This window comes from Tursiops truncatus, chromosome 19, assembly GCF_011762595.2.
Source record: "Tursiops truncatus isolate mTurTru1 chromosome 19, mTurTru1.mat.Y, whole genome shotgun sequence".
NCBI lineage: Eukaryota > Metazoa > Chordata > Mammalia > Artiodactyla > Delphinidae > Tursiops > Tursiops truncatus.
Window position 1 is genome coordinate 4,271,268 of NC_047052.1, and position 103,472 is coordinate 4,374,739.

At 49.4% G+C, this 103,472-nt stretch overlaps 2 protein-coding genes, 1 long non-coding RNA gene and 1 other non-coding gene across 11 annotated transcripts; 3 read left to right on the forward strand and 1 right to left on the reverse strand.

The window, feature by feature from the left end:
* Positions 1-1,281: 1,281 nt before the first annotated feature.
* Positions 1,282-13,950, reverse strand: KLHL36 (kelch like family member 36). Of its 7 annotated transcripts, none has more exons than XM_019940180.3 (5): positions 13,795-13,950; positions 11,241-11,319; positions 5,724-6,797; positions 4,023-4,180; positions 1,282-1,992 (listed from the first exon to the last, which is right to left on the reverse strand). In XM_019940180.3, exons 2-5 carry the CDS (start codon positions 11,301-11,303, stop codon positions 1,437-1,439), a joined length of 1,851 nt encoding a protein of 616 aa, XP_019795739.1. In that variant the 5' UTR covers positions 11,304-11,319; positions 13,795-13,950; the 3' UTR covers positions 1,282-1,436. The 7 variants fall into 7 exon arrangements, with proteins under 7 accessions (XP_019795739.1, XP_019795730.1, XP_073652504.1 ...); XM_019940171.3 differs by having other exon boundaries at positions 11,241-11,384; positions 13,795-13,938; XM_073796403.1 differs by having other exon boundaries at positions 5,724-8,389; positions 13,795-13,916.
* Positions 13,951-14,067: 117 nt separating this feature from the next.
* On the forward strand, positions 14,068-47,443 carry LOC117309090 (uncharacterized). Of its 2 annotated transcripts, XR_004523353.2 has the most exons (5): positions 14,068-14,306; positions 18,963-19,014; positions 19,378-19,510; positions 45,045-45,138; positions 46,499-47,428. It is a non-coding gene; the product is annotated as an uncharacterized lncRNA (long non-coding RNA). The 2 variants fall into 2 exon arrangements; XR_004523352.2 differs by having other exon boundaries at positions 45,045-47,443.
* LOC117309319 (U6 spliceosomal RNA) lies at positions 15,046-15,152 on the forward strand. The gene has a single exon (XR_004523606.1). It is a non-coding gene; the product is annotated as a U6 spliceosomal RNA (small nuclear RNA).
* Positions 47,444-47,941: 498 nt separating the features above from the next.
* On the forward strand, positions 47,942-91,913 carry COTL1 (coactosin like F-actin binding protein 1). Its single transcript, XM_033844410.2, has 4 exons — positions 47,942-48,163; positions 48,425-48,507; positions 75,469-75,626; positions 90,677-91,913. The coding sequence occupies exons 1-4, from the start codon at positions 48,087-48,089 to the stop codon at positions 90,785-90,787; spliced, it is 429 nt and encodes a 142-aa protein (XP_033700301.1). The 5' UTR covers positions 47,942-48,086; the 3' UTR covers positions 90,788-91,913.
* The last annotated feature ends 11,559 nt before the right edge of the window (positions 91,914-103,472 follow it).

A 103,472-nucleotide genomic window follows, 5' to 3' on the forward strand; every position in this document is an offset into this window, starting at 1 on the left:
AGATTCTCATTCTAACAGCAGTGTTAACGATACATCTGGAAGTGTTCTCGTCTCTGCAGTCAGATCTGCGCCTCAGTATAGATCACTAAGGTCTCCCTTGTCTCGTGATTAAAACCCACCCCATGCCCATCGTCCTGGTGTGACACAGCGGCTTGGGCACGAGTCTCAAACTCTCCTTAAACGGCACACGCTACTGTTGTGAGTTCCGGTAACTGCAGGAACCGGGCCGGGCCGGTCACGCATCTCACGAGGAGGTGCGGAATCCACTTTCACAGCTTATATAGACTGAGAGAGCTGAACCCCTGGGAGGAGACCTGCCCATTGTCTCATCTGTCACTTAATGAAGGGGGAAACAGCTCATGACTTGTTAAAGAAGTTGGCGCCCAGCACACAACTACTCGGCAGCAGACGGCCGCGACCAGGATCCGGCGCCGGCGTCGAGGGAGATGCTCGGACAACCTTCCCTTGTTGGGGATCCACGGGCCCTCACTCACTCGCGTGGAGCTTCCCGTGGCTTCTCAGAGCTGGAGTCACAGAAAACAATGGCACATTCTGCGGGCTCCCTTTTTCTTTCCTGAGTGATAAATGGAGATCTGTGGGGCTCAGTACATCGTAATCTGAGAAACGGCGGGTTCCAGAAAAAAGAAACGGTAAAGAGACGAGAGCACAAATCACAGAATAAGGCGCCCTTTTTACCGTTCTTCCTTGATTACCGACCCCCTTTTAGAATTCGGGAAGACCACCAACCAGGAGAAACAGGATTATTTAGAAGTAGCAGTCATCTGAGCAAGGAATCCCAGTGGGGAGGCCTCCCTGGTGAGAAGTCCCACGGCTCGCCTGACTGCCGGCGAGCTGGTGGCTCTCGGTCACGCAGGCACCCTCTATGGGTCTCTGTGCTCCACCTGGCATGTCGCCCTTGCCAATGATTTCCGAACATGGCCGACGCTCAGTAGTCCCAGGGACCGGCTAAAGGAGTTTCTAGGCTCCCCTACACCACTCCTGGTAGTTTCAGACTCGATAATTCTGAGGCGGGGCTCAGGAACCTGTTTTCTTCAAAGCTCAGCCAGGTTTGGGGAGGCGTGGACTAGGGAATCTGTAATGTCCCACCGCAGCCCTTCGTTTCGATAGGAAAATTTCTGCGTCACCCCTGCCCTGGCTGCTCTCTGGGGGACCGTCGGGGGGGTCACCCATGGGGGTTCGCAACGTGGGAAGCAGCCCTGCACAGACACAGGGGTCGCTCCTGCCTGGGCCCCGCTTTAATTATTCAAGCAAGATAATATGTCAAGTCATACAGAATATTTAATCGGTTACTGTGATATCATAGAAATACCAAGAATCATAAAAGTAAAAAAAGCTGCTAAGTCGTTGATAATGGTTCCGGGATTCTACCAAGTGGCTGCTGGTCTCCAGACGCGCCGTAGGCGGTGGCGGCGGCGTCACTGGCCGCGGTCCTGCGGCCTCTTGCCCTTGCCCTTCTTCTTCTTGTCCTCCAGCCGTGGCTTCAGGGCGCACACGCAGGCGGACACGCCGGCGATGGCCTTGGGCAGGTCGGTGCCCTTGCTCCACTTGTCCTTCTCGCGGTCGTAGACCTGCACCGTCTTGGAGAAGGCCGTGTTCTCCCAGCTGTAGCCGCCCAGGATGTAGATGCGGCCCTCCCACACGGCCACCCCCGACTCGCTATTGGCGTGCAGCAGTGGTGCCACGCGGGTCCACTGGTTGCACTGCGGGCTGTAGGCCTCCACGCCCAGCACGTCGAAGCGCTCCATGGACTCGAGGCTGTCGTCGCTGCCGCCGATGGAGTAGATGCTGTCCCCCAGGCTGCACATGCTGTGCCAGCCACGCGCCGTGGTCATGGGCCGCCGTTCTTCCCACACGTCTGTCCGGTGGTCGTAGCACAGCAGGTTCTTGCGGTAGGGGCCGATCTGGTAGTCGTGGCCCCCTGAGATGTACACGAAGTCTTTGTAGATGGTGCCCGCGTGGCCGTACGTGAACCTGTGGAGAGACAGATGGATGGACGGACCGACAGAGACAGAGCGGGAGCTCAGTGCTGCACAGGCTGGGCCTCTGTGAGCCGGGGACCCGGTCTTCTCCTCGGCAAAGTGGGGACAAACTGCCCTCTGAGGGGGTGGTAAGGATGGGAGGGGGTGACAGATGGAGCAGGGCAGGTGACACACGGGCAGCTCTGTCCTCTCTCTGCCCATCTGAGAAGTGGGCATCATCACAAGACCGCATCTGTCTCATTAGGGCTAGAAACGCTACGCCACTGAGGCACACGTGTGGCCCTGGTCCCATCACACATCAAGCAGGGCCTGCGACAAAGTGCAGCTCCAATTACACGACCGTCTGGAAAAGTCAGCCCTACAGGGACAGTAAGTATCAGTGGCTGCCAGCGGCTCAGGGGAAGCAGGGAGGGATGAAAAGATGGAGCTCGAGGGATTCTCCGGGCACTGGGACTATGCCGTACGACACTGTAATCATGGATACACATCATCATACACGTGTCAAAACCCGCGGAATGCACAACCCAGAGAGGGAGCCTGATGTAAACTAGAGAGCTTAGCTAACGTATCGACTTCGCTGCATTAGCTGGAAACAATGTACCAGTTACTGCAACGGGGGAAGCTGGGTGCGCCTGGCAACCTCTGTACTTTCTGCTCAATTTTCTTTACGCCTAAAATCGCTCTAAAAAATGAGATCTATATACAGACAAAGAAGAGATTACCAACAGCAAAAAAAAGTGCACACAAAAGTGGAACAAAAAGGGAATGGCGTCACGACATTCAGGATGGTGATTCCTTAGCTGGAGGCGGGAAGCAAGCGGATGGGAGAAGAGCACACGGGGCAAATGGGTCCCAGGCAGGTGGGCTACCGTTCAACGTCTTCGACTCCTGGGTTGGGCTGTGGGTTTGTGGAGGTCTCATTATACAAGTAAGTCAATGAATGAAAAAAGTATGAGTAAACAAACGGAACAAACGTGGGGCATGCATGCCCTAATGACGGCAGCATCATGGGTTACGTTTATTCCAACTCTGGACATCGATGGTCCACTTAGAAAAAATAACAATAGGGTTGTTGTCGCACTTAAGGTACAGAAACCACCCCGGCTGGCCTGGAGAAAGTGACAGAGGCAGATACTCTTATGTAATTAAGTCTCCCTTCTCCATCTGTAAAGTGGGGTGGTACACAAGACCTGAACCAGGTCTTGCTTTGCCTAGGACAGGGTCAGGAATTATACGGTTGAGCTCTCCGTTCACGGGCATTCGGGTTTGGGTAATCCATGACATGGGTTATTACCCACCCCACTGGATCACTGTGGATATCAAGGGACTCATCACATCAAGCACATGGCCCAGGCTGGCACGTGGTGATCAACAGCTACTATCATGATTGTCCAATCACCTTATCCACAGGTGTCCAGGTGTTACTTCATCGGCTTCTTGGAACCTTTACCTGAAGGTGGTCGTTACTGTGGGGTGGGGGGGAGGGGTGGGGACTGGAGGAGCCGTGCAGCTTCTACCGTAGGGAGCTGCTCAAATAAACGGCAGCACCTCTGCTAAGCCCGTGACGGTAACAAAGGCAGTGAGTGGACACCCTGACAGGGTGGTACTGACGTCACATCCCCTTTACAGATGAGGAAAAAGAGAGAGTGTGGGGTGAGGACACTTGCTGGAGTCAGATGGACGGTAGAGAACCCTCACCCTCTGTACTCCTCCTGCCCAAAGTCAGAGGGATTTGCAGTAAATGTCTCACTCTCTGAACTCAGCACTCATTTCCCCGAAACTCAGGAAGTGAAGAGATTCAGAAACAGAGGGATGTTTGTCTCAGTGGCAGAGCTGACACTTGCACTCCGACGGCCCAGAACAGGCACCCTGACAACCATGCCCTCTGCTCCCCACGCTGTTTTTACAAGCCAGGAGATTCTTCCTGGAATTGGAAGGCCAAAGTATCCAGAAAGGGAGGTGGGCTCAACTGTAACCCCAAAGCCTCCACGTCTGTAGGGTCTGCCACAAAACCCCAATCACCTTGGCAAGCCGGCCACATAGGACCAGGAGTCGGTCTTGGGACTGTAGGTTTCCACCGACGAGAGAGCTCCATTCTCATTCCGGCCGCCGACGGCCACCAGCATGTCTTCGATGGAGGCCAAGTAGAAATCCACGCGGCGCTGGTTCATGGAGGCCACCTGCGGAGGCGAGACACCTGTACCTTCCCTTCCCCAAACTCGGGTCAGCGTCAACATCCAGCACCGCACCCCCAAACATGCTCCACGAAAGGCACAGCCCCGGAAGGCGAGGTGGTGGCCACGTGAGCCTGGGGAAGGGAGCCAAACCTGAAGAAAGGGGGGCTCTGTAGGCGGGATTTCTCAGGGCCCCCAGGACCCTCGAGACCTCGTGAATCCCCAAGAGAGGGACGGAGAATTCACTTCCCCAAACCTGTCTGGCCACGTGGCCGACCTTGTGGACTGGAATTCTGCAGCACACACAGGTCAGAACTGCTGATGTAGTGGTTTCCTGAAATAAAAGTTCCTCTTTCCCCTCACCCCCCCACAATCAGATATTTTAAAACTTAATGCTGATTCTCATCCGTGTTGATGGGCATAAGGTGGTGCTCCACAGAAAATTAGCAATGGAAGACCCAAGTCTTTCTCTTTCTTTTCTTAATCATCCAAGCAGAACACACGAATGAACACGGTCCTGCAGGAGCCCATGTCAGGCTGCGACCGTGATGAAGGTTTGGAGGACGGGCTTCAAAGCTGCAAGCCTCCTTCAACTGCAAGTGCAAGACTTACACCTTGGTTTTAGAGTTTTGAGAATAAAATCAAAAGGTCACCCAAGTCCCTTCGGAGCCTTGAGCTCAGAAAAGCACCGAGTTAAGTAAGAAGACTGAGGTGTGAGTATAAAGATTGAGACAGACTTTCATGGGTGGCCATCTGGTTCTTGGGAGGAAAGGAGCACATGTGCCAATCCACATGAGCTACAACCACCGACCCTGGAAGGTCAGCATCCCCCCTCCCGTTTCCAGAGGGAGAAGCTGAAATTTGGAGTGGGCAAGGAACCGGTCTGAAACCCCCAGCTACGATTTAGCCAAGTTGGGGCGTGAAGCTGGGTCTGACATCAAGACCCAGGCCTGTCCCGGAATCAGCTGGCACACCTGCCGAAGGGCCACGACTCCCAGCAGGTGTGAGCCTTCGTGGCCCCCTTGACCAGCTCCAAACCTGCCCCAAAGAGGAACTCAGCGGAGACTCTGAGACACGGGGAGGTTGTCAGAACTCTGGGTCAATCTTCCAGACCCGTGTCATCCAATATGGTAGCCACTGGCCTCCTGTGGCCATTTACACTCAGATGTAAATTAGTGATAATGAAATACAATGGAAAACTCAGTTCTTCAGTCCCACGGGCCACGTTTCAAGCGCTCAACCGCCACACGTGGCTGGTGGCTACCGTATCGGATGGCGCAGATGAAGAACGGTTCTGTCGGTGAAGAAAGTTCTACTGCACGGCGATGCTCTGGACACCGACCGTCCCTGCAGAAGGTGGCCGGTCAGCCCTCACCGCCCCCAACCGGGGGGTGGGGGGAATGATGTGGCTTGTCACTTTATCGTCACACCTCGTTCAGAAGCAGGGTGGTGGTCAAGGCCCGAGAGAAGGGGGTGGGGGCAGTCAAGGCTAAGGTTAAGGAGATCAAAAGTCCTCAAGAGTAAAGAAATAATCTGGCTTTAATCTCACCTTGATCCACTGTTTACAGCGGGGGTCATACCTATAAAGAAGATTGGATGCCGCATCCCCTCCGTTGTCCCGCGAGAAGCTGCCGCCAGCGATGAAGATGAACCCCCCCAGCACGGCGACGCAGTGGTGGCTCCGCCGGGCCGGCAGGGGCGTCTCCTTGACCCACTGCTCGCTCTGGGCGTCCAGGTAGCAGGTGTCGTCGCTGAGCTCCAGACACCGCTCGGAGACCTCGCCGCCCACAAACAGCAGGCACTCCTGGGTGGTGCGGAGGGCCGTGCGCTTGGTCTGCATGACCGGCTGGGCCGCCAGGCTGTTGTGGTAGCGCACGGCCTCCTCGATGAAGCCCTCGCAGTTGGCCTCGCGGGGCAGCAGTGAGCACACGGCCGGCTTGACGCGGTGCAGCAGGTCGTTCTTGGGGATGAGCGGGAAGTGGATGTTCTCCAGCACCTGGTAGGCGTGGGCCTCGCGCTCGGGCCGCTGCGTCAGCCACTGCAGGGCCGCCTGCAGCAGGTCGTGCTCGCACTCCCGCTGCACCTGGCTGCTGCCCAGGTAGGCGCACAGCTTCTGCACGGAGACGTTCTGCAGGAAGTCGGGCGTGAAGGACAGCGTGCCGAAGCGGCTGAGGATGAAGCCGTCAAGGAAGGCGTCCAGCCGCCTGAGGCTGTAGATGGAGGCCAGCTTCTGCAGGTACAGGTAATTGTCCTCGCTCACCTCCTGCTCCAGGTACTCGCAGCAGAAGTCCACCACCGTCCAGATCTGCAGCAGGTGGGCTGTCTCCAGGACGTAGTCGATGTTGCCACCGTCCAGCACCAGCTCCCCGCCGTACAGGAAGTCCACCACGGCCTTGAGCCCGACGTAGGAGGCGCCGATCAGCTCCACCTCCTTCTGGAAGGCCTCGCGCATGCCGAGGGTGAACATGGAGTTGAAGTAGTCGCTGCACACTGCCAGCAGGTTGCGGTGGGCTGGCACGCGCTGCTCGTCGGCCACCAGGACCACGTCGCAGAAGAGGCCGCGCAGGCGCTGCTCGTTCAGCCGCTGCAGCACCGTGCTTGAGTGGTCGGCCCAGCGGAACGCCTGCGGTGGCGGTGGAGAGCGCGCGTCAGGAGGGGAGGGGGCTGTCAACCCGCCCCCACACCGCAGCGGCCCCGCTAGCGCTACGCGACCAGCACTGACATACAGTGGAATGAGAGAACAGGCAACAAGGTGCCAGAGCACCTCGCAGAAAGTCAGGGTGTTTCCCTGTACGTGTGCATATGTGTTTGTATATTTCCTCCCTTCTTTACAAATAAAAATTTTAACTCAATCTTTCTTTTTCCCTTTGTTTCGTTTTCCCTCTCTCCTCCTTCTTTGTAAACAGGATTCCCCAAAGTTTCCTTCCTTCCCTGTCTCTCTTTCCTCCTTAGTGTGTGTGGGTCACGGCACATAGGTTCGAAAACGCTGTCCTATCGGGAGGGTGAAGTTGCCTGGGGCGTGGCCTCTCAAGTCGGACAGGAGCTGGTGGAACCCCAGCGCCACTGCTCTGCAGCTGTGTGACCCGGGTGAGTCACGAGCAGCCTGAGCCTCGGCTCCTGGTCTCCCCCAGGTTTGGTGCGGGGGAGGGGTCATGAGCCAGAACATAGCGCAGAGCTGGCCCGGGGACAGCGGGAGCAAAGTCGGCAGCTGTGACCGTCAGTTCCCACGGAGTCGCGGTGCCGACAGCTATGCTACAGAGACCAGTCCAGGGAGCTAGAGGGTCCCAGAGACTGCAATATATCCAGACTAACGTGCTCTGGGGAATCTTACTTTCAGAGACACGGCTTCAACAGTCATTGCCAGAAAATGTATGTAAATTGCAGGAACGCTGTCTTTTCCCGGGAGCTGTATGTGCCGCAGACCGCACTGTGCACTCGCCTGCACACTCTCATTTGAGCATCCCAGGAACCCTCCAACGGAACGTCAGTTGTAACCCCCTTATTCCAGAGGAGGAAAAGTGAGCTTCAGAGAGACTAAGGAACTTGCCCAAAGTCCCACAGGGACTGAGGGGCGGGGCTGGGATTTGAACCTAGGTCTGATCCCAGAGCCCAAACCTTTAATCACCACGCTACACTGGAATTAACGAATCTATTAATACGAATAGTTAATAGGAATTAATTCAATAAATTCAGGTTGGTGGACATTGCTTGACTGTTATCTGCCTGCCCTGGGCTTTTGAAGATGCAAAGAAAAATCAGACCCAGACCACGGTTTCTATGCCCTGGAAGAACTAATTAGGATATTTCACACTGCTTTATTTATTCCCTATAAAAACAACAAAAAAATGCAACATATGGAAAAACAGACCATTCAGAAATACCAACTAGGTAGCAGGGCGATTCAGGGAGGACTGGGGAAAGGGGCGGGGCAGGCGTTAAGCCCGAGGGGAAGTGGTGGTGGAAAGGAACACAGATGGGTGAGGGCTCAGCAGGTGTGAGCAGCTGGGTGACTGGTGCACAGGTCCTTCTGGGTTACTTCTCAACATGTGTCCTACGGCAGGGGGGTGTTTTTTTCTTCCCTTCCAAATCTGCTCCTTACCGCCTCCGATGCATTAGTAATTGGGGCACTTTATTTCCCGTGGTTCTTCCCCGTCCGGCCAATTCCCACATCAATCGCTCTGTCTGTGCAACAGTCTCGGGCAATGTCCTCACATTCTGAGGGTACCAAACAGACGTTCCCTAAAGCTTCCTTCCCTTCCCAGTTTACAGAGCCAAGCTCTCCTACCTTACATTACAGGATGGCTTCCTGAAGGTCCATATACACAGGTATCTCCCTCTATCCTGGTTATTCAGAGAGAGCCAGGCTGGCCTGGTCTGGGCTTCAACACATATTGGCTTGGGGCCCCTCTTGGGTGCGGACTGAAGGAAGGCAATGAAAAAGGCACTACAGCGGCAAGCTACCGAGTAACAGTGAAGGCTAGTGTCCTAGAGAAGCAAGTGAGGGGCATCAGGTGGGCTGTCAGCCCACCATGGGCTCCTGGTTGTTTCCAAGCTGGTGAGGGTGCTGGAATTACCCCGCTTAAAAAGGGGCACACACGCCCCCAGGCTACCGCGTGAAAAGGGAAACAGCCCTGGGGAGGGGCGGGGACTGGGGAGAGCCCCAGATGACAGCTACCAGGGGAGCCACCTGCTGCAGCGAGCCAGGGCAGGGGGGACGGCAGCCACTGTTTCTACAGCTGGGTCTCCAGGCTAAACGGGCAAGTTTAATTCTTTACCTGGGTCTTGACTACAGCCCATTTCTGGTTATTTAGTACAGCAGCAGAGACCAGAACTAAAAACAGACAAACGTGACTTCCCAACGTTAAACTGGCATCAGTAACTGAGTTGCAACATTTCATATAATTTAGAAACTCCAACCTGCAACATTCTCCAGTGGTATTAACCCTGTTCATTCCTTTGTTTCTTACTTTAGCACCTTAATCAGGTGAAGAAACTCAGGATCTAACACTGGGCGGAAAGCAGGTATGGGGTATCTTATATTAGAAAAGAACTCAGGGACTTCCCTGGCGGTCCAGTGGTTAGGACTCCGTGATTCCACTACAGGGGGCACGGGTTCGATCCCCGGTCGGGGAACTAAGATCCTGCAAGCTGCGCGGCATGGCCAAATAAATAAATAAATAAATAAAATAAATAATTAAAAATAAAAAAGAATTCAGCATCAAAGTGGATCAACACATTTTAGAGCAGATAAATGAACAGCGGCCGCCACACGATGGAAGACTCCACCGCTCCGAGAAGGGCACGATCTACCCGCACGTGCAGCAACCAGGCTGAACCTCAGAGGCAGGGTGACAAGAGTAACGAGCCAGGCACCCAGGGGACCCACCCCGACTCCACGTATATAAGTTCAAGGGCAGGCAAAACTGCAGGGCTGGAAGCTGGGCGAGTGGCTGTCTTGATTGTAGGGGCTGGAAGGGTTTGATAATGTTCTTTAACTGGGTGTGTTCAATGTCTAGAAAATCAAGGGTACATTATGATTTGGGCACTTTTTAAATATAAAGAGTTAGGAACATAAATACAATGAACCAAGGGACAGAGAAGCCTATTCCTAAAAGCTTCAATTCAGAGAGAGACAAGCTCAGAATCTGGCTTGGAGGCACAAAGATTTCTAGTGCTGCCGAGCTTAGAAAGCTACGCTGTCTCTGCAGCCAAGCTCCCAGACAAAGCCCCTTTGAGTCAGCAGCAAGACCCTTCTGGGGTTTCGCAGTAGATAAAGCCGGGCTTTGGCAAGAGTCTTCTCAGTCAACTCAAATGGAAACACGAGAGCATTTCTCAGGAGGACCAACCTCCCCTGAAAATTACACCCCGTTTTTCTTTTTTACACACCTGTCGAACCTCGTTCCCCCTTCTTCTCCTCTTATCTATAGGCTGCTCCCAACTCCCTTTATCTAAAATGGTATTTCTTCATCTTTTTTTCAGTCTGCTTTTAAGATATTTTTTCTATATAGCTTGCCATGTCATTTAAACACGTAATATATAGTCTATATATCTGTGTGTGTATTGTATGTACAGCTTTATACTTTAAAAGAGTAAAATTCTTTCCAGACCCCCAAGAACCCATTTAATCTCCTTGTAAGCAATGTCAGCCCCATGGAGAATGCATGATCTACGGTAAACATGACATTTAATCTTCAAAAAAGGACACTTTAAAAAAATTCCCTGGCCGTCCCGCGGTTAGGACTCTGCACTTTCACTGCTGAGGGCCAGGGTTCAATGTGTGGTCGGGGAACTAAGATCCCACAAGCTGCGGTGCGGCCGAAAAAATAATTAAAAAATAAATAAAGAAAAGGGTGTTTTAATATTCATAAAGAGACAGGTGTAAATTGGGACTGTCTCACCAACTGGTCCCCCAAACCTTATCTACAGCAGCTGTGGGGGAAGGGACCACTCCAAGTCACCTGAAGAGTTTGCTGAAGGTACAGATTTGCAGGTCCTGCTCTGAGATTTTAATTTAGCACGTCTGGGGCGGGGCCGGGCATATGCGCTTCTCATGAGACACCTGCCCCCTCCCCGTCTCCCAGGGTGAGTCTGATGTAGTCCGTGTGCCACAGGTAGGTAGCCTCGCCGTGGAGAACCCACCCCCACTGGCTCCTAGGGTCTCAGAAGGTCACGACCAGGGAAGACTCTGGGCCCTTAACATCCAGGTACACAAAGTGTTGCTCCCACTATAAGGTTGTGGACTGGCTTCTCCACGGACACAGTCTTGGATTTTTTGAGCCCCAAGTGGAAACACAAATCCCACGGCGTCCACCCTGTCCTGTAGATGCCAGGTGTTGGATAAACGAGTCAAGTTGTGTTTCTAACATCCCTCGCACCCCCCAACCCCTGCTCTCTCTGATTTTATGATTTTTCCACTCCTTGCCTGTGCCACCTCTAGTCATTGTTAAGGAGATTAACACCAACACCAAGAACAGAAAATCAGTCTGCGCAATAAGAATGAGCTCATCAGAAAAATCTCATGCTTCCTTGGCAATGTGCACAGGCGGTGAGCGACCCATTCACAGACCTTTGAGGATTCGCTGATCTTGGACGGCCGAGACACTCGCGTCTGCCGGCTTCCCTCCATCATAAACAAGATTGCAGCCCTGCGACAAGAACAGGACTTCTGAGCGTGTAGTAATAACTCGAGGTCATTCATGAATCGCAGGCTCTGCTGGCAGGTATCAGTGACAGCAAGAGCGAAACAGTCACATGGAGGAAAGAGGGAGAAAAAACTGTACTACAAAGAACTCCCTTACTCCGAGAGCTGGAAAAATCAGAGGGTTAGAATCAGATAGAACATTTAATAAGTGTTCCTTTTTCACCTCATCACGTCTTTTAGCCCACCTCCTACAAGTACCTACCTTTGGATGCTTGAGCTGAATTAGGCCTTTTCGAGAGATCAAGATTATAATGACAACAGTTATCATTTCAGAACCCAGACTGTGACCCTGGAACCAAGCTGACATGTGGTATCTCATTAAACTCCCACAACTATCTGGCTGGGCTGATGTCACTTAACCCATTTTATCGATGAGGATATTGAGCTCAAGGTCACAAAGCTAGTGAATGGCTGGGAATCAAACCTGAGTCTGTCCGGCTTCAAAACTGGACAGACATGGGCCCTTCACTGGGATGCCTGGTTGAATGTGGCCTAATCTTTAAGAATCTCATACTTTTAAAATTTCATGAAGTTAAGGATATGATGCAGTGATGACTACCAAGTATAAAAGACATTCTAGACACAGGCACTGTCTTACGTGTTTTCTGTGTCTCACTGATTTAATCCCCACAACAAGCCCACCAGGACAGCACTATTATTATCCTCAGTTTATAAAGGAAGAAGCTGATGGCAGTGAGGGGAAGTAACTTGCCCAGCGTCACACACAGGAAGAAGGAGACCTAAGGAGGCTTTCCTGCTCTCAATCCCTGGGCTATTTCACTTGACCATTAAAAAAATGCCCACAGGCAGGAAACCTCTGCAGGGGGAGCCCATGCCCCGGCTGGAACATGCAGGATAAACTTGACCAAGCAACTTTAACCTCTGTAGACTTCACAGTTGAATCTACGGACTGGGCTGGTGCATCAGGGGATGTTAAGGTTTCTTCCAGCTTTGAAAAGTCAAGCAACCCACTAACAGCACAGAGCCTGGCTTTGGGGGACCTTGGAGGATGGGGGGCACACAGAGGAAGGATTAAGCTAGCAATATGGGCACAAGTCGCATACTGGGACTGAGGGTTTAAGGAGGAATTCTTCCCGCTGCTAGGGGAGTTGAAAAGAGTCAATCTGTTACCTACTGAACACACAGCCTTTGCTAAAAAGGAACAACGTGACAAGGAGTCAGCTCTGTGTCAAGATAATCAGGGACACACAGAGGGGGCTCCAGCGCTCCCACGGAGGATGGGGGGACAAATCCAGGCACAGTGCACCCTGCCAGCTCCCTGGGGGGAAGGAAGGGACAACGAGATTTCTCTCGACAAACTAGCAACTTTGTGACAAAGACCAGCTGTCCCCACCCCTGTCCTTTCTGTCTGCTCCTAGGATGCTGGGGGGCTCAGAGAGGGAAGAGAAGGACACCAGCATCCAACCTACTGCTCACCCCTGACTTCCTTGTTTCACCTTCACCCTCTGAGACAGGTGCCACCATCGTTTCTGACACCCAGGCTCAGGTGGCCGTGCGGCCCCACCCAAGGTCACACAGCAGACAGTCTGCACCACCGCAGACAGCCAGCCAGGGCTCAGGTCTGCCTTTAGTGCTAAGAGCTTTCTTTTCTAGGCCAAGATTTCTAAAGAGAGTATCCCCTTGTGGAGGCTCCCTTTCGTCTGCGGGAAAGTGGTCTGGGGCTCACTGCTACAGGAGTGTGGATATTAGCTGCCTCCAGTGCTTTCTGCAAGCAGGTGAGGGGTTAAGGCCACACGCAGGGACGGTGGCGATCCCCAGTGAGGCGTAAAAGGTCTTTTAGTAAACACGGGAACCGAGGCCGCGTCCGGACGGGAGGGTCCCCACGGAGCCTCCTCTCCCGGCTCCTTCCCCGGGTTTCGACCCTGAACGTGCCCGACCGCAACGCTCGGGGAAACAGCGTCGTGGAGGTGGACGCGGACGCCCGCCGGCACCCACCCATCCCGGGTCTCGCCCGCAGGGTCTCCGGGGACGCCTCTGTCGCTCGCTCGGACCCAGCACCCCCTGGCGGAACCGCCGGCACAACGGCCGCCCGGGCGGGCTCGAGCCGGCTGCGAGGAGGCGGAGCTGGGTTGCGCCCGGGGCTGGCGCCCGCGGCGGGACGCGAGGACAGTCACTCACCTGGGCCGCGCGGGCCGGCCGCACAGGCCACACCTGTCTCACCTGAGGGGGCGGCGGCCCCCTCTCCACCCCCCACCCCGGCCCCGCGGCGGCCCCTCCGCTCGCCCCCGGCCCCGCGATCCACCCCCCGAGCACAAAGAGATCCCGGGGGCGGAACCGGGTCGCAGCTCGCGGGGCCGGGGACCCTCCCGAGGCAGGCCCGCCCCCCGCCCCGGCCCCAGCCCCCGGACGGCGCGCGGCTCTCGGCCCGGGCAGGAGCGGGGTGCGCGCGGAGGCCCACCTGGGAGGGCGCGCTACGGGCGCGGCGCGGGGATTCCGAGCGGCGGGGCCGGGCGGGCGGGGCGGCGGGGCCCGGGCGTCGGAGCCCGTGGGCCGGCCGGGTGCGCGGCCATGGCTCCGCCAGGAAGTGCGAGGCCGAGGGCGGAGGCGCGCGCGGCCAATGGCGGCGGCCGGGAGGGGGTGGGCTCTGGCGGCGCGGGGGCGGGGCCTGCCCCAGGCGGGCGGGGCCTGCGCGGGGGGCGCGGGGGGCGCGGCGTCCTCGCCCAGCCTCGCCCAGCTGTCCACCCCGCCGCAGGACTCGCTTGTGACCCAGGCGGGCCACTCACAGTCACGCACCGTGAAATGCCTACTGGGTGTCGCCCGCCGTCTTAGGCGCGGGGACACGGCGTGGAGGGACAGGCATGGTCCCGGGCCTGGGGGACCGGAGTGCTGGGAGGGGCCATCGCGGTGGCACCTTCGCACCCTCACCTCCTTCCCAGCCTTAGCTCGGTCGGCCTCTGCGTTCACCCTACGGTGAGTCCTTCGCTGACCCCGTGATTAAAGTCACCATCCCTCTCTCCTAACCCCGTTTCCAGCTTTCCGCTTCACTTAGCTTTTACCACCGTCTAATCTTCTGAATCATTTCCTTGTTCATTTGACTTATTGTCTCTCTCCCCGACTAGAAACCCTCCAGGGCAGGGTTTACTGTCGGTTTTATTCCTGGCTGTGCCCCCAAGGCTGGCACCTAGTAGCCGCTCAATAAATTTTCGAGGAATGAATGAGTTTAACCATCACGGATCTATCCTTGTCAAACTGATGCTACAGCTTGGATAAACCTTGAAAACATTATGCTAAGTGAAATAAGTCAGACCCAGAAGGACACATATTGTATGAGTCCATTTATATGAAGTGTCCAGAACTGGCAAGTCCATAGAGACAGAAAGCTTAGTGGTTACCCAGGGCTAACCAGTTGGGGGTAAGTGGAGTGGGTGGCTGTTAAGAGATTTGTGGGGGGGAGGGTGATAAAAATGTTCTGAAATTAGGTGGTATTGATGATTGCGCAACTCTGAATATACGGAAAATACCATTGAAATGTACAATTCAAAAGGGTGAATTTGGGATTTCCCTGGCAGTCCAGTGGTTAGGACGTGGCGTTTTCACTGCTGTGGCCTGGGTTCAATCCCTGGTCAAGGAACTAAGATCCTACAAGCCGCGCGGCGCCGCCAGAACCAGAAAAAATATATGGTATGAGCTGTATCTCAGTAAAGCTGTAGTGTTCGCTTCGGCAGCACATATACTAAAATTGGAACGATACAGAAAATATTAGCATGGCCCCTGCACGAGGATGACACACAAACTCGCGAAGCGTTCCATATTTTTGTATGGTTGATTCACTTTGTTATAAAGCAGAAACTAACACACCGTTGTAGAGCAATTATACTCCAATAAAGATGTTAAAAAAATAAATAAAGCTGTTACAAAAGCAAAACCAAACAAAAAAACTTCTCTGTGTCCTCGCTTTTCTATTCCCTGCCTTCTCTGGGAAGGATTGAGAGCGTCTTTTTTTTTTTTTTTTTTTTTAATAAAGAATGCTCTCTTCGTGGTACAGGGAGGTACCTTTTTCTTTAAAAAAAAAAAATTTATTTATTTTTGGCTGCATTGGATCTTTGTTGCTGCGCGTGGGCTTTCTCCAGTTGCGGCAAGCGGGGGCTACTCTTCGTTGCGGGGCGCGGGCTTCTCACTCTGGTGGCTTCTCTTGTTGCTGAGCACGGGCTCTAGGCGCACAGGCTTCAGTAGCTGGGGCACACGGGTTCTGTAGTTGTGGCTCGCGGGCTCCAGAGCGCAGGCTCAGTGATTGCGGCGCACGGGCTTAGTTGCTCCGCGGCATGTGGGATCTGCCCAGACCAGGGTTCGAACCCGTGTCCCCTGCATTGGAAGGCGGATTCTTAACCACTGCGCCACCACGGAAGCCCTTAGGTATCTCTTTAAAGCCTTACTTGCCCATCTTTGACCCCTCCTTGAGCAACAAAGCTAATCTCACACCCCAACAAAGCTAATCTCACATCTTGTTCTATGTCTGTATCTTGATGTGCAAATCTCCACTATTACATGAATTCATGTACTTCTTCATTCATTAATTCATTCAGCAGACTTTTAGGGAATTCCTACTATGTGCCAGGCACTGTGGTAGTTGCCAGGGTTAGAAAGAAGATAGTTTCAAGGATTTTAGGGAGGGAGACAAACAAATAAATGAGCAATTACTGTATCCGGGTCAGTCCTGTGTTAGGGATATATTCAGAGTGCTATGGGTGGGATGTATTCTTTTTTATAGCTATACTTAAAGATTCTATATAGAAAGATATGGATAAGGACAGGTAGGTATAAAGGTATATATGGATCTGTCTACGCATACATGGATCTATCTATCTAGAGAGATTTAGCTATAGATTTTTTATTGTATGTATTTATTTATTTTGGCCGTGCCACATGGCATGCGGGATCTTAGTTCCCTGACCAGGGATCTCAGAACCCATGCTCCCTGCAGTGGAAGCACGGAGTCCTAACCACTAGACCTTGAGGGAAGTCCCTAGATATTTTAGCAGCCTATAACTTGGCATGGATGTCTGTCTTCCTGGTGATGGGTTCTATATGAATGAGAAGATGTACAAACTGAAGGGACTGCCTGTAGTAAGCGCCTGGGACAGGCTCAGGAATCCCCACGTGACACTGACCTGAAACACGTGCAGGCTTGGCTAAGCTGACTTTGTGCTGTTTTCCTTATCACCACCTGGTGAACCATCCTTTCACTTTTTTTTCCTTTACGTCTCATTTTCTCTCAAATTAGAAAAGTCACGCATGTTTAAGTTAATTTGGAAAATACGGAAAAGTCTGAAAGGAAAAATAAACCACTCACTCCTGCACTGTCCAAAAATAATTATTAAAACTGTTGTCTCTCCGTATTTTCCCCTTATGTAGTTTTTCACAATAATATCACCACTACCACCACAACCCCTGTACAGCTCACATGTGCTACACGTTGCTCTGAGCTCCCTGTACATATTCACTCATCTCATCTCCTGGACTCTTTGAGGGAGGTACTGTTTACTTTCTCTGTTTACAGAAGGGGAAACTGAGGCCTGGAAAAGTTAACTCTGTGCCCAAGTTCACAGAACTCGTAAGGAGCAGAGCTGGGCTTGGAACCTCGGCAGTCCTGTGTGTATTTGTTCCCATGCCAGAGACAACCTGGCTTAGAAAAGATGAGTTTTTCCCAATATTCAAATTTCAACGATCAGACTTGTTTGGGTTCTGAATTTGGTCAGAACTGAGCACCGCAGTCTGCAGGCCTAACCTTGTCTTCTGCACCATCCTGCCTTTGTGTCATGATAAAAGTGAGGCACGCTCCATGCAGAGAACTTGGAATACACAGACAAGCACAAATGGGAAAACATTACCCACCCGAGGAGAACAGCTGTCAGTACTTAAGTGTAGATCGGCCCAGTGTTCCCCACGCATCCATGCATGTGACTCCATGTGGCGCAGGCTCTTTGGAAACTGCCCCCCACACACTTTTGCAAATATCACGAGCTTTTCACATGTCAATAAGTTCTCTTCTATTGGATTGTGAACTTGACCCTCCCTCATTTTGGGGCACCCAGCTGGCTTCAATATTATAATAACACAGGTGAACATTCTTGCACCCACGCCTGATGGTAAAATGAAGTTGCTGGGTCAGAGGAGCGCCTGTTTGGAAGGCTGTGACCTCCCCACAAAGGCTGTCTTGGGAAGTACCCCTAGTCAGTGGCTCAGCACCCCATCATTTTTGAGATTCAGCCCCATCAAGTGGAACTGGGGCCAGGTGGTTCCCTGGTTGTTCATAAAGCAATAAAACAGCTTTTTCCTTTCTTCTGCAGTCTCTGCCACGACCCGTTGTGGAGCTTTTTATTGGCTGTTTCACCCCTTTCTCCTTTGGACACAGGGGCACTTGTGGGACTTGTGCAGACAGACCCTCACAGGCACCTAGGGCCATGTGAGCTGTTGGGCAGGGCAGAGGCTGCCCCAAGCCTTCTTGTGGTACCCAGGCCCCTGATGGGTGACAGTGATTGCCAGGCAGGGGCAAAGATGCCTGGTCAGGAACTGTCCTGGACTATGTATGAAACAGATAACCAACAAGGACCTACTGTGTAGCACAAGGAACTATACTCCATATTTTCTAATAACCTAAAAGGGAAAAGAATCTGAACAAGAATAAATACATTATATATGTATAACTGAATCATTATGTAGTACACCTGAAATTAACACGACACTGTAAATCAACTATACTTCAATTATAAAAAGAAACAGGGGCTTCCCCGGTGGCGCAGTGGTTAAGAATCCGTCTACCAATGCAGGGGACACGGATTCGAGCCCTGGTCCAGGAAGATCCCACATGCTGCAGAGCAACTAAGCCAATGCGCCACAACTACTGAGCCTGCGCTCTAGAGTTTGCGAGCCACAACTACTGAGCCCGTGTGCCACAACTACTGAAGCCTGCATGCCTAGAGCCCGTGCTCTGCAACAAGAGAAGCCACCGCAATGAGAAGCCCGCGCACCGCAATGAAGAGTAGCCCCCGCTCCCCGCAACTAGAGAAAGCCCGTGTGCAGCAACAAAGACCCAACACAGCCAAAAATAAGTAAACAAAATTATATTAAAACAAGAAAAAAGAAAAGAAAAGAAAAAAAGAAACAAATGGTCCTGGGGGGCAGGGTGAGGGGAGATGGAGCCTGTGAACGAGGTTCCAAGTCCCCCAGAGCATGCTCCGTTGTCCCATTTGGCTTTGCTTACAAAATACAACATCAAAAGATAAAATTATTAAGAATTTCCAGACAACAATCATAGAGCATTAAACCTCCAGTGCGGGGCCTTTCTGAGTGCGGGGCCCTGTGTGTCTGCTGGCCCTAGATGGAACAGTTGGGACTGTCACCAAAGAACCCTTGAGGCTAATGTTATGTTCATTCTCCAAGCCTCAGCGGAACACCCTAGTACAGACGTGCATCCCATGGACACACAGAATAACAAAAGGAGGGAGGGGGAGGGGCCGAGGCTGACTGTGGGTAGCGCACAGGCCCCATGCTAAGCACTCTCTCCACCACCCGTGGAATCCTCTTGGTACCTTGCGGGTCCATGCTACTGTTATTCCCACTTTACAGATGAGGAAACCGAGGCTCTGAACGATCGGCTGGCGCTAGTATCACACAGCTGGTAAGTGCGGGAACCGGGATGAGGAACCCAGGCCATTGTGTGCCAGCGCCCAGTTACCCTGTTACCCAGCCTGGAAGGGCTGCAAGCTGCTTTTCTTTCAAATTACCTTCTTGGCTCTGACCTTCCTGTTGCTCAGGAGGTTGTAGCTGGTCCTAAGGGGAGGCAGGGAGAAGTGTCAGCGAGCTGTCAGCTGGGTCCCCGGAACAGCTGGGCCTGGTTGGGGGGGGCTGGAGGGGGGAGGCTGGGGGGGAGGCCCCGTGAGCACTGCTGCTTGCAGCTGCAGCCCTCGCCCTCCAGGGAGGGGAGGGGGAGGGGAGAAGGAGGAGGCGGGGCCAGCTCTCTGAAAACTGTTCTTCTCACCAGAGGTTTGTCCGTGGCCCAGCTTCCCTCCCAAAGCCTGAGTAATGTAGAAAAATCGCAGCCCAGCATAAACGAGTCAGCCTAGGGGCCACCCGGGATCACGCTGGCAAGCGGAATTCTTGGCTCAATCACTCTGGTAAGTTTGTAACTGTTTAGACTGGAGGCTAAGAAGCAACAGACCAGCGAATGGGTAGAGCCACAGTGGGAATGTGGGCCCAGGCCTCGGTCGTCCCTAAAATCTCAGATTAAAAGAGAAAGGACCTCCCCTGAGTTGGTACTTGCTGTTTCCTCCTTCCGTCTCCCCAAGGCTTTTCTCCCCAGCTCTCCCTGGATTTGAGCCCCGGCCTGGCTACTCCCCGGCTGTGTGAACTGGACCGGCTACACCATGCCTCAGTTTCCCATCTCCAAATGGGGAAGCCTTTGTCCCTGTCATGGTGTTGACGAATGAATACATGATGAATGAGTGAGTGAATGAATAATAATAAACGGATTACTACATGCTGACCACTTCCAACAGTACCCCATGCATAAAGCTGCATAAATTTGAGCTTTTGCTGACGATGCCTGACTGTCTACCGATTAGAGGACTCTTCTCTGGCTGAAGCCCTTGTTTCCTGTTAACATAGATATCATTTGAAAATTGACTCGTTTTTTTCTTTTTTAATGGCCACTCTGCACAGCATGTGGGATCTTAGTTCCCCGACCAGGGGTCACCCCCTGGATTGGAAGGGTAGAGTCTTAACCACTGGACCGCCAGGGAAGTCCCCAGAATGGGCTCTTTTCTATTAGCCATTGACACCTTAGCATTCATTCATCAGCTTCAGGCATGTTCTCAAGATCACGTTATTGTGTTGTGACCAGAGGGAAAGGAAGATACTAGCCCTCAAGAAAGGAAGAGAGGGCTTCCCTGGTGGCGCAGTGGTTGAAAGTCCGCTTGCCGATGCAGGGGACACGGGTTCGTGCCCTGGTCTGTGGGATCCCACATGCCGTGGAGCGGCTGGGCCCGTGAGCTTCTGCTCTGCAGCGGGAGAGGCCACAACGGTGAGAGGCCCGCGTACCACAAAAAAAAAAAAAAAAAAAAAAGAAAGGAAGAGAGAAGGCAGGACGGGAGGCAGGTACCAGGCACAGAATGTACAGGAAGCTCCCTGTATGTCACGGCTTCTCTGGGAGCTGGCTCCATCTTGGGGCCCGTCTGGTCAGAACTGCTTGTCACTTATCGCTGAGGTCCCTAACTAAGCTGACATTGCCCACAGCCTGACTCTGCCATGGTTCACCAGACCAGGCACATGCTTCCCTGTTTGCCAACTGTGAAAATGAAGCGCTTGGCATTTCAGGGTTGCAAACCTGGCTGAGGTCCAAGGTCAGCAGGTAACCCTGACCGAGCCATGTCTCCTCTGGAATCTTCAGACCTCTCATGTGTAAAACTAGGCACATGGATAAAAGCCTTCCCAGAATTGTGTGGCCAGAGGAGCACAAATGCAATTCCTTGGAGATTCCTTCACTGATTACACCCCTTGCCCTCCCCGATGGAATTACAATTGGAAAAGTCTCGGTGTTATCGTGTTTGACTTGGGGAACCTGGGCCAGGTGTCTAGGGTGGTCAAGCCTTCAAGCTCTAGAGCTGTGCTAGGCAAAATGGTCACCATCAGCCGCCTGTGACCATTTCCATTTCAGTTAGTTAAAATTGCACAGAATTTATAATTCGCTTTTTCAGTTGCCTGAGCCCCAAGTCACATCCTCACCAGCCACCTGCAGCTAGTGGCGCCCATATGAGACAGCACAGATTATAGAACAATTCCATTGCCTCACAATATTCCAGAGACACTGCCCTAGAGCAGTTCTTGCTAACTGCATGACTTTGAGCAGGTTATCTCTCTGGGCCTCGGTTTCTTTATCTGCAAAATGGGAATTCATCTACTCAACAGCAAATACTTATTGAGTGCTGGCCATGGGTCAGGTACTCTTTTAGGTGCTGGGGATATAGCGCTAAACACAGATAAATAAAATCATGACTCTCATGGAGCTGACATAGAGGAGGGACCAGAGTACTCTTCTCCAAGAGTTGGTTTGAAGATTAAATGAAATAGAGCAGGAAAAGCATTTAACATGGTGCCTGGCACATTCTAAGTGCTTAAGAAATGTTAGTCATGATTATTACTAGTAATCTGCCCAGCTCCCTTCTCCCACAGCCCTGCTACTACTTGGGTGGTAAACACATAACAAGTACGCCTCCACTTCCCATCCAGTACCCATGGCAGACATCACTAATCCATCACAGCACTTTCCCCCTGAGCCCAGAGGTACCAATGGGATTCTAGGAACGGCGTGGAGCAACGCTCTCAGGCACATCCTCTCCAACATCACCTCCAGGTTCTCCTATGAGCTGCATGGCCCCCACAATCCTTAGGTTCTGTCTGTAGAGTTCAAGCTCAGACTCCAGGCACAGGCCTGACCCTTCTTAGGGGAAAGAGCAACTGCCTGGTCGGTACCTTGTCAGCCAAGCAGCTGGTCCTGCTTTGACCACTTGGCAGTAACTGGCTTCTTGCTTTGCTGTCTCTTGGAGTGGCGTCTGGCCGTGTTCTCACTAGGGCTCCTGGAGTCTTGAGTACCGTTCCTCTCCTTTATTCAAGAAAAATGGATTGTCTCCAGGCCGGACAAATGGTCCTGGCCAAAAAGGGCTGCGTGAAACCCGGCCCCATATCCAAAGTGGGAGAGAGACGCGTGAACTTGCAATTGTAATATAGTGAGATAAGGTGGAGGGTGGAGGTTGGCCCTCGGCCGTGGGGACCCAGGGCAGGAAGAACACTGGGTCCCTGGGAGTCTGCTCCACAGGAAGGGTTGCATCCTTCTCCATCCTTTGAACTGCCTGTCCTAGCTCCCGCTCTCCCCCACTGCAAGGAGTGACCTGAACAGCCCGACCTGACTCAGCAGCGCTGTCTTCTCTCTGGATCGCCCATCATTTTGGTTCTGCTCGTTGCCTTCACTCAATCATTCAGTATGACATGTGGTAACGACATGTGGTGTGATGATGTCTCAGTTCAACTCTTGCTTCTACCACTTACCAGCTGTGTGACCTTAGGCAAATTACCCAGCCTCTCTGTGCCCTGCTTTCCTCCTCTGTGAAATGAAGTTTCCAGCAGAGCCTTTCCACCTCCCCCTCCATGGCTTAGCATGATGCCTGCGGTGCGATACTGGCTCACTGCTGCTGTCATCCACATGCACATCTCCAGGTCCCCAGAGATTTTTCTCTTTTACTCTGTTGGCCTGGTTCATTCCAGGAATGAAAAATTTTTTCAAATGCTAAACTTTCCTGGCACCTCTGGGATAAAGCTTTTCTGCTCATGACATATAACTGTGGGGAATGACATTTGAGCTATGTTTGAAAGGGTAAGTTGGACCTCCCAAGCAGATGAGAGAGGAGAGGGCATCCCAGGCAGAGGGAATGGCATGTGCAAAGGCCCAGAGGCGTGAAGCAGTGGACAGTCGAGGAAGAACCCGGGCTGGCTGGAACATGGGGTGCTTGCAGGGAAACAGCAGGAAATGGGGTCGACAGGAGGAGACTGGACACCACGAGGACAGATACCCTTCGGCAATGAGCTGGATGCCTGGCAAGGGTGGATGAAGTAGCTTTATTTTAATTTATTTTTGAAGTACAGTTGATTTACAATGTTGTGTTAATTTCTGCTGTACAGCAAAGTGATTCAGTTATATGTATGTATACATTCTTTTTTATATTCTTTTCCATTACGGTTTGTCACAGGATATTGAATATAGTTCCCTGTGCTATACAGTAGGACCTTGTTGTTTATCCATTCTATATATAATAGTTTGCATCTGGAGGTAGTGTTATTTTAAATTCCACAAGCACACCATGAACTTCGGGAAGGCGAAGCTCTTGTATCCTAATTCTTTGTTACGCTCAGCATATATTGTCTGTGTCAAAAGTTTCAGCAGCCTTGAGGCTCCTTTTCCCTATAACCCGTAATAATCCACAAGCAGAGGATGCTGCTGAAGCCTTGCGCAGATCTCACCTGCCCTGGACAGCCTGGAAGTTTTCAGCGCCCCCCCCACCCCGCCCCCGCCCAAGGGCAGCCTGCAGCCAGTGGCTGATCAATAATAGCAAGGTGTCAAGGTCTGGCTCTTGCCTCAAGGTAGAGAGGACAGTTTTGTGGTTCTGTTCATGCTCCAGGGCTCCTCTGGGATCACGCTAAGGCTAGTTTCCCCCCGGAGACCCCCCCTTCGTCGGGCTTTCTCGCTGCGCTGTGCTTCTTCCTTAGCTGCTTCTCCGGCAAACTCTCACTCAATAAACCACTGCATGAGAATCCAGGTCACAGGTTCTGCATCTTAGAAACCTGACCTAAGGTGCCACAGATGAACAAGTGCAAGAAGGGGCAGGGCTATTGGTGACAGCTGCCCTTTTTTTCTTCTCCTCCTCCTGAAACAATAGCCCTTGTCCCCTCCCAATCCTTTTCTCCTTTGTCTGGGTTCCCCCAAAAGCAGACCCTGAGGCTAGAATTCAGGTTCAAGTAGCTAATTTGGAGAGTGCAAGAAACAGTCATGGGGGCGGGGGTAGGGAGACAGGGAAGGGAAGAGGTCCTAACAGTGCAGGTCAAGCTGGAACTTTAGAGGTAACTCTTGGAAATAACAGAAAACACACACCTTAGAGCTTTTCTACACAAGAGGTGGGGCAGATGGGGTATTTGCTCATCATTCCTGCTGCATATTGGCTGACAGCTCTTTGTGGGCGTTAATCAGCCTGCGTTCGCAACCTGCTGGGCCAGTGGGCAGAACATTTTCTATGAATCGGGGGCAAAGCCCTCAGACCCAGAGCTGCAAATACTGGTATACCGCTGGGGAAGTAAGGCCTGAGGAATATGGATGGAACGCCAACAGCATCTGCCGTACCTTCCTTTACGGAACTATTCCTCCCCAAAGTCCTTTCCAAAAGCTTCTGTTGAAGATGCCGATCCGAGAACCCCACACAGCCCCACCCACTAGTGTGGGCACGTGATCCATGTCTAGCCAATCATGGTAGCCGATTCCTCGGCTACAGTGACTGGCTCAAGGAGTGGACAGGTCATCCAAGCAGGACCAATCAGAATCTTTCTCTGGGATTTTTATACAGTTGCTGGGTGAGAGTAGTTCTACTTTCTGTCACTAACTGGGGGGGTGGGGGTGGGGTTGTAAACTCAAAGTCCGCGTGGAAGTAGCTCATTTGCAATAGAAGCGAATGTGGCCGACACGCAGGGGAACAGAACTGAGAGATGGGAGAGAGAGAGTGAGAGAGAGGATGAAGATGATGACGTTGAATTCCTGGTCCCATTGTACTTATAGATGGTTACTTGTTCCAGTAAATTCCCCATCTTTTTTCCCCCAAAACTATTGACTTAAGCTGGTGTGGTTTCTGTTTTTCTCACTCACAACATCTGAGTCCTTACTAATGCAGAGTCTTCATGCTTTAATCCCTCAGTCTCAAAAGTGGCAGCATTTCAGGGATGAAGACATATCTGTTGACTGAGAATCTTGGATTATGCGTCTCTGTCCTCGAGGCCAGGCCATTCCCGTGCTGTTAGTTCCGGGAAGGCTGAGCTCAACTGGAAAGTTTCATATTTTTCTTTTCCAAGTTATGTAATACATGTGAATCCAGGAAGCAGGAATTCAGGATGGGGGTTTGGAACAGGGGATCAGAGGTTGTTGGTCCAAGGATGTACCCTCAATTTGCCCAATGCTGGGGTGACTGTGTAGTCAATCCCATGGGACTTCTTGGGGAAATGCACTTCAGAATCGTCCACCCAGGTGATGGAAGGGCACCCATTTGTTTATTGGTTCCTGCACCGCCACTGTCAAGGGTAGCCCATGGGAGTTAACCCCACCGCCAACTTCTGGGTCGTGCAGTGTGAGTCCCTAGAGGGCTTTGTGGTATTTCATGCCATGGTGTCTGTGAAGTCTGGGGATTGAAGATGTAACTTGGTCCTGTGTGTGTCGGTGGGGGGGGTCCCCGTCATTTTGCTTTTGCACAAAATCGGCAAGGCTTGGGCAGAACTGCTGGCTGTAGTGAGATGAGTTAGAGGTGGGGAGAGAGGATCTGAAGAGTGAGCGCTTCACCAGTGACAATTTCTCATCTAGCAGATTGAAGACCATAGTCCACACTTCCCCCTTACTCTCTTAAATCAGGATGGGGACTGCATAGTTGTCTCTGCCACAACCTTGTCTGCCTGTTGACCTTCAATCCCTTGCAAAGTCCCCTTTCTGGTCTAAGTGTCACCGTCTGAGCATCCAGAGATTTGGCAGGCCTGGGTCTGCATATTGGTTCCCTGCCCCTACCCACTCCCTCTGACCACCTTGGTGGGCTGGCACCAATACTGCTCTGGCTGGCCTGTCCTCCCCTGCCCCTTCCTCTTGGGTCAGTCTCGGAGAGTTCTTAACATTGTAATGGGAGAAAGAATTCTGACAATGTCAGTTATGCCACCCATTGACAAACGAGGTGGGCTGATTATTCTCTATTTGCTTGCTCCCCAGACTCATTCATTCTTTCTTTCATTCATACTTTCTCTCTATCCTGGAAGTCTGACCTTAATGAAGGGCATCACCTAGGCTCCCACCCCTATGACTTCCTGTTGGGGTCAGCCAGTGGGAGGCACCAGCTGGAGACTGGAGTGCAGGAGCAGAGAGGTGGGGGCATTTCTTTCGCTGCCCGCCCCCTGCTTTGGGCTGAGGCTCTGTCAGTGGCTTCAGTGACCACAGCTCCTGCCTGGCAATCCTGTTAAAGAGAAACTGTTCTGACACTAGCTAAAGATGCAAGATAAACTTTATTCAGGACTACTGCAACAGGGGAGAGAATTCAAGCTCACCTCTGAATATAACAGAGACAGCTAAGGGTTTATAGCAGAGTCGGGGTCAGTGGATGGAAAATTACTAAGGGGAGCTAGCAAGGGTTGGGAGATTCTTGCTAAATGGACTTAATAGGATTCTTGTTAAAGGCAGGCCAAGGGCTTAGATATCAAAGGTGGGGGATGAGGAATTTGATCAGATATCAAGGGTGAGGGGATTCTCCCTAAACTGACTTATCAGGATACTTTGCTAAAACTGGGCTAGTCAAGCCAAAGACAGGATGGGGCCGTGGTCAGGGCCTTGTTGAGAAGAGGGAGCAGAAGAGCATGACTAAAGTTTGACCAAGGAGGCATCTTTTCAATCCCTCTTCCAGGCTCTAGCCTCCCAGGCCCTAGTAATGCTCTTTCCTGCATTTGTGTCTTCAGGCCCAGGGTGGTGACAGCTCCTTTCTTGCTGGCCCTGGGTACTTCAGTAGGTTCTTCTAACTCGATTCTCTAAATGGTCCCTTATTTATTTTTTAATTTAATTTTAATTTTAATTTTTGTTTGTGCCATGTGGCTTGCGGGATCTCAGTTCCCTGACCAGGGATTGAACTCATGCCATGGGAGTGAAAGCACCGAGTCCTAACCATTGGACTGCCAGGGAACTCCCTATGGTCCTGTATTTAAATTCTCTTCAGAATCCCATCTGATGTGCCTTCTGTTTGCTGTCAGCCTCTGACTCCAAACACTGGGACAATTTGGCTTTCAATCTATTTATCTGTCATTTTCCAAAATGGCTAGTAGAGTTGTCTGCTTTCTCCCTCATACTGTCATAAGAACCTGAATTTCTGGCCTAAGGGGAAGGGAAATATGAACCCACAGCATTACATGGTAGGGAGCACATGAGGATGTACAACCAGGAGACCCAGCACTTGTGCTTACATGTGTGTGGCAATGGACAGATGGCTGAGCCTCAGTCATCCCATCAATAAAATGGGCAGGGGCTTCCCTGGTGGCGCAGTGGTTAAGAATCCGCCCGCCAATGCAGGGGACACGGGTTTGAGCCCTGGTCCAGGAAGATCCCACATGCCGCGGAGCAACTAAGCCCGTGTGCTGCAACTACTGAGCCCACGTGCCACGACTACTGAAGCCCATGCGCCTAGAGCCCGCGCTCCGCAACAAGAGAAGCCACCACAATGGGAAGCCTGTGCACTGCAACAAAGAGTAGCCCCTGCTCGCCACAGCTAGAGAAAGCCCGTGCACAGCAATGAAGACCCAACGCAGCCAAAAATAAATAAATTAATTAATTAAAAAGAATAAAATAAAATGGGCATGAAAGCGACCCTGCCAATCAGCCTGTAGCCAGCAATATGTCTAGTATTGTGAGGTCACGGAAGGAATATTTATTGAATGAAAGAATGAGTGGATGATCGATTAAAATGACCTAATGCAAAACAGGCACCTCTGGGGACTTCCTTGGTGGTCCAGTGGTTGGGAGGCTGGGACTCTGCGCTTCCACTACAGGGGGGCATGGGTTTGATCCCTGGTCGGGGAATTAGGATCCTGCATGCCACACAACATGGCCAAAAAGAAAAAAAAGGCACCTCTAGCTTCTAATGTCTAAGCGAATTTTAATTTTTATACACTTATTTGTTTAAGATGCTCTCTTAACCAACTTCCACTTTATTGACTCACTAGATTAATGTACCTGTCCCATTTCTTCTGTGAAACACACAAGCACATTGAACCCTCCACCTATGTACTTCTCCCCCTACCTTTGGCCTCTGTGCTTAGGTAGAGTCAGTTGTGTTTGCTCCCAAATTTGTGTATAGCAGTTGTGTTTATTATTGTCACTAATTGATTCAATTAAGTGTTACAGAAATTGTGGAAACGTGAGGGTAAAATGAAAGAATATTGTCTCTATAAAAACTGATAAGAAACTTGGGAAAACTTGAAGCCAGTGACTGAGGAAATTGACATCAAATGAGCTGTAGAAACTGGGACAGAGAAAATGGAAGGAAATTGTGAGCCCCAGGTGGGGGGCCTCGTTGTACACATGGATGGATTTGAAAGCATCTTTAGGTTCTCCAGCTGCCATAAAGAACAGGAAATGGGAAATTGTAGCAGAAGAGTTATAGATGTGGTCCATGTGAGAAGAAAGACCCAGGCTTATAAAAAAGAATGAAATAATGCCATTTGCAGCAACACGGATGGGCCTGGAGATTATCATACTAAATTAAGTCAGACAGAGAAAGACAAATACCATATGATATCACTTATATGTGCAATGTAAAAAAATGAAACAAATGAACTTATTTACAAAACAGAAATAGACCCACAGACATAACAAACTTATGATTCCCAAAGAGGAAAGGGGGAGGAGGGATAAATCAGGGATTTGGGATTAACAGATTCACACGACTATATTTAAAATAGGTAAACAACACGGACCTACTATCTGGCACAGGGAACTATATTCAATACCTTATAATAACCTATAATGGAAAATAATCTGAAAAAGAATTAATATAAATGTAACCGGATCACTTTGCTGTATACCGGAAACTAACACAACATTGTAAGTCAGCTATACTTCAATTAAAAAAAAAAAAAAGAAAGAAGGAAATACACAGGCCTGTTTCAGCCAGCCCATGCTCAAAGGAGAATGTATACGCATGTGTTAGGTCCAATTAAATACTCACGGTATGGATGAATTTAAGGTGATTCCCTGAGACAACTGACTTCTTAGATTCACTGTTAGCTGATTGACCAAAATCCTGATTTTATAGCATAAGAAAGCTCCCTTGTCTTTCTGAAGTTCTCTGCTTTTTTTCCTTTTCTTCCAATTTCTCATTTTCTGTTTTCTCTGCTATTTTTCCTTCCTTTTTCGCTCCTAAATGTCCAAGTATGAAACTGGTTTTTAAATTTATTTAATTTTAAAATTAATTTTAAATTTATTATATCTATTGAATTCAATGGCGTATTCTCTGTTAATAAACAATATTTCTTTACCTACTGCAGGCTGCCGTTATGGGCTGCTAAAAGCCAAAGGGATGCTTACTTTAACACATACTGCAGACAACTGTGACTTTTTATTTGCATATTGTTCACATTAATTTCTTCCTCTCTGTAGGCTTCCTCTGTATAATAGTTTCCCTTTGCCAGCATGAAATAAACACTTCAGAAAAAAACCTTATTGGACCCTGGTAGTATATTTTAAACGCTCTAGGGAAAATTATTGTTGAAAGGAATTCAGTGGTGGATTTTGTTTTGTTTTGGTTTGTTTTTTGGTTTGTTTTAGTGGAACCAAGAACCAAGGTTTTCATATATTATATTTGCTTAAACTCAGGCAGAACTATAAACATGTTCCTGTCTGAGAGGAATTTATAGCCTGTTAAGGAGAAACAAAACAGAGGGTTTTTACAAAGCAAGTTTAAAGGTTTAACTGATGGGACTTCCCTGGTGGCACAGTGGTTAAGAATCCACCCGCTAATGCAGGGGACATGGGTTCGAGCCCTGGTACGGGAAGATCCCACATGCCGCCAAGCAACTAAGACCATATGCTACAACTACGACCATGCGCCACAACTACTGAGCCTGCGCTTTAGAGCCCACGAGCCACAACTACTGAGCCCACGTGACACAACTACTGAAGCCTGCGTGCCTAGAGCCTGAGCTCCGCAACAAGAGAAAGCCACCACAATGAGAAGCCCGTGCACTGCAACAAAGAGTAGCCCCCGCTCACTGCAACTAGAGAAAGCCCACGTGCAGCAACGGAGATCCAACGCAGGCCAAAATAAATACTAAATAAATAAATAAATTCATTAACAGGAAAAAAAAAGACCGTGAGTTCAAGTCCCAATCTGGGTTTCACAGTTAAAAAAAAAAAAAGTTTAACTGATGATGCAAGATCTTCTGTGTTACTGAAACTTCTTTGTCATGTTAAAAGTAGAATCTGGGCTTCCCTGGTGGTGCAGTGGTTGAGAGTCCGCCTGCCGATGCAGGGACACCAGTTCGTGCCCTGGTCCGGGAAAATCTCACATGCTGCAGAACGGCAAGGCCCGTGAACCATGCCTGCTGAACCAAAAAAAAAAAAAAAAAAAAGTAGAATCTAGTTCAGAAAAGCAACAGTCACTAGATCAAGAATTAATGCTCACGGATCTTTTGCTGTGACGGGGGACTCACTACCTCTCAGAGGGCTCCACTGGAAGGAGCTTCTTCTTTTTTCTTTAATCTATATATATATATATACATATATATATTTTTTATATATGTATATACATATACATATATATTTTTTTAACGTCTTTATTGGAGTATAGTTGCTTTACAATGTTGTGTTAGTTTCTGCTGTATAACAAAGTGAATCAACTATACATATACATATATCCCCATATCTCCTCCCTCTTGCGTCTCCCACCCTCCCTATCCCACCCCTCTAGGTGGTCACAAAGCACCGAGCTGATCTCTCTGTGCTATGCGGCTGCTTCCCACTAGCTATTTTACATTTGGTAGTGTATATATGTCAGGGCTACTCTCTCGCTTTGTCCCAGCTTACCCTTCCCCCTCCCCGTGTCCTCAAGTCCATTCTCTATGCCTGAGTCTTTATTTGTGTCCTGCCCCTAGGTTCATCAGAACCATTTTTTTTTTTTAAGATTCCATATATATGTGTTAACATATGGTATTTGTTTTTCTCTTTCTGACTTACTTCACTCTGTATGACAGTCTCTAGGTCCATCCACCTCACTACAAATAACTCAATTGCATTTCTTTTTATGGCTGAGTAATATTCCATTGTATATATGTGCCACATCTTCTTTTTTTTTAAATTAATTAATTTATTTTGGGCTGCATTGGTTCTTTGTTGCTATGCACGGGCTTTTCTCTAGTTGTGGCGAGCAGGGGCTACTCTCCATTGTGGTGTGCGGGCTTCTCATTGCGGTGGCTTCTCTTGTTGCGGAGCACAGGCTCTAGGTGCACGGGCTTCAGTTCTGGCACGTGGGCTCAGTAGTTGTGGCTCGTGGGGTCTAGAGCGCAGGCTCAGTAATTGTGTTGCACGGGCTTAGTTGCTCCGCGGCATGTGGAATCTTCCCGGACCAGGGCTTCAACCCGTGTCCCCTGCATTGGCAGGCGGATTCTTAACGAGTGCACCACCAGAAAGCCCATGCCACATCTTCTGTATCCATTCATGTGTCGATGTACACTTAGGTTGCTTTCATGTCCTGACTATTTTAAATAGAGCTGCAATGAACATTGTGGTACATGACTCTTTCTGAATTATGGTTTTCTCAGGGTATATGCCCAATAGTGGGATTACTGGATCATATGGTAGTTCTATTTTTAGTTTTTTAAGGAACCTCCATACTGTTCTCCACAGTGGCTGTACCAATGTACATTCCCACCAACAGTGTAGGAGGGTTCCTTTTTCTCCACACCCTCTCTAGCATTTATTGTTTATCGATTTTTTGATGGTGGCTATTCTGACCAGTGTGAGGTGATGCCTCATTGTAGTTTTGATTTGTGTTTCTCTAATGATTAGTGATGTTGAGCATCTTTTCATGTGTTTGTTGGCAATCTGTATATCTTCTTTGGAGAAATACCTGTTTAGGTCTTCTGCCCATTTTTGGATTGGGTTGTTTGTTTTTTGATATTGAGCTGCATGAGTTGCTTGTATATTTTGGTGCTTAATCCTTTGTCAGTTGCTTTGTTTGCAAATATTTTCTCCCATTCAGAGGGTTGTCTTTTCATCTTGTTTATGGTTTCCTTTGCTGTGCAAAAGCTTTTAAGTTTCATTAGGTCCCATTTGTTTATTTTTGTTTTTATTTCCATTACTCTAGGGGGTGGGTCAAAAAGGATCTTGCTGTGATTGATGTCATAGACAGTTCTGCCTATGTTTTCCTCTAAGAGTTTTATAGCGTCTGGCCTTCCATTTAGGTCTTTAATCCATTTTGAGTTTATTTTTGTGTATGGTGTTAGGGAGTGTTCTAATTTCATTCCTTTACATGTAGCTGTCCAGTTTTCCCAGCACCAGTTCTTGAAGAGGCTGTCTTTTCTCCACTGTATATTCTTGCCTCCTTTATCAAAGATAAGGTGACCATATGTGCGTGGGTTTTTCTCTGGGCTTTCTATCCTGTTCCATTGATGTATATTTCTGTTTTTGTGCCAGTACCATACTGTCTTGATTACTGTAGCTTTGTAGTATAGTCTGAAGTCCAGAAGCCTGATTCCTCCAGCTGCATTTTTCTTTCTCAGGATTGTTTTGGCTATTCGGGGTCTTTTGTGTTTCCATACAAGTTGTGCAATTTTTTGTTCTAGTTCTGTGAAAAATGCCAGTGGTAGCTTGATAGGGGTTGCACTGAATCTGTAGATTGCTTTGGGTAGTATAGTCATTTTCACAATGTTGATTCTTCCAATCCAAGAACATAGTATATCTCTCCATCTGTTTGTATCATCTTTAATTTCTTTCATCAGTGTCTTATAGTCTTCTGTATACAGGTTTTTTTTCTGCTTAGGTAGGTTTATTCCTAGGTATTTTATTCTTTTTGTTGCAATGGTAAATGGGAGTGTTTCCTTAATTTCACTTTCAGATTTTTCATCATTAGTGTATAGGAATGCAAGAGATTCCTGTGCATTAATTTTGTGTCCTATAACTTTACCAAATTCATTGATTAGCTCTAGTAGTTTTCTGGTGGCATCTTTAGGATTTTCTATGTATAGTATCATGTCATCTGCAAACAGTGACAGTTTCACTTCTTCTTTTCCAATTTGGATTCCTTTTATTTATTTTTCTTCTCTGATTGCTGTGGCTAAAACTTCCAAAACTATGTTGAGTAATAATGGTGAGAGTGGACATCCTTGTCTTGTTCCCGATCTTAGAGGAAATGGTTTCAGTTTTTCATCAATGGTTTCAGTTTTTCATCATCATCAAATGGTTTCATCATCACATGTTGGCTGTGGGTTTGTCATATATGGTCTTTATTGTGTTGAGGTAGGTTCCCTCTATGCCTACTTTCTGGAGGGTTTTTATCGTAAATGGGAGTTGAATTTTGTCAAAAGCTTTTACTGCATCTATCGAGATTATCATATGGTTTCTATCCTTCAGTTTGTTAATGTGGTGTATCACATTGATTACTTTGCATATATTGAAGAATCCTTGCATTCCTGGGATAAACCCCACTTGACCATGGTGTATGATCCTTTTAATGTGCTGTTGGATTCTGTTTGTTAGTATTTTGTTGAGGAATTTTGCATCTATGTTCATCAGAGATATTGGCCTGTAGTTTTTTTTTTTTTTTTTTTGTGACATCTTTGTCTGGTTTTGGTATCAGGGTGATGGTGGCCTCATAGAATGATTTTGGGAGTGTTCCTCCCTCTGCTATAGTTTGGAAGAGTTTGAGAAGGATAGGTGTTAGTTCTTCTCTAAATGTTTGATAGAATTCGCCTGTGAAGCCATCTGGTCCTGGGCTTTTGTTTGTTGGAAGATTTTTTTTTTTTTTTTTTTTTTTTGTGGTATGTGGGCCTCTCACTGGTATGTTGTGGCGTCTCCCGTTGGGGACCACAGGCTCCAGACACGCAGGCTCAACGGCCATGGCTCATAGGCCCAGCCGCTCCACAGCATGTGGGATCTTCCCGGACCGGGGCACGAACCTGTGTCCCCTGCATCGGCAGGCAGACTCTCAACCACTGCGCCACCAGGGAAGCCCTGTTGGAAGATTTTTAATCACAGTTTCAATTTCAGTGCTTGTGAATTGTCTGTTCATGTCTTCTATTTCTTCCTGGTTCAGTCTTGGAAGCTGGTGCTTTTCTAAGAATTTGTCCGTTTCTTCCAGGTTGTCCATTTTATTGGCATATAGTTGCTTGTAGTAATCTCTCATGATCCTTTGTATTTCTGCAGTGTCAGTTGTTACTTCTCCTTTTTCATTTCTAATTCTGTTGATTTGAGTCCTCTCTCTTTTTTTCTTGGTGAGTCTGGCTAATGGTTTATCAATTTTATCTTCTCAAAGCACCAGCTTTTAGTTTTATTGATCTTTGTTATTGTTTCCTTCATTTATTTTCATTTATTTCTGATCTGATCTTTATGATTTCTTTCCTTCTGCTAACTTTGGGGGTTTTTTTTGTTCTTCTTTCTCTAATTGCTTTAGGTGTAAGGTTAGTTTCTTTATTTGAGATGTTTCTTGTTTCTTGAGGTAGGATTGTATTGCTATAAACTTCCCTCTTAGAATTTTTTTTGCTGCATCCCATAGGTTTTGGGTAGTTGTGTTTTCATTGTCATTTGTTTCTAGGTATTTTTTGATTTCCTCTTTGATTTATTCAGTGATATCTGGTTATTTAGTAGCGTATTGTTTCGCCTCCATGTATTTGTATTTTCTTACAGTTTTTTTCTTGTAATTGATATCTAGTCTCATAGCATTGTGGTCGGAAAAGATACTTGATACGATTTCAATTTTCTTAAATTTACCAAGGCTTGATTTGTGACCCAAGATATGGTCTATCCTGGAGAATGTTCTATGAGCACTTGAGAAGAAAGTGTATTCTGTTGTTTTTGGATGGAATGTCCTATAAATATCAATTAAATCCATCTTGTTTAATGTGTCATTTAAAGCTTGTGTTTCCTTATTTATTTTCATTTTGGATGATCTGTCCATTGGTGGAAGTGAGGTGTTAAAGTCCCCTAGTATTATTGTGTTACTGTTGATTACCCCTTTTATGGCTGTTAGCATTTGCCTTATGTATTGAGGTGCTCCTATGTTGGGTGCATAAATATTTGCAATTGTTACATCTTCTTCTTGGGTTGATCCCTTGATCATTATGTAGTATCCTTCTTTGTCTCTTGTAATAATCTTTATTTTAAAATCTATTTTGTCTGATATGAGAATTGCTACTCCAGCCTTCTTTTTTTATTATTTATTCATTTATTTTTGGCTGCATTGGGTCTTCATTGCTGGGCGCAGGCTTTCTCTAGTTGCAGTGAGTGGGGGCTACTCTTCGTTGCAGTGCACAGGCTTCTCATTACGGTGGCTTCTCTTTGTTGCAGAGCACGGGCTCTAGCTGTGCAGGCTTCAGTAGTTGTGTCGCGCAGGCTCAGTAGTTGTGGTGTGCAGGCTTTAGTAGTTGTGGGTCGTGGGCCCTAGAATGCAGGCTCAGTAGTTGTGGTGCACGGGCTTAGCTGCTCTGTGGCACGTGGGATCTTCCTGGACCAGGGCTCGAACCCGTATCTCCTGCATTGGCAGGTAGATTCTTAACCACTGTGCCACCAGGGAAGTCCCTCCAGCTTTCTTTTGATTTCCATTTGCATGGAATATCTTTTTCCATCCCTGCACTTTCAGTCTGTGTGTGTCTCTAGGTCTGAAGTGGGTCTCTTATAGACAGCATATATAAGGGTCTTGTTTTTATATCCATTCAGGCAAGCTATGTCTTTTGGTTGGAGCATTTAATCCATTTACATGTAAGGTAATTATCGATATGTATGTTCCTATTACCATTTTATTAATTGTTTTGGGTTTGTTTTTGTAGGCCTTTTCCATCTCTTGTGTTTCCTACCTAGAGAAGTTCCTTTAGCACTTGCTGTAAAGCTGGTTTGGTGGTGCTGAATTCTCTCTGTTTTTTTTTAAATGTTTATTTATTTATTTTTAATTGTACTTTTCTGACCAGGGATGTGGTTTTTCTTAAATTAATTAATTAATTTATTTTTGGCTACGTTGTGTCTATTGTTGCTGTGTGCAGGCTTCCTTTAGTTGCAGCGAGTGGGGTTACTCTTCGTTGTGGTACGCGGGCTTCTCACTGCAGTGGCTTCTCTTGTTGCGAGCACGGGCTCTAGGCACACAGGCTTCAGTAGTTGTGGTACGTGGGCTCAGTTGATGTGGCTCGTGGGCTCTAGAGCTGAGGCTCAGTAGCTGTGGTGGACGGGCTTAGCTGCTCCGTGGCATGTGGGATCTTCCCAGACCAGGGCTTGAACATGTGTCCCCTGCCTTAGCAGGTGGATTCTTAACCCCTGCACCACCAGGGAAGCCCAGTGCTGAATACTCTTAACTTTTGCTTATCTGTAAAAGTTTAATTTCTCCATCGAATCTGAATGAGATCCTTGTTGGGTAGAGTAATCTTGGTTGTAGGTTTTTCCCTTTCATTACTTTAAATATGCCCAGCCACTCCCTTCTGGCATGCAGAGTTTCTGCTGAAAAATCAGCTGTTAACCTTATAGTGATTCCCTTGTATGTTATTTGTTGCTTTTCCCTTGCTGCTTTTAATTTTTTTTTTTTTTTTGCGGTACGCGGGCCTCTCACTATAGTGGCCTCTCCCGTTGTGGAGCCCAGGCTCTGGACACGCAGGCTCAGTGGCCATGGCTCACGGGTCCAGCCGCTCCGCGGCATGTGGAATCTTCCCGAACCGGGGCACGAACCCGTATCCCCTGCATCGGCAGGCGAACTCTCAACCACTGAGCCACCAGGGAAGCCCTTAATATTTTTTCTTTGAATTTAATTTTTTGTTAGTTTGATTAATATGTGTCTTGTTGTGCTTTTCATAGGGTTTATCCTGTATGGGACTCTCTGTGCTTCCTAGACTTGGGTGACTATTTCCTTTCCCATGTCAGGGAAGTTTTTGACTATAATCTCTTCAAATATTTTCTCAGACCCTTTCTTTTTTTCTTCTTTTTCTGGGACCCCTATAATTCAAATATTGGTGCGTTTAATGTTGTCCCAGAGGTCTCTGAGACTGTCCTCAATTCTTTTCATTGTTTTTTCTTTTTTTTAAAAAAATTAATTAATTAATTTATCTTTGGCTGCGTTGGGTCTTTGTTGCTGTGCGCAGGCTTTCTCTAGTGGTGGCGAGTGGGGGCTACTCTTTGTTGCGGTGTGTGGGCTTCTCATTGCAGTGGCTTCTCTCTGTTGCAGAGCATGTGCCCTAGAGTACATGGGCTTCAGTAGTTGTGGCACGCAGGCTCAGTAGTTGTGGCTCATGGGCTCTAGAGCACAAGCTCAGCAGTTGTGGCGCATGGGCTTAGTTGCTCCGTGGCACGTAGGATCTTCCCAGATCAGGGCTCGAACTCGTGTCCCCTGCATTGGCAGGCGGATTCTTAACCACTGCGCCACCAGGGAAGCCCCATTCTTTTTTCTTTATTCTACTCCCTGGCTGTTATTTCCACCATTTTATCTTCCAGCTCACTTATCCGTTCTTCTGCCTCAGTTATTCTGTTATTGATTCCTTCTAGAGTATTTTTAATTTCAGTAATTGTGTTGTTCATCACTGTTGGTTTGCTCTTTAGTTCTTCAGGGTCCTTGTTAAATGTTTCTTGTATGTTCTCCATTCTGTTTCCGAGATTTTGGATCATCTTTACTGCTATTCCTCTGAATTCTTTTTCAGGTATGTTGCCTATTTCGTCTCCATTTATCTGGTCTTGTAGGTGTTTACCTTGCTCCTTCGTCTGTAACTTTTTTTTTTTTTTTGATGGGTGGTGCTGTATTCTTGTCTTACTGGTTGTTTGGCCTGAGACGTCCAGCCAGCACTGGAGTTTGCAGGCAGTTGGTTAGAGCTGGGTCTTAGTGCTGAGATGAGGACCTCTGGGAGGCCTCACTCTGATTCATATTCCCTGGGGTCTGAGGTTCTCTGTTAGTGCAGCAGTTTGGACTTGGAGCTCCCACCACAGGAGCTCGGGCCCGACCTTCAGCCTGGGAACCAAGATCCCACAAGCTTCTTGTGTGGTAAAAAAAAAATAATAATAAATAATAAATAAAAAAAGGAAGAAGGAAAGAAAAAAAGGAGTATTACAATATCAAAGAATAAAAAACAAAATAAAATTAGAAAGATAAAAAATATATTAGGAAAAATAAAACTATAATTGAAAGAACTGGTTGCTGGGGGTTCCTGCCATGCACTTAGGTGTCCATGGTCCCCTACCAGTGCCTGGTAGGTGCCCTAGTTATGAGGAGACGCTAATTCCGTGTCCTCCTAGTACGTCATCTTGACTCCGCCCCCAATCAATATATTTTTAAAAACTGAAGTATAGTTGATTTACAATGTTGTGTTAATTGCTATGAAACAGAAAAACAACTTCTTTATATTGACTCCAACTCTTTCTTCCTGTAACTGGTGTCGACTTGCTCCTGGGAGGGTTGTATAAGAAGACTACCATCTGCTGCAAGAGAGACCCCCTCCCAAATGGAGGGGCAGTTCCCCTGCCCTCCATGAAACTGCTCTCCTGCAGGGTAAATTGCATCTGTGGCTTCTCATCCCCACCCTGTGTCAGCTGGGGTCCTCCTTTAAGCATGATTTCCACATCGGAACACAATTCTCAGGGTGTGGTCAGACCAATGAAACAACATGTTCTCCTTCCCTGGTTCTGGGCGTTAGAGCTGCTCCTCCCACCTGCCCTCCTTGGCCCTGAATGGTCGGGTGGATGGTGGTGGCGTGGGGGAAGGGTGTCCCCACTGCAGGCTGGATTTCCCAGCTCCCTGGTCAAAGGCTTCCTGCTGAGTCTGGCAGTGGGAGACCCTCGTGAGAGAGTGGAGGGCAGGAGGGAAGAAAAGGCAAGGGTATTTCTGTCCCTCTCTGGAGCAAATCTGCAGCAGCCATACCTCCTCTGAGCTGCAGCAAACCCTGGGTGACCCCAGCCCCTACTCTAGTGTCCCCTCCTCCCCTCTCTGTCTCTCTGACCCAGAGCTGGTCACCAGTCTCTAGCCTGTGGCTGATTTCTGGGGGTGTGTCACCAACCTGCTCAGCTTCTCAGCTCTCCTGTACCTGCTGCAGCCAATACCCTGCCTTCAATTCTTCCTGCTTACATACTTCCCTCTCTCATTTACTTGATTATTTATATATATATACAGTTTCTGTTTTCCAGTGGACTCTAGTGCTGTGTGTTACTTCTAGTAAGGCAGTTTAAGGTTACATACCACTTGGAAGGGGCAGGGGGCTGGCACTCAAAGTATTAGGTGCTTTTATATCCTTTGATATGCATTTTCCACATGTGATCCTCAAATAACTCCTCTGTGGGAGGTACCCACTTAATGGAAGAGGAGACTGAGGCTCAGGAAGGGTAGGCAGAGCCAGGCTTTGGGTGAGCAGTTGCCTGAACCCTTAGCCATTAGACCACACTGCCCCATTCAGAGACTTGGACCCACCCTGCCCTTACTCACGGTAGATAAAATCCCAGGTCATGTTGCCCCTTCCTGTGTCTTCTTGCTGGATTTCTGGAACCCAAGCGGAGTTCTCTCAGTGACTCATGGTTCCTGAGGAAGACCATTCAGGACATAGGGATTACGTTTCCTCAGTCAGTTGCTCAGCATCTTCATTTCCCAAAAGTTCCTGGGGGCCTCTTCTCAGAGATTTGACAGTGAGTGAGCTCAGTGCTGATTTTATAAATATCATTTTCTATAAATATCCATTCCATGTAAGGCACCTGTTTCAGAATGATGACCACCTTGCTGAGAACAGCAAGTTTCAGGGTTATGTTTTATTCCCATCTCTAATTACAGCTGAGGTGGGATTTCTTTCTTTCTGTAGCCCCAAGGAAAGTGTGGAAACCAGGACACTGACCTCAACAATTCTGTAAGGTTTTTTTGCAATGAAAGAAATAAAGCTCATGCAAAAATTATGGTCTTAAAAAGTCAGCACAGGACTTCCCTGGTGGCACAGTGATTAAGAATCCATTTGCTAATGCAGGGAACACGGGTTCAAGCCCTGGTCTGGGAAGATCCCACATGTCGTGGAACAGCTAAGCCCGTGTGCCACAACTACTGAGCCTGTGCTCTAGAGCCCACAAGCCACAACAAATGAAGCCCAGGCACCTACAGTCCGTGCTGTGCAGCAAGAGAAGCCACCACAATGAGAAGCACGCACACCGCAACAAAGAGTAGCCCCTGCTCGCCGCAACTAGAGAAAGCCCGTGCATAGCAACAAAAACCCAATGCAGCCAAAACTAAATAAATAAAATAAATAAATTTATTAAAAATAAAAGATCAGCACAGATGTTTCTAGTCTCAGAGCACACATAGCTGAGATACCCCGGGTCAATGTGAGAGTCTCCAAACTTTCTTGCTGGGGAGGCTTAGATCCCTGAGGTCACACTGCCTGGGTTCAAACAGTATTTGCAATGCTCTTGCCCTGTGACCATGGGGAGATGGCGCCACCTCTCGGTGCCTCAGTTCTCTCTCTTATGTTGGGGGGTTAGGGACACGGTCTCCTTGGGCTTATATGAGAATTACCTGAGAAAACAGTCGTAAAGCACTTAACATGGTGCTTGGTACAGAGAACACAACCCACAGAAAGACATTACTATTGATCATACTGCATACTATAGTTACTGTATCATGTATAGGATATATAATTACTATTATTAATAATATATCAATATAGATTATATAACTTGCCCATCTGGCATAGCAGTGGGGCTCAAAAGAGGCAATACCTATGCATGGCTGGGGATCCCACCCACACTTGTCTCTAACCATAATCCATTTTATGGGCCAATGACAGATTAAAACATTTACTGGGCACTGTCTCATGCCCCCTCCCCACTTGCTGCCCCCTTCTGCTCCCCTGCCTAATATCACAGGGATGGGTTCTAGCTTGTCCCATGCTGGTCGCTCCCCCTTTCCTGAAAACCACCTCTTCTGGGCTTCCTCTTCCCTTTCTGGAAAGTTCTTCTCAGTCTACTTCCTGGGCTTCCTTTCCTGTCCATGCTGATGACACTTGGGGCTCCACCATAGACCTTCTACCTAAGCATCCTCCCTGGACCTTCTCAAACACCCCTAGCCTGAGCACCGCCTGTAGACCCATGGTTTCCAGATCTGTAGCCCCACCCAGGCTCTGTCCTGAGTCTCTGTCTTGCAACTCTGCCGGCCGTCTCTACTTTGATGTCCCATGAGCAGTTCAAACGCCACCTGTCCCAAACTGGACTCATCTCCTCCACCCACCCAGATGCTCAGGCCCCAAGCCCAGGTGGCTTCCTTCACTCTTTTAAAAAATTCCATTAGGACTTCCCTGGTGGCGCAGTGGTTAAGAATCCACCTGCCAATGGAGGGGACACGGGTTCGAGCCCTGGTCCGGGAAGTTCCCCCATACCGCGGAGCAACGAAGCCTGTGCGCCAGAACAACTGAGCCTGCATTCTAGAGCCGGCGAGCCACAACTACTGAGCCCGTGTGCCACAACTACTGAAGCCCACGCACCTAGAGCCCATGCTCTGCGACAAGAGAAGACACTGCAATGAGAAGCCCGTGCACCGCAACGAAGAGTAGCCCCCGCTCGCCGCAACTAGAGAAAGCCCACGCACAGCAAAGAAGACCCAACACAGCCAAAAATAAATAAATAAAAATTTTAAATTTCATTAAACATTTTCACATTGAGGTATAGTTGCTGTACAATATTGTGTAAGTTTCAGGTGTACAACACAGTGATTCATATCATTAAACATCTTTAAAGTGTGCAGTTCAGTGATTTTTCATATTCACAAAGTTGTGTGACCGTTATCACTAATTCCAGAACATTTTCTTCAGCCTCCCAAAGAGACCCCATACTCGTTAGCAGTCACCCCCCATTCTCCCCCTCCCTCCAGCCCCTGACAGCTACTAATCTACTTTCTGTCTCCATAAATGGACTATTCTGCACTTTTCATATCAATGGAATCGTATATTTTATGATCTTTTGTGACTGGCTTCTTTCACTCAGCATAATGGGGTTTTTTTTTCATTTTTAATGAAGGTTTTTAATTATTTTAAAAAATTTTTATTGAAATATAGTTGATTTACAATGTTGTGTTAGTTTCAGGTGTGGAGCAAAGTGATTCAGTTATACATACATCTTTTTTTCCATTCTCTTCTGTTATAGTTATTACAAGATATTGAGTAGAGGTCCCTGTGCTATACAGTAGGTCCTAGTTGGTCAATATACGTACTACTATATGTGTTTTATCTATAGTAGTGTGTATATTTTAATTCCAAACTCCCGATTTATCCTTCCCTTCCCCCTTCCCTTTTGGTAACCATAAGTTTGTTTGCTATGTCTGTGAGTCTGTTTCTGTTTTGTAAATAAGTTCATTTGTATCATTTTTTTTTAGATTCCACATATAAGTGATATCATATGGTATTGATATTTGTCTTTCTCTGTCTGACTTACTTCCCTTAGTAATTTCTAGGTCCATCCATGTTGCTGCACATGGCATTATTTCCTTCTTGTTTATGGCTGAGTAGTATTCCAGCGTACTGTTTTCAAGGTCTGTCTATGTTATAAGAATGAATCAGTACTTCATTCCACTGTATGGATATACCATGTTTTCGTTTGTCCAATCATCAGTTGAAGGACACTTAGGTTTTCACTTTTGGGCTACTGTGAATAATACTGCTATGAACATTCACATACAAGTTTTTATGTAGACATATGTTTCCATTTTTGTTGGGTATATTCCTATACATGGAATTTCTGGGTCCTATATAATTACATGTTCAACATTTTGAGGACCTGCCAAACTGTCCTCCAAAGCACATACACCATTTTACATTCCCGTCAACAGTATATGAGGGTTCCAATTTCTCCACCTCCTCACTGGTACTCGTTATTGTCTTTTTAAAAAATTATTTTATTTTATTTTTATTTTTGCCTCGTTGGGTCTTTGTTACTTCATGTGGGCCTCCTCTAGTTGTGGCGAGCGGGGGCGACTCTTTGTTGCCGTGCACGGGCTTCTCACTGTGGTGACTTCCCTTGTTGCGGAGCATGGGCCCTAGGCACGTGGGCTTCAGTAGTTGTGGCATGCAGGCTCAGTAGTTGTGGCTCGTGGGCTCTAGAGCACAGGCTTAGTAGTTGTGGCGCATGGGCTTAGTTGCTCCGCGGCATGTGGCATCTTCCCAGGCCAGGGCTTGAACCTGTGTCCCCTGCATTGGCAGGCGGATTCTTCACCACTGCACCACCAGGGAAGCCCCCAACTTCATTCTTTTGTATGTGCTATTCAGTGGTTCCAGCACCATTTGATAAAGGACTACTCTTTCCCCGTGAAATTATCTTGGCACCCTTTGCAAAAATCAGTTGGCCATAAACGTATGAACTTACCTCTGGACTCTCAGAAGTGTTCCATTGGTCTACATGTCCACTCTTATGCAAGTATCACCTTCCTTGACTCTTCTCTCGCCCTCACCCCACATCCACCCATTCAACAACTGTAAATTACCTGCCCACCTGGGACCAGTGCCGTGCTTGGACCTGAGCATACGATGGTGAGTGAGATGGACACCATCCCTGGCCTCACGGACCTGACATTCTTCCGGGAGTGGCTAGACAACATAGTTATAAAGAGATGCAGGAGAAAGGTGATTTCAGATAGCTATGACTGCTGAGGAAAACAAAAGGCTATGTGGTAGAGAGTGGCCAGGGGAGGTCCCAGAGGGGGCTGCTTTATACTGGGATGCTGGGGAATCCTCTCTGAGGGGCAACCTGTGAGGTCTGAATGAGAAGTCAGCCGTGCAGAATTTGGGGTAGGTTGTGCATCCAGAGGGGCAGAATTTGCCTGGAGATGAAACTGATACAAAAAGGACAGCAAGGACTTCCCCGGTAGCACAGTGGTTAAGAATCTGCCTGCCAATGCAGGGGACACCGGTTTGAGCCCTGGTCCGGGAAGATCCCACATATCACAGAGCAGCTAAGCCCATGCGCCACAACTACTGAAGCCCGCGCGCCTAGAGCCCACAAGCCACAACTACTGAAGCCTGCACGCCTAGAGCCTGCGCTCCGCAACAAACACAAGCCACCGCAATGAGAAGCCCGCGCACCACAACGAAGAGTAGCCCCCGCTCGCCGCAACTAGAGAAAGCTTGCACGCAGCAACAAAGACCCAAGGCAGCCAAAAATAAATAAATAGATTTATTAAAAGGAAAAAAAGGAGGAAAGTAGAAACATGAAGAAAGATAGAGGCCAAGCCCTGATGAAAACATGCCTGATGCGTGAATTCCACTAAGTTTGGGCCTTCCCATCATGGAGTCATTGCTTTCTCTCCACTGTGTAGGCCTATTTGAACTGTAATCCCCTAGCCCTCCTAGACCGTAATCCCCATAAGGGCAGGGAGTGTATTTGTCTAGTTCAAATCTGCATCCAGGCAGCTCTTACATGTAACATTGTTATTATCCAAGTTTAAGAATCGAGAGAATTCACAAAAAGATTCTGATTTTTTTGCTTTTCTTAGACAATTGGAAGGCTTGGTATGGTCATGCTAGGATTCTTACCTGGCAACTGGGGTGGGTCTGAGAACCAGTGGCCCCCTTTAGATGACAGTTCAGAAGAAGAAACTGACACCCAGAAGACGATGACCTGCAGAAGAAATTTTTTACAGGCTGTGTGCTTGGCTCATTTATGTTATGTGCCTTCCCCCTACAGGCAAGTGGGTTTGTGACCCTGCCTTGGACACATAATAGGTCCACTGTCAGGAATGAATGAATGAATGAATGAGTGAATGAATGAATGAATTTATACACTCCCCCCGTTCTTGACATAGTAGCTAGCATATAATAAGTGCCCAATATTTTGATTTGATTTCTCTTCTAAAGAAACGTGAGTTGAATTAGATTGCTTTTTTTTATTGTACGCATCCTGATTTAAAGAAATATTCACACACCGCATTTATTTCTGGTGTACAGTGTATTTTTGTGCCTTAGGTGGGCACGTGGACCTCAGGGTGCTCAAAATTAGGGTTCGCCTCAAAACCAACCCTGTACACTTTCAGTCCAGTAGAGGGCAATAGCAACTAGGAATAGGAGAGACGCCGTTAAGGCATCCCCCCCCCCCCCAGGATCCCTGAACCATAATATCAAATCCAGGATGGAAGTCACCTTGTTGTTGTTATTTAATATTCTTAATCGGTAATGTATTCATGTGTTTAAAAATAGAAGAGAAGAGAAGAGAAGAAAATGGTATATGATGAAGTCTCCTTCCCTCCCCTTTTCCCCTCGTGTCTGGCTTCCTACCTCACCTCCATCTCAGGTACAATTGTTGTTTTTCTCATGTATGCTCTTCCAGAGGTGTTTATGCACTTGTAAACAGGTACAAATATCTCTGTAAACCCTCCCCCCACTTTACCCAAAGGTAGCAACACAAAAGGGTGTTTTGAGCATACTGTTCTATACCTTGTTTTGTGCGATCATGAAGTAGATTGTGGAACTATACATAGCAGTACACAGAGAGAAGGCCCCCCTCCTCTCTCTGTCTTTCCAGCTGCAGACTTCTCCACGGCACACCTTTATCATCATCTATTCAATGGGGGGGGCTTCTGCTGCCACAAATAAAGCTCAGTGAATAACCTTGAATATATTTTGCACACACTTGAGTATGTCTATAGCAGTGGCCATTGGCTCCAGCTGCACATGAGAATGACGAAGGGGGCTTTTAAAAATCCCACCCCCCAAGCCATACCTCAGATCAACTACATCAGAATCCCCGAGCACGGGACCAGGGCACACAGGGAGCCCTGTGTGCTGTTGACATCTAGAGGAAACTGGTCGCGAGCACATAGATTTCTAAATTTGCTAGATATTGACAAATGGCTTCCATGGATGGTTCTACCAACTTGCCCTCTCACTGGCTTGTACGAGAGGGCCTGGGTGTTCACAGCCTCACTAACAAAACATGCTTGTCGAACTTTGCTTTTTGCTAACCTGCTAGTTTTTTTTTTTTTAAGATATCACAGTTTCGCTTGAATTTGCATTTTTCTTATTAGGGCTTGAGATTGAACATCTTCTCATGTGTTTAAGAACCTTCTGATCTGTCTGGTCATATCCTGTGCCCACTTTCCTTTTCTCTCTTTCTTTTTTTTTTTTGGCCGTGCCACATGCCTTGCAGGATCTTAGTTCCCTGACCAGGGATTGAACCCCGGGCCCCAGGCAGTGGAAACAGAGAGTCCTAACCACTGGACCGCCAGGGAATTCCCTCTTTTCTCTTTCTTAGGTTGGTTTCTCTACACGTCAGCAAGACAAATTCTTTGTGATCTGAGTTGCAAATACTTTCTACTGCCTTGCCTTTTGTTTTGTTTTGTTTTTTCCCATTGAAGAAGACTTTTTACATATTTGAATGTATCCATCTTTTGTTATGGCTTCTGTGGTTTTTTGTTTTGTTTTGTTTTTTCCGTACCACGGGCCCAGCCGCTCCGCGGCATGTGGGATCTTCCCGAACCGGGGCACGAACCCGTGTCCCCTGCATCGGCAGGCGGACTCTCAACCGCTGCGCCACCAGGGAAGCCCCGCTTCTGTGTTTTGAGTCATAGTTAGAAAGACCTTTCTCATTCCAGTCTTATAAAGGAAGCTTCCCACGTTTTCTTCTGGCACTTTGTGGTTTCCTTAATTTACAGGCAAATCTTTGATCCTTTTGGCATTTACCCTGATCTGTGGTGTGAGGTATGGATTCATCTTTGTTCTTCTTTCCAATGGCCGATTGTCCCATTACCTTTATCAAGAAGTAAGGTAGGAGCTGCATCAAACTGGAATTTCTTTGTTTTTGTCTTTATAGCAACATCGGCTCCCACTTTCCTGTAAATGTGGTCCCATCCACCCCCTCCCCCCATTTACCTGTTCGATGCTTGATCGGTTGATTTTTGTTTGTTTGCCATTGAGAATTTTATTACTAATCGGACATTGTTCTGACCTTTGGGGTTTCTATTTAGGATTTATTTTAGTTAATAACCAACAACGATGACCTTTTGTTGAAGGTCTAATATATCTGTTTATAAGTATCGGTTCCGTTAATCATAAAGCAAACCTATGGTGTCAGTACTATTATTATTTCATTGGAGGAAAGTAATCAGAGAGTTTTTCAGTCTTGTCCAAGGGCCCACAGTTAAAAAGAGGCAGGGCTAGATGCAATGCAAGAGCCAGGTCTCTGGGGTCTGGGCTTTTTACTTGCCTTGACCCTGTAACTCATCTTTGTGGAATGATTGCAGGAGGGAATGAATGAGTGAGTCAGTGAGGGCAGAAAGAAGACAGAATGAGTCAGCTCCTGCCCTCGGAGGAACCCAAAGGGAGAGATAAGCTGTGAATGCAAATAACCGGAACACAAAGTAAACAGTGATCCCACCAGCATTTTGGAAGCAGTCCACTTTCTATTCCCTCCTATTTAAAAATGCTTAATTCTTTCCAATTCCTCCCTACCTAGAAACCAGGGAGCCATACACTGGGGCAGGGGCAGTCTCCTTGGGTTTGATGCATTAAGTCACCCACTTGGAGATCCCCTGTGGAGCCCAGCAGCCTGGTGGGGGGGCAAGGGGGGAGGGGGATAGAGGGAGGGGATAGAGGGGAGGTGAGTATAGGTAGGAGGGAGGGGGGTTACGGAAGTGGGAGGAGCAAGGAGGAGGAGGGGAGGCGAGGGAGAAAATGAGGAGACAGGCTCAAGGAGTGAGGACGGAGAAGGACAAGAGAAGAGAGAGGGAAAGGAGAAACGGCTTGGGGAGGAGGAAATGGGGGGGGAAGCTGGGGGAGTGGGAGAAGGAGGAAAGGGCTGGGGGATACAGGAGAAGAGGGGGTAGGGAGAAGAGGAGGAGGAGGAAGGAGGAGGCGGGGGGAAAGAAGTCCCCTCCTCCAGCCCCCACTGCAGAGTTGCGCAACTCACTCGGGCTGGGATTGGTCGCTGTCACGTAAAGACGCCCCGCCCTCGACGCCCTACGACCAATAGCGAGAGGAGGCGTGGCGGGATGCGTCCTGGGAGGCCAATGGCTGGAGGGGGCGGGGCGGCGCGGCCTAGGTCTGGCGCGCGCTCACGGCGCCCTCGGAGCCAGAGCAGCGCTCGGAGCTCAGAGCTCGCTTTCCCCGGCCGCTGTCGCCGCCGCTGCCCGCCCGCCCGCCCTTGGAGCGTCCCCGCCCCGCTCTGCTCTGGTCCCTGTAGCCGTCCCGGAGCGCGCTTATCTGTCGCTGCGAGCACAGTATCCACGTTGCGGCATCGCGGCGATGGCCACCAAGATCGACAAAGAGGCTTGCCGGACGGCGTACAACCTGGTGCGCGACGACGGCTCGGCCGTCATCTGGTGAGGAACTTTCCTTTGCTCTCCAAGCCCCGCTCCCGAGCTCGCAAGGGGCCTGGTGCACTGACCCGTCTTCCAGACCGGACGGATGAAGGGTCATCCCGTGCTGTCTTCCCGCAGCCTTAACCCAGGACGGCGTGGAAAGCCAGCGCTGGCTTCTCCCTAGCCAGAGCATCTTTTAGATTGTCCTGCTGGAAGCTCGGCACTGTGCAGCTACCAACGCTGATGTGTGTATGTGTGTTTTTCTCTTCTCCCAATCCAAAGGGTGACTTTTAAATATGACGGCTCCACCATCGTCCCCGGCGAGCAGGGAGCGGAATATCAGGACTTCATCCAACAGTGCACAGGTAGGGAGACGCGCCATCTGGGGGAGTTCCCCGTCTTCTGGGATATTGTCAGTGCCGGGGAGGGGCGGCAGAGGCCAAACTGGGCGGAGCCTGTGGCCACCCTGGGCGCCTCTGGCACTGTAGGAACCAGATTTGAGCGTTCTAAAGCCTCACAAAGGCTTCTCCCCTCTGGGCATCCAGAGCGATCAGAGGCGACCGCCTGGCTTCCTCTCTCCCAAGGTAACCTTTTCAGGCACGGCAGCTCCTTTGCCTCCTGCGGGTCGCTAGTTTTCCACCGTCAACTGCCGCTGTTCCAAACTCCTGGCTCCAGCCCTCCCCGCTTTCCCCTTCCACCGGTCAGTGAGCCCCAATAAAAACAATCCTAGCGTTTATTGCAGGAGCTGGAAACGGTCAGCTTCACCCACCCCCCTTCTCCCACAATCATTGTCCGTGTGCTGGTGAAATGTTTTTATTTGTAGACTATAGAACCAGATATGAAAGTGTACCCACCGTAGGATCCCATGTATATGAAATGATAGAAAAGGCAAAGCCAATCTGTGGTGTGAAAAGTCAGAAGAATGGGCGTATTTGCGGGTAGATAGGCACTGGTGGGGGGAGGGGCACCCGGAAGGTGGTGTGGGGTCGGGTGGGGTTGAAAATGTATTTTGATCTGTGAGGCGGTTAAACAGGTTTCTACATATGTAAGAAATCTTTTAAGCAGGATCCTTAGGGTTTGTAAACTTTCTGCCCTTCCCTGCGGTGTGTTGAACCATTAGGAGGAAAGAACGCACGCAGGTAGAACCACAACCCCCCATCCCCACCCCATAGAAGCAAAAGGCCCAGCATCGTTGGTAAGAGGGCCTTTTAAAGCTGAGATTGGAGAATGGGCTCTTTTCCAGGCTCTGGTCTCTAGCTTGGAAACACATAGATTCAGACACAGGCAGTGCAGCCTGAAGGTTAGGGTGGGGACTCAGTCAGCAAGGTGGGTTGGAATCCCCACGTGGCCACCCTCTAGCTGTGTGGTTTGGGGCAAGTTACTTTAACTCTCGGGACCTTGGTTTCCTCTCCTGTAATCTTAGAGGGCTGTTGTGAGAATTGGTGAGTCAGTGCCTGTGCAAACGACATGGTCATTTGTGAAATAAATAAAAAGTTCTCATCGTGCCCAGGATCATGCGACGGCCCCTTTCCTTTATTCAAAAGATATTTTGCATTTACTCTAATTAAAAGAATGTTTATAAAGTGTCTGCTATGGGCTGGGTGGTACTGAGCTTTGTTTATTTTTTAAATCTTCTCTCAACTAGAACGTCTTCCTAAGTGCTGCCTCTAGACGTTCACTCACTGCTTTTGGATTGTTTAAAATATCAGATGTGTGAAGTACTGTCACAACTGACATCTAATGAGGTGCAGGGGCCGCTTGTGGAGAGCGGGGTGGGGGTGGGGGCTGGGTTCCAATCCTGGCGGAGGAGCCCCGTCTCTGAACCACCTCTATCCTTCCGCCACCACGATGACTGCTTTTACAAGTGGAGTAAGTGCAGACTCCTGGCTTTCACCCCATCTGGCATATAACTGGGAGTTTCAGCAGTATTTTCTGCCTTGCTGTCTCTGAGGCTTTGTCACAGGCCGGCTTCTTTCCTCCCTTGACAGTAAGGTAGCAGTTTCCTCCTGCCGGCCATCCATCACCCCACCCCCCATCAGAATGGGGTCTTCCCCTGCCCCCCGCCCCCTGCCTCTGAAGCTATTGTTCTCTCCATGGAGTAGGAGAAGGTGACCCCGGGAAGAAAGGGCATCCTGTGAGTAGGTTCCGAACAGATGCTCCTGGCCATGGGGCGAGGCTGTGGTCAGAGAACACTTCCTCCCTCCCTGGAGCTTTGCGGTTTGCTAGTCAGACCCTTCCCCCAATGACAGGAATGGGAGTGGGGAGGGCCTGGGGGGAGAACTAAAAATGCTCTCCCTGCTGCTTGTTGATCTTATGAATGGGCTGTGGGATCTGAAGGCTCCGTCTGCTTTGGCTGGAAGTCCGCCTTCCTTCCCCAGCCATCTGTTGGACAAATGTATAGGCGCGTTATGGTTGCCGTGTCTGCTCTTGTTTGTGTTAGAAAAGCTGGTTCCATCCCACTGCCGTGTCCTCATAACCCAGTGACCAAGGATTCAGAACGCTGAGTAGTAACTTTCTATATGCAAGTCACTACGCTGGACGTGCCTTGTCTCTGTTACTTCCATAGATGAGGAAACCAAGACCCAGAGAGGTTAAGTGACTTGCCAGAGATCACACAGCAAGGTCGTGGCAGAGCTGGGACTTGAACCCGGGCAGGCTGGCTCCGAGGTCTGTGCTCTTGGCCCCTTCTTGCTGAGGAAGTGGTTTAGGCTCTCATTTCTAAGCCATGAGGATTCTTCAGTGACACAGCAGGTTCTGGTCAGGGCTTGTGGGGTTGTTTGCAGGTCACAAAAGACACACTTGCCTATTCGCGTGATGCCGGGAGGCTTCTTGGTGGCCCTCATCCCCAGCCAGGTGTCCTGACAGGCCTGAGGCTCCCGCTCTGGTCCAGCCTTCCTATTTCCAAACCTCTCACAAGGTCACAGCGGACCTGGGGGCCTGAAAACAGCACCTGGTCTCCCCTCCGTCTGCACTGTGGGGATGAGGGGGTGGAGGGTCCCCGGGCTCGCTCTCCTCCCTGACAGCCCCTCCTTGGGCATCGTCTGTCTGCAACACCCTCCTTCACCTCTCCTGTGCTCGCTGGCTACTGTCTTCCTTCTCCTGTCCTTCCCCCAGGTTTTCCAGAATGGAATGTGCCCGTGCAGCCTCTCCCTGTCACCTCTCCTCAGCCCCCAGTCTGGCCTGTCCTTGTCTGCAGGAGGTGCTTCCCGAAGGTCGTGGATCTGGAAAGTCGCTGGGCCCTCGTCCTCCTGTTTCTTTCTGCCGGCAGGATTTGGAGTCCTCAGCGCCCCGCACTGGCTCGTCTGGCGCTGGACTCACCTGGCCCCCTTCCTGCTGCACTAAGTGCTCCATCACCGCGTCTGCGCTTGCTTCTTGCCCCAAACTTCAGTCCGTGTGGATTGGTGGGAGATCTGTCAGGGGCGGTGAGAGAAGCCCAGTGCAGTTAGCTTAAGCAAAAAAAAAAAAAAAAAAAAAGAAGTGTAGCTTCCACGGTTGGCAAGTCCAGGCCAAGTAGCAGCTGCAGGTAAGGCTGCCCAAACTCAACCTCCCCTCCTGCTGCTGCTAGCTCTGTCTTCCTCCTTTATTGCCCTTCTTGGGGGCAGGAGGGCAGGTTCTCCCTGAGCGGTGATACAGTTGCCCCCTAAGCATCCCAGCTTCCGGGCTGCGGGCAAAGCCATCCTGATGGGGACAGACAGACTCTGCCACCGATTTCAGTGGAAGTCTCCAGACTGACAGACACTGTTTGGCCTGGCTGGGTTCATGTGCCCACTGTGAACCAATCACCGCCATTCTGGCTGGCTAGAGCTGGATCGGTGCCCACCCCTGGAGGGGGGGAGGGGCAGGCCCACCCAAACCAGGAGCCAGGGTGGGGGAGGGTGGTTTCGTAAGGGAAAAGTGGATGGGAGGGCATATTGCTTCCAGAAGAGGGGCAAACCCAAAACAGGTCCATGGCCCGCGCTTACTGCAACAGTCCCTCAGCCCTTGTTCTTTCTTGTCCTACAACCATTCTACCCCACCCCAATCCCCCACTGGGAGTAACTCTTCCTAAAGAAGAGCTCTAATCAAGTCTCTCCTCTGCTCATTAGCCATCTATAGCTCCCATCTGCCCATTGCATTTACAGGCTGCCTGCTTGCCATTCCAGTCCGTTGGTCCCCACCCACCTCTCCTGCCCAATAGCTCCCCACACCCTTCTTTGTGCACCTGTGGCTTGACCCTGTGTAATACTCCCAGCCTGCAGGCCAGTGATTTTGGAGGTTCCCTCCGGGCAGAATTCCTCTCCCCTGTATCTGTCCATCTGGGATTGAGCCAGCAAACCAGTCTAGTGCAATCCCTTCTGTATTTCAACAGCCAGAACCCTTGGGAATCAGAAAAGCTCTAGATTCACATCCCAGCTCTGCCCCTTGCTGTGTGGCCTTGGGCAAGGACATCCCTTTCTCTGTGCCACAGTTTTCTGCTCGGTAAAATGCGGGTCCTGATGGTGCCTGCCTCTGATGGTGACTGAGAGGGTTAAGTGAAATATCATGTCTAAAAGGAGAGTCCAGCACCTCCCTGGTGTTACTGTTACTTTTTATGGTATTATTTTTATTCTCCTAGTACTTAGGATGACAGGGTGCTTTCTACTCTGAAGCTATCAGTGCATGCCCCAGCTCAGCACACAGTAGGCGCTCAACTCTGGGTTTGCCCATGAGAGGCGCTCAACCCCAGGCTGGCACGCAGTAGGCCCTATGTGGGCGTGCATGAGACCTTTAGCCTGGGCCTGCATGCAGTAGGTGCTCAGTACATGGTAACAGGTGGTTAGCACAGTGGTTAAAGGGCTGGGCTGCTTCAAACAGGCCTGGGTTCAAATACTTGCCAGTCGTGGGATCTGGAGCAGGTGAGTTCGTCTGCTCTTTCTTTTGCTATAATGTGCTCAGTAGCAGGATTAAGGAAGCAGGTCCATGGTGCCAAAGATGCAGTAAGTGCTCCCGTAAATGGTAATCACTGTGATTGTCACCTCATTGGTGGATTTAATTGTTGTGGAAGTAACGCATGTGGTCTGAGAGCACCAGAGAGATGGGAGGGGAAGAGATGCTGGGGAGGGAATGGGTACCGAGCTGTGCTGGAGGGTCTTTGGTTGCCCCAACAGAGCCCCGGGCAGTGGGGAGGAGCCAGGGCTCAGCTGGCAAAGGAGAAAGGAGCTGTTTCGCAGATTGACTGGTCACGTGATCTCTCTGATCTCAGCATAAGGGCTTACAGATCATGTGTGTGTGTTGGGGCAGTGGCTCGAGTTGTCTATGAAATCATGTCTTCTTTCTGTACCTTACAAGTAATACACGTCCTTTGCAGGATACTCGGAAAGCAAGACTAAGCAGAAAGAAGAGAATAAAAACCAGATATAGTTTAGATATAGTTTAACGCTCAGAAATTTGTTCATTCGTTCGTTCGTTCCCTCTTTCCTTCCTCCAGTGTATACGAGCGGCTACTCTGTAGGGTACTGTTCTAGGCACTGAGGATAAATATAGACGCAGAGAGAGCCCCTGTCCTCATGGAGCTGATGTTCTATTGTCATCGCCCAGCCTTTAAAGTAGCTCCAGGGGCTTCCCTGGCGGCGCAGTGGTTGGGAGTCCGCCTGCCGATGCAGGGGACACGGGTTCGTGCCCCGGTCCGGGAGGATCCCACGTGCCGCAGAGCGGCTGGGCCCGTGAGCCATGGCCGCTAGGCCTGCACATCCGGAGCCTGTGCTCCGCAACAGGAGGGGCCACAGCGGTGAGAGGCCTGCATACCGCAAAAAAAAAAAAAAGCAATGGAGTTTTGGGCTTCCCTGGTGGCGCAGTGGTTAAGAATCCGCCTGCCAATGCAGGGGACACGGGTTCGAGCCCTCGTCTAGCAAGATCCCTCATGCCGCGGAGCAACTAAGCCCGTGCACAACTACTGAGCCTGCATTCTAGAGCCCGCGAGCCACAACTACTGAGCCCACGTGCCACAACTACTGAAGCCCGTGTGCCTAGAGCCCATGCTCCGCAACAAGAGAAGCCACCGCAATGAGAAGCCCGTGCACCGCAAGAAAGAGTAGTCCGTGCTTGCCACAACTAGAGAAAGCCCGCGCACAGCAGCAAAGACCTGACACAGCCAAAACTAAATAAATAAATTTATAAAGTAGCTCCAGAATGTCCTCTCATATAAATGTAGCCTTGTTTAATACATCTATTATTGATGGACCCCAAAATACTCTGTTGCAAGCAGTTCTATTTTAGAAAGAATCCAGCCGCCTGGGAATGAATCCAGTTTTCTGTTGGTGCAGATTTTAGAGCCGATCAGTTACAGTTACGAGCATCGATGTTGGAGCCAAGGTGTCTCGCCTTGAGTTGTAGCCTTGCTGCGCTGTGTGACCTTGGTCAAGTCTCCCAGATTCTCTGTTTCCTCTTCTGTAACGTGGGGATAGTAATTGCACATGGTGTGCAGGGTTGTTGTGAGGGTAAATTGACATGATACGCATCAAGCTTGTAGGGCAATGCCTGGTATAGAGTGGCTGCTCAATAAATGTGGTTACTGTTAATGTAGCACTTTGGAAGGTGGTCTGTCTGGGTGCAGATGATATTCCCATCATGCTCTGGTGAGTCTGGAGTGTTCAGCTCCAACATCACTCCCAGAGAGATGTGGGGTTGCATGTTTTTGTCTGTCCAGCATGCCATCCTCTGGAGGAACTTCTCCCTGTCATTTTATAATAATCCTGCTCAGCCAGTGTAGTTCCAGTGAGGTTGACTCTGCCTCTCCCCACTGAGAGGGCACATGACCCAGATCTGGCCAGTCAGAGTAAGCCATTAACTGTTAACAAGTCTGTTAACTGATTGGTTCAGGGTTGGGCCCAGGTGACTCAAGTCAAACCAATCGGCTCCATCCCTTAGACTTTGGGTCCCTTTATCTTTCTCTGGGATTAAGACCTGTAAGCACGTTGAAGGCTTGGGGCTTGCAGCACCCATCAACCATTTGGAGAGGGAACCTGAAAACTCAGGTATAGAGCCAAAGATGGAGGATGGAGAACAGATGACATGGCTTAAGCTCCTGGATCCAGCCATGCCTGAAGCTCTCTCCTGGCTGTTTGCTTTCATGAGCCAATTAATTTTTTTTTTTTTCCTTAAGGCAGCTTGAGAGGGTTCTTTCTCATTTCCCTCTAAAAGAGTCCTGGTCATAGCACCCAGAGTAGATGGCTGGGACAGGCTAAGAGAGGAGAATCCAGGTTGGGCAAGGAATTCGAAACCTCTCATGTGAGAACTGACTGAGGGAATGGGGCATATTTCACTTGGAGAGACACCGCAGGGGGACAGGAGTGTTGTCTTCAGATGTTTGAGGAGCTGTCTTGTGGAAGGTGTGGACTTCTTCAGTGTTCCTACCCTCACCCCAACCCCATGTGGTAGAGCACCAAACAGTAGAAATTTCAGGGACAGATTTTGGGTTTGCCTGAGGAAGAACTGGCCTCAAGTTAGAATGGGCTGTCACTGGTGGTAGTAAGACCCCCATCATGGGAGATATGTTAGGAGAGGCTGCCTGACCCCTTGGCATAGATATTTAAGAAAGAGGCCCTTCTTGACCATGCATTCTCTTTCTCTCTCACAGCCCCCTTCTCTAGTCTGCTCTGCTCCCAAGAAGAGTGGCAAAATGCATTAGCTGAGGTATAGGTAATGCCGCTCTGGGATGGGATCAGCCCCACCAGGGACTGAGTGTGGCAGTGGGATGGTTCCTAAGGAAACGGGGGTGTCTTTATTGTTAAAGAAAAAAACCATTCATTCTAACTCTTGTTAAAGAGCAGTAAGGCAGACTTTGTTCAGGGGACTGTTGGGGTAGGTGTAGGGACCACTACAGGGGAGAGAGATCAGGTCCAACTCTGAATACAACAAGGAAAAGTGGGAATTTGTAGTGAAGGAGCAAGGTGGGGATCCGTGGATAGAAAGTTACCAAGAGGAAGGGTCAGGGGTGAGGGGGGATTCTTGCTGAACTGACCTAACGGGATACTTGCTGAAGGCAGGCCAGTGATCAGACATCACCGGGGGAGGGTGGGGATCAGGAACCCAATTTAGATATCGAGGGTGATCGAATATGGAGAATGGGGGATTCTAGCTCGACTGACTTGGCAGGATCCTTGCTAAAGTCGGATAAGGCAGGGATGAACACAGAAGTCCAGAAGTTGAGACCTAGTTGAAAAAGAGCTCAGAAGAGCCTGGTTACAGTTTAGTCAAGGAGAGAGTCTTTGCCGTTACTGCAAGAGGGATGGAACGGGAAAGAGACAAATACACTTGCTGTCCATGGCCTCTGCCTGTGCAGCTGTACAACACACGTACAAGTGGCGGTCTATGTATTTTGCTCTTCTACATGTGGATCTTTTCCCCCTAGCTTCGCTCAAATTTAGAAATCGGTGTGAGAAGGGATGAAGAGAAATTGTCTAGTGAGTCTAAGGCAATATGAGGTCAAAAGGAAGCTGTAAATCTGTGACAGTGCTTTGGACATTGTAAAGTGCTAGATAGTCTGTTCCTCAGTATTCAACAAACATCGATTGAAACATCGCTTCTGTTGCTCCAGAAACAATGTTGGGTGCTGAGTCTTAAGTGGCACCTGAAGGGCTACTGAGACATTACCTCACAGTTTTCTGCAAAATTCACTCTCCCACTGCCTTCTTGGCCCACACATCCGTTGCTGGGAGGTCCTGAGCTGCATTGTGTCTTCTTTGTGTCATGAGATGCGTGGGCTTTGTGACAGCTCTTCTGGGTGATATTTGTGCTTCCTTTGGAGTTTGTGGGCCCATCTCCCATGGAGAAGTTTGCTAGATGTCCCTTTTCCTGGTAAGTAGGGTGTCTATGGTTCAGCAAAAGTGTTCAATTAGTTGAAATGAATTGAGTTTCTGCTCCTTGAAAATCTTTAGACGTTAATGCAAACTTTTTGAAAGTATTGCTTGTGGATCATATAGATGTTATATCTACGTCCTCATCTCCCATCGTTTTTTCACCTCGTTACATCGTGGCATCCCCCCCATAACCAGAGCTTGGCACCCTGTGCACAGGTCCTCTGTCACCCTCTGGTGGCAAATGTAGTGGCCGTTTCTTTGTCTTTTTTAAAATAAGTTTATTTTATTTATTTATTTATTTTTGGCTGCGTTGGGTCTTCGTTGCTGCACGTGGGCTTTCTCTAGTTGTGGCGAGCGGGGGCTAACTCTTCGTTGCGGTGCACGGGCTTCTCATTGCAGTGGCTTCTCTTGTTGCGGAGCACGGGCTCTAGGTGTGCGGGCTTCAGTAGTTGTGGCACGTGGGCTCAGTAGCTGTGGCGCACGGGCATAGTTGCTCCGCGGCATGTGGGGTCTTCCTGGACCAGGGCTCGAACCCGTGTGCCCTGCGTTGGCAGGCGGATTCTTAACCACTGCACCACCACCAGGGAAACCCCGTTTCTTTGTCTTTATTCCACTTTCCCTCCTTCCAGCCTTCGTCAGCGACCACTACTCACTGAAAAGATAATTTTCCCATGCTTCTGCGTCTGCACTGCAAAGCTTGCCTAGTTCTCCTTTTCTGTTTCTCATCTCTTGCTCTCACTTCCTTCTGCTGGTTCTCCTTCCCTTTCGTGCCCCATAAGTGTGGGTGTTTCCTGGGGTCCACCCTTGGCGCTGGCTTTTCCTTCTCCGGGATATTTATTGAGTGCCTGCTCTAGGGAAGCCCTTTGCTGAGTGCTGAGTTGACCCCTTCCTGACCCTGGCGAGCTTGCAGTCCAGGCAGGGGTGGGGATGGGAGGCGGACTTCTCTCTCCCTTTAACAACCTTTTGTAGTTTTTGCCCGTAAGGTTCAAATGCTTAGAGATGACATGGAATGTCCTTTAGGATGGGATGCTCGCCAGCTCACCCCACGCATATGCACACTCCCAACACATGATTCTGTCCCCATGGAGGCCAAATGCCCCGCACTGTGTGGCGCTTTGCATGTGTTGGCTCATCTATTATAATTTTTCTTATCCATGAGGGGTGTGTATGTAATATGTACAATGGACCAGAGTAGGAGTCAGCCCCATTTTACTGATAAGGAATCTGATGGTTTCCTTGGAGAGTCAAAAGTCACTTGCTTGGTGGACTCACAGATATAGAGAACAAACTAGTGGTTACCAGTGGGGAGAGGGGAGGGGGGAGGGGCAAGTTAGGGGGAGGGGGAAAAAAGGGTTATTATGGGATTATAGGAAATCATGTGTGCGAAACTTCTGAAAATTGTAAAGCACTATGGAACTTAAAGAATGTTTCATCCCATAAACAAAAATTTTTTTAAAAAGTCACTTGCTTGCTTGAGATGGCACAGTAGGTAGAAAATTTGGACTTTGAACCCAGATCTGTGTCCAAGGCTCCCAGCCTTTCCCCTGCACTGTGCTGCCCTGCCTCCCCTTTCCTTGGGACTTGTGCACAGTCTTCCCTCTTCCGGCCCTGTCCTCGTCCGTTTTGCTTTCCTGGAGGACTTCTATACATCCGTCAAGGCCCAGTGTAAATATCCCCTCCACTCAGATGCCCTCATTGCCTTTGTGATGCTCATCACATTCTGCGGTGGTTACATGTGCATCTGTTTCTTCAATTCCATGGCGAGATCCTGGAAAGGGAGACTTTGTCTCTGTGGCGGTGGTATCCTCAGTGGAGCATCTCCACCCCTCATGGTTACCTGGTTCCAATCTCTCTTTTTATTTATTTATTTATTTTTTTAAACATCTTTATTGGAGTATAATTACTTTACAAGGGTGTATTAGTTTCTGCTTTATAACAAAGTGAATCAGTTATACATATACATATATCCCCATGTCTCTTCCCTCTTGCGTCTCCCTCCCTCCCACGCTCCCTATCCCACCCCTCTAGGTGGTCACAAAGCACTGAGCTGATCTCCCTGTGCTATGCGGCTTCTTCCCACTAGCTCTCTGTTTTACATTTGGTAGTGTATATATGTCCATACCACTCTTTCACTTTGTCCCAGCTTCCCCTTCCCCTTCCCTGTGTCCTCAAGTGCATTCTCTAGTAGGTCTGTGTCTTTATTCCAGTCTTGACCCTAGGTTCTTCATGACCATTTTTTTTTTTTTTTTTAGATTCCATATATATGCGTTAGCATATGGTATTTGTTTTTCTTTTTCTGACTTACTTCACTCTGTATGACAGACTCTAGGTCCATCCACCTCACTACAAATAACTCAATTTCGTTTCTTTTTATGGCTGAGTAATATTCCATTGTATATATGTGCCACATCCTCTTTATGCATTCATCAGTCAATGGACACTTACGTTGCTTCCGTGTCCTGACTATTACAAATAGAGCTGCAATGAACATTGTGGTACATGACTTTTTCTGAATTATGGTTTTCTTAGGGTATATGGCCAGTAGTGGGATCGCTGGGTCATATGGTAGTTCTATTTTCAGTTTTTTAAGGAACCTCCATACTGTTCTCCATAGTGGCTGTATCAATTTACATTCCCACCAACAGTGCAAGAGGGTTCCCTTTTCTCCACACCCTCTCCAGCATTTATTGTTTGTAGATTTTTTGATGACGGCCATTCTGACTGGTGTGAGATGATATCCCAATCTCTTTTTCACCAGTGGGTGTGTCACTCCCTTGTGTGGACCCAAGTCGCGGGCTGTAGCACTTCCTAACCCCCCAAGCTCTATCCACATGACTGTTCATGTATCTGTTTGCTGTCTGACTCTCCTGCTAGAATCTGAGCTCCTGGGGGGCAGAAGCCTGCTCTGCTTGGTTCTCTGCTGTACCATCAGCACCTGGCATTCTCCCCAGGTGGGTGTTGAATAGATGAATGAACATAGTCCCCTGAGATGTTTGAGAGCTGAGCTCAGCCCTGGACGGCCCGCTGTTCCCTCTGCCAATATAACAGCCCAGTGGCCTGTATGGAATGCCTGCAGGTGCCGAGGCTCTGAAACCCTCACCCGCACTGGCCTCTGGCCCAGCTCCCTGTCCCGGAGCCTGTGCGTGGCTGCATTCCTCACCGACTTAATTTGATGCTTTCGGCTTTTCAGATTCCACTCAGTGGCCTCTGCAGGGGCAGGTCCCCAGAGGCCTGTATGTGAAGGCAGGGCTGTTAACCTCAGCATTTTGTGTTTTTTTTTTTTTTTTTTCCCGGTACACGGGCCTCTCACCGCTGTGGCCTCTCCTGTTGCGGAGCACAGGCTCCAGACACGCAGGCTCAGCGGCCATGGCTCACGGGCCCAGCTACTCCGCGGCATGTGGGATCTTCCCGGACCGGGGGCACGAACCCGTGTCCCCTGCATCGGCAGGCGGACTCTCAACCACTGTGCCACCAGGGAAGCCCAGCATTTTGTGTTTTATTTCATCAGTGTATTTGAAATTAACCTGCCTGACATCCTGTTTAATTCTGGACTTAGTTTCTGGTCATCTGTCTCATTTTTCCTCACGTACTTAATCTTTTTTTATCATCCGTGTATTTGTGTAAGCTTCCTTGCCAATAATAAGTAATAGTAATACTTCAAAAATAATGGTGAACACTGGGCTTTTATTGTGCCAGGAATTGTGCTGAGGTCATTGTATGAGTTTCCTGTGGCTGCTGTAACGGATGGCCACAAACGTAGTGGTTTAAAACAATGTACTTTTCTCATCTTAGAGTTCTGGAGGGCAGAAATCCAAAATCAGCCTCACTGGGCTAACATCAAGGTGTGGGCCGGCTGTGTACCTTCTGGAGGCTTGAAAGGAGAACTGATTTCCTGGCCTCTTCCAGCTTCCAGAGACGCCTGCATCCCTTGGCTCGTGGCCCCTTCCTCCACCTTCAAGGCCAGCAATGGCTGGTTGAGTCCTTCTCACGATGCCATCTCTCTGATTCTTCTGCCTCCCCCTCTTCCCTGTTTGAGGACCCTTGTGATGACTTTGGGCCCACTTGGATCATCCGGGATAATCTCCCCATGCCGAGATCCTTAATTTAATCACACCCACCAAGTCCCCTTTGCCGTGTCAAGTCACAGAGTCACAGGTTCTGGAGATTAGGCTGTGGACATCTTTAGGGGCCATTGTTTTCCCAGCCAGAGTCACCTAATCGTGATTTCATTTCATCGACACCGTGACCCCATGTTGTAGGCCCTGTTGTCATTCCCATTTCATAGACAGGAAAACTGAGGCTCAGAGCCATAAAGTCATTGGCCCGGGGTTGCACAGAGGCGGAGCTGTGTTCCTCATCCAGTGCCTGTGCTCCTGGCCACCATTCCTGACACCCTGCAGCACTTGCAGCTGAAATTCTTTAGAAACAAGGAGGGAGGACCAAGGACGAGCGCTTTTCTTTTTTTGCCTCTTCCCCTCTCCCAGTTTTATTGAGAAATAATTGGCATGCGCCACTGTATAAGTTGAAGGGGTACAGCATGCTGGTTTGCTTTACATATATCATGAAATGATGACCGTAATAGGTTGAGTTAACATCCACCGTCTGATATAGATACAATAAAAAGAAAAGAAAAAAAATTTGTTTTTCTCCTGTAATAGGAACTCTTAGGAGCTATCCTCTTAACAGTTTTCCACAAGCTTTCTTCTTGAATGCCAAGGGGCAGACCCGAGGCCTGTGTCTCTGGCTGGTGGTACATTTCTAAGAACATGCAGCTCAGAGGTACTTTTTCTGCCTTTATTCAAGTGAAGAACCTGTGATGGTCTCTGGGGAGCAACACTCCGTAATTCAAACGCCTCCATTCTTCCCAGGGAAGAATTGTCACTCTGCTACGTTTTTTGTTTTTTTTTTTTTTTCCCAGTACACGGGCCTCTCACTGTTGTGGCCTCTCCCGTTGCGGAGCACAGGCTCCGGACATGCAGGCTCAGCGGCCATGGCTCATGGGCCCAGCCGCTCCGCGGCACGCGGGATCCTCCCGGACCGGGGCACGAACCTGTGTCCCCTGCATCGGCAGGCGGACTCTCAACCACTGCGCCACCAGGGAAGCCCTCTGCTACTTTTGACCGAAGGGATGGCCCTTGGAGGTCATCTGATGTGACCCGGAAGTAGTGTTCTTCCTCTTTTTTGGCTCTAGAATGGAGTATACACTGTTCATGGTTTGCAAATAAAGGAAGCTGCTGCCTTGGGCAGGCCGCAGACCCGCCCTGGGTCAGAAGCTGGGGCTTCTGAGGAGGAGTGAGAAGAGCCAGGCTCTGTGCAGCCCCTGTGTGAGCTCCCTGCCCAACCAAGGAGGGATCCTGTGTTCACTCCGGCGAACTCTTGCAGCCCTGAGCTGGGATACCGTTTGCTCTGTTTTTTTGTGTTTGTGTTTGTTTTGGTTTGGTTTTAATTTTATTGAAGTATAGTTGATTTACATGACTTGCTCTGTTCTTTTTTTTTTTTTTTGGCTGCGTTGGGTCTTCGTTGCTGCCCGCGGGCTTTCTCTAGTTGCGGCGAGCGGGGGCTACTCTTTGTTGCGGTGCGCGGGCTTATTGCAGCGGCTCCCCTTGTTGCGGAGCATGGGCTCTAGGTGCGCAGGCTTCAGTAGTTGTGGCATGAGGGCTCAGTAGTTGTGGCTTGCGGGCTCTAGAGCGCAGGCTTAGTAGTTGCGGCACACGGGCATAGTTGCTCCGCGGCATGTGGGATCTTCCCGGACCGGGGCTCGAACCCGCGTCCCGTGCATTGGCAGGCGGATTCTTAACCACTGTGCCACCAGGGAAGTCCCGCTTGCTCTGTTCTTGATTTGCCAAAACCTACTGCCGTGTGTTCGATGTGGGGAAAGTAACTTACTCTCTTCTTTGGCACTTTGTAACGACTCATTATCCAACAAACGTACACTGCGGACCTACTATGTGCCAGGCACTCTTGGTACTGGGGAAGTTGAGGGGTCCAGATCACAGAGCTTACATTCAATGGGAATGCAGGGGTAGCTAATAGATAAGCTAGCAAATCTGATCTTTTCAGAACGAGATGAGTGCTAAGAAAATGAAACGAAGCAATGGGCCAGAGACGGATTGTGGGGAGGCCACTGTTAGCCAGGGTGGTCAGGGGAGGCCTAAAGAGGAGCTGACGCTAAGGCAAGACCTGAATGAATGGGAGCCGGGCGTGCGGGTATCTGGGTGAGGAATGAGCCCAGCAAAAGGGGAGGCCCTCAAACCAAACGTCCGATAATGGTCTAGCTTCCAGAATATATAAAGAACTCTTACAACTCAACAATACCAAGACCAATAACCCAAGTAAAAAATGGGCAAGGGATTTAAAAAAAATTTTTTTTAATTTATTTATTTTTGGCTGCGTTGGGTCTTTGTTGCTGTGCGCGGGCTTTCTCTGGTTGTGGCGAGCGGAGGCTGCTCTTCATTGTGGTGCGCGAGCTTCTCATTGCGGTGGATTCTCTTGTTGCAGAGCACCAGCTAGAGATGCGTGGGCTTCAGTAGCTGTGGCTTGCGGGCTCTAGAGCTCAGGCTCAGTAGTTGTGGCTCACGGGCTTAGTTGCTCCACGGCATGTGGGATCTTTCCGGACCAGGGCTTGAACCCATGTCCCCTGCATTGGCAGGTGGATTCTTAACCACTCTGCCACCAGGGAAGCCCTAGGCAAGGGATTTGAATCGACATTTCTCCAAAGGAGACACACACACGGCCAGTAAATACATGAAAAGGTGCTCGGCATCATTGTCATTAGGGAAATGCAAACCAACCCACAGGGAAGCATCACTTCACGCGCACAAGGAGACTATAATAAAAGGTGTTGAGAGGACGTTGCGACTCAGGACCCCCATGCACTGCTGGTGGGAAGGGAAACGGCTGCAGCCCCCATGGGAAACAGTGTAGCAGCTCCTGAAAGGTTAAGCCTGGCTATTTCATGCCTTAGTATCTACCCGACAGAGATGAAAACACACAAAAATTTGCAGATGAATGTTCACAGCAGGATTATTCACAGTCCCCAAAGTGGAAACCACCCAAATGTCCATCAGCTGATGAATGGATAGACAAAAGGTGGTCCATCCATCAGTGGAATATCACTCGGTCATAAAAACAAACGAAGTACTAATTCATGCTATCACATGGGTGAACCTTGAAAACATGACGCTGAGTGACACATTATTGCTGAGAAGTCAGACTTGAAAGGCCACAGGTTGTGTGATTCCATTTATTTCAAGTTTCCAGAAGAAGCAAATCCGTGGAGATAGAAAGCAGATTATTGGTTGCCAGGAGTGGCGACGGGGGACGACGAGTGACTATTCATGGGCACGGGGTCGCCTTTTGAGGTGATGAAAATGTTCTAAAATAGTGGTGATGGTTGCACAACCTGTGGATGTACCAAAAACCAATTAATTGTACACTTGAAAGGGGTGAATTTTATGGTATGTAACTATCTCAGTTTTTAAAACGTAAAGAAGAAAGGAGGTGGGGCTTCCCTGGTGGTCCAGTGGGTCAGACTCTGCACTCCCGATGCAGGGGGCCCGTGTTCCATCCCTGATCGGGGAACTAGAGCCCGCATGCTTGCCGCAACTAAGAGTCCACATGCTGCAATGAAAGATCCCACGTGCCGCAACTAAGACCCGGCGCAGAATAAATAAATAAATAATTTTTGGGGGGGAAAAAAGAAAACAAGAAACGGGGTGAGGGGGATGACAGAAAGCCAGCAGGGTGGTGGCCTTGCGTGTGCAGGGAGGTGGGGTCAGAGGATTGATTTTGCCTGAACAGCGTGCATTTTATTCCCATGTCTTTTGTCCTACGACTTTGCAGAATTTCGCCTTGGGTCTTCCTGTCGTTCCTTCCCACGTCCACATTTGTGGTTCTGCCTGCCACTTTTCCCTCCATGTCAGACCTGCTTTTCCCCACGGCCCCTTTCCAAACCCACGCGCCCAGGACACGCTCAGCCCCGCCCCTCGTGCTCACGTGAACTTGATCGTCTCCCGGCTCTCATTTCCCACTGCCTCCGTGTGCTCTGAAATAGTTAGCCACATTCTTATCATCACCGCTGTCTGGCGTTTTTAGTGCCGCTGCCTCTGTGCCAGGTTCAGTTCTGAGCCCTTCCATAATTCTGATGAGGATTGACAGCCAGACACAGCACCGGACGCACGGCTGGGTTTTCATCTTCCAGTTTAGCGCCTGGCACCAAACTGGTGCCCAGAAGTTGTTTCATTGCCTGCAACTGTTGCATCGGACATGGGTACTTAAGGGAAAGCGGAAGGTCTGTCTTGGATGTTCATGTGCGTTAGTAGCTAAGAGAATCAATAAAAGAGTGAGTTGACACAGCTGTAAATGTGGGGGCAGACTCCAGGGCTGCGAGTGTCAACAGCTACGGGGATGAAGACCACTTGTGTGTCTGTCCCCACCACTCGGGGACTCTGAGGCAGGGACAGAGAAACCCCCCACCCCCCCACCTAGCTCAGAACATTGGGGATCAGAGAGGGGATGCCAGTGAGCCCTGGTCACACAGCATAGAGAGGCAGAGTGGGGACTTGAACCTGGGTTTCCTGGATCTCTGAGCTGCTGAGGGTTGGCGTTTGCTTTGCACCTCTGAGGCCCCATGCTTGGTGATGTGAGCAGGGAAGGGAGAGAAGAACCCCCACGTTATGCAGGCATTGCTAATCCTACCATCACCCTGTTCTCGGGCTGCCCTTCCCATGTGCTTTTAATTACAAGGCACATTTGTCCAGACCAGGCAATTGCTACCTGTCTGTCCACATCTGATTATTTCTGCTAGTCTCTTCATTAGAATCTACGCCTTTAAAATCCAGGGAGGGGATTGGTTTTATTCTTATAAGATAGCATCTCCCAGTGAAGTGACACAGCTGAGGATTGGGGACCAACGTGCTTCTGAGCTGCTGAAGAAGATGGGCAGAGGCTCCTCATTTACTCGAGAAATGTTTATTGAGCATGGACGGTGTGTCAGGCACCGTTGTGGGCACTGCAGATGTCACAGGGAACAGGATTCCTGTCCTCCTGGTGTAGGGATGAGCAGGCTGCAGGAGCCCTCAGGGATGTCACTCTGAGCCTTTAAACTCTTGTTTTACACACAGTAATAATAAGCTAATTATATGCCCCTCTAGCCTGTGGCAAGTCAGAGATAGAGAGAGGGACTGGTAGAGGAAGGCATTTTGAACTTGCCCGCAGAAGCTGGTGCTTTTGTCTGTGGAGTTCTGTCAGAATCTATCCCTCAAGTTGTTAACATGGGCCCCCTTCTTCCTCATTACCCCGTTAGCTGGGTGAACTCTAGGTCATCCTTCAAGACCCAGTTCAAACATCACCTCCTCTGTGAAGGCTGCCCTGATCACCACCCCACAGGAAGAGTTAATTTCTTTCTTTCTTTGATGTTCCCATATGCCCTGTGATGCCTCGTGGCTATGGTGCTAACTTCATTGCGTCCACACACTTAGTTTTTCTTATTTGCCCCGCTAGATTGTGTATTTTTTGAGGGTTCATATTGTGTCTTATTCAGCAAAGTCTTTGAACCAAAAATTGTCAACAAGTGTTTGTCAAATGACTAGCAGCAATGGAAGAAACAGCAAAACTATAAAAAGTGGATACGAGAATGCAGAGCCGTGCACACCGGGGCCCGTAGTGCTCAGGCAATCAGACACCGAATCCTTCAGTGTCTTCGGAGTGTCTCATTGTCAACGCTGCAATTATGTACTCAGAGCCTCCAGGAACTGGTTACAGCCACTGTTCTCTAAGTCAGAAGGTGAAGCCAGATGTAACACACTGACTGCCATTTAAGGAAGTAAAAGTAGTCATTAAAAAAAAAGTTACGGTGCTCTGTCACTGAGGGAAAACCTTTAGCTGTCCTGATAATTTGCGTCTCCAGATCAGCCCGTTCCCTGAGGGTTCTACCAAAGTCATCATCTTTCTTTTCCCCTGGCTATATTCTATACTCCATTTTCTTGTGTTCTCTGGCAAACTAGGAAAGCTGGATCATTCGCTTCACGAAAATGCAACGAGGAAGGAATCATTTGAGAAGTCTACTGCTTTGAGGAAGGGGTGGGACAAAGAATCAATGTGTACAGACAGTGTGATCTCACATGCAAGGACTGTATACACATCCAGGGAGCCCTTGTTCTCCGTGTCCAAGAGAGGGAGGACATTTAGCACTTCCAGGTCCTTGTCTGTCGCTGCCTGGGCTCCCACATCAGCAACTTGCTGGAAATGATGCAGCTGTGGCAACCGGCCAGCTGTCCCTCTGCCCCAGGCGGCAGGATGTTTGAATTCTTTCCTGTTTCCTTTCATGCCCGCTCTAGGGAGCTTGCTTGGTGGAAGCTGACAGCTCAGCTTTTTGGAGTGTGGGTTGTTTTTTCCCTTACTGAACCTTGTTTGCATAACTTCTTAGGGAGTCTATATAAGGTAAGGGCAGCTTCAGCGCAGCTCTGGGGCAATTTCCTGCTGTCTCCTTCCCCCTTTCTTTTGTCTTGCTCTGAAGTTCGGTGTTGGATGGAAATTATGAAATGATTACTTCTCTCTCTCTCTTTTTTCTTTCTGTTGACCAGTAGATGTTTATTGAGTGCCTACTATGTGGCTGGTGCCGTGGTTTGTGCTGGGGATATGACAGGCATTGGACAGATATGAAAGCAGCTAAAGAGATCAAAGGACATGCACCCAAAGGTTTACTTAGGTGCCACTTAGGGAGTTTACTAAGGTTATTTAGGTAGTGAGGCTTTTTTTTTTCCTCGCTTGTTTGTGCTCCTAATTATTCTACCCCTAGTACGTGTTTTTGTGTGTAATGAAAAAAATTGTTTAGAGCATTTGCAAAAGTGTGAGGAAACCTCACACTGCTTGACTCGTGGCAGATCCTCTGTCTCCTCTGGGTTTCATCCTCCAGCCAGTGCCAGCTTTGGGAAAAGGCAGAGGGGAAGACAAGCGTCTTTTTTGGGAGAAGGCGGGGCCCCTGGATCAATGTGGATCTGTGTCAGGGTCACCGTGGTGAGCATACTGGGTGTGACCAGTCAGAATCCGTCCCTCAGTGATTCTGAGCCTTAGGAGATTTCAAGTGTGGGTGGGAGGGGTGGGAGAGGGCAGGGAGTCATTAAGAGCTTGGTGGGGATTATGTGCCGTTTATAGTTTTTGGGAAATTTATTAGAGCAGCTCATCCTGGTGGCCTTGGTGATTCCAGATAAATCTGACCCCCCTCTTTTCTTCACCCCTCTTCCCATGCCCTCTGTGGTCATCTCTCCCTCTTTGCGTCATCCTATTTCCTTCATATCCCTCCGCCTCCTGCCTTACCTCTACTCTCTTTTCCTAAGTCCCTCCCTCCTTTCTAGCCCTAGACTGGAGCTGGAGGAGGGAAGAGATGGGAGAAGGGGAGGGGGTGGTAAAGGCAGTTGATAGGAGAGAGAGAGGGAAATGCAGGGTTGAGAGGAGGATAGAGGAGGGCCGGGGGAGGAAGGGGCTACAAAGGAGAGAATGCCTAGCGACCACTGCCGGCGTTTCTTTTTTTTTCTTTTTGGCTGCGTTGGGTCTTCATTGCTGCACGTGGGCTGTCTCTAGTTGTGGCGAGCGGGGGCTACTCTTCGTTGTGGTGTGTGGGCTTCTTATCGCGGTGGCTTCTCTTGTTGTGGAACACAGGCTCTAGGCACGTGGGCTCAGTAGTTGTGGCTCACGGGCTCCAGAGCTCAGACCCAGTAGTTGTGGCTCGCGGGCTCAGTAGTTGTGGCGCACGGGCTTAGTTGCTCCGCGGCGTGTGGGATCTTCCCAGACCAGGGCTCGAACCCGTGTCTCCTGAATTGGCAGGTGGATTCTTAACCACTGCGCCACCAGGGAAGTCCACTGCCGGTGTTTCTGAGCAGAGTTCTGCCAGCCAGTATCCCAAGAACTTTTCAGACAATGACTTTATGCTGCAAATTAACTTACACGTAGTCAGTGAAGGCAAGGAGCTTTGAAAAGAGGAACCGGACTTTGAACCAAGTGGGCCCTGCCTGGGGTCTCTAGGTCCCGAGGGGTCCTTAGGGCTGTGGGACTGACTGGTTCAGGAGCTGTTTCACACTGATAACCCATCCTTGGCCCGTGATGAGGCTTCACAGACCAACCAAAGGGTCAAGTTCTTTGAGAGTGGAGTTTTATGAACGCCCTCTGAGGACCGTCTCTTCATGAACAAGACTCTCACTGAGCGAGGGAGGGGAGGGTGGCCACAGTCCCGAATTGGGGCCACCTCAGCGAAGGTCAGAAGGCAGCGTGCGGTGGTGTCGATGGTCCTTGGGGTCGGGGCTCCCAACCTTGCTTTGTCATCGGTTGATGGCTCCCCTGAGATGGGGCTCTGTGTGGTTTTGTGATGCATTTGGAAATCGTTGTTAATGATGGCTTATGTCAGCAGACATATAGAGGTCACAGAAAAACTCCCTATTACCGGTACCGTAGCTCAGCAGCTTTTTCTCTAAATACTGCTCTTCTGTCTTGGGCTGTGGGATTCGGGGGAAGGGGGAGACTCTGCGGGGACAGTCCCGCTGGTCTTTGATAGGGAGATGCTCAGGGAACCACGCCTAGATGCCTCAAATTCTGTAAATTCTAGTGTTGAGAAGACACACCATACGGGAAGCTCCTTTACGCGATCAATTCCTTAAAATAAAAGGTGCTGGTGGGGAGGAAGTGGGTGAGGCTAAACTCTGGGCACTTCAACTTTTCTGCCCATGAGACGTTTTTTCTCACTCCCTTTCCCGGCCACGGGATAGTGGGTCCTCTGAGCTGAAAACCCCATCTTCTCTTCTCACCTCTTCCTCTAGGTCAGTGGTTCTCGGGCTTTGGAGGTACCAGAATCCCCCAGGGGCTCGTTCAAACTCACTTCCCAAACCGTATTCCCAGAGTTTCTGAATTCACAGTCTAATGAGTACCTGGGCGATGCTGTTGCTGCTGGTCTGAGCACCACACTTTGAGAACTGCTGCTCTAGATGTAAGCAGAGAAAGGGAATGTCTGGCTTCTTATCACTTCACGTCTCTGAGCCTTAATTTCTCCATCTGTGAAATGGGATCGGAAGCAGTGCTGACCGGACAGAGAGGTTGGGATAGAAAAACGTGCAGCTACGTGTAAGTGCTTAGGACGGCGCCTAGCACGTAGTAAATGCTTAGTAAACAGCCTCTGTCATCTTCAGGACCCTTGTTGGTCTTATCTGTGGCCCCTAGTGCTTGACACTGTGCTTGACACACAGTAGGTCCTCAAGAAATACTCATGGGACGAGTGGCCACATGACTGTGTGTGCCTAGGAGGGCCCTACTTTGAAACCGAGCAGAGTGTGCGTAAGTTTGGCAGATACAGAAAGCCAGCACAGAGGCTGGAAGGCAAGGAGCCTGTCCTGTTGGAGGGACTTTTTTTTTTTTTTTTGACCGCACCGCACAGCTTGCGGGATCTTAGTTCCCTGACCAGGGATCGAATCTGGGCCCCCTGCATTTGGAGCATGGAGTCTTAACCGCTGGAACTCCACGGAAGTCCTCGAGGCTGTCCCGTTGGGTTTGGCAGTTAGGAAGCCACTGTGGACCTCGGAGGGCATTTTCACCAGACAGATAGGGATAGAAAAATAGTCACCATCCCCATCAGGCAAGCCTTTCACATCTCTTGCTTTTTCACTGAATCCTCACAACGAACTTGTGAGGTAGGTATTGGACCCATTTTGCAGATGAGGAAACTGAGGCTTAGAGGCATTCAGGAATCTGGTCTCATCACAGAGCTGGTATGAAGAGGGGATGAGTTTCTAATGGATTCCAGAACTTGGACTCAACCTGGATACTGTAGACCAGAAGGTTGAGGCTGAATGGTCAAGGGAGCAGCAGGTGTAGACGGCTGTGCTGGGACCTCTCACAGAGGGAGCTCAGAGTGTGTGTCCCCTGGTATGAGTCCTGGGCCCGGGTGCCCCCCACCAAGGTTGTCCAGGGCTGCACCTCAACTTTTCAACCTCAGACTGGAAAGGTGTGCCATTGGCCAACTGGGGACCAAGCGCCACCCCAGGGGTGACAGTGACCCCAAGTACCAAACTTCTTCCGGCCAATTTTGCCATCCTAGTGTGTATGTGCCACACATGCATTCACACACACACACACACACACACATGCACGCACGAACATGCACACACAGGCACACACAAACACACACACACACACACTCATATATGCATATGTGATGGGGTCAAGCTCTGCCTTCCAGGTGATGTGCCCGTGTGCACATCCGTGTTTGGCCTGCCCTGTTTGTTCAGAGGAAGGAAGTTAGCGACTAAATGAGAACTTCCTCCTGCATTGACTAGTTGGAGGTCACATGGGCTTAGGACCTCCTTCAGGCTGCGTGGGGGACAGAGGTCTGTGTGGGCAGCTGTGAAAATGTCACTCAGACCAACAGGTTTTTCATCTCAGACTTTCAGCTGACTTTTCAGTGTCATGCCAAATCCCGAGTGGCAGACATTTGTAAGCAAAACGTGACTCTCGGATTTTCAGAAACGTCAGCAGTCTTCTTGGCCAGAGCATTGTCAGATAAGCACCAAACAGGCACCCAGGAAAGCAGTCTCTCTGGCCTTGATAATTTAAATGACATTGGCCTGCAGTTCTGGAAGGGCTTAAAAGCCAGGTTCCCTGTGTCTTTGGAGGTGGGCGTGAGACTGACTTATCGGATATCTGTCTTGTGCCAGGTCCTGGGCTGTACTTGGGACACATGGTTTGAAACTTTCCCACTGAGTTTGGCCAGTGATGGGGCTGTTGGGATCCAAGTGTGGTCATGGGATCCCAAACGTCCAGGCTGACCAATGAGGAAAAGGGAAATAGAGTGGTTGCCATGGAAACAGACTGCGAGTTCTTTTTGCTGGTGTTGTCTTAGCCTTAACAAGGCGCGAGGCATCTGAGGTGTGGCCCGCCTCCCCCTCAAGTCAAGACTGCAATTTAATTAAACACTTTGGAGCTGGTTCTCCTGTTCCTCCAATAACACTAGGAACAGTGTGCTGGCTTCCCAAAAGCGGCCTCGATGCTCGGAAAAGCTCGGGAACGAAAGTCCTGCACCAGCCGTGCGTGGCTGCGTGAATTTCAGTTCCTCAACCCCGACAGCCTCATTTCCTGTTCTCACTCTCCACCCGCAGCTCTGCCTGGTAGCTCAGGCTCCGGGGAGAAGGTTCTACCATGTCGGGCCAGCATCCTATTGAATCCTCATGGCCACGGAAGGAGGGAGGTATAAAATGACCCCGATCTGGAAACATCCCGAGTGTCCATCAGTGCATGCATGGAGGAACAGAACACAATGCGGTCCATCCGTACAATGGAATATTATTCAGCCATAAAAGGAGTGAAGATCATGCTACCACGCGGATGAATCTTGCCAACATGCTGAGTGAGAGAAGCCAGACACAAAAGACCGCATAGTGTAGGTTTCATCTGTGAGAAATGTCCAGAACGGGCAAATCCAGAGACAGAAGGCAGATTAGTGGTTGCTTAGGGCTGGGGGAAGGGGGGTGAGGACTGATGGCTGGTGGGCAGGGGGTTCTTGTGGGGATGACGCAGATGTTCTGGAATAAGGTAGTGGTCATGATTGCACAGCAGTTTTCATGTACTAAATGCCGCTGACTTCTCTGCTTTAAAATAGTTAAAATGGTGAATTTTTTTTTTTTTTTGGCGGTACGCGGGCCTCTCACTGCTGTGGCCTCTCCCGTTGCGGAGCACAGGCTCCGGACGCACAGGCTCAGCGGCCATGGCTCACGGGCCCAGCCGCTCCGCGGCACGTGGGATCTTCCCAGACCGGGGCACAAACCCGTGTCCCCTGCATCGGCAGGCGGACTCTCAACCACTGCGCCACCAGGGAAGCCCAAAATGGTGACTTCTGTGGTGTGATTTTTACCTCAATAAAGAAAAAAAATGGGGAGGACCAAAACAATCACCCCATTTTACAGGTGAGGCAGCGAGGCTCCGATGTTTGGGGATTAAGTCAGATTCCTCCGGGACTAAGAGACAGAGCTCACATGGCCTCCTGCCCTTGGACTTTTCTCATTTCCCACGGCCAGTTGGTCACCAAGCCATGTCAGTTTGGCCTGTGAAGTGTCCCTTACACCGGTCTGTCCTCACTGCCTGACCCCCGTGGTCAGGTCCCAGGATGGGCACCCACCAGGCTCCCATGGCTGGGTGGGGTGGTCCCCTAAAGCAGGGCAGCTGGGCAGACACACCCGAGATGTCCTAGCCCTTGGCTTCAGGCTGGCTCTGTCCTTGGCATGTTACCTTGGGCACGTCACACAACCTCCCAGCCTCATCTACCAAACGGTTGTTTGGATGTTGATGAGGGTGACAACGATGCCCCCCGACCCCACGGCCCACCTCCCAGAATCTTATAAAGACCCAATGAATACTGACCCGTAAACCGAAAGGTGCTGTGCCAGCGTGAATGGCGATTATGATCTGTTTCCTTTAAGAAATGCCCACATGGGGCGTTCGATCAGGAGTCCGTGGCTTGCCAGGGCTGTGTCTCAGCTCCCCGGTCAGATGGTTCCCCCTTAGACAGCATAGCTTGTTGTCAGGATGAGCTCATGCTTTGAGGTACTAACCAGCCAGTGTAGACTGTGTCTCAATTACACTGAGAGGGCTGGTGGCCTTGGATCTTGGTGAGAACCTTTACTTTGGTGGGATTCGGCAGGGAGACACCGGGAATGATTCTAGGAAGAAAGACTCCTTGATTTAAAAAAAAAAAGCCATAAAACCTCAAAGTGTGAACCTTTGACCAGCATCAGTATCACCTGGGAGCTAGTTAGGAATGCAGACCCTGGGGCCCTATCCCCAACCTGCCGAATCAGAATCTGCATTTTAGCGAGATCCCAGGTGATTCAGACAATGCTTGGGAAACGCAGCTCGATGGGTCATTGGGTCGCTGAGAAATCCTAAAGCCAGCGACGAAAAGCCATTTGAGAATATGAGCTGAATGAAGCGGCAGGTACAAGATGCATGTCCCCAAACCAGCAGCATCCCGCGTACCAGCCATCACGGGGTGGGGTGGGGGGGTTGGGGGAGGGTGGAATGAGATTTCACCGATAACTTTAATTGACATGTGAACTATTTAGGCATTAATCTGAGTAAGGATATGTGATGCCCTCAACAAAACGTGCAGGATTTTGGTGGAAAACACAAAGGGGTCCTGATTAAATGGGGACACAAAGTATGTCTAGAATTTGTTCTCACCTGCGGGCGGTTCTGCGCCCCTGGGGACGTTGGGCAATGGCTGGAGGCGTTGTTGATTGTCCTAGTTGGCAGGGCGCGGGTGTGTGTGTGTGTGTGAAGGCCAGGATGCCGCTCAGCATGAAGAATGACCCAGCCCCTAATGACTAGAGTACCTAGGTGGACACACACACACACACACACACACACACACACACACACACACACACATCACTTTAAGAACTCAAGAATACCAGCTGATATCTGGGGGATGCAGAGCAGCGGAGGATGGGGGAACTTAGCACAATGTCCTATGAAAGAGATTCTGAAGTGATGGTGATGAGATTACTGGTGTGGCAATGACTCAGACTTAAATGTGGATCCATCAGCCAGGATAGCCCCCAGAGTCATTTTAATAAAAACAAACATATACCATATAACAAGCATCACATACCCAGTGGAAAAATACTCAGAATTCTTTTTTTTTAAATTAATTTATTTTTATTTATTTATTTTTGGCTGCATTGGGTCTTCATTGCTGCCCGCGGGTTTTTTCTAATTGCGGCGAGCGGGGGCTACTCTTCATTTTGGAGCACGAGCTCTAAGCGCACAGGCTTCAGTAGTTGTGGCATGCGGGCTCAGTAGTTGTGGCTTGTGGTCTCTAGAGCGTAGGCTCAGTAGTTGTGGCGCACGGGCTTAGTTGCTCCACAGCATGTGGGATCTTCCCGGACCAGGGATCGAACCCGTGTTCCCTGCATTGGCAGGCAGATTCTTAACCACTGCGCCACCAGGGAAGCCCCAGAATTCTTTATTGGCCTAATTGTCTGGCCATAAGCTAGCCATGCCCAGTCGGCCCAGAGCTATATCCCAGACCAGAACAAGGGCCACCGTCTTTGTTTCCTCCTCTCCTCCCCACCCCAGCCCAGTTCCCATCTCTCCACCGTGTGGCTTTGCTGTTCCAAATAGGGCCTCAAAGATTTGGGATTAAAAAGAGTCGACGAACTTCTGTTCCCTCAATCAGATTCAGAATTTGAGCCTTGACTGTATGGGGGAGGGGAGGGTCGCAGGCATGGCAGCCAGAGAGGCCTGGCCTCCATCTGCCTGTGCAGCCTTGGGAGTGTCACATGGCCCTTCTGTGCCTCCACTTTCCATCTGTGAAATGGGCATCCCAGCTTGTGGCACTGTTGTCGAGACTGAGTGAGGGAACGTTGGCTCTTGCCATGTGGCTCTGGGCACCCTTGTGGCTCAGAGCCCCTGCTGGGGATGTGGATTTGGGGTGTTTTAACCGAGCACCGTGCCCTCCCTTTGCCGTTGGTGCAGATGACGTCCGATTGTTTGCCTTCGTGCGCTTCACCACCGGGGACGCGATGAGCAAGAGATCCAAGTTCGCCCTCATCACGTGGATCGGCGAGAATGTCAGCGGGCTGCAGCGTGCCAAGACCGGCACGGACAAGACCCTGGTGAAGGAGGTGGTGCAGGTAACTGTCCTTGTGTTCTTGTAGGGTCTCTGGGCGGGGAAGGGTGCTGGTCACATCCCACAAAGGGTCACCATCCAGCAGGGACACGAGGGGCTGGGCTGGGCTCCTTGGTCTGTGACTTTGAACGTGTCGTGCTACATTTCTGGACCACTAGCACCACTGGTGAGATGTACTCCAAATTGCTTTCTGGGGTGGTAGCCGCATTTGTGATCCTGACCATCAAATACTAGAAACGTGGTGGCTGGTGTCTGCCTCTGCGGGGGGCGGGCAGGTGGCTCACGGAGAAGGGGTGGCTGGTGTCTGCCTCTGCGGGGGGCGGGGCAGGTGGCTCACGGAGAAGGGGTGGCTGGTGTCTACCTCTGCGGGGGGCGGGCAGGTGGCTCACGGAGAAGGGGTGGCTGGTGTCTGCCTCTGCGGGGGGCGGGGCAGGTGGCTCACGGAGAAGGGGTTGGAGGGATGACCAAGTGGCACCGCTTCCTGATTGGGTGATGGATGACTTCCAACTGTGGCCATGAGGACCCAATGGGAGAATTCACGAGTGCTCTCTGAATGGTGTCTAGCACACAGTAGGTGCTCAACAGCACTTGGTGAATGAATAAATGTCAACCTTATGGGCACCAGCAGGGGTTTTATGATGACTTTGATGGCCATAGGATGACAAAGGCTATATCAACAGTGGCAGAGATGCCTAGTCTGGGCACTGGGCGTTGGTCATGACTGACTTACTCCTGTGTCCCTATGAGACGGAGAGGAGGAGGAAAAGGTGGGTGTACCCTTGGTTTTGTCTCTGAGCTTCTAAACAGTTCTACCTGTAGAGCTCCCCATTTTAAAGTTTTTTCCATTCTGGACATAACAAAAATTGACACTAAGTGATTCATCTGGGGCTGGGACACTGGGTCATGCTGAGAAAAATAAAATCCAGATTCCAGAAAGATAAACTGGGGAAGAGAGGTGAAGGGGAGATAGTTTTCTCCTTACCAAAGGATTCTCCAGTTTGCAAAACAATTTCCTAAAACCCATGAAGGGGAGGTGGTATAGCTACCGCCCACCGCGGGTATGGGGCTTCTTTTTGACGTGATGAAATATTCTAAAATCTGTGGTGATGGTTACACATATCTGTGAATATACAAAAGGAAGCCGTTGCATTGTAAAAAAACCAAAACCAAAACACACACACACAGAAATCGGCTGTGTGCAATGTGGTGTCCTGGATTGGATCCCGGAACAGAAAAACTGGTGACATCGGAATGAAGCCTGGGGTTTAGTTTAGTAGTCACGTACCAGTGTTGGCTTCTTAGCTGTGGGAGATGTGGCACCGTAACATAAGATGTTAACAATTGTCAAAATGACCGGTGGGGTACATGGGAACTCTTGGTATTGTCTCTTGCCACTTTTCTGTAAATCCTCAACTATCCCCAAATAAAACTTTTATTTAAAAAATAATAATAGGAAAAAATTTTCCTATCATTCCATTTTTACGGTGTATTTTTCCATCTTCGCTACGAGTTCTGCGGGGAAGCTCACCTACCTCTTGGCATTGCTTGGTCACAGCCTGTGAATCACGCCCTAATCAGCTTCTTCTTCTTCTTCTTTTTTTTTTTTCTAACATAACATAATTACATAAATTATGTGGCCTCAGAGTCTTTGTAATGAAGGTTTTTCTGGCGGCTGAGCGTCCCATTTCCACCGTGAGGTACTGAAAATCCCCCTGCTGTTGACCTCTTGAGTTGCTTCCACTTTTGTTGTTTTTTTTTTTTTTGCGGTACGCGGGCCTCTCACTGTCGTGGCCTCTCCCGTTGCCGAGCACAGGCTCCGGACGCGCAGGCTCAGCGGCCACGGCTCACGCGCCCAGCCACTCCGCGGTACGTGGGATCCTGCCGGACCGGGGCACGGACCCGTGTCCCCTGCATCGGCAGGCGGACTCTCAACCACTGCGCCACCAGGGAAGCCCAGTTGGGGGTTTTAATGGTTAACCAGCTTTCAAGGGTCTCCTTTATGGCAACAGAATGGAAAATGCAAAAGAATGCATGTCCAAGTCTGAAGGTCTCCTGCTGGACTCCGCCCTCCACACTTAGCCCTCTTGTTGGCCAGCCAGGGGAACAGGGCACACAGGGAGAAGATGGTTGCTGACATGCGTCCAGTGGGGGCAGTCTTCTGAATCTTGCAATGCTCCTGTTTTCTTTCCATTTTTAAGATTGTGGTGAAATACAGTAACATGAAGTGTTAGCCCTTTTGGTGTACGGTTCAGTGGCGTGAAGTACATTTGCAGTGTTGGGCGATCATCACCATCGTCCGGAAAGTTCCAGAACTTTTTTTTTATCACCCCCCCCAAAGGAAACCCTGAACCTATTAGCAGTCTGCAGAGTTCTTTATATATCTAGAACTCTTCTCAATTTGGCTCAGTGGGTTAAGAGGGTGATTTGGGGAAATATGATTCTTTGGTAACCTCAATTGGGAGTATTGGTTATAATTCATTTGTTTGCAAACTCAAATACATTGCAGCAAAAAGGGGAATTGCTTGGCTCTCTGAACTGGGAAGCGCAGGGGTTGCCAGCTTTAGTGGTGGCTGGATCCAGGGCTGAAGCAGTATCTTCCTTTCGTTTCTCTTTTCTCTTTCCCCTGGATTTGTCCTCAGGTGGCCTCTGTGCAGCGGGAGAAATGGTCCAGGCATGGTGGTTCTTCCCGGTCTTGATCCCAGGGGAAGAGAGAGCCCCCCTCCCTCAGTGTCAATCATTCCCTTAAAATGATCCAGTTGGCACATCCCGTGGACCAGGCAGGTGGGGTCCCATGATTGGCAGCTCCGATTGTTAAAAGAAAGGGATGCTGGTAGATGAAAAGCACAAACGTCCCCTCCGGTGGTGCTGGGGGTGGGGGGGGAACAGACGACAACGACGATGACGACTGTATCTTGAACTGCAGGTGCAATGTGATATTTTGACCATTACCTTTCGCATTTTTCACCTCTGCATTTAAAAAGGTTTTTACCCGAAGCTATTACAAGACCTCACATTTATACTACAGTTGCAAATACAGCCATTCATGTTACAAAGGGGTCGATATTACTGGCATAATGGTATTTTCTGACAGTCACCGAAATCATGCTGATCTGGTGTGTCAGTTGTCCTCTCTGCTTAATGGAGACTCAGAACAGATGTTCTCTAAGGGTCTCCAGATGGACCTTTCTGGATTCCGTGTCTTGGGGACAGGATCACATCCCTAGATGCCTTTTACCACCGTTTCCATGTGAAGAATAAATGGATTGAGTTTTAGTGTAAGATTACTCATAACCCTTGGTTTTTGTAATAATAAAACTAATGTACCCACATCCTTAGGCTTTGTATGAGACGTAGACAATGTAAATTAATGTAGAGACATTGAAATCCAGAGGAGTGGGTCTTTACGCCACCTGCCTGCCTGTGGGCAAGTCTCTCTCCCTTCCTGGGCCTCAGTTTCCCCATTTAAAAATGAGTTGGATGACTTGACCTGCTGTGTCGTATCCTGTTTTGATTTATTCTGAAATTGTTTCATTTTTTATGGGGTAGTTCGTTTACGACAGCATATTACATTTAAATGAACCATACTTCGCTTTGTCGGACAAAGAGAGTTTGTAGTGCAGTGGTCTGGGGTATAGCCGTTTGAGCCAGATGGGGTGAGTTCAGATTTCAGCCCGGCCATTTACTGTATGGCCTTGGGCAAGTTGCTCTCCTCTGGGCTTCACTCCCCTGATGGCTAAAACTGGGCTGGTATAGTGTCTGCCTCTTGCGGTTGTTGTGAGGATTAAATGAGCAGCTATACGGAAAGCGCTTAGAACTATCTCTGGTAGAGGCCTGGAAGTGCGGCTCTTATGACTCCCAGCTGTCCTGTTTAGACAGCACCACGATGCACAGCTTTCTAGGTTGTGGAGTGTTTCCCTGGGAGCCGATAGGTCCGCGTGCTGAGCCCGGGACACAAGGCATGAATCTTACTGTTGAGCCATCCTGCCTGACTGTCTTGCAGATGGCTTGGATCAAAGTCACATCCATCAGCAACACAGGAAGGTCCTGACCCTCACCCACCCTTGCTGACTTCAAACAATCCAGACTCCTTCAGGTTCCAGCCTGGGGCTTGCACATAGGTGCATCAGCAAGGGGAGCCCTAACCTTCATCCTAACCTTAACCCTAACCCTAACCCAGAGCAGTGATAGCATTTGCCCCGAACCCATGGCTACCAAGCAGCAGGCCTGGGGCTGGAGCCCAGAGGAGTGAAAAATCAGGAGGTTTGATTCTGGGTCTCTTTAGTCTGTGTTCAGAGCCGGGCTGAGATGCTGAGCTGCATCTGTGGCTGGTGGAAAACAAGACAAGACCAGCAAGGCCACGGGCAGTGACGGGTGCTGGGCTGGGCCATGGTGACAGCCGGACTCGCCGGACTCGAGCCCTGGGAATGTGCTGAGTGGACAGGGTGCGCGGCTGCGTCGTCACAGCCGTCGTCAACACAACACCCGTCCCATTGTTCCGGCGCCTCTGTGGGATGACCGGGGCGATGCAGTCACCCCCCGTTAGAGACCTGCCCGCGCTGGGCCAGGCTGTCTTGCTTTAGAGCAGACTCGGTCGATGAAGCATTGTGCTGGCCTTGCGGAATCACTTTGTTCACGCGGTCCTTTTATCTGTTTTGTATTTTTTAACATCATACGAATGCTCACGGAGCCAAGTAACCAGAGGTAGATCTCAGCTTTCAGCACTGGGAAAAGAACGGCGGGGAGTGTTTCCTCCAAGGAGAAGTAGAGGTGGGAAGGATGGGCATGTCAGTGACTGCATGGAATCATCAGTGTAGTGTATCCTCATGGCCTCTAAACCCCAGGATCAGGGCTGGCTTACATTCCGGAGCCCCTCCACCCCCAGAGCCAGGACCAGATGTCCTAACTCTCCTCCAGGAGGGTCGTATTTGTGTACCAATATGGTAGTAATATTAATAACAAGAGTTTTACTGTGCCGCTACCACATGCCTGGCACTTTCAAGGACTTTCCACACATTAAAATGATTTCTTCTTCCCAACAAGGACAGTTCTGTCATTATCCTCACTTTATAGATGAGGAGACTGGGGCCCGGGGAAGTTGCCCAATGTCCCCTGTGCTTGTAGACTGGCCCCTGGGGCCCTGATTCTGTCACTTCACCCCACTGAATGTTTCCCAAAGTCCTCTAGCACTCTGAGAAGGCTCTGAGAAGTTCTGCAGGAAACAAACCTCTTACATTTATTTTTTAAATTTACTGATCTGGTTCTCAAGCTCCTTGATGGTAGAACCTTTTTTTTTTTTTTTAAACTGGAAACTGAACATCATTGCACAGTGTTTCTTTTTTTAAAAAATGCTGTGTCAAATGGTAGAGATCATGGGCTTAAGGGGAGTGAGACCCAAGTTGATATTCCAGCTCTAGCAACTTTTCATCCTAGGACCTCGGGCAAGTAACTTTATCTCTAGACTCTGTTCTCACTTAGGAAAAAGAGACTGTAAAATTTCATAGAGCTGTTGGAAAGATTAAAGGAAAGTAAAGGATGTGAAAGGTTTCCCCTTTTAGTGACCGATGAACTCCTATTCATCCTTCAAAACCCTTCTTCTTTACCCCATTCTCCTACCAGCCTCAATCAGAATTAATTGCTCCTTTATCTGTTTGTATGATACTATGACCCAAATTCCATGAATTATAATTAAGTGACCCTAGAAACTAATCTCAAGGGCAGGGACCATGGCCGCTTAATTTGTGTTTCTCAAACCTAGAAAAGTACTAAACAGGTGCTAAAAAGTGAAGAAACAGATCTGTTCACCTAGGCTGTAGTCTGTGTCTTATTCTTGGTGTATTCCTAGGACAGAAGCTAGTAAATGTTCAGTAACTGCTCTTTGGGCTGAATTAAATCGTGGAAGCCATTTACACTCAGGGAGGGCTTTGGGGGTGGATTGGAATTTCCAAAGGCTCTGCTTTGTGTCAGTGAAAAGCAGAGGTGAGAGCTGGTTGGGTCAGCCGGGAGAGCCCACACGCTTCTGTGTCATGAGATTTACGGGGCTGCTGCTCCCCCTTGCAAAGCATTAGTTGCTGCCTGGCCCTCGGGTGACCAGCTTTGGGCTTCATCCATCTTTAAAGGGTTTCAGCTGTTTGTTTTTACAGGGAGTTTTATGCTTCTTCAAGCCCTTGGTTTGTGGAAAGGCCCTTTATTCTTCTCAGAACCAGAAAGGGCCTCTTGTGCTGATGCGTTTCACCTGGGCCTGGGCTCAGGCAAGGGGGCTTTCCCACGCTTGTGTCCTTTATTTAACACAAATACAAAACTCCCAAGCGGCCTGTGAATGGTGGAGCCAGGGATCATGTGTGGAGGGGCAGGTGCCATTATACACCCAATATACAGATGAGGAAACTGAGGCTGGGAGGGGTGAGTCCTCAAGCCAAGGTGAGTGTCAAGACAGAAGCCAGCTGGTGGGGCTCAGAGACCGCTTTAGTAGTGGGAAGGGCAGTGGGGAACCTGGTTCTATGCTCCTGCTACCAGGAGGTTAAAAGCCCTTGGGAGAGGAAGACGCCCAAGCCCTGAGCCCAGCATGTAAATGGAAGCCGCTTGCACAAGCCTGCCCTGCCAGGGGGCTGTGGCCGGGTGCCCATCACTGAACCCCAGACGGGTCCCAGACCTCGGCCAGCTGGCCTTGGCGTGGTGCCTGCCTGGTTGCCCCCCGCCAGCTGGCCTCCTGATGTCCACACAGTGATTCCCAACACTGTCAACAGCAGACAGTTTCCATGCTCTGGGGATGCCAGATTAGTGTGTGCAGGTCTTTACTGAAGGAGCCCAAACGCTGAGTCCAGACAGGTCTCCATGTGTGGCATGCATACCCCGTGGAGCTTGTCGGGGCTGAAGGCTGCCTACACTCTCTACGTTTGTCTTTCAGATTTTCCCTCCCTCGTTCTCTTCCCTTGCATGGACCAACCCCACGTTCGTCCTTGTCATAGTTTGTCCCTCGACATCCTGCCTTTTGAAAGACCTTCCCAGAACAAGCTCCAGGCTCTCTGTTTTCTCCCCCTTGGTGGTTTCTCCCAGGGTGGTGTGGTTTTGAAAAATGGTTCGGACAAAATTAAGGACCTAAATGATGATCAGGCACTCAGCGATTTCTGCTAATTCCCCTGGAGCCCTGGCCACGGGGTACATGTTATTACAAACGGGATTAATCATAGCCGTGGTACAGTGTGTCCTTTCATCTAACGTTTCATAAATGTTTTCAGTTTTCATAATTTTAATGGCTGAATACTATTCTGGTAGTGAATATGCGATTACATGTACGTGTGTGTGTGTGTGTGTGTGTGTGTGTGTGTGTTTTCACTCTCCTGGTAAAGACCTTGGCGTGGAGTTAAACACGGGTTTCGGTCCCAGCCCCACCACTCACCGTGTGTGCGACATTTTGCCGGCTACTTTACTTCCTTGAGTTTCAGCATCCTCTGAAAATTGGGGGTGATAATATCTAAACTCATGGAATTGTAAAAATTAAGTAAAATACTGTGTATCGTAAGTGTCTGCTATGTATGAAGTGTTCAGTGTAAATACTACTTATTTACCCAACTTCTGTTGAAAGTGGAAGCAGTCTGGTATTTACTGACAATGAACATCTGTGAGTATGTGTGTTGTAATTTTTAAAAAATTCTGTTGAATTATTCCTTTGGGAAAAAGTCCCCAAAGTGGGTGTCACTGAGGAACAAGAAATGCTAAGCACAATTTCAACCAGGCAGCAATTGAAGCCCTAAACATGGATTTAATATCGTTTGTCGAGTGATCCATGGCAGGGGCTGTTTGGAGGTCTGGGGTAAGGATTTTGAGGTTAAGTCTGGACCCAGTGGGGAAAGTGCCAGGATTGATTAGTGATGTCTGCCACGGATACTGGAGAAGAGAGCGGAGTTTGTTTCCCGCGTTCTTACCGTCCCTGGTCTAGATGGAGCCGTAGTCAGAAATCAGGTGGAATGGAGTCAGGGCTTCTGGAAATGTCCGTGGTCAGGAAAGCAGGGGGTGTCAGAACCCAGGCAGCCACTCACGCGCTAAAGAGGTGGGTGGCCCTGCGGGGGTCAGGATTCAAGGCATATGGATGGCTGCTCCTTTCTGGTTTGGACCCAAACCTACCCCAGCTTGCTATAAGACATCATGCTTTCCCCCATCCATCTGTGTTGGGCAATTACCTTGTGTCCACTCGAGATGCCACCACATTTCTCTCTCTTGTCCTTTGTCCTCTCCTTAGTGAAATAGGGTCGTGTCGTTTCTGCCCCGTGGTGGTGACGCAGGTGCCTGTGTTCCCGAATCTGTCAAACACTGGACCATACCATTTTGATCTATTTGTTTTTCCCTTGTCTGTGGTGACTCACGCCAGTTACGAGAACCTGTTCTTTTTGAGTGAATTACACCTTGCTGGAAGGATTTTGAAAACCTTGATCTCTGAGGCGCTGTAGAATAGTTGTAGGAGGGAAGGCATAGGGGACCCAGGAGGGGTTGGCAGGTTTGATACTGTGCATTTTCATCAGGCCCGTGTTCCTTGGAGGGTGCCTTTTCTCCTAGCAAGATGCAGGCTGCTGGGGACCAACTGCTTTTCTTCAGCAGACCAAGGTCTTTGGTTTATAATTGATCTCTGCCTCCCTGGGGGAGAAGATACAATACTGTGGCCAGCATGCGTCTCACCCACCCCCTGTCCCATTGCACACATGTGGGAGGGGAGGTTCCATCCCCCGTTTTCTGGCCAGACTTTACTAGCACGAGGCCTCCTTTTCGAAAGCCACGCTCTAATCCCCAAGTTGACAGCTCTGTGCCAGTTTCCCCTGTTGCTCCTTGATTCTTGTGTCCAAGGTGGAACGTTGTCCCACATGCTCTGGAGGCTCAGGTGCAAATCCACAGATGGCTGGTGGGGAAAGGGCTGGCCGAACCTGCCTTCTAGAACCTATGAAAGAAGAAAGCCCTCTTCTTTCACGGAGGTGGAAACCAGGGCCCAGAGCCATTGGTGGCTTCCTTCGGGACATTTTAGAGCCCCCTGGTTCTCTTTCTCTGCTCTTAGACTCTCAGAGGGACCTGTAAGTACCAGATTTTGACTTCCATGGCCTAGGAGAGCGTCTGGCGTATAATAGGTGTTCAGTAAACACGTGTTTATTGCAAGAACGAATTGCATTACTTCTTTGGGACATTTTAGAGCCCCCTGGTTCTCTTTCTCTGCTCTTAGACTCTCAGAGGGACCTGTAAGTACCAGATTTTGACTTCCCGTGGCCTAGGGGAGTGTCTGGCGTATAATAGGTGTTCAGTAAACACGTGTTTATTGGAAGAACGAATTGCATTAGCTCTCATTGTCTTTGGATACAACGAAGGCCACCTTTCCTCCCCGGCCCTGCCTTGTAGGAATGTGCATAGCTGGCATCGCAAACTTAACTGTCAAAGACTCCCACTCATTTTTTCTTCCCAGACCTTCCCAGCACCCATATTCTCTGCATAGGGTAGCAACCCACCATGGTCCTAATGTTCTAGGTAGAAGACCAGACACACTCCTACCCCAACAGGCTTCTTCTCTGTCCTCCTGTGGCTACTCCCACGCACAGCTTTTGGACGAGCAGCTGAATTTGCCGTCTTCTCTCTGCAAGGGCCGGGAGAGCCAATGTCACTACCTTGCTTATTCCGAGGAATTCTCCAGACTTCCCTTCATTAAAAAGTAAACAGTGGGGATGGAGAAATCAGTGTGGGTGAGAGAAGAGGAACTAGCCACTCCCTGTGCTCTGAGTGTTTCAGGAAACTTCTTTATAGCTCAGACTCCTCTAACAATCTTGAGAACAGAGGTAACTCAGGGTCATTTAAAATATTACCTAATCATTCTGGAGCACGTCTACTTCACAGTCATCCGATCATCACAGCCAGCCCTGGGATGTAGGTCCTCTTATTGTCCCGGCTTGGAGATGAGGAGACTGAAGCTCGGGGCAGGTAAGTTTCTGGGGAGGGTCAGGCTGCCGGAGATGCGTATGGACAGCTGTCCCTATTTGTATTTGGCACAAACTACTCCTAGCACGTTTTAGGACTGAAGCTGGGCTTTAAACCCAGGCAATTGGGAGCCATTTAAAAATGAAGTGATTTAAAACCAAGGATAGGAAAATACTTATACACTTTTAAAACCAGCCTTGCAAATAGATTGTTGACTATGTACAGAGCCCCAGTTCCTAACCCCAGTCCTTGCCTAGAATTGCCCTCCTTGGAAGCAGACCAATGTCCATCTTATATCTTTGAAGCATGAACTTAAATGCACTTGAGAAAAGTCACAGGGACAGAATGTATCCTGAACTTGACTGGTGTGTTTCCAAACCATCTTGGGGTCCTTTTTAGCTGGATGAGGCCTCTTCCTTTGAAAAGTCCTGCACTGGCAGAAAAGGGAGAGACCCTGTCTGGAGGCTCTCAGCCAGGGACACCGAGTTCCCAGACATGAAGATCTTTCTAGAACCACAGGTGACAGTGCCCCCAGACTGGCATATTTTGCTTTGAAGTCTCTGGCATGTGGCTTTGGTAGCCTTGAGGGTATGACGGATGCTTATGTGGGTGGGACAGACAGGCTGGAGCAGCCTCCCGGGGAGCATGCGCAGGAGTGAGGACCTGCCCCCAGGGCCCCGAGGGGAGGCTGCTGTGCGCCCTGGGATGAATTGTTTCCCCCCTCTGGGTCTCCTACTTCTTCTCTATCAAATAAGGGGGTGAATGTCAGGGTTTCAAAGGCTCTTTCAGCTCAATGTCCCCTGCCCCCCCACCTGTTTTTGTTAACCAAGGTATAATGTACATAGGGGAAAAAGCACGAATCTTAGATGTACAGCTTGATAATTTTTTTTTTTTTTTTTTTGCGGTATGCGGGCCTCTCACTGCTGTGGCCTCTCCCGTTGCGGAGCACAGGCTCGGGACGCGCAGGCTCAGCGGCCGTGGCTCACGGGCCCAGCCGCTCCGCAGCACGTGGGATCTTCCCGGACCGGGGCACGAACCCGCCTCCCCTGCATCGGCAGGCGGACTCTCAACCACTGCGCCACCAGGGAAGCCCCCAGCTTGATAAATTTTTGAATTTAAAAATTTTGAATTTTTGTACGTACCCATGAAACTACTACCCAGATCAAGTCGGAACATTTCACGCTCTCCCTGTGCCGTCCCCAAAGGCTCCCCCTCCCCCACTCAGATCGGCTCCAATATTTTATGGTTAATGATTCTCCTTGACTGAGCACATTATTCTCTCAGGTTCTTTCCTGTTCTATCTAGACCTGGGCTGCCCCCAGCCACGTGTGGCTGCAGAGCACGTGAAGTCTGGCTTGTCATACTGCTGTGTGCCGTGCCTATGAGCAAAGTACACACTGGCTTTCCAAGATTTAATCTGGAGCGCAAACTGTAGACGTTTCACTGATGGCTTTCTATATTGATTACCTGTTACGATGGCAATATTTTGGGTATAGAGTTAGATCAAATACTATTACAATGAATGTCACCTGTTACTTTTTTTCAGTGTGGCTACTAGAAAATTTAAAATTCCCTACGTATTAGCATTGCTCTGGGCCCTGCCGGTCTCCTTTCTGGAGAAAGGACTTGCCCCCCCTCATCTTGCAGCCCTCGTGTGGCCTGCCTCTGCCCCAGGAGGTGTTGCCTGGAGGATGCCAGTGACAGTGGCTGAGAGCAGAGGTGTGAGCGTGGCGGGGAGGTGGCCCAGCTTTGTGCAGTTGTGTTCTTTGTGGTTTTCAGCGCAGGCAAGTCCATGCAGGTCCCAGGTGTTGCTCCCACATCAAAGTCTGGCTGTGCACAGAGCTGTTTTCGCTCTGTTTCTGCCTCTTTTGGAAAACTCACACTTAAGCCCACTCCACAGAGGTGGTGGCATCTCCCTTGCCACGTCGAAGGCCTGCTCTGTGAGAACCCTGGCAGGAACAGAGGTGGAGGAGTGTACAGTCATTTTGAGTTGGGTTCAGGCTGACTCAGACCTTTGCGGGACTTTTTGCAGAGTCCACACCCTGAGGGGAAGCATCGGCTCCCCTTTGAAGCCTCTGACCCCCCAGCATCCTGTGGTGGAGGAGGCCCACCAGGCCTGCTGGGACCACATCCACGTGGCCGGCCCCCTCCTGCCTGCCCTCTGGAGGGCAGGGGCTGGTTCCTATAGTGGGGATGGGTGACGTTGCTTTTCTCTGTACTTTTGTTTGAAAGAATTATTTTTTGGCAAATCTTGTGGTTTTAAACGTCTCAGATTCTCAGGTATATAGGGTTTGGGGCTGCTTTTCTTTGCACTTTGAGACATAGCTATTTTTTTAAGGTAATTTTTTTCATTTACATTTATTGTTATGTTTCACTGGGTTCTGCTATCCCGGTTTGCTCCTGCTGGCTATGATTCGACTTCCCATATACCTGTGGGTTGAAGGCGAATTGTGCTCTATGTGCACTTTCATTGTGGATTTCTGAGATCTTATCAAACTTCTTTTAATCTAGGTTGTCTAATGGCTAACAGACACAAGCGTGAGTGTTCTTGTTTCTCTAGATTGCCATATATAGCTACCACAGGGCAGAGGAACTTTGGACTTCCTTCTATAGGCGTCTTGAGCTGTGGGCTTCCTCCTTCTGGTCTGCTCTTCGCCTCTCCCCCTGCCGCTGGGGCTCAGCTTGAGAAACACATTACTTCTGGGTTCCCCTTTCTGGCTCTGCCATTCTGCTGTGTTCAGTGGTGTGCTGATGACTTATACAGACGCTTAGCAGCACAGCAGGGCAGGCTGGAGGTAGAAAGGGTTGAAAGGATGTTTGGTCATCTGGGCTAGTTACACAATCTCTCCAAGCCCGGCCTGCGGATCTTATCTTTAAAAAAAAAGCTAATATACTGAGGGAGGATTAAGTGAGAAAGTGTGTGAGCCTGCACCTGGTACATAATAGGTACCTGATAAATATTAACCTCCCATTTCCTCCTTCCTGTTAGTATTCTTGGTGGTTTGGCATGGCGAACGTTTCGTCTTAATATTGTAAAACTTGATCTTGGGAGTGCTCCTGGTTTAGTCATTCTCCTTTTTTTTCCTTTCTCTTGTTTTTTAAAAAATTGAGGTGAAAAAAAAATTGAGGTGAAATTCACATAACATAAAATTCGCCACCATTTAAAAATACACAACTCAGTGGTGTTTAGTACCTCACAAATGTTGTGCAGACACCACCTCTATCTAACTCCAAAATATTTTCATCACTCCTAAAGGGGATGGTGACACTTTTAAGAAGTCCAGCTTTAGAGTCGGCTGTACCTACTAGCTGTGTGACTTTGGGCAGGTGTCATAATCTCCGGCCTTTGTTTTCTCATCTTCACAATGGAAATAATATTGATCGTTTTATAGGATTTTTAAAAAAACAGCTTGATTGAGGTATAACTTACATACCACAAAATTAACTCATCCTAAGTCTACAATTCAGTGATTTTTTTAAAGTGAATTTACAGAGTTGTGCAGCTATCTCCGCAATCCACTTTCAGCACATTTCCATTATTTTCTGTTGCGATCTCTAGCTCCTAGAAACCATGAATCTACTTTCTGTCTCTCTGGATTTGCCTTTTCTGGACATTTCATATAAATGGAATCATACAATATGTGGTCTTTCATGTCCGGCTTCTCTCACTGAGCATAATGGTTTTGAGGTTCATCCCTGTTGTAACCTGTGTCACTACCTCATTCCTTTTCGTGACTGAATAATATTCCATTGTATGGATACACCATGTTTTGTTTACCCATTCATGTCTCGATGGGCATTTGGGTTGCTTCTACTTTTTGGTTGTTATGAATAATGTTGCCATGAATGTTTGTGTTTGTGTGGACATATGCTTTCACTTCTCTTGGGTACCTATCTAGGAATCCCGTACTAAAGGTTTTAAGAATTAAGTTTGCTAATGTGTGGCAGTGTCCGGTACCCACAGGTGCTTTGTAAATAGTGGTAATTGTTTACATTATTTCCTTGTGGACTCTTTTTGAATGGGGATGATTTCTGACCTTCAGACTTGTTATTCATATTTTGGTAAATTTCTCTGTATTTTTACCTGTCACCATCCTGAAATGTTCCTTGTTTATGGAAGTCTTATGATGCGTGTATTAAAATAACTCTAGATTCTTCATGCTTCAGGGTTACCTGCTAAGCCAGATCACCTGTGTCACTCATTCATGCCACGGGCGTTTATAAGAGCCTCACGTGTGCCAGGCCTGTGGGGTTTTATGGTTGAAATGTGTACCCTAAGAGGGCACAGTGACTGCCTCCATTTGCTCTCATTGTAGCCCCATCGCACGGCATGGTTTTTCTTGAATGTATGGAGACAGACTCCCTGCCTTCCAGTAGCTGAGTGTGGCTGAAGAGCCCAGTACATCCTTTAGTGCCTTCAGTGTCTGGGCTGATCACTCAGGCCTGGGACCAGAGGCCCTGCATCACTATGACAGGGGAGCTTGAAGCTACCTTGTACCAGCTGGTGACATCCAGTCATGTATCTCTTCCCAGCCCCACGTACTGGTCCCCTGTTGATAGCTTGTAATCAGATATCATGTGAATATATACACCATGGAAACGCGTAAAAGCTACAAATCACCCCGCCACCACCCCTCTTTTGAGAGAGCCTGGTATTAAACATTTACCAGCTGACCTGCCTACCTTTCCAGTCTCCTCTTCTATTGAGAAGATGGGTTTTCACAGATGAGGAAACTGAGGCACAGAGAGTTGAAAGAACTTGCCCAAGGCCACACAGCCGGAGAACGACAGAGCCAGAATCCGAACCCAGACCTGACCTTGGCCCATCCCCTTGGTCCTGGAGCTGCACAGTCTCTCGACTTTACCCATTTCCTGATCTCTGGTCACGTTATTTTTGGGTTTGCTTTTTCTTCCCCTGCCAAACCATTCTGCCACCAGATTTTCATTTTGATCACTTCTTAGCGTTTTAGGTGCCAAGACTTCCTGGTGTGTTGCCTGAGCCATGCTCAGATCCCGTCCCCTCTTTTTTTATATATTTTTATTTTTATTTATTTTTTTCCCGTCCCCTCCTTTTTAACGGGAACTCTGTGTTCTATTTTGTTCCGGCAGAATTTCGCCAAAGAGTTTGTGATCAGCGACCGGAGGGAGCTGGAGGACGATTTCATCAGGAACGAGCTCAAGAAGGCGGGCGGAGCCAACTACGACGCCCAGACGGAGTAGCCCCCGCGCCCCGCCCCTTGCCAAAGTCATCTGCCTGCTCCCCGGGCGAGGGGCCCACGGCCTCAGCCACCAGCCCGCCAGGGAGAGGAGACGCCATGAGAGGCAGCGCCCAGCACCCCGTCCGAAACCCAGCTCCCCTCCCCGCTTCCCTTGTGCACCTGCCGCGTCCTAGCCCACGAAGCTCATGGAACATCTTTCTTTTCTCTTTTTTTCTTTCTTTCCCCCCTTTCTTGTTCTAAAGAAAAATCATGTTGATGCCGAGGGCACACACATCATCAGATCAGAGGTGCCTCCCCTGGTGACCCTCTCCTGGTATTTCACTGACGGCACAGGTAGCCTGCCCGGCCTCACCCACCAACCTCGTGTTGCTTGTGGCGCCCGGGCCATGGCTGCTATCCTGGTTTTCCTCGGCGCCTGCCTGCTTCCCGCTGAGGAGGCAGCTGTGCCCTCGACGGCAGCCTCCACAAGCACACACATGTCCCGCTGGCCAGGCTCACACGCCCCGAGAGTCGCTCCAGAGTCCCCACTCCCCCATCCCAAGTTGCCTAAGCTCCAGGCTCCATCAGAGATGTGCAGGGCTGACTCAGACCGAAAGAGAAGAGAGAAATTTTGCCTTAAAAGTTGCCTGGCTTTGCCACCGGTCTGAAGTGGCCCCTTTCCCACCCTCTTGATCAAAATGTCACGATGGTGTGGAGTGGGGACAAAGGTCTAAGTCCAGATTCAACAGGAGGAGCTCTTCAGGGTTCACTTCCCAGGCTCCCCAAGTGGTGAGGGCATTAGGGAGAGAGGCCCGGGGTGCGGGATGGGAATTGAGGTCCAGTCGGTCCTCTGCCCGACGGCAAGGACAGCAGGGGACAGAGCATGTACAGCAGGAGCCCCGGCCTCTCGGGACCAGAAAGTAGGTGGTTTTAATCCTTGGTAGCACCACACCGGCAAAAGGGTTTTCTTTTTTTCAGAGAAAGATGAGATTGGCTTGGTTCTTCGTGAGCACGTTTGGTAGCATTCTTTTTCTCTTTTCCTTGTTCATTTCGTTGGGGGAAGTCTGTGCTGTGTTGGGGTTGTGAAGAGCATCTGCACTCAAAACGGTTTACAGAAATAAATGGGTTTTTTGTTTTTCAAAAAACAAGGCTGTCTGATTGGTCTTATGAAGCTTCTCACTTTACTGGAAAAACAAAGGCGGTTGTCGTATTCAGATGGAATCGGCATTCACAGAGCTATTAGGGGCTGGCGTATTCTCATTCCGTAGCTTGTTTAAGCTTTAGCAATAACCGTCAGAAATAGGTGCTGTTTGGGACTTCCCTGGCAGTCCAGCGGTTAAGACTCCGAGCTCCCAATGCAGGGGGCAAGGTTCGATCGCTGGTCGGGGAACTAAGATCCCACAAGCCTCACAGCGTGGCAAAAAAAAAAAGAAAGAAAGAAAGAAAAAAAGATAGAAATAGGTGCTGTTGGCATCCCCATTTTATGGAAAGTGAGGCTCAGAGAGTCTCAGTGATTCACCTGAGGCCATCCAGCTGGAAGGTGGCAGAGCTGGGATTCGAACCTGGGTTTCCCAGTGGCCCTGGTGCTGTAGCTCGTGAGGGGAGTGGAGAGGCCCTGGATTGGAGATAGAGAGGAGATGGCAGGATTGTGATGTGTCTTGTGTGGTCAGAAGCCTCCTCTCTGTGTGTTCAGGAAAAGCTGGGAGAAAGCGTCCTCCTCAGCTGGGCTGTGACTTCCTTTATGAGGTTGTCCTAGAGCTTCAGCACGGGATTTCCAGCATGCTAGCCCCAGTGGGAGTGCAGAATGAGGCCAGAGGAGTTTCAGATGCACAACCGGCTTTGGAGGAGCTGACAGTGGGGAGGGGAGGGTGCGGGGAGAGGGCAGAAACCGAAATCAGAGCAGGAAGGAATCCTGCAAGATGTGGGCAAGATTGGAGGTCGCCCAAGGCCCATCCCCAGCCATGCCCCTCTGCTCACGGCTGTGTGGCTTTGGGCAAGTTGGCTAACCTCCCTGGGCCTCAGTTCTCTCATCCGCGAAATCCTTAAGGAACGGCGAGGATTTTGAGGGTATCCAGCAGGGCTCAGTCCTCATCCCATCCGGCCTGCCGCTAGGTCTTGATAGCTCGGGGTGCCCCAGTTTTTCCCTAAACCTAGAGCAGAGAGAGTCAAAGTAGGTCTCTGGCTTCCTGGCCTACGGGCTTTTAGCTCTGGTCAGAGAACTTGGGATAATTACACATGTAGATAAACCCCTTTGGGAAGAAAAGCCAGGTTCTGTGAGAGTAAATCACAAAGGGACTGGGCCTGGTTGGGGGCCAGGGAGGGCTTCCCTGAGGAGGTGACACCCGAGGACTAAAGGAGAGGAGGGAAGCAGGCAAAAGCTCCGTGGGGATGTTTGCCCAGGGGAAGAGCAAAGAGGATGGAGCTGGGTTTGTGTGTCAAGGAGCTTGGTTTTAATTGAAAGCTGAAGTTCAGGCCTTCAGCTGGGATTTCAGAGGGTGCCTGATGGGATCTCGAGGTCTTCAGGTGCAGAGAGACTTTGCCTTTAGCTCATTATCCCCTGTAAGTAGCATCCAGCAGGTGTCTGGTCACGTTGCCTGGAGCTGCCTCCACCTGCTCCCGACACTGCCCAGGGCCTGGACGCCCTGGATTGACCTCCATCAGGGCCTGGCAGGGGTTGGGGTGGAGCTCTGGGTACTCAAACCTCCTTGCTCACAGATGCTCTGAATTACTTGATGCACTAGGCATTCAGCAGCCGTTCCAGGTTATCCCAAACTGAAGGGTGTAAAGCAACCACCATGTTTTGCCCTTGATTTTGTAGGACCAGAATTTAGGAAGGGCTCAGCTGGGCAATTCTTACTAGCGGGGTCTCTCCTTTGGCTGCGGTCAGATTGACTGGGCCTGATGCCCAGGCTGAACGTGGCCGGCCGCTGATGCTGGGCTGTGAATCAGAGCGCTCAGCTTGTCCTGCCACTGTGCTATCAGCCTGTGGCCTTTTTTTTTTTTTAATGTATTTGATTGACGTATAGTAGATTTACAATGTTGTGTTAATTTCTACTGTACAGCAAAGTGATTCGGTCATACGTATACATACATTCTTTTTCATATTCTTTCCCATTATGGTTTATCACAGGATATTGAATATAGTTCCCTGTGCTCTACAATAGGACCTTGTTGTGTGTCCATTCTCTATATAATAGTTTGCATCTGCTAAACCCAAACTCCCACTCCATCCCTACCCCCCCACCCCCTCCCCCTCCCCCTTGACAACCACTGGTCTGTTCTGTCCGTGTGCGACTGTTTCTGTTTCATAGATAAGTTCATTTGTGTCATATATTAGATTCCACATATAAGTGATATCATATGGTATTTGTCTTTCTTTGTCTGACTTATTTCACTTAGTATGATCATCTCTAGATCCATCCACGTTGCTGCAAATGGCATTATTTCATGCTTTTTATGGCTGAGGAGTATTCCATTGTACATATGGACCACATCTTCTTTAAGGGCTGTGGGCTTACACGGTGGCCGGCCTCCCCCAGAATGAGCATCCCAGAAGACCAGGACGAGACTGCATGGCCTTTTCTGACCAACTCTCCAGAGTTACATGGCAGCATTTCCCCTGGACTCTCCTGGGGGAAGCAGTCATGAGCCCCTCCACATTCAAGGGGAGGGGACACTGACCCCGCCTCTCAGTAGGAGGAGTGCCAAGACCTGTGACCTTTTTAAAGCACCACGCCTGGGGACTTTCCTGGTGGTCCAGTGGTTAAGATTCTGCGCTTCCACTGCAGGGGGCCTGGGATGGATCCCTAGTCAGGGAACTAAGATCCCGCATGCCCTGCGGCCAAAAATAGTAACAATAAAAAATATATATATATATAAAATCAAGTACCACACCTGTGACCAGGCACTGTTTGGGGCATGGGGTGACCCAGGCTCAGGGGACTTGCCCAGGGGTCCGTGTGGGGCAGAGGAGATCTACATGGAAACCAGCCAATAACTGCAGGGGCGGGGCTGGGGTGGAGGGGCTGATTGATTCCCCCGGGGGAGGCCCCGCCTCCCCATGAACGTTTACTCCCCGGGGGGCCATCTGAGGCTGGGAAGGGGGGCTCAGCCCCAGCTGCTGTCCTGGTGAGGGTGGGTTGTCCTCATCTCCCTGCTGCTTCCTGTTCCCCGCATCTTAGTGACTCACAGAAGAGAGGTGAAAACGAGAACCTAAAAAGGTCGGCTGTGAGGAAGTGACTCGTTAAGAGACAGGAGGCAGCTCTGCACTCAGGTCGAGTCAGGTCGGTGGCCGGCCAGGTGGGCCGCACCTCAGTTTCCTTCTCCTAATGGCTTTTCTTGCCGGTCAGAAAAGCTCTTCCTGAAATTAGCAGAGAATTTTGCTCCCCACCTGCAGCTCCATCCCGGCCCTAGGCTAACCGCCCCCCACCCCCAGGAGCACCTCACTGCCCTGTGATCAAGTTTAAACTTCCCAATGGGATGGCGCTGGGCAGGGGCCCTGTTTGTCTCTCTGCTCAGGACTCTGTCCACTTCCTCCTTGGACCCCCGATCCGGCATCCTTCCTTCCTTCACTTTCCTGAAGGCTACGTTCCCTCCGTCTAGAGAGAGACTGGTTCCTGCTCTGACCTGCTTCTTCAAGAAGGTTCCCCACGCCCTGTGTGGTCGGTTGGATGGTGGTCCCACAAAGATACACCTGTGCCTGGACCTTATTTGGAACTAGGGTCGTTGTAGATATAATTAGTTAAGGATCTTCAGGTGAGACCATCCTAGATTTAGGGCGGGCCTTGAATCCAATGACAGGTGTCCCTTATAAGAGAAAGCAGAGGGAAGCTTGAGACAGACATAGGGGAGGAGCCTGTTTGAAGACAGAGGCAGAGACTGGAGCAAGGCGGCCACAAGCCAAGGGCGCCCGGAGCCCCCAGGAGCCGGAAGAGGCAGGAGGGACCCCCTGACCCCGCAGAGCTTCTAACATCTGGAGGGAGCCTGGGTCTACCCACACCTTGATTTCAGACTTCCGGCCTCCAGAACGGTGAGAGGATAAATTTCTACTGTTTTAAGCCCTCAGTTGTGGTCCTTCGTTACAGGAGAGTCAGGAAACTTCCCTCTTTCATTTACTAACTGTGAACCTCTCAAGGGCAGGGACCATGTCTCCAGGGCCTTACGCGTAGTAGGTGCTCAGTAAACAGTCCATGAGTGGGGCTCCCCTGGAGCAGGTGTGGCCTGAACTGGGAGCACGTGGGGCTCTGCACCCCTCTCCGAGCTCCACACAGAACCCAAACCTGCCTAGATCGGGGTCAGACTTGGTCGGTGCTCAACCAGGCCGAGGCTCCAGGGGCTTCCCGGCTTCCTTCCCCCGGGAGCTGGCTCTGCCCGAGGGCCGGTACGTACCTCACGTACCTGTCTACCTGTCCACTTGTCTCATGCACCTGTCCGGCTTCTCCACCTCTGGGGGCTCAAAGCCATTATCCTGATTGCTTCTCCCTTATCATTGTCTCTGGAAAATCCTTAAGATACCTTTAGGGAGGTTGCTGCAGAGGCTGGAGTGTGCCCCAGGGCTGGGGTGACTGGGGTACCTTGGTTTCCTCTGGGTGGGGCAGGAGGGGGCAGATTGGCCCCGAGGCCACGAGCCACGCCATTGAGTCTGGGGCTCTGGGGAGGACTCGGCCTGTGGAACCTTGCAGGTCCCCTCGGGATCCACCCTGTTCTGTCTGCCTGTGCCTGGGATCTGGAGCGGGGAGCCCATCACCATCCCTGGTTTGGGGGAGCTGCTCTGCAGCTGGGGAATAAGGGAGAAAAGAAGCCCCTTTGAACTGAGGGCCAACAGACTGCCACGGGTTATTTCTGGTAAAGCCAAGAGAAGTAGCGCAGACATCAACATGCCCTGGCCACATCCCCAGCAGGGCTGTGTCTGATGTCACTAGCAAGGAGGACATGCAGAGCCATGGATGGTGTGCATGGGCAAGACAAACTAGTTCTTCTGATAAGTCCCAAAGCATAAAGGTGGGTGTAAAAAAGTTGTAAAGGGCAACTTGCAAAACGATGAGGGTAGAGGATGGTAACACCAGAGCTAAATTTTCAGACAAAATAACGTGACCTATTGGTTGTGCGTATATACGCACGAGCAAAAATACATCACATGCCCTGAGGGGTGGGTCGTGGGGAGGGAGAGCAGGAGGCAAAGGGAGGGTCAGAGTGAGACTCCAGCTGTGTCTGCTTGGTTCATTTATTTGTAACAGAGCTGAAGGAAATCTATAAAATGGAAGCATCTGTGTCATGGGCAGGTGGGAATTTGTCAGATGATTTTCTGTTTTCCTGTCTGTTTGGGTTATGGAAGTTTCAAGAATTTTTAAAAACAAAAGAATTTGCGTAGCGTACCCAGCAACGGCAGGGAGGAATGACAGAGGGCTCACCTAGACAGGTGACTTTGTTTGAACTAGAACGGATGGAGGAGGCCGGGGAAGCAAAGGGAACAGCGGTGAGTGTTCTCACAGAGGCCCCGCCCAGAACAGACAGCCTGGCTGCTGCCCAACAGCGTGATTTTTTTTTTTTAATTGAAGTATAGCTGGTTTACAATGTTGTGTTAATTTCTGCTGTACAGCAAAGTGACTCAGTTTTACATATATATATTGATACATTCTTTTTCATCTTCTTTTCCATTATGGTTTCTCACAGGATACTGAATACAGTTCCCTGTGCTATACAGTGGGACCTTGTTGTTTATCCATTGTCTATATAATAGTTTGCATCTGCTAACGCCAAACTCCCAATCATCCCTCCCTGATCCTTCTCCCTCTTGGCAACCACAAGTCTGTTCTGAATGTCTGTGAGTCTGTTTCTGTTTCGTAGATAAGTTCATTGGTGTCATTTTAGATTCCACATATAAGTGATATCATATGATACTTGTCTTTCTGACTTAGTGTGATAATCTCTAGGTCCATCCATGTTGCCACAAATGGCATTATTTTCTTTTTTAAGGCTGAGTAATATTCCACTGTATATCTGTACCATATCTTTATTTATTTACCTGTGGATAGACATTTAACAAGACAGTTGTTTCCATGTCTTGGCTATCGTGAACAGTGCTGCTATGAACATAGGGGTGCATGACTCTTTTTGAATTATAGTTTTGTCTGGGTATATGCCCAGGAGTGGGATTGCTGGATCATATAGTAATTCTAGTTTGTTTTTTGAGGAACCTCCCTACTGTTCTCCATAGTGGCTGCACCAAGTTAAATTCCCACCAACAGTGCGGGAGGGTTCCCTTCTCTCCACACCCTCTCCAGCATTTATTTGTAGACTTTTTGATGATGGCCATTCTGATCGGTGTGAGGTGGTACCTCGTTGTAGTGCTCATTTGCATTTCTCTGATAATTAGTGATGTTGAGCATCTTTTCATGTGCCCCAACAGCACATGTTTTGAGTTAAAGATTCAAACTCCAACAGAAGTGCGGCTGGTTGCTGTTAAGAACAAATTGTTAGTCTGAAAGATCACGAGGAAGAAAGTCCCCAGATGCTCCCAGCGCCCTCCTCCAGGCTGCCTCCCTCAAGACCCGGGGCACAACAGCCCAGGCCCCCACGTCCTGTATCCCTGCACCGCGTCTCGTCAGCCTCGGCAGAAGCCTTCCACCGGGTGCTTGCTCCTTCTGGCTCTGCCTCCAGGGTCACACCTGGAGGGCAGGGGTATGGATTATGCATCTGTCCAGTTCCTGGCACAGTGCCTGGCATACAGTAGGAACCCACTTAATACTCAGTAAATGGATACCACCTAAATGAGCTGGCACTACAAAGAGATGCCCGTGCTTCTCAAAGCATGTCCCCAGGCACCCACAGCAAAATCACCTGGCATATTCGCTAAGACGCAGATTCCTGGGCCCCAACCCAGACGCAGTGAGTCACTGTCTTTGGGGACCATCCCAGAATCTGCATTTTTAGCAAGTTTACCGAGTGATTCTTAGCTACCCTGAGAAGAAGGTCTTTTCAGGGGGTAGAGCCTAGTAACTCATTTTCCCTCTGGTTCTTGGTGTTTGTGGTCCAGGCACTGCATTAGCGTCACCTGGGAACGGGTGAAAGGCAGACTCTTCGAGCCCAGTCCCTGGCCTATTGAATCACAGACTCTGGGGGCGGGCTGGGGGGTTGTGCATTCAAAGACGCCCTCAGGCCGATGCTGGTGCACGTTTGAGTTTGGGAACCCCTGTTTCTGACCACAGCCCTACTTTCCACCCTTTTGCTACGTTTTTCATTGTATAAGTATTACTTGCCATCATAAAAGTATTTACAAAGCAGAGATAAAGAAGATAAAGATAGGGAATTCCCTGCTGGTCCAGTGGTTGGGACTCCGTGCCTCCAGTGCAGGAGGTGCAGGTTCGATCCCTGGTCGGGGAACTAAGATCCCACGTGATGCAAGGCACAGCCAAAAAAAAGATAAAGATAAAAATGATCTGATACTCTACCTCTCAGATAGAAGTCTCGTCCCAATTGGGGGTATATCTTTCCAGATTTTCTGAAGCAGCATATACATTTTTATTTTCAAAAGTGGAGATTGTACTCTGTTCATGTTTTTGTAACTTGCTGTTTCTACTCATCAATATGTGGTGAACACTCTTTCAGGTCGGTGAATACTACTATAGTCATCACTTTTTATGACTTATACTGGATAGTTGGACAGTCATTAAATTAGCCCTACCTCTATGACTGCATGTTTAGAGAGTTGCACTTGGCAAGCTGGATAAGCCAGATTTGGCTCCTTGATGTGATGGGATTGCACATATATAGCTGCACAGTTTGCCCCGAACTTACATGAGACTAGTGACTCCAGAGTCGTGCAGTGTACGACCTGCACAACGGTACTCAGAAGCCCCACCTCAAATCTTGAATTGGCTGCCACTGTTTAAAAATGGAAAGATTTCACATAAAAACCCAGCTCTCAACTTCTGACAAATCCAAAGATCTAGTAACACTGGGATTACATTCCAGCAGAGCCAGGAGAGCCTGGGACTGAGACAGCTGCTCTTACAGATGCGGGTGTGTGTGCACTCCCCAGGGCCCTGCAGTCTTCACCTCTCTGGTTAAACCCCTGGCCATCCTTTTCCACGAACTCCTTTATGTCAGCGGTCTGATCCTACAAGCATTTGAATTTGCCACTCCTGGCTGACACTTTCAAATATTTATTGAATGAATGAATGAATCACTTTTCAAAGCCACAATAGCCTAGAGACAGAAGATGCTTCTGTTATTTCATTTAAATAACCCAGATGGGGAGTTGCTATAGCAACTCGGGGACCGAACTGTAGATTGCTTCAGGGATGATCACAGCATCCTTCAAGAAACAGTATCCCTCCCTCCCCCAGACCCCGACCCGGTGGGAGTTACTTCCAGCGTGGCTATAGATACAGTGGCTGTTTAATGGGGAGAAGTAGGTGTGCTTTTAGAACAGAATGTTAGCTCTGAAAGGAGCAGAGGTACCATTTAGTCCTGTAGATTCCAGCTCCTCCCCCACAAAGGATTCCTTTCATTATTTACCTCCCCCTGCATCCCATATTTTAGAACAGTTGTCTTCCAAACAAACTGCATTTAGGAAGCACAGACTTGTTTTCTTATTTAAAAAGAAAATCAAAGATGAATTGTGGTAGCCCATGTTATATTGTGGTTAAGAGAACGGGTTCTAATCCTGACTCTGCTATTCACTTGCTGTGTGACCTTGGACGAGTAATAAAACCCCTCTGAGCCTCAGTTTCGTTAGCTTTTTGTGTGTGTGTGTGGTACGCGGGCCTCTCACTGTTGTGGCCTCTCCCGTTGCGGAGCACAGGCTCCGGACGCGCAGGCTCAGCGGCCATGGCTCACGGGCCCAGCCGCTCCGCGGCACGTGGGATCTTCCCGGACCGGGGCACGAACCTGTGTCCCCTGCATCGGCAGGTGGGCTCTCAACCACTGCGCCACCAGGGAAGCCCTCATTACCTTTTTAATAATAACAACAGTCCCCATCTTATAAGGTTGTGGCACAATATCTGATACGTGGTAAGGCATGGAACACTCAGCGCAGTGCTTGGCTAATAATGACAACCACTCGATACAGAATGGCCATTGAAATTTTGATATCAACAGTAATCACAGGGGCCACCCAAGGCTCTCCATGCCACCTTGTGAGTGTGTTGTTGGGCCTTGGAGTTGGACTCTGCCCTATCTCCCAGGCCCCCGTCAGGGTCGTTGAACTCGTGTCATGTATTGTGTCTCTTGGGTAATGACCCTGGGTACTCAGTGTTCATTCTAACTCCTTTGAAAAGTTAAAAACCAATTCCCCAAATTCTCTTGGAGCTCAGGTTCTGGGGATGAGTTTGGCTGTGCCAATCAAATGCGTTCACAGGAGGTCTGGAAGGTGGGAAGGAGATGAAGCTGTGTCTCTGTGGTCTGTTTTTTTCTTGGCCATCAAGGTCGTGGGGATGCTGGTGTCCAGTCTCCAGCTTTGGGGGTGTCTAGATGCAGGGCAGCAGTGGGGGCTCTCACCCCTGGACTGCAGCTCTGAGGATGTGTTCCTCACTCAACAGTCCCCTTGGCAGCTTTCTGATTCTCATTCCTCCTGATTGTGGCAGCTCCCCCGGCGGGTCAGTTCTGCAGCGTCTGGAGGTCATTACTGCAGCTGGGCCTGGGGCGGCTCCTCCAGCCAGCCCTCAGTTTTGTAAGCACCTAGTGCTTTGTACTAAACTGTTTTCTGCCGGAAATACTTAGAATTGTTTCTGCTTTCTGCATGGAGCCTGACTCAGGCCACCCCCCCCCCGACCCTGTACCCCATCCCTGCTGGCCTCCTGGTATGTGTGCCTGCCCTGCCCTTCCATCAGCAGCTGGGTCTGACTCTAAGCCTGACTCAGGTCTCAGGGGTTGCTGCTTACCTCCAGTGTAGATAACCTACTTCAGACTGCAGCCTGCCTGCCCGGAGGCACTTGGACCCCTCTCGAGTACATTGAACAGGGGTGTGGTGGTTCTGCGTTCTCACTACTCTGATTGCTGGGAGCTCTCGCTTAGCAATGAGTAAGTTCGAGAGTCACTAAGGAATATTTCAAAACTAAAAATAATGAGTCTGGCTTGAAAATTACTCCCAGCATCATCACATCATAAAAGCCCGCGGGGGTGGGGTGAGAGCCAGACCAGTTTTCCTTCATGTGCCTTAAAATGTAATGATTCAACTAGTGACTAAGTCATAGCTTTTTCTTTCTTTCTTTTTTTAAAAAATAAATTTATTTTTCTTTCTTTATTTTTGGCTGTGTTGGTTACTTTTGGCTGTGTTGGTTCTTTGTTGCTGCACGCAGGCTTTCTCTAGTTGTGGACAGTGCAGTGCGCGGGCTTCTCATTGCGGTGGCTTCTCTTGTTGCGGAGCAAGGGCTCTAGGTGCATGGGCTTCAGTTGTGGCTCGCGGGCTCTGGAGCACAGGCTCGGTAGTTGTGGCACACGGGCTTACTTGCTCTGCGGCATGTGGGATCATCCTGGACCAGGGCTCGAACCTGTGTCCCCTGCATTTGCGGGTGGATTCTTAACCACTGTACCACCAGGGAAGTCCCGATGAGCTTTTTCTTATTAATGTTTTAATCTTTCTAAACGACAAAAGTAATAGATACTCAGTGTAACTAATTCTAAATAATACAGAAGTATATAAAATAAAAAGTCTGGAAGAATACAGACCAAAGTATAAATGGCGAGTACCTCAATCATCTGTCTTCTTCCAGACTTTTCTTTGTACATGTACAAACACACACACATGTACAGGCATGCATAGATAGAATTTTTTGATAAAATGAACTTATATATGTAAAATTGCACATATATGAGAAATCTTACATACATGTGGAGAGAGTATATATAGTTTTGCAATGTGCTGCTTTCACTTAACAGTGCATCAGGGAAGATGTTCCCCACCAGTGCATATAGATACCTTTCATTTTATTTAAATTCTCTTCAGTTTTTGAGGTCACAGAGGTACAACGGTTGACTGAGCTAGTCCCCTGTTGATGGACACTGTGGCTGGCAGAATTCTGTGATGACCCCCAGTGACCCCCCTTAAATATCCGCCTCTCCCTTGAGTGTGGGAGGAACTTACAAATATGATGGGGTGTCACTCCTGTGACTAGGATGTGTTCACGGCACTGCAGATTTTAAGAAAGGGAGGTTAAAAAAAAAAAAGGGAGGTTATCCTCGGTGGGCCTGACCTAATCAGGTGAGCTCTCAAAAGGGATGTGTTCTTTCTGGTGGGGAGATTCTCCACTGTTGAGGGGTGGGGGTCACGTGGAAGGGCCTGAGAGAGGTCCCCAGGAGTGGAGAGCCGCTCCTGGCTGACAGTGAGCCAGAAAAGGGGCCCTCAGTTATAAAGCCACGGGGAAATGAATTCTGCCACCAACCCGAATATGCTTATAAGAGGACCGTGATGTGCCGGTGAGACCACAGCTTGCTGACATCTTTATTTCAGCCTTGATACCTTGAGCAGAAAACCCAGCCCAGTTGTGCCAGGACTTAAAACCTACAGAATCGGGAAATCCTAGGTGGGCAGGGGGTTAGAGGGGTCTCATTTTCAGTTGCCGAGTTGGGGGTAATGTGTTAACACAACAGAAAACGAATGTGGCGTTTAGGCTGTTTCCAGCTTTTATGTGTGTGTGTTTGTTTTTAATTAACACCTCTGTCTTGAACCTCTTGCACATGCATATTTATGTCACAGAGTTTCTAAA

Coding starts and splice junctions, on each gene's coding strand:
- KLHL36 (XM_019940171.3), bottom strand. CDS start 11,372: ATGAATGACCTCGAGTTATTACTACACGCTCAGAAGTCCTGTTCTTGT. Junction 6,798..11,240: donor AGATCAGCGAATCCTCAAAG/GTCTGTGAATGG, acceptor CCGCCACCGCAG/GCGTTCCGCTGGGCCGACCA. Junction 1,993..4,022: donor TATGTGGCCGGCTTGCCAAG/GTGATTGGGGTT, acceptor GTCTCTCCACAG/GTTCACGTACGGCCACGCGG.
- COTL1 (XM_033844410.2), top strand. CDS start 48,087: ATGGCCACCAAGATCGACAAAGAGGCTTGCCGGACGGCGTACAACCTG. Junction 48,508..75,468: donor CTTCATCCAACAGTGCACAG/GTAGGGAGACGC, acceptor CCGTTGGTGCAG/ATGACGTCCGATTGTTTGCC. Junction 75,627..90,676: donor TGGTGAAGGAGGTGGTGCAG/GTAACTGTCCTT, acceptor TTGTTCCGGCAG/AATTTCGCCAAAGAGTTTGT.